We start from the raw sequence: 144179 nt of genomic DNA, 5'->3' as shown, positions 1-144179 counted from the left end.
GAAGTGAAGAGGCGTAGGAAGAGGAAGTAAGGAAGCTGCGTGGGAGGGGAAACTTCAAAAAGAGGATGTTAGGGAGGGCCCCCTGTAATCTGTTCTCACAGTCCTCCTCCCCTTTCCTTTCTTCCCCTGAGTTTCTTCTTTTTTCTTCTTACTGATTCTCTCTGTGATTGTTTTCCCTTCTGCCCATCTCATTCCAGCTTTTGAGTCTTTGTTTACCTTTTCTCTCTGCAGCAGCTTCTCATTTCTTCTCTGTTCCCTTTTCTGACCTCCCCATCTCCCTTTCTCCTCTGCCAGCCTCGTTCTTTCTCAACTTTTGTTTCTTACCTTTCCTCCTGCCTTTTCACAGGTCCCACTATCTCTCTCTGAATTTGTTTTTTTCTGTCTCATTTCCCTCTCTCTCTTTGTCAACTAGATTCTAGAAGAATTAATTACCTTTATTTTGGACACCATTTTCCTCCTCTTTCCCTGGTCCTACTTCCGCTTATCCTTCAAGTTTTACCTTCTGTATCACTTACTTTCTGACATCCATTCCCTTCAATTTTTATAAAGGAAAAAATTTCTTTAGAGCACATTTTTTCCCCCTAACAGATCTTTCAACTAAATAGTTTATTTAATCTAAAGGCAATAGATTTAAAAAAAATTGTATCACATACATAGTAATGTAATCTTGCAAATTATTTTCCAGCTGGCTTTATAAATTTTGCGTATATTCGAAATGGATAATTTCATCAAACATAGTTCTCTTTAAATTAAAGCCTAACAAGCAGTGGCACAAAAAGAAAATTAATCTTGTCATTTCTTGAGCATTTACTATGTACACATCGTTCAATATATTACTCAAATTCTAAAGCCTTTGATTTTCCTATCTATCTTTACACGTAACCTGATTTCTAAAGATGTTTCATGGGAAAAATTGTTTTTAAGTGAGCGCAGGCTAATTAGAGCATTTACATTTTTACTACCTGTTAGGGAACTTTGACTACCTGTAGTTCTTGGATAGAAAAATTATGTGTGACCTCCTAGTGGTCTTTGATTGGCTTTCTTAATGAATGTCTGTGCCTTATCTCTCAGTTTAGAAATATAAAAATGTAATGCTGAAAAAAATGTAATGCTCTTTCTTAAAAAATGGAACACAAAAATTCTGAGTTAAAGTGTCATTACTAGGAAGAGGCAGGTCATCATAGGCAAGGCATTCTGCAGAGGGTGGAGAAGCTTGGTTAACCTTGTTTTAGCAGACAGGCATCAGTGTTTCCTCAAAATCTGTCCTTCCAGTGGCTGACCAAGTGCAAAAACAAGCTTAGAGCTAACAAACAAAACAAAAGAAATTCAGCAAATCTCTTAAGAAAATCCCCAGTTACCAGACCAGAAAAAAACAGAAACATCCTACAGAGAACTCTCTTATTTCCACCAAAAACTTACTACAGAAGAGCAGTTAGGGAACATTAAGTTCAAATCCTCCACTTTACTAGGAAACACTTTGGTTATAATTAAGAATATGAGCTTTAGAGATAAAAAGACTTGGGTTTAAATTGTCACTCGGAAACTCACAAGCTGTGTTCTAAGCTAATAATAACACCTAAATATCAGGTTGCTATAAGCATTAAATAGGCGAGGCTCATAAAGTTATGGCAACATAAGAAATGTTCGATCAATATTAACTATAAGTTCCAGAGAAGGGAAGGGTATTTCTTGAAGTCACATACTTGTCGAAGAACAAGTTTAAGGCCAGCTCACTGTCAAATTGATTTTTATGCCAATGCTCTTTCAATTCCCTGAGATCATTAAACTATGGCCCATGGGCCAAATCTGGCCTCTTGTCTGATTTTGTAAATAAAGTTTTATTGGAACACAGCCACACTCATTCAGTTAGGTACTGTTGACGGTTGCTTCAGTGCCAACATGGCAGAGTTGAGTAGTTGTAAACTGCAGAGCCAAAAATATTTACTAAAAACACTTTACAAAAAAGTGTCGAACCTTGTGACTAGGACTTGATTTCAAGTCTAGATCACCTAGGGAGACTGAGTTAGCTTTACTATAATCCTTCCTCTACCCTTAGGGGTCTTACTCAAAAAGGTAAAGATTTATTGGTGAATTCTGACCTTCCCAAGTCTTAGTTTTGGTAGCTTAAACCAAAAACAAAAATAAAACAAGCAGGAGAGTAATTTGTTTCCTGTAATGAATAGACTTCAGATTCAAAAGGGTGTTCAGAGTTACTCATTCAGGTCTTCCAATTCCATGCAAATCTCAAATTTCTACCCTATTTTGCTCTCTACCAATTTGAGAATCTCTAAATGCAGTTAAAATTTATAGGCACCCCTCTTCCCCATGCAGCTATGTTTTCTTTATCAGGGTTAAGGAATGACAGTGCTAAATCTGTCCTTAGTCCCCTCTTTGCCCAGATGAAGAAACTGATGTCCAGACAGGGACACTCTCTTGTCATAGATCCCAAGCACAGTGGTGTTTTTTTTTTTCATTAAACTAAAACTGTCCCCATGATTTACTTTATGTTGCTCAACTATTTAGAGTTTCAGTGGTGGCAAGTAAGATCACAGATTTAGAATTTTACAATAAGAATTGTATCCTTTACTAATTTTTCTTTTTTCTTTTTTTTGGCCACACTGTGCAGCTTGCAGGATCTTATTTCCCCTGCCAGGGATTGAACCCTGCCTGGGTAGTGAAAGCACCGAGTCCTAACCATTGGACTGCCAAGGAATTCCTATTAAATTATTTTTTAACTGCTTTGCTGGGAGAAAGAAAGTCAGTGCTCACCAGCCAGGGATGAGAACCAACCACCTTATTTGAGTTCCTTAAAATATTAAAGTTATAGACTTACTTTCACACACAATTATAAATATTCCTCTGAGATTGCCTTTTTCGCCAAGAGATGAGAAGAGGCCCTAATGGACTCAAAAGTAAAGGAGACCACGTGACACTGGGAAAAGGGAGAGGAAGGTGGGCCATGCAGCCATGAGCAGCAAAGTTCAAAGAGGTACTTGGAAATGTTGCTAACAATATACATTTGGAAGAAATGGTGAATTTATCTGGAAAAAAATTATGATGTATAACCCTATAAAAGGGTTACATTACATTTGACCCTTGAACTACAAGAGTTTGAACTGCATGGGTCCACTTATATGCAGATTTTTTTCACTAAATTTGTACTCCATACAAATTATACTACATAATATGAGGTTAGTTGAATGTGCATATGCAGAACCACGAATACAGAGGGCCAACTGTAAAGTTATACATGGATTTTCGACAGTGTGAAGGGTTGGCACCCCAGCCCCTGCATTGTTCAAGGGTTAAATGTATTTATTAAGGATATATCTTCAGTTGAGACTTTAAACTCCAGCCCCTCAACCCCCCCCCCACACCCTAATTATTGACAAAAGGCACTGTCATATATTCTGCAGGGCTGATGGATTGATTTCTTCATCTGTGATTCACCGGTCTGTGGATATACAATAACATATTCACATCTATATGTCCATTAGGCTATAAATTTTATAGTGATGATATAATTGTTCATCATCCCACTCAGGTCCTCCTCTGACTCCTGAGTTCTCTTAGGGTCAATCAACAAAGCATGAACACTTGAGAATCTCTCCTATCTCTGGTATCCAGATTCAATCAGTGACCAAATCGTTTTAGTGTTTCCCTCTGAGTTATTTCTTAAACCTGTCCCCCGCTTTCTATTTCTATGATATCACTCCAGTTCAGACTAGCAGTAGTTCATGTCACATTATTTCTCATCTGCGTATGGTCCCTCCTAATTCTAATCCTGTCAAACTACCACCAAACCAATATTCCTAAAAACAATTTTGATCAGGTACCTCTCCTGCTTAAATACCTACAATATATCTCCTTTAAAGTCCAAGCTTTTAATCAGGCATTCAAGCAACATTCTTTCCAATCCCATTTCTAGGATTTTGTTTTCCTCTTTGAAAACAAGGAGGAATTGCTTGTGTTTCATATGTCTGCATGTGTTGGGGAAGAAGAAATTTTCCCTTCTAGATTCTTTTGGCTGGTCTAAAAATTAAATTGACATGAGATAGATTAACAGGAGAAACATCAAACAAAAGTCGAAAAACATGAATATACAGGAGAGACCCGGGTAAAAGGAGTAACTTGCCCAAATGGTCAAAGACCGCACCTTAAATACCATCTTTAGCTGAAGGCAAAAGAGGATGTTCCGGGTTGCAGTTTGGGACTTCAAAGGGGAGGAAGGTAATTTACACGGTGATGGAAAAGCAAATGTTTAGTAAAAAAATGTTTGCTGGCCATGCAGAGACAATTGGACACAGAGTGGACTCTGATATCTAGGTCTTGCCTGAGTTTCCCCCTCACCACACCTAGCCCATATTCTTTGCAGACATCTCTGATGATAGCTCTATTCCTGGAACAGGACTTTTATCTAAATTAGTAAGGCAGCCAAGGGGGAGGTAGAAAGAAGGACCTCCTTAGTCTTCTGGTTCTTAAAAATAATCAGCCTAAATCAATCCTCATGCCAAAGAGACACAATTTGGGGTGGCAAATTTGGTTCTCCTACAGGGACAATTGGAGGAGATGGACATAGTGAGAAATGAGGAAAAATCATCTGTCTTTGGTGCTATTAGATTTGTGGTTTTCCTGATCAATACCAAAAGTCCTGAGGTTATTTGTTCTGTCACTAAACCTTGATTGGCAGTACCCTGAGATCTGCTGTAGATGCCACAGAATAATAGCTTTTCTCTCTAAATTAAAATTGCCTCGGGTGGTAAAATCTTAGAGGTTACATTTGAAGCAATTAAATTAATTTGCAAATCTGTTATTCCATTTATAAAACATTTTAAATTAACCATATTTTAAAAATCACTTTGTCAACTGAAAGAAAAATGCACAATATTAAGAGTTGTAGGTTTCAGTTTTATTCAAGGACCTTACTGAGGACAATAGGCTGGGAAACAGCCTCTCAGTAGCTCTGAGGGAATTGCTCCAAAAAGGTAGGGGGAGAAGCCAGTATATATATGATTTTTGGCTAGGGAATACATTCAGTCAAGCACACATCTTGGTAAAAGAAAACTGCTAGTCACAAGGAACAGATATCTCAGTCAATGATTTCAGTTCTTTTCTATGTATGGGAAGATGAAAGCATTTGGGTTTATTAAAATTCTTCCTGAGATATACATCTAACTATCTAAGGGGCCTGTTTTTCCAAAGCACAGAGTGCCTCATTCTGCTTTTCGTCTTGAATTCCTTTCAGGGTGCACTGTCTGTCAGTGACTGCAATAGCTAATGACTTAATCCTTGTAGAACTGGATGGTGGGCAACATTCTTTATTTTACAACTTTTAAATGGCCTCTGAAAAATACCTGATTGATAACTTTTTAAAATGTAGTCAATTAAATACCCTAAAAATTTTAAAACTACATTTACAAACTTAATTTCCATTTCAAGTATTTTAATTGTTTGATTTAACAAATACAAAATTTTTCAGTACTAATGAATTTTCATAAATTTAGCAAAATTGATAAACTTAACTGTCTTAGATATTGCAATTCTGAGAATAATATAGCAAAATATCAATGTGAAGGGATAAATGTAAATCAATTATTCAGAGAAGATGGCGGAAGAGTAAGACGTGGAGATCACCTTCCTTCCCACAGATACAGTAGAAATACATCTACACGTGGAACTGCTCCTACAGAACACCCACTGAACGCTGGCAGAAAACGTCCGACCTCCAAAAAGGCAAGAAACTCCCCCCGTACTTGGGTAGGGCAAAAGAAAAAAGAAATAACAGAGACAAAAGAATAGGGACTGCACCTGCACCAGTGGGAGGGAGCTGTGAAGGAGGAAAGATTTCCACGCACTAGGAAGCCCCTTCGCGGGCAGAGACTGCGGGTGGCAGAGGGGAGAAGCTTCGGAGCCACGGAGGAGAGCGCAGCCACAGGGGTGCGGAGGGCAAAGCGGAGAGGTTCCCGCACGGAGGAGCGGTGCCGACCAGCACTCTCCAGCCCGAGAGGCTTGTCTGCTCCCCCGCCGGGGCGGGCGGGGCTGGGAGCTGAGGCTCGGCTTGGTCGGATGGCAGGGAGAGGACTGGGGCTGGCGGCGTGAACACAGCCTGAAGGGGTTAGCGCACCACAGCTGGCTGGGAGGGAGACCGGGAAAAAGTCTGCAGCTGCCGAAGAGGCAAGAGACTTTTTCTTGCCTCTTTGTTTCGCTGCGCGCAAGGAGAGGGGATTCAGAGCGCCGCCTAAACGAACTCCAGAGAAGGGCGCGAGCCGCGGCGATCAGCGCGGACCCCAGAGACGGGCGTGAGACGCTGGGGCTGCTGCTGCCGCCTCCAAAAAGCCTGTGTGTGAGCACAGGTCACTCTCCACACCGCCCCTCCCGGGAGCCTGTGCAGCCCGCCACTGCCAGGGTCCTGTGATCCGGGGACAACTTCCCCGGGAGAACGCACTGCGTGCCTCAGGCTGGTGCAACGTCACGCCGGCCTCTGACGCCGCAGGCTCGCCCCGCCTCCTCCGTACCCCTCCCTCCCCGTGGCCTGAGTGAGCCAGCGCCCCCGAAGCAGCTGCTCCTTTAACCCCGTTCTGTCTGGGCGGGGAACAGACGCCCTCAGGCGACCTACACGCAGAGGCGGGTCCAAATCCAAAGCTGAACCCCAGGAGCTGTGCGAACAGGGAAGAGAAGGGGAAATCTCTCCCAGCAGCCTCAGAAGCAGCGGATTAAAACTCCACAAACAACTTGATGTGCCTGCATCTGTTGAAAGCTGAATAGACAACGAATCATCCCAAATTCAGGAGGTGGACTTTGGGAGCAGGATATATTAATTTTTCCCCTTTTCCTTTTTTTTGTGAGTGTATATGTATATGCTTCTGGGTGAGATTTTGTCTGTATAGCTTTGCTTTACAATAGCTTTATTTTACTTCACTATATTATAGCCTCTTTCTTTCTTTCTTTCTTTCTATTTTTTCTCCCTTTTACTCTGAGCCGTGTGGACGAAAGGCTCTTGGTGCTCCAGCCAGGCATCAGGGCCGTGCCTCTGAGGTGGGAGAGCCAACTTCAGGACACTGGTCCACAAGAGACCTCCCAGCTCCACGTAATACCAAACGGCAAGAATCTCTCAGAGATCTCCATCTCAACATCAAGACCCAGCATCACTCAATGACCAGCAAGCTACAGTGCTGAACACCCTACGCCAAACAACTAGCAAGACAGGAACACAGCCCCATCCATTAGCAGAGAGGCTGCCTAAAATCATAATAAGGCCACAGACACCCCAAAATACACCACCAGACGTGGACGTGCCCACCAGAAAGACAAGATCCAGCCTCATCCACCAGAGCTCAGGCACTAGTTCCCTACACCAGGAAGCCTACACAACCCACTGAACCAACCTTAGCCACTGGGGACAGATACCAAAAACAACGGGAACTACAAACCTGCAGTCTGTGAAAAGGAGACCCCAAACACAGTAAGATAAGCAAAATGAGATGACAGAAGAACACACAGCAGATGAAGGAGCAGGGTCAAAACACACCAGACTTAACAAATGAAGAGGAAATAGGTAGTCTACCTGAAAAAGAATTCAGAATAATGATAGTAAGGATGATCCAAAATCTTGGAAATAGAATAGACAAAATGCAAGAAACATTTAACAAGGACGTAGAAGAACTAAAGAGGAACCAAGCAATGATGAAAAACACAATAAATGAAATTAAAAATACTCTAGATGGGATCAATAGCAGAATAACTGAGGCAGAAGAAAGGATAAGTGACCTGGAAGATAAAATGGTGGAAATAACTACTACAGAGCAGGATAAAGAAAAAAGAATGAAAAGAACTGAGGACAGTCTCAGAGACCTCTGGGACAACATTAAACGCACCAACATTCGAATTATAGGGGTCCCAGAAGAAGAAGAGAAAAAGAAAGGGACTGAGAAAATATTTGAAGAGATTATAGTTGAAAACTTCCCTAATATGGGAAAGGAAATAGTTAATCAAGTCCTGGAAGCACAGAGAGTCCCATACAGGATAAACCCAAGGAGAAACACGCCAAGACACATATTAATCAAACTGTCAAAAATTAAATATAAGGAAAACATATTAAAGGCAGCAAGGGAAAAACAACAAATAACACACAAGGGAATCCCCATAAGGTTAACATCTGATCTTTCAGCAGAAACTCTGCAAGCCAGAAGGGAGTGGCAGGATATACTTAAAGTGATGAAGGAGAAAAACCTACAACCAAGATTACTCTACCCAGCAAGGATCTCATTCAGATTCGATGGAGAAATTAAAACCTTTACAGACAAGCAAAAGCTGAGAGAGTTCAGCACCACCAAACCAGCTTTACAACAAATGCTAAAGGAACTTCTCTAGGCAAGAAACACAAGAGAAGGAAAACACCTACAACAACAAACCCAAAACATTTAAGAAAATGGGAATAGGAACATACATATCGATAATTACCTTGAATGTAAATGGATTAAATGCTCCCACCAAAAGACACAGGCTGGCTGAATGGATACAAAAACAAGACCCATATATATGCTGTCTACAAGAGACCCACTTCAGATCTAGAGACACATACAGACTGAAAGTGAGGGGATGGAAAAAGATATTCCATGCAAATGGAAATCAAAAGAAAGCTGGAGTAGCAATTCTCATATCAGACAAAATAGACTTTAAAATAAAGACTATTACAAGAGACAAAGAAGGACACTATATAATGATCAAGGGATCGATCCAAGAGGAAGCTATAACAATTGTAAATATTTATGCACCCAACATAGGAGCACCTCAATACATAAGGCAAATACTAACAGCCATATAAGGGGAAATCGACAGCAACACAATCATAGTAGGGGACTTTAACACCCCACTTTCACCAACGGACAGATCATCCAAAATGAAAATAAATAAGGAAACACAAGCTTTAAATGATACATTAAACAAGATGGACTTAATTGATATTTATAGGACATTCCACCCAAAAACAACAGAATACACATTTTTCTCAAGTGCTCATGGAACATTCTCCAGGATAGATCATATCTTGGGTCACAAATCAAGCCTTGGTAAATTTAAGAAAATTGAAATCATATCAAGTATCTTTTCCGACCACAACGCTATGAGACTAGATATCAATTACAGGAAAAGATCTGTAAAAAATACAAACACATGGAGGCTACACAATACATTACTTAATAACGAAGTGATTACTGAAGAAATCAAAGGGGAAATCAAAAAATACCTAGAAACAAATGACAATGGAGATACGACGACCCAAAACCTATGGGACGCAGCAAAAGCAGTGCTAAGAGGGAAGTTTATAGCAATACAAGCCTACCTCAAGAAACAGGAAACATCTCGAATAAACAACCTAACCTTGCACCTGAAGCAATTAGAGAAAGAAGAACAAAAAAACCCCAAAGCCAGCAGAAGGAAAGAAATTATAAAGATCAGGTCAGAAATAAATGAAAAAGAAATGAAGGAAACAATAGCAAAAATCAATGAAACTAAAAGCTGGTTCTTTGAGAAGATAAACAAAATTGATAAACCATTAGCCAGACTCATCAAGAGAAAAAGGGAGAAGACTCAGATCAATAGAATTAGAAATGAAAAAGGAGAAGTAACCACTGACACTGCAGAAATACAAACGATCATGAGAGATTACTACAAGCAACTCTATGCCAATAAAATGGACAACCTGGAAGAAATGGACAGATTCTTAGAAATGCACAAACTGCCGAGACTGAACCAGGAAGAAATAGAAAATATGAACAGACCAATCACAAGCACTGAAATTGAAACTGTGATTAAAAACCTTCCAACAAACAAAAGCCCAGGACCAGATGGCTTCACAGGTGAATTCTATCAAACATTTAGAGACGAGCTAACACCTATCCTTCTCAAACTCTTCCAAAATATTGCAGAGGGAGGAACACTCCCAAACTCATTCTACGAGGCCACCATCACCCTGATACCAAAACCAGACAAAGATGTCACAAAGAAAGAAAACTACAGGCCAATATCACTGATGAACATAGATGCAAAAATCCTCAACAAAATACTAGCAAACAGAATCCAACAGCACATTCAAAGGATCATACACCATGATCAAGTGGGGTTTATCCCAGGAATGCAAGGATTCTTCAATATACACAAATCAATCAACGTGATACACCATATTAACAAATTGAAGGAGAAAAACCATATGATCATCCCAATAGATGCAGAGAAAGCTTTCGACAAAATTCAACACCCATTTATGATAAAAGCCCTGCAGAAAGTAGGCATAGAGGGAACTTTCCTCAACATAATAAAGGCCATATATGACAAACCCACAGCCAACATTGTCCTCAATGGTGAAAAACTGAAACCATTTCCACTAAGATCAGGAACAAGACAAGGTTGCCCACTCTCACCACTATTATTCAACATAGTTTTGGAAGTGTTAGCCACAGCAATCAGAGAAGACAAAGAAATAAAAGGAATCCAAATCGGAAAAAAAAGAAGTAAAGCTGTCACTATTTGCAGATGACATGATACTATACATAGAGAATCCTAAAGATGCTACCAGAAAACTCCTAGAGCTAATCAATGAATTTGGTAAAGTAGCAGGATACAAAATAAATGCACAGAAATCTCTTGCATTTCTATACACTAATGACGAAAAATCTGGAAGTGAAATTAAGAAAACACTCCCATTTACCACTGCAACAAAAAGAATAAAATATCTAGGAATAAACCTACCTAAGGAGACAAAAGACCTGTATGCAGAAAATTATAAGACACTGATGAAAGAAATTAAAGATGATACAAATAGATGGAGAGATATACCATGTTCCTGGATTGGAAGAATCAACATTGTGAAAATGACTCTACTACCCAAAGCAATCTACAGATTCAATGCAATCCTTATCAAACTACCACTGGCATTTTTCACAGAACTAGAACAAAAAATTTCACAATTTGTATGGAAACACAAAAGACCCCGAATAGCCAAAGCAATCTTGAGAACGAAAAATGGAGCTGGGGGAATCAGGCTCCCTGACTTCAGACTATATTACAAAGCTTCAGTAATCAAGACAGTTTGGTACTGGCACAAAAACAGAAATATAGATCAATGGAACAGGATAGAAAGCCCAGAGGTAAACCCACACACATATGGTCACCTTATCTTTGATAAAGGAGGCAAGCATATACAGTGGAGAAAAGACAGCCTCTTCAATAAGTGGTGCTGGGAAAATTGGACAGGTACATGTAAAAGTATGAAATTAGAACACTCCCTGACACCATGCACAAAAATAAACTCAAAATGGATTAAAGACCTAAGTGTAAGGGCAGACACTATCAAACTCTTAGAGGAAAACATAGGCAGAACACTCTATGACATACATCACAGCAAGATTCTTTTTGACCCAGCTCCCAGAGAAATGGAAATAAGAACACAAATAAACAAATGGGACCTAATGAAACTTAAAAGCTTTTGCACAGCAAAGGAAACCATAAACAAGACCAAAAGACAACCATCAGAATGGGAGAAAATATTTGCAAATGAAGCAACTGACAAAGGATTAATCTCCAAGATTTACAAGCAGCTCATGCAGCTCAATAACAAAAAAACCAACAACCCAATCCAAAAATGGGCAGAAGACCTAAATAGACATTTCTCCAAAGAAGATATACAGATGGCCTACAGACACATGAAAGAATGCTCAACATCATTAATCATTAGAGAAATGCAAATCAAAACTACAATGAGATATCATCTCACACCGGTCAGAATGGCCATCATCAAAAAATCTAGAAACAATAAATGCTGGAGAGGGTGTGGAGGAAAGGGAACACTCTTGCACTGTTGGTGGGAATGTAAATTGATACAGCCACTATGGAGAACAGTATGGAGGTTCCTTAAAAAACTACAAATAGAACTACCATACGACCCAGCAATCCCAATACTGGGCATATACCCTGAGAAAACCATAGGTCAAAAAGAGTCATGTACCAAAATGTTCATTGCAGCTCTATTTACAATAGCCAGGACATGGAAGCAACCTAAATGTCCATCGACAGATGAATGGATAAAGAAGATGTGGCACATATATACAATGGAATATTACTCGGCCATAAAAAGAAATGAAATGGAGGTATTTGTAATGAGGTGGATGGAGTTAGAGTCTGTCATACAGAGTGAAGTAAGTCAGAAAGAGAAAAACAAATACAGTATGCTAACACATGTATACGGAATCTAAGGGAGAAAAAAAAAAAAAAAAAAGGCCATGAAGAACCTAGTGGCAAGACGGGAATAAAGACACAGACCTACTAGAGAATGGACTTGAGGATATGGGGAGGGGGTGGGGTGAGATGTGACAGGGTAAGAGAGTGTCATGGACATATATACACTACCAAATGTAAAATAGATAACTAGTGGGAAGCAGCCGCATAGCACAGGGAGATCAGCTCGGTGCTTTGTGACCACCTAGAGGGGTGGGATGGGGAGGGTGGGAGGGAGGGAGATGCAAGAGGGAAGAGAAATGGGAACATATTGTATATGTATAACTGATTCACTTTGTTATAAAGCAGAAGCTAACACACCATTGTAAGACAATTATACTTCAATAAAGATGTTAAAAAAAAAATTATTCAATTAACCATTTCAAATCTATTTATGAGGTTATAATTTCAATTAACTAAACTTCCTTGTTTATTATAAATATATGAAATTACAAATATGCACACCCTACTCTTCCTTTTGAGATATAACAGGCATACCCTAAATATTTTAAATGTACAATTTCATAATTTTGGACATATGTATACATATGTAAAACCATTACCACAATCAATGAAATAAACATGTCCATCACCCCCCAAATTTTCTCATGCCTCTTTGTAAAGAATTCTCAAAACTCAATAATAGGAACAGGATTTCAAGCCAAACTGAAAAATGGGGAAAAGATTTGAACAGATATTTGACCAGAAAGAAACAATTAGCACATAAGCACATGAAAAAATGCTTGGCATCATTAGTAACTGGGGAAATGAAAAGTACAACCACAATTAGATACTCTTACACACCTTATCGAGTGACTATACAGTAAGTCCCCTACACACGAACCTTCAAGTTGTGAACTTTCAAAGATGCGAACGTGCGTTCACATGTCCAATCACATAATTTGGTTCACGTGTCTGGTGTACATTGTCACATGTGTGCATCCTCTACAAATGGTTGTGCTTTTGTGTACTTTACTGTACATACTGTATAGAGTACAATAATATAGTATCTTTACTTCAAGCCCAGGACGTCTGGAAGCAAGTGTAAAAGCAGCAGTGATGTAGCTGGTACTGTACTGTACTTTTCAAGGTACTGTACTATAAGATTAAAAATGTTTTTACTGTTTGTGTTTGTTTGTTTTTTATGCATTATTTGTGTGAAAAGCACTATAAACCTATTACAGTACAGTACTATATAGCTGATTGTGTTAGGTGTGTACCTAGGCTAACTTTGTTGGACTTACCAACAAATTGGACTTACAAACACGCTCTCAGAATGGAACTCATTCGTATGTACGGGACTTACTGTAATTAAAAAGATTGACCATACTGAGTGTTGGAGAAGATGTGAAGGAATTGGAACTCTCATATACAGCTTCACTGATACACAGTGGTACTGCAGAGTGGAACACCACTTAAAAAAAATAATTTGGCAGTTTCTTTAAATAGTTAAGCTTATACCTACTATTTCTAGCCATTCTCCTCCTAGGTACTCAAGACAAATGAAAGCATATTTTTATGTAAAGACTTGTGCTGGAATGCTCAAAGCAGTTTTATTGTAATAGCCAAATACTGGAATCAACTCAAATGTCCAACAACATTTGACGGAATGTATCAGTAGTCAGGGGAGGGAGGTAGGAGTGGGAGAGATAAGTTACAAGGGCCTTAAAGAAAAGTTTGAAAGTTATGGAAATATTCATTGTTTTGATTGAGGTGAGGGTTTGATGGGTGTATGCATGTGTCAAAATCTATCAAGTTATGTACTCTTAACTATGTGCAGTTTATTGTCTATCAATTATGCCTCAATCAAGTTTTTAAAAAATAAAACAATTGATCCAGTGCCAGTTAAAAAGCCTTTCATTTTTATTGCAGAGGATCAAGAAGATCCTCATTTTTTGGCTGTCAAGGAACACGTGTAAAAACAGATAAAACTTTAAAAACAATTTATGACTCATGTCAAAATTAGACCTTGTTTCATATATTTGTTACTACCATTCTCACTTTTTAGATTATATAGAAACCACATGTATCAATGGGGATATGGCAGGTGATGCTGCATTGCAAACAATCCTAAAATCTCAGTATCTTTGAACTATAAAAGTTATTTTTTAAAACATCACATGCCCATTGTGGATCAGGGACTCGGCTTATTTTATGACTCAGTGACCCAGGCTGAAGAGCACTCACAATACTGAATGCTGCCAGGTAATACCCAGGCAGGGTGCTCTGGAGGGAACTTACAGTGAAATGCTCAGCCCAGAAGTGACAAAGCTCATCTCCACTCAAAACTCTTTAGACAGAGGAGCTAAGGCATAAGGTCCCACTCAAGGTCAAGGGCTGATTCACACCTGGAGCATGACAGAGCAGGACTGTGAGATTTCAACACACAACTCAGAAGAGTATGCAATTTTAAACTTATGAATTATTTATTTATGGAATTTTCCATTTACTATTTTTGGACTGCTCTTGAAATAGTTCACAATAATCCTCATTTATCTGTCATTATAAAGGAGTACTACAAAGAGAAGATAGCCTTCTGTTTTTGTTTGTTTGCTGTGTTTTGTTTTTCATTATGTTTTGCTTCACTGTTCAAAAACTAAAATTCTCATTTATTGAACTGAATGTCAGGGATCTTCAGGGTTAGTGTATACTGATGAAGAATCATGCCTCCCTTTCATGTTGGTCACCAGTTTCAGTCACCTACCATGTCACATTCTTTCCTTTCTTTCACTTTGAGCACACCTCAATTTAACAAAGTCCTGTTAACTCAAACTTAAGATTCTCTTTGGAATCCAGCATCTACTCTTTACTGCCATCAACACCACGTTAGTTCACATCCTCATTCTTCTCAAACCCAGGTCATTTCAATTGTTTCTATACTGATTTCTGTGCTTCCAGTCTCTCTCCTCCTTCTCATCACACACAGGAGCACACACAGGGTCATCTATTTGACATGAAAATATTATTGTTTCACTATTGTCTGAGTAATAAAGAACTGTAAAGGTCTTTAAGTAAGGGAAAGTTCACAGTCATTAGGATTGCATAAATGTTCCTCTTAATCTAGCCCAGGAGACCCTGCCAGTCTCCTCTCCAGTAACTGTCCCTCACAACAACAACCTACACCCTCACACTAGTCTTTCCCCAAATACAGTAATTTCTTACAGGTCTCCTTGTCTTTGTTTGTGCTATCACCTGTGCTTGGAATGACTCCCTCCCCTCTGTCCATTTGACAAATTCTTGCTTAACTACTCAAATGTCTTCTTTGATGCCTTCTTGACTTTCTGAAGTAGAGACATCTCTCCTCTCATGCCCATAAAATTGTGTGTTTTCTCTAACATGGTATTAGTGATATGACACCTAGTCACATGTGTGAGTTTATATAGAGGTCTTCTTTACTAGTATTAGCTTCTCAAAGTCTTCACTATGTCCTTTTCATCATCTTGCCCAATATATGTGATACCCATATATATGATATGCAGTATATGTGTTATTATATGCATCCTATATATTATACACAGTGCCTTGCCCAGTGGCTCGTAATGAATGGATACAAGCAAAACATCCAATGAATGTTCGTGGAATGAAAAAATGGGGTCCATGGCATTAATCCAAAGAAGTACCTGAACCATAAAGATCTTTATTTGAAATGCTAGAAAGTATTGGGTGCATTCTATAGGTAATGCGTTGGGATTTGGAGTATTTAAGAAATCTAAGCAAGAAAAATACCTGATTTTATTTATTTTCTTTAGAATTTAACTTTGACAACTTTGCCAAATATGGATTAAAGAGGAAGGGTGTGGCTGGAGACCCAGGCGAAAAGCAATAGATCAGACCACTTTCAATTAAGTCAAGTAACCATGGAAATGGAAGGAATAGAAACAATGGTTATTCAGAAGGTAAATTTAATAGAATTTAGTGATTAATTGGATGTAGAGTGGATAGTGAAAAGGTAGAAAGGATTAAATTCCAGAGTTCTGGCAAGTTAGAATGAGTAGATAAAGATCCATCAACAACACCAGGGATATAAAGGAAGGGCATATTTTAGGGGTTAAAATTATCAGTTTTGGAAAGGTTGAATGAGAGATTTCTGAGATAGGCCTAGTTACTAAGTCACAACACCAAAATATTACAAGTGCTATACTAGGAATATGAATAAGGAAGGTTATTGTTCAAAAATGAATTCAACATATGGCAAAAAGCATGACACATCCAATTACCTATAATACCATGTAATAAATACTACTCTAACAGCTTAGAGTGCAATAGAAACAAAGGGAGGTAACAATTAAATCAAATCAAATCTGATGAGAACTTCACAGTGCAGGTTAAGTTAGAGCTGGAGTTTGAAAAGTAAATTCATTTTTGTAGGAGACAAAAGGGACCTGGTTCTGTCCCGACGGGGCTTGCAGTTGCTCAGAGTTGGAGATAGGTAATTAAACAGAATTGTCATTGGAATTATAATGCAGTGTAATAATAACAATATCAGTGCTGTTTGGGACAGGAGACATTTTAAAGAAAAAGGTCAATAAGAACAAAAATATTATAAGGCATACTTCTCTATGACCATTCATATAGACATTCAGAAAGTAGACATCCAAGTCCTATATCTGGTATCCACTATTGAAACTAAGTATGTTATCCCATCTGTGGAGACATTTGGGGAATACAGGGCACTGGGAAACATACAATGCTAGCAACAGAAATTAATCATTAGACGTTTGCTGAGCTTCCTTCACATCTTGTCCAACCCACCAAAATAACACAGGCATCTGGTGAGTTCCTGCTTTTAACCATGTGATATACAATTCTTTCACTGTAATTGCCATAATTATTCTGTGAAAATGATTTTAATAGGCATCACATTCTCAGGAAGATGCTTGTTGAGCATTTCTTGAACATGAAGTTGAAACAACAAAAGTTTTAATCTCATTTATCATGGCTTACGATAATTTTATACTTTCTTTCTTTCTGATGGATGATTTCTCATATAAGTGTATTTTGCATTTTAAATCAGTACGTTTTTCCCATATCTGATGGGGATCCACCTGCAAAGGGCACTCAAATTTCTCTCCAATTGGGAAATGATGGCACATTTAAAGTTTGCAATGCATCCATTTTCTTGTAAAATAAGGTCTGATTGATCATTCATGAGGCAATCTGCTCAAGTAAGGAAAAAGAATGAAAGAATCACAGGGGCAAGTGGCATGTCTGCTCCTCCATCTCACTTCTTCTGTTGGGCTGGCCATCGCAGAGGGGCAGGCTTTCGGGCTTTCTGCACATGCAGCCCTTGAATCTGTATGTGCTGGCCACACAGGTGCTGCTTCATGCTTATCCTGCCCAGGTTCTGGGCCAATCATTGTCCTAGTCAAGAGAAGTATAAGGCTAAGGGACCAAGGGAGCCCTCCTGCTCCTACAACCCTAGGCTCCTTTCCAGTAGAGCATAATATAAGGGAAGTCTAAGGCTTCCACTCCAGTTCTGCCATTGCTTGGTTCCCCATGGAACTTAATGAGCAACTCCTGCATTTGAACTTTAGTTAGCTTTTCTATAGAATCAGAAAATTGTACCACATGGTCTTTCAGTCTCTTCTGAACTGCAACATTTCTAATAGTTAAGAGTAGATGTGCTACAGTAAAATAAAAACAACCTGGATTCAAACCTCACCTCTGCTACTTACTCAGATGTGTTGATGAGCAAATTATTTAAAATCTGCACCTTGCTTCATACATCTTTAAAATGAGGATAACAATAGCACCTGTTTCATAGAGTTACTATATAGGTTAAAAGACACAATGCGTACACAGCTCTTAGCACAGCGGCTGGTGTATAGTATTTGCTCAATAAATGTTGGCCGTTATTAATATTATGATTACCTGTTCTCCAGGCTTTTCCCCCAAATGTCAATTCATATTGGTTAGCCCTGTCTTCTGAAGCTACCCACAAACCTGAGTATAGTTCTACACCCTGTATGTGGCCAGAGCACCTAGACATATCAGAGCCCTCTTTTAAACTACCTTTGCAGCCCTCCTAGATTATGTGCCCAACTCATCACAGGTATATCAAGTCTCAAAATCTCACCTCTTCCTGCTCTACCCTGTTTCACTGAGAGCATTAGCCTTGGTTCTGACATAAGTCTGTGATGAATCCATCAGCTGGGCTCCTGGTAATGACTTCGACCACAAATTGACATCATCTGTCTGACAAAGTGGGCTTCGTACCAAAACAGGATCTGGCAGCCAAGTGGAACTGTTTACTTCGGACTGAAAGAGCAGGGTTTTATTTCACGTTCCCTGAACCGCGCATTCCCATTCAGTCTTTTGCATTTCAGCTCCATGCTCTTCATCTACCCACTGCTCTCTGATGTTGTGCCATCTGCTTTAGTGCACAGCATTCTCTCTGTGCCATGGGAAACTTCCAATCAGCTCCTATGAGTGCTCTCAGTAGGGCCGGCCTCATTATCCACTAAATGCCCTAATTTCTATTGCAAAACTCCTTTCAGAAGCTACTTCCCTCTGAGGGGTTAGAACTGGCATGTATCATTTCTGTATTAGTTCTATAATCAGTAACTTTAAATTCCTGACACTTCCCTTGTCAGTCTTCACGAGTAAATCTCTTATTCATCATCACCAAGCAAAGTATAAAACAAATTGATCTAGCCTGCCTACTTCAGAGAAAGTTGACAATAATGATAACGATTAGGACGAACATTAGTAGGTAATACTTATGAGCACTCACTATTTTCCAATCTGCCAAGCTCTATGTCAAGCACTTTTCCTTCATTTTTATTTAATTCTCCAACAGCACTAGGCGGTAGCTACTACTTTATCCCCATTTTAAGAGTGAAGAAATAAAACAGAGGGCTAGTGAGTTAAATTAGTGAAATTAATTCACCCAAGGTAACACGACTAGTTAGTGAGTACTAGGATTGAAACACTGTTCTGTTTGACTTTAAAACCCACAAAGGAAAAGGAAAAAACATACACGCACATACCTAATTCTGACACAGATAGGTATTGCTAAGAGGCATAAGAGTAGCATTGGTAGAAGTTTGTAGGTATCTAAAAAAGAATGAAACACCTTCCTGCTTAAAGGGAGAAAGTGGGAATGTGCATCTTTGGTATTTGTGCTTAGCTCTGAAGGATGGAGAGAAATCAAAGGACTAGGAGAGAAAAAAGAGCGGGGGTGGGGGGTGGGGGCGGGGTGCTTCCCTGGTGGCGCAGTGGTTGAGAATCTGCCTGCCAATGCAGGGCACACGGGTTCGAGCCCTGGTCTGGGAAGATCCCACATGCCACGGAGCAACTGGGCAACTGTGGCCCGTGAGCCACAATTGCTGAGCCTGTGCGTCTGGAGCCTGTGCTCCGCAACAAGAGAGGCTGCGATAGTGAGAGGCCCACGCACCGCGATGAAGAGTGGCCCCCGCTTGCCACAACTAGAGGAATCCCTCGCACAAAAACGACGACCCAACACAGCCATAAATAAATAAATAAATAAATAAAATTAAAAAAAAAAAAAAAAGAACACTAGGGAGAATCTTGTTTTAAAAAGAGAACTGTGATTTATACTATATTATTATCTTTGTAAAATAGTTCAGAGTTCACAAATTGGAGGAACCTAAACTCTGTTACTTTACACTTAAATCTTTTTAAAATGAATCACATCCATGAAGCTTTTTCAGTATTACATGAACAAAACTTAACTAAATTGGAACTACTTGGCCAGAGCTCTGCTCTTCAGGTCTGGCCAGTCTCCTTGACCAGCTGGGGTTAGGTCCAGCTGACCCTCTGAACCCAGGAAGTCAGATTTAGGTGTCCTGTTGACTCCTTAAAGTATAAGAGTTTAGTAGAAAGAGCCTCACCCTCTGGTCCACCCAAAGGAAAACCTGCAGCCATCTCCAAACTCTGAGAATCTTCCTTCCTCTCCTGAGCCTGTATGGTCCCCTGAGATTCCAAAGCTAGCCACTGTCAACCCTATTTCTCTTCTTTTACTCAAGGCCTGAATATAATTCCCATTCCTCAGAATGATCCTCACTGGGTTTGGAGACTGCATTGTACTAATGCGATACTAACAGAGCCTGGCCTGGTTCAGACCCTAACCACAGAGATCAAGATCCAGCAAGACCCAAGTTCCTAGGATGTGGTGAAGGAATCCTAAATCTCCACTTTCTCCTGCCCACCCTCACAATGAATGCAGGCTATAAGCTTGGTCCAGTTACCTTGTCTATGCATCTCCACTTTCTCAGATGAAAGATGGCTATAATAATAATACTTATCTTGTTAGAAATATGCCATTAAAAAGTTTTTAGCACATAGGCACCACGTCCATAAATGCTAACTACTATTATGTTAATGAGGAGGTAATGATCACCAAGAAGAGCTGGCCAGTTCCCAGTCAGAGCAAGTACAGAAATTTAGCCAGACTGTAAACTCTTGGCTGTTTTTACTCATTATTTTATCTTCAGTACGTATAGTATAGTGAAGGCACATAGCTGAAATATAGATAATTGAATAAATAAATGGATTTGCCCAGATTTTAGGCATCCCTGAGGCGTAGTGAGCTCTCACATATCTGGATCAAGACCATGGGATGTCTGGGAGGGGTATCTTGGTTTCCTAGCAGCTTCCAGAACCAGTGTCTAGGTGTACTTTTCCTCAAATGGCTGCCTTTTTTCCTAGATCTCTATATAACTCTAGGCAGAACTAAAAGTTCCAGTTAAAACTGAAATTTGTGCAAACACTGTCTGAGGTCACTCCCTCAGTTTGGGCAAAACCAGCTGGCACTGTTAGAATTGGAAGTCTGGCAGTGCAGACACATCCTGCCAGACCCTTGTCAGTGGAGGAGAGATTATATGAATTGCTCTGATCCAAGAAGCCGCTCCCTGTAACAACCATCTGAGAAGTCCTGCAGCTTCTCTGTATGGGATGAACCTCATTAAACTCCATGAGGTAATAGCCACAGATTCAAGCAATCAAAATCTTAGGTTTACACAGCAGAGTGCAAGGGAGGGACTGTACATGGGTGGAGAAAGCTGCTTCCAAAAGTACCTTCCCTAGCCACCTCCTCCTTCCCTAATTCTCGTCTGCCCTTCTATCCCTTAGAATAAGAAATTCAGTAGCACAGACAGGTCCCCGTGTGCCTGGACAGGAAATCTCAGAAACTGGGTTTCTACATTTTGATTCCCTGAAGACAAGCAATCCTACCTCTTTAGCATTCCTAGTTACCCAATACACCATATTGTTTGTATTATGGACACAGATTTTAATGGGTATTCTTCAAAAGCAATTTGGCCCATTGGTTTTCAATGTTTAGTCCCTTGAACTGTATACACAGGAATAACCTAGGCAGCTGATTAAAAATTCAAATTCCTTGTCCCAAAACCCAGATATTTCAATTCAGTAGAGCTTAGATGGGGCCCAGGTATTTCCTTCCTTTCCTCCTTCCTTCCTTCCTTTTTTTTCTTTTTCTTTTTTTTTAAAAATCTAAGTTAGAAGATGATGTTCAGTCAGGGCTGAAAGTCACAGATCTTCCAAATTCTAATTTCTGGTTTAACTCTTGAATCCTCTCCATAATAGTCACGTCAAATGATTATCAAATCCATGTTTGAAAACTACTAGTGATGGGAAGCTTGACTTCTAGAACTAAACCATCTTTTTACATAGTTATCTAACTGATCATAATTTTACACTTTCAGTCTAGTTTTAACCCTCTTGGGACCTTGAAAAGTAAGTACAATCCTTCTTTCACATCCCAAGTTTCTTTGTTTGACATGGCTCTTTGTACAAAAATTAAAGGAGTATTCATAATTCAGTCTTTCACAAATTATGTTCCTGAGAACAGTGCTGCTAGGATGTGTTCCGTGAAAAAAGGTGGTCTGTTGTCAAAGAAGGTTGCTGCTTATCAAACACATAGGCTACATTCAGTGGTAGCAAATACATGCTATACAAGCAGAAGAAAGATGGTGATCCCCTCACACATGCACTGGAAGGGATTTTCACACTGGATGAAAGGACTAACTTGAATCTATGATCTCTACTCCCTTCATCACTGATATCTTTATGAAGAGGATAGAGTAATTCCTTCTTGCTCACAATACCCCAGTCCCATTTGAAACCTCACAGAGAAGCAGGGAAAAGTGAGCATTCTGTGTGTAATTCATCCCCAGTCATCAAGAGTCAGCCCTGGGTCACACCCCGTCAGGAGGGTTTGTCAATTAGTCATGATCTTGAGGGATGGGCCGGGTCTGTCTACTCCCAATATAATTCACTTAGTTCTCATCAATGGCAATAGAAGAATTCACCCTTCAATTAGTAAAGGCTCAGCAGATTTCAGATGAAAGAGGATCAGAAGTCAAGGAGGTCCACACCTACTCTTTCCCAGACACTTGGGAAACTGACCTAGTTTTGTTTTATACCTGGTATAAACCTTTTGGTAGTGTTAAATAAATTGTTTAAAAATGTGCCCGTGTTATGACAACCTGTTTCATCAACTGCTACTGTTTTCTCATGCATTATTATAATTCTACAGCAACCACATACATATTTTACATAGCTGTAATCATAGTGCACATATAATTTTGTGTTCTTTATTTCACATGTGTTGTACACATCTTTCATATTTTTATGGTATTCCTATTTATCATACAATATATATTCAGGAAGTTCACACTAAGTTCCTTAACATTTCCCCAACTTTGTGATTTGAACTTACTTCAGATATTCACTATGATAGAGTGTTAAAATAAACATTTTTGTACATAAGAATTTTTCCTTGTCTTTAACCCTTTTCTAAGTGTGGATTTTTATGAGTGGGATTATTGAGCCAAAAAGCATAAACAATTTAAGGCAAACTAATCTTTTATAATGTTACACTAATTTATAATGATGCCAACAGGTATTAGAATTAATGTTTTAGAATACACATTTCATTACAAATTTACCACTACTGTACAATATATTTTTCTTCTACATTCATCTATATATACAAACAGCACTTTTACAAAACTTTTAGAGAGAAGAAATGTACCTCTAGAATTTCTTTTCAAACATCACAGAACATATTCATACAGAAAGAAATTCTCAAGTAAGTCTTTAAAAATATTTCTCAAAAACCATGCAAAATTTGTATGATTTAAATTAGGCGTTGTGGTGGCAGAATTCTAAGAAGGCCCCAAGATTCCTGCCCTCTGTTGTACATACCTGGTGAGTGCCCTTGAGTGTGGCAGGTCCTATAAATATGAGAGCAAACAACCACCAAGATTAGGCTATGTTATATGACAAACTAAAGGAATTTTGCAGGTGTAATTAAGTTCCCTGATCTATTAACTCTAAGTTACTTAAAAGGTAGATAAGTAGGTAGGCCTGGCTTAATCAGGCGAGCCCTTGAAAGGTAGTTTAGCAAGAGGTCAGAGACATACGGTCAGAAAGTTTCAAAACAGTAACATACACATTTCTGCAGATCTTGGAGAAATAATACTGCCATATTTTGAAGAGGACCATGTCTCAGGTAATGAAAGGTGACCTCTAGGAGCTGAGGGCCTCAGTTCAACAGCTGTGAGGAACTAAATTCTGTCAACAACCAGTGACTTGGGAATAAACCCAGGGCCTCAGATGAGATTTAAACATCAACTGACATCTTGATTTCATCCTGGTGAGGCCCTGAACATAGGACCCATCTAACACTTGTCTGGATTCCTAACACACAGAAACTGTGAGATAATAAATTTATGTTATTTTAAGGCAGTAAGATGGTGATAATTTGTTACTCAGTGAAAGAAAACTGACACATTAAATACTAAAGGTAAAAAAATCTTACAATAATCAAAGAAGCCAACCAACATTAGAGAAAGAATAAAATAAAATAAAGCATTAACTGCAAAGGGAATAGTCGGAGCTAATAAATATCCCAAATTAATATAATGTTTTGAAGAAGTCTAAGTCATGATGACCAAATTAAAAAAAGTAGTTATAGATGGTTTCATTCTCCAGATTAAACAAAACAAAAAAATGCCAATAAGAATGGTCTTTTTTTCCTATAAAATTAAGTTTAAAATATATTTTATATGAGCATAAATAGATAATTTTATGGTTAATAATGTTTGAAATTATATTAGGAAATAACTAATGGCATAAAAAAAACCTTTTTCCTCACACAAAATTTTAAATATAAAATCAAAAAAGGAGATCGTCCATGCACTAATAGTCAATCAATCAATATAAATAAATCCAAGGAAGTAAGCAAAAAGATAACAAATATCAAATTATGAAAACTTATTCAGTGAGTATAAAGGGTAAATATTCCTGATCAAAGGCAAGGAGTCTCCAACTGTACCTGAAAAGAAATTTAGTAACACTGCTTTTAAGAGACATTTCTAAAACAAAATTACAAATTAATTAACTACTATTTAATTAATTTAAAAGGTGGGGGGGGGGAAATGTTTTAAAATAATGTTTAAACAAAAGAAGAACAAGGTTGCCAATATCAACCTCAGAAAAAAAATATGAGAAAATTAAAACATAGTAAGCAAGTTTCAGAGGCTTATTTTATAATAAAGTTATAATAATTTAAAAATATACAAAAACATTATGAATGAAAGGAATTATAAAGTGTAATGTGTTATACATATTTTTAAGTGATTAAAAACAAATATAATGTTTTATATTAATGCAAGAAATGAATCTATTGCAGATGAAACAGAAATTTGTGACAAAAGCAGACCACTGAAAAATATTTAAAATAATAAAAATTAAAATCCTACATACTAGTATTTATAGAATCTGGTCAAAGAATTACTCAGAGCAAAAAATAAAATAAAACTGCACTATAAGAAAATAAAAAAAAGAAAATCAATTACATAAAAGTTGTTATGTAATTGTTATGTAATAAGAAAAGTTGTTATGTAATAAGAAATTATAAGCACATTTAAATTAATCAAGCCCAGCTCCTTAAATATTACTAGCAATATAGACCAAAAAAATCATGGAATCTAATCAAGAAAAAAGCAGTAGCATAAGCTTTGTAATATGGGAGGATACATTAGTAAAATGGTCATTTAAAGGAGTATAAGTTTTTTAAATAGTGCCATCAACATGAATGACTTTATATCAAAACTTTCAAAATATCAGAAATATAATGCTAGAAGAAAGCTGAACAAGGCTGAAAATAATCATAATAATAAAGGAAATGTAACTTTATCAAGATGATTTTTCTTTTCTTTTTTATGTTTTATGATAGAGGCAGTAGTCATATTTAAAGACCTTCCTAAATTAATAAAAGGGCCTTTTTGTGTTAAGCCTCTTACATGGTTTATATTTTTCTTAAAACTCTTACTTATATGTATACTTTTTTTGTACAAAAGAATTTTCATTATTCCCTCCTGTGTGTGTGTTTAGACTTAGCACCAAATAAGGACACTCCAGCATCCTCAGTGTGATACTAGTAAAGCTCTCAGAATCACACTGAGAACACTGAAGTGTCCTCACTTCTTCTATGAAGTGTATTTTGGTAGAGGGTAGATTTTTATAAGGTCAGATATATGTTATGCAGTCATTAAAAAAAGCTTCCTTCAAGCAACCTAAGCGTCCATCAACAGATGGATGGATATGGAAGATGTGTACATATATATTACTCAGTCATAAAAATGGAATATTATGCAGTCATAAAAAAGAATGAAATAATGCCATTTGCAGCAACATGGATGGACGTAGAGACTATCATACTGAGTGAAGTAAGTCAGACAAAGACAAATATTACAGGATATCACTTACATGTGGAAACTAAAAAAATGATTCAAATGAACTTATTTACAAAATAAAGATAGACTCACAGACATAGAAAACAAACTTACGGTTACCAAATGGGAATGGCAGAGGGATAAATTAGGAGTTTGAGATTAAAATATACACACTACTATATATAAAATAGATAACCAAAACAACCTACTATATAGCACAGGGAAATATACTCAGTATCTTGTAGCAACCTATAATGGAAGAGAATGTAAAAAAAGAACGTATATATATCTGAATCACTTTGCTGTACAGCTGAAACTAACACAATATTGTAAATCAAGTATATTTCAATAAAATGTTGTTTAAAACTTCCTTCATTTTTTCTTTATGTGTGAAAGCCTATCAGTATCATGGATCTAGGGCTGGAAGACAGGTCAGATAATGGGCTTTATTTTTGCTTTTTTTTTTAACAAACATCCTTAGGGAACATGGCATGAGTCAGAGCCAAGCTGCTGAACTTCTCTGAGCTTAATTTCCTCATCTGTAAAACAGGGCTAAAAATACCTCGTTTCTTTGTTTGCTTTGAGACTTAAGAGAAATAAGACCTGCATCTGGAATAATACCTGCTTCTCTTTTTCTTCTTCAGACTTTTTTTATGGAGTAATTCTGGTGTTGTAACCTATCCACACTCTTTCTCCTCCTTTCTCACTCTCTCACTCTCTCTCTCTGTCCGCCTCTCTCTCCCACAATTTGCTCCTCATCATGTGAAGAATACCACACTGATGCTTACCTAGCAGCTGATGAGGGGAAGAAATACAGACCTGGCATATAAGGAACAGGCTTGCAAAATGATTAAGAGCTCTGGATCTGGACTGCCTGCACTCAACTCCTGAACATCTACTGTGAACTTGGGCAAATTCTGTAAGTCCTCTCTGCCTCAAATATAAAATACAAAAAAAAAAAAAGAAGAAAAAAATAATAATAGTAGCTCCCTCATAGAAATGTTATATCACATGAGCTAACATATGTAAGCATGTAGAAGGGAGGGTGACACAGCTAATAATGTTCAGAGTGTTAGCAATTACTGATATTATAGCATAAGTAGTATTTGAATGTATGTTGAATAAAATGTCCATAGCTAAGTATAATCTACCTACTCTAGGCTTCACCAGGATGTGACAATAAAGTGAGGGTATACTTCCTTTTCATAACCAAATTGTGATGGGATTAATGATCCTTTGGTCAAAAATCATCCATCCTTACAGGCCCCTCAAGTATTTCCGAGATTTTCCCCATTCCTGCTATTTATGTAGTTAGGAAATAGAACTTCTAGTTCATCTGCCCTCAGCTCTTTATCAAGCTGCCATTCTAAAGTCTCTGTTGCTGGTGACCCTTGGAACTTAATATTTTGTTGGTTACATTGTTGTCTGGAGGAGATAGCATTGCTACTCTCTTTGCTATCAGCTGGAGAAGGTGGTTTCCCCAAACTGTTGTGCCTTTGCTATTCAAAACATCCCTGAACAAAGGCTCTACTTTTTGACTGGAATTTACTGAAGCTTTGTGAATAATGAAAGGAAGGTAAAATGCTGAGAATAACTTTAAAAGGCTCTTTGTATGGCTGGTTCCTCTTAATTTAAGGGTCATTTCCCCAGAGCGACCTTCCCAGATTATTTTCCCCTAACACATTTTCCTATGCAATTATCTTCTCCTCCTCCCTCCTCCTTTTTATTCTTTACCAGGACCTGAAATTATCTTATATATTTCTTTACTTGTTTGTTTATTCCCTTGTTTTAGAAAAGAAGTGCTTGTTCATTCCTGAGTTCTTGGAACCTAGAACACGGCATGTCTCACCATAGGAAAACAACACACATTTGTCATAAAAAAGGATGAGTGAATGAATGAATAAATGAATGCACAGAACCAGACCTTCCTTAGGGTGTAGCTAATTTTTGTTCATTTTTTACATATCAACTTGCACATGACTTCCTCAGGCAAGGTCCTCCATGACCGACTACACAGGATGAACACTCCCTGCTACATGACCCTTCTGTACCCTTTATTTATCTAAAATCATTCATTTCATTATCTGTCTTCCCTGCTTGATTGTCAGGTCAAGAATTATGTCTGTTTCATCTCATAATGGGTCCCCAACTCCTAGACAAGTGCATCCCATATAGTTGGTGTTTAACAAAACTTTTCCAAAACAAAACTATTAAAAGATTATTCAACTTGATGAAATAATATACAATTAAGAAGTAGACTTCTTATTTAATGGAAAACACAAAATTGAAACTATGTGAAGAAATCATTCTAATATAAAGTTGACCTGCCCAAGTTTTTACAAATTGCTGTTTTCTTTCTTGACTCTTAATATCTCTCACTCATGAGTCATTCTGTTCCCACAATGAATAAATATTACAAATTCTTTCACTGTCATTATAAAGAACCTTTCAGAATACCACTCAACAATAAATGCATCATTTAACCAATAAAGTACTAATACCTGCCATTAACAAATCTAATGACTAAGGAAATAGTTTCCCAATGTGTACTTTCACATTATTCTGTAAGGGGAAAAAATTGTAATAGTCAGGGCTCATATTTGTTACATTTGGTGTCATCAGAAGAGAGCCACATTCAAAGTGATGTGTCTGGGAGTCAACCTGCTTAAGGATTCTCAGTCCTCAGGAATGTGAAGATGGTAGCATATTCCTACCAAAATTTCCATGGCCAAAGCAGTGAAACAGTCACTCGGCTATTTAAACAGTCACTCGGCTATTTTCATGCTTAGGCGTTTTTTTTTTTTTTTGGCTGCGTTGGGTCTTCGTTGCTGCGCACGGGTTTTCTCTAGTTGCGGTGAGTGGGGGCTACTCTTGGTTGTGGTGCGCGGGCTTCTCATTGCAGTGGCTCCTCTTGTTGCGGAGCACAGGCTCTAGGTGCTCAGGCTTCAGTAGCTGTGGCATGCGGGCTCAGTAGTTGTGGCTCGCGGGCTGTAGAGTGCAGGCTCAGTAGTTGTGGCGCACGGGCTTAGTTGCTCCATGGCATGTGGGATCGTCCCTGACCAGGGATCAAACCCGTGTCCCCTGCATTGGCAGGCGGATTCTTAACCACTGCGCCACCAAGGAAGTCCTGCTTAGGCCTTTTTTGTATTGTTTTTTGTTTTTCATGCTTAGGCTTTAAACACTACTTTTCACATATGTTCACACAACAGCAAAAAACACCATTTAATTAAAGAAAAAAATCACAGTTTAAATAAAAATTAAATATACAAGTATATAAAAACAATATTATACTATTTAATTTTATGGCAAAATCTCTCAGCCTAGAAGCACACTTTGTTTCTGCTTTGGAAAAAAATATGCATTTTTTACAATGCCGCAGTTTTCTCATTTGTAAAATGGATATAATAATGGCCATCAAGTTCAGAGAATTGCCTTATGGTTTAAGGGAGTTAGTAATCATGAAAACAATAATTATAGCTCCCATTTATGGTTTACCATGTGCCAAGTATTGTGTTAAATATTTTATCTCGATAACCTAAATAAACTGTACAAAAACCCTATTTTATTGATAGATTTCAAATGAATAAATAAGGAACCAAGACACAAGAGATTAAATAACATGTCAGTGAGAACTGTCATAGTGTAAAACTCTAGTTGGCACCATTGATGTTGTAGTCTATATGTATGGCAATCCCTGGAATCACATACTCTGAGTGCCAGAGCCAGGATTAAGTATGGGGACAGATGGTTACTAGACTTACTGTGGTGAGCATTTTGTAATGTATCTAAATGTCAAATCACTATGTTGTACTCCTGAAACTGACATAATGTTGTATGTCAACTATACCTCAATAAATAAAAAAGCTCTTAAACATAACACTCTACCACTTGGTTAACTATAAAGTATAGCACTAATGGAACAACATTAGCTAGTATCTCCATAAATGATTATAAATATTAAAATAATTTTATTTTGAATGTCTTGTTTAGACTTTCAAAGTATGCTAATTAAATGTATTTAAAAGAGAAAAATGTTTACAAAATTTACCAGAAATGAATTCAAGAGAAAGAGTATCTGATATGGGCTTGGAAGAACCACAGGTTGACCCAAATAGGGTAGACGAGAGTAGACCACTGGCTGGGTTTAAATTAGCATGATGGTACCATTCCCTTTCTCATTAACATCATGTAATGAGGTATAATTATGTTTTGTGGGTTCAGAATACAACAGATATAGAAGCAGCAATATTACATGTGCTTTATGCAAAGAAAAACTGAGATTCAGGTCATATCTTATAAGGATCCGTTGTATTTTCTGAGCAAAGCTTTTAGTCCAAGTTTCAGGAAACTGGTGTGTATCTTAAAATAAATCTTAATACAAACTTAAAATCTCTTTTGTTTCCTTAAGAATAATACAGAATGATTTAATAATAATAACTAACAATACTTATACTTAGTGAGGGCTTACAATGTTCCAGGCTCTGTGCTAATAATGTCACGTTGATGACCTAATCTAATCCTTCCAACCACTCTAACAGTTATTAATACTATTATAATTTCTTTTCACAGATGCAGAAACTGAGGCATGAAAACATTATGTTGCTTGCCAAAGGTCATAAGCTAGATGTTCATTTTTGAAATGAACATCTTTATCAGTCTATGCCAAAGAGAAAAATAAGCCAATCATTTTAGGGAATAACAAGTTTCCAAAGGAGAAACTTCAGGTTCTTTGCTATTAAAAGTAGCCCCAAAATTACCAGTTTGCTAAACACTTTACCTGTATTACCTCATCTCAGTGAGAAGTGTGTTGTTTTTTTATTTCCAGTTTGTACTTTACAGAGAATTTAAGCAATTTGCCCGACTACACACAGTTAGTGATAGAACTGGAATTTGAACCCAGCTTTGCCTGATCTTAAAGTCACCTCTTGTAACCACTATGTTTTACTGACTCTCTCCACTCAGTCTTATAGATGGTTCCACCAGCTGTCCCAACTATGCCCATGTGTCATTTCTTCTCTACCCTCTTTACTGGATCAGTACCATCACCTTCCTTGTTTTTCTCCCTATTCATCTAGCTTAATTCACTGAATGATTTTGGAAGAGGCTATAGACAAAATTTTATTCCTTTGTTTTTCTCATTCATAATTCCCAGAACGCACAAGCTTCTTCCATTTCTAGAGGCTGCAGAGAAAAGGAATAGAGAATCAAATTCTGACTCTGATTCTGGAAACTTCCTCCACAGACCAGGGAGGTGCAAACTCCAGAAATGATGTTTCTTCCTCACACAAGTGATCATCTCAGCTCAGCTGTCCCATAATAGGGACTGTCACTCAGGCAACAGTCTCCAACCATCCACACATATGCACAGAGTGAGTTTTGTTATTAATAACAAGAACAAGAACAATGACAACAATTAGCATGTATTAGAGTCTTCTATTTTTCTCAGTACTTGCTAAATGTTTCTTATTCTTTACCCTATTTCATTCTCACTTCCACACCCTAAAGTAGGTATTACTATAACCATTTTGCAATTGATGAAACTAAAGTTCATGCAAATTAAGTAATTTTGTCACAAAGCCTGTAAGCTGGAGTACGAACACCGGGCTTTCTGATTCCAAAGCCCTTGCTCTGAACCCTTGTCCCATATTACATCTGATCCCATCCCATCAAAATATAGTTAATTTTGAGCGTAAATATAACACTGACGTATTAGTACAAACAAGTGCACACATGCATACACATAAAATCACCATATTTACACATTATGCAATTCCACACCTACAGGTATTTTCTCACAGTGTCTTTCAAGTTTCACTTAGCAGCGCTGTGACCATGCAAGCCATATGAATTCCACAAATAGTATTGCTAGTCTGATGCAATTCAGTGGAAGCCTTACTATTATAATAAAACTGTCTGTGGCTTTTTACAGTTTACAAACATTTTATCTAGTTCTCACTTGATGTTCATATCAGTCATAAAATGTGCAATTATCTCATTTTGCAGAAGGGGGTACAGCTTCTGATAATTAGACAACAACCTGAAATTAGAGGCTAGCAGAGGAAAGAGTGGGGAATTTAATCTCAGCTCAAACTTTTGTATCACTTCCCACTGCCTTTCTTCCTGTGTTTCATGGATTATTTCCTCATCCTAAACTATTCTCTTCACTCTGTAGTTGCTGATATTGGTCATCAAATATTTCCCAGATGGAAATATTTCCCAGATGGAAATCTCCAATCAATTGTATTACACCAGAATGCTTTTACCTGGGTGGAGTCCTTATTTCTTCCTCTAAGTATTTTACTTCCCAGTGAAATGCCCGCATACAGTCCAAAGTAAAATGAGTTAAATGGCTCCATGTCCTCTAATGCTGAGTCAGCTAAAGTGGGGTCTGCGTGACTGAAGACAGTCTATCTCCAAAGGCAGACCTCTTTATCTTCTGGGTAGTCCCAGGGCTAAGAACCCAACAAGCCAGCACTTTGTCTGGGATGGCTTCTGGCTTCTACACTGCAGCACTTTTGTTTGTGACCTCTGTTTTCTAAGTGGATGAGTAGGAAAGATAAAAGCCCTCTCCCGTCTGAAACGCTGCATCTATAGTTATTCAATGCCTGCACATTTTCTGATTCCATACACTCATATGAATAGGACATTCAGCAATAATTCCAAAATAGGACTTCTTGTGAATTAATGTTAACTCCTACAAACCACTACCTGTAACCCCATAAAAAAAAACCTATGATCTCAATCCAGCTAAGAAAAGCCACTTATAGGATTTATAAGCAATTCCACAACACGGCACTGCCAAGGCTGGTAAACAAGCTAGAAAACATGACCTATTCTTTACGTCCCATAGGCTAAACCACCATATGGCCTGCCTACACTACTGCAATAGCCGCCAAACTATTCTTGTATATAGTCTTGTACCCTTACAATCTAATCACCGAAGATCAGCCAATGTGATATTTGAAAACATAAATTATATTATGTCACTCCCCTTCTTAGCACCATCTTATGGTTTCTCCTCAGTCTTAGAATAAAATCCAAACTCCTTATAATGCTGGTTAGATTTTATTCAGAGAACATCCTCAGAGGGACTCTTGGCAAATTCAAGAAGATCATCAGTCTATGAACACTCAGCAGAGAAAATTTTTCCTATAAAATATTTGAATTCATGGGGAAAACCTGAGTGCTGCAAGACAAAGAGATCTTTACAATGAAAAGTGACAGATTGAGAGATAACCACCCAAAGAAAAAAATATGTTTCTAATGGGGATCTGAAGAAAAGCATTAAGAATCTATGCTGTACAATCCCACTACGGGGAATATACCCTGAGAAAACCATAATTCAAAAAGAGTCATGTACCACAATGTTCATTGCAGCTCTATTTACAATAGCCAGGACATGGAAGCAACCTAAGTGTCCTTCGACAGATGAAAGGATAAAGAAGATGTGGCACATATATACAATGGAATATTACTCAGCCATAAAAGGAAATGAAATTGAGTTACTTGTAGCAAGGTGGATGGACCTAGAGTCTGTCATACAGAGGGAAGTAAGTCAGAAAGAGAAAAACAAATACCATATGGTAACATATATATGGAATCTAAAGAAAAAAAATGGTTCTGAAGAACCTAGAGGCAGGACAGGAATAAAGACTAAAGATGCAGATGTAGAGAATGGACTTGAGGACACAGGGAGGGGGAAGGGTAAGCTGGGACGAAGTGAGAGAGTGGCATGGACATATATACACTACGAAATGTAAAAGAGATAGTAGTGGGAATCAGCCGCATAGCACAGGGAGATCAGCTCGGTGCTTTGTGACCACCTAGAGGGGTGGGATAGAGAGGGTGGGAAGGAGGGAGATGCAAGAGGGAGGAGATATGGGGATATGTGTATATGTATAGCTGATTCACTTTGTTATAAAGCAGAAACTAACACACCATTGTAAAGCAATTATACTCCAATAAAGATGTTAAAAAAAAAAAAAAGAATCTATGCTGTAGTTAGGTTTTTACCAAAAAGAAGGATTATTTGGCTTGAAATCAAGCAATGGAGATTTACTCAGTCAATTTTTATTTTAAAAAATGTTTTAAAGATTCTTGGGATTATGGCATCTGTGAAGCTAAAATGGAAACTAAAAATCAGCTATTCTAAGACCTTTAATCCATGGATGAGGAAAGTAATTTCCAAAGGAGAATGAGATGCCGAGGGTCTCATATGAGTTGGTGTCAGAGAACGGCTAGAACCCATGGCTCCACACTGCCTCAGTACTTTCAAACAATTAGTTATAGAGAACCAACTTCTTTTCTTTCTTCTTGTTTGTTTTCTATGCATCACAATGCTTTAAATTAAATGAAACATACACAGCCAACCCTCCATTTCTGTGGGGGATTGTTTCCAGGACTCCTCATGAATACGAAAATCCACAAATAACTCAAGTCCCTTACCATGCATATGACAAATATGAGTCTACATTTCTCTACTGGTAGATTTAACAGACATAAAGCCACTCTATAAGACTGATAAACAGCTGTTTAAATGCTTATTCCCAATCCTACAATTATCACATGCAGATCAGTAACAGTTTGAGGACCAGCACCAGCCTGCAGACTGCATTTTGAGTAGCAATGTTCTACGTGTCGTGCCTAACCAATCACCCTTCCAGGTTCACAAGATCCCTCTCGGCAGCAAGTTGGCACCTGACTTGCATAAACCGTTACAAACCAGGCTGGTGCCATCTCCAGATGCAATCTTTGTTCCTTAGAAATTAATCTCATCATGAACTCACTTCCTCTGAGGAGAAATCCTGAACCTAGAAGTGACTTCAGCTATAGGAGAGAAGGCCCCTCATGCTGAGCATTCTGATCATCTTTAAAAAGACTCAGAATGACCGATGTTAAAGGACATACCAAGAATTTCTTCAGACATTTATTTCCCAAAGAAGATCACTGAGGAAAATATAATCGTTTTTCCAAAACTGCCCTGTGGCATCTTCCTGTTCCTACCAACACTTCTCAATCTGTCTTGTTTCATTTTTTTCCACATAGCCATTCAGTCTTCAACATACTATATTTTATTTGTTTTCTTATATCCTCCAATAATAGCAATATACATAAGTAAATTCATCAGTTACTATCCTAAGTGCTTTCTGCACGTTCATTCATTTAATCCTTAGAACTGTGAAGTAAACACTATTACTATCCTTATTGCAGAGATGGGGCATAGAGAGAAAATGGATGGGTTCAATTTTGAACTTGGTGAGATTAAAACACCTGTAAGATACTCATGCATAGATATCCAGCAGGCTGCTGTACGTGATCCTGGAACTCAGGAGAGCAATGCCATTTGAATTAGACATTAGAATCCTCAGTCATTTACATATGCAAATTAGGGTAGCAGACCTAGAGGAGATCTCTTAGGATCCTTTGCAGAATTCAAAAGGGGGCCAGGGGGCTTCCCTGGTGGCACAGTGGTTGAGAATCTGCCTGCCAATGCAGGGGACACGGGTTCGAGCCCTGGTCTGGGAAGATCCCACATGCCATGGAGCAACTAGGCCTGTGAGCCACAACTACTGAGCCCGCGCTCTGCAACAAGAGAGGCCGCGATAGTGAGAGGCCCGCGCACCGTGATGAAGAGTGGCCCCCGCTTGCCACAACTAGAGAAAGCCCTCTCACAGAAATGAAGACCCAACACAGCCATAAATAAATAAAATAAATTAAAATATATATATATATTAAAAAAAAAAAAAAGGGGGCCAGACCTCTAAAGAGCACCAGATACACCATGATCTGTCATTAACAGCATCACATAAGTACAGTTACTGGATCCTGTGTAACTGAACTGCTACTGAGAGCATCTCCCTTTATAAAGAAAAAGGGGCCCAGATTCCACAATCTCTTGCCTTCAAATAAGGACAGAGACAAATTATATTAGAACATGATGTCAATGACTATGCTCGACAGAAACAGTATCTGTGGGAACAATGAAGAATGGCATGGAAATCAATAACAACAGGGCAAACACTCCATCAGCCTGCAGCCTTCTGAAGGATTCCCATTGGAGGCAATGGGGAGGCTTGTTCTTTGTGGTTGAAGGAGATGAAACGAGGACAAGTGGGTGAAAGCTACAGAGAAACATGTTTCAGCTTGTTTAAAGAAGTGTTTCCCATAGCTCGAGCTCTCAAGGTGGGCCTGATTGCCTGTCAGCAGTCACTACTGGGTAAAGGCCAGGTTCCAGCTGAGGGTTAGACAGGATGGGTCCTCTCTGTACCCATGAGAAATGCTCACAGCCTTTCCCACGGTTGTGAGGACAGAATGGGTATTTTTCCTGGTTGGGCACGAACTATGGGACAATAGCTGTGTTGTTCTCTGACAGCTCTCCTTGACAGTGACGTGGGTTGTGAAAAGGCCAACAATAGTGCTCACCGAGCAATGGCTCTTTGAGTCCTGTTGAGCAGTACCTTAAGTTTCCTCCCAACATGTAGTAGGAAAACTCTAGTTGCAAGTCTCTCTTGCATCCTGGAATTCACTAAAAGGCAGACTCACAGAAATCTCCCAGCTGGAATGACCTCAAAGTTCTAGCTGAGCTCCCACCCACATAGGAATCTCCCCTGCAGCATCCCTGACAAATGCCTGCCTAGTCCTGTTTACATACCTTCCATGATGAGGAGCTTTCTGATTCACAAGGTACCTGCCCATGGTTCAATAGTTCTCACTGTTGTTGATAAAAATAAAAACAATAGCTAACATTTATGCAGTTCTCACTATATGCCAAACTATGCTGAATACTTTCCATGCATTGAACTATTAATCCTTGCCACAAACTTATTAAACAGATGAGGAAATTATAATGTTAAGAATCATAATGTGAAGAATATTTCCAAGTCCATGAAAAGTGATAGAGCTAGTTTCAAAGAATATGATTTTCACAGACTTCAGTCACTCATCTATCATTTCATTTGTACATGTCTGAAAATCACCTTTGCTGTTATGTACCAAAAATTTCTCTTTAAATGATTTTGTTTCATTTTTGCAAAAAGTAAAATATCTACTTTAACCACTTCTTATATATCTGAAATCACAAAATTTGTCTACTAGTTATATATTTTCCCTAGTATGTATTAAAATAAACTCAGAACTAATGAAAATTTTCAAAATGTTCAATCATGTCCTAAATAAAAACATCTTAGCACCATTTTGTGCTAAGAAAATACACTGTATTTTGGTAAACATTGTTCTAGGCTATATTACTTCTCTTTTTGTAAATATGTATTTTTGAATCAAAAACTTGATTTTTGCAATTATTTTTCACTGTTGGTATTAACTCTGCCCTGTGAGTTGCAGAGAAAAAGTCTTGGCAATCTTGTCTTTAAGACTGGATTTCAAGCATCTGAGAAGATTATATCTCCCTGAAGACTTCTCCAGGTTGGTCATTTCCTGTTCCTCCAACTCTTGGACAGGGTTTCTAGGTTCCTCTAGACCCTCTTAGGCTGGTCACTCTTGCTTGAACTACCCTATTTTGTAAAACAGCCACAGTTGTTATTATATAAGGGCATATACAACCCTAGATGTAGAGCCCAGAATCTTTACACCTATATCCAGTAGCTGCTTCTGTGCTCAGGTTCAGATCTACCCAGGGCTGGGGACGGAATACATACCCAGCTGGAAAGAACATGGTCCCAGCCCAGAAGACATGAACTATTTCACAGCTCTGCCTACCCTTTGGCAATCACTTGATTTATAGGAGTCTGAGTTTACTCAACGGAGAAATGAATATGTCTTGTCTTGCCAGCCTCCCAGCATGGTTGTGGAGATAAAATGGACAAGTGACATGTAGATTTTTGTAAACTGTGAAGAGTTACAGACATTAGTTATCATTAAAGTAGACCACACGGCCTCAATACACCATTACTTAACCCTATGAGTGACCTTTGAACCCAGGCCGCCTTATAGCTCTTTTAGAAAATATCAAGTTAGAGAAAGCGTACGTGGACAACACTTGATAGTCAAGTAAGTCACCATGTGAGGGATTGCTATATGCTAGTCACTGTTCCAGGCCTGGGAAATAGTGTTGAATATAGGAGACAAGTAGGGTTGATATTCAAACAGTACAAACTAATGGTCATACTGATTGCTAAGGTACTGAAATATTTCCACAATAATGGGCACATAGTTCACATGCATTGCTTAGTTAATATGCATTGCTAATTAACATGCATTGCTCATCTACTCCAACCCCTCCCTCAGGAATCCTGGGCCTCCCCACACACCAACAATTTAAAGGTCGGAGGGCAGGTTAGGGGGCCTCCTGGACCCTGTCCCAGGACTTTGGCCAGGGTCAATTCTGATTGATCAGTGCCATGTGATACTGGTTGTTAAATATTTGGAATATCACCCTGGGAAAATGGGTTCCATTCTACTGAGAAGATACAGAGTAAACAAGTGAATGAAACAATGTATAATTCAATTGCAGATTGTGATAAGAGCTATAAAGGAATGAGATGGTGATGTGGGTGGAGCAGGGGGTGGACCTCAGATAGTATGATCAGAAAAGGCTTCCTTGAGGAAGTGAGATTTGTGTTGAGACAGGAATAGGGAAGAAGGAATGAGAGCCAGCCATGCGAAGATCTAGGGGAAAAGCTTTGCAGGCAGAGGAAAGAGTAGGAGCAAAAGCCCTGGAGCAGGAGTGGGTTTGGCATGTATGAAGAAGAGAAAGAAGGCCCATGTGACTAGATCATAATGTGCATTGCCCAAAGTAGGCCGGCGCAAAAGCATGCGAGTGCTGGCAGTCTTCAGTAACAAGTCTGGGTTTTATTCCAAGTGCGAGGAGAAGTCATTAGAATGACTTAAGAACACTGAAATGTGGTTATCATATTTACAAAATGCCTTGTTCTGAGAAACTCAAATCTCGGAAGAGAGTTCATTTCCTATTTTCTCTCGACTACAATTGCAAACCTGTGGCTGATGAATGACCTGATAGATGTATATGTGGTGGATGATAAAAACCAATTCACCAGCCTAGAGGGACCAACTTAGGAGGGAAATCAGACACCCAGAATTCTTGTCATGCAAGGCGGGAAGAACAGGAAATGACCAACCTATAGAAATCTTAATGGGAACATCGTCAATCTTCTCAGACACTTAAAAGACAGCCTTGGAGACAAAGTTGCCAAAATGTTTTCCTTTCTTTTTTTTCTTTTTTTTCTTGAAGTATAGTTGATTTACAATGTTGTGTTAATTACTGCTGTACAGCAAATGATGACCATCATTAAAAAGTCTACAACTAACAAATGCTGGAGAGGGTGTGGAGGAAAGCGAACCATCCTACAAGGCTGGTGGGAACGTAAATTGGTGCAGCCACTACGGAGAACAGTATGGTGGGTCCTCAGAAAACTAAAAATAGAATTACCATATGATCCAGCAATCCTACTCTTGGGCATATATCTGGATAAAACTATAATTAAAAAAGATACATGCACCCCTATGCTCATAGCAGCACAATTCACAATAGCCAAGACATGGAAACAACCTAAATGCCCATTGACAGAGGAATGGATAAAGAAGATGTACATATATACAATGTTTTCCTTTCTATAGTCTGATTTCCCCAACAACAGGGTAAAGTGGTTCAAGCAGAAGTTATCATTTCTTACCATTTTATAAGAAGTATCATTCTGAAAAGAAAATTACATTCGTGCTCTACAGAGCCATCAGCAGGGGTTATTTCACCTATTTTGCTTATTGAGAAAGAAATCAAGAAAATTTGCCTGATGTTACATACAATTATCACCGTTGGGTTAACACTAGAATACAGGTGCTCTGAGCCTCTTTTTAGTACTCCACTACCTCCTTATGACATTTGGGGAGCAGGAGAATTTTGTAACTTTTGAGCTAGTCAGTTGAAGAATGACCCAGCCAATTCCCAATGTACTATTCAGCCCACACATGTGATGACAATCTGGTCAGGCATTCAGACAATCTGCATGCTTTATCTAGTGTAGAGAAGGCATACATGCATTCAGTTTGGCATACATACACTTCAGTTCATTTTCATTTAAAATTTTAGAGTTGGCTAAAATCTGCCCAGGAAATTACCTGTGACTGAACTGCCATCCAGTCAAAAAAAAAAATCTAAGCTTTCTAAAGATGACCCAGACAATCACAGTGGTTAAGGGAAAGACAGGTGGATGAGGAAGAAAGAAATGCTTCTTTGTTCATTTTCCTAGAGACCCCTAACTCACCCTTGGGTATCCAAAAAGTACAGAATAATAGAGGCATACATGTTCATGGTCATGATATGGCACTGTTGAATAAGAGAATCTCAGAAACATAGGGAAAGGCTGTTGCCCTCAGGATGGAACTTTATGTCAAGGCAGCCTTTCCCACACCTTTGCAATGAAGTTTCCCTCTGGACCCTCCTCCATGCTGCGTAGGTCTAACTTCATCTTCATTCAGTTCTTTCCCCATAACTTTACCACTCCTTCACCCATTCCTTTTGCTTACTTTGATATTTTCTCTCTCCCATTAGTCTGCAATGTTCTTTGCAGACAGGGACCATGTCTCCTTCTTTTCCTACTTCCATAGTACCAAGCATGGTATTTTTCAGCACATCTTTATTAAATAAAATAAAATATAACTATGACTGCCATTTATGGAGCAACATGTACCAGGTATGACATTAAGTGTTTTACCTATTTTTATTTTATTTAATCCTTTTAGCAATCCAGTGATGTGGGTGCCTTCAGTCTCATTTTACAGAGGAGCAGATAGAAGATTGAGGAAGTTAAATAACTTGCCCAAGGTCACATAATTAGTAAGTAGCAGAACTGGGACTCCATCCACATTTTTTCTGATGCAAACACAGAGTAACTTACACACTAATCTTGGCTGCCTCTCTGTAATGATTATTTCATTATAATATTGAAAGAAAAGAGCTGGAATGGTGAGACAGAGTTAGACAAGCAGCCACTTGCATTAAGGAAGCTGGACCAGTCAAACAGCCAGCAGAGTCCACATTCTTGCTGTGTACCTGGGTATTAGAGGGTGGGCAGGTATCTGTGGGAAGGAACTCATTCAGACCTTAAGCTAGTTGCCATCCCATTTTAATACCAGACAAACAAACTGAAAAGGAGCTGCCCTGTGCTGAGGTGTACTACATGCTAATCTGTTAATCCTGTACTCCTTGGAAGAAGAGAAGGAGTAGGAGATGTTTTCTACAAGTCCTTTGCCTGGCAGACAGAGAGCTGAGTCAGAGACAGTTGGCTGAAATTGTGAAAAGGCAGACCAGCAGCTTAAGAGAGGGTGGTGCAGGTCTCTTGTTATTCAGCCTTTCTCAGGAGCTAGAGAGCAGGATGCTCTCACCACAGTGAGAATGGAGATTTAGAAAGAGTGGGAGGTGTCCTGGTGAAGGGGAAATACGCCAATTTGGAAATCCAAGGTCTTGGAGTTGTTGAAAAAGTTATTGAAATGAATGAGCTAAAGGCAACACAACGAGGTGTGGTTTAGTAGAAACAAGCACTAGCCTTGGACTTAGGAATTGTATCTTTGAATTTCAATGTTGGAACAAATATTAAAAATTATGAAGATGGATAATACTTTGAAATATTCATTGTTTGTTTCCAGAATTTGCTTCATTCCTTGTTCCTTCCCACATTCAATCAGCTAAGCATTCTCCATAATTGCCTTGGAGGCGAACTGACAGAAGAAAGCAAAGAGAGTTGGTTGCTGGTTTTGAGTTTAGCAACCTACATATTATGACTCAGCTACAGACACATGAGATTTTGAGAGAATATATGATATGATGATGATATAAATGATAAGAGAAAAATTACCTTAAGGCAAAGGATGGGTTCCCAAGGCTGAGAAGAAAAAGATAAGAGAGACTTAGAAGACAGTTGGACGAAGAATGAGGAGACGTCGCCAGAGAGACCATAAGAACAGTATTGAGTCAATATCCAGGGAATGGCCAGTGTCCATCTGAGCATGATCATATGGAGCTAGAGCCCAGGGACAGAAGCTACTGCCTTCAGACATGAGTCTTATATGCTGACTGGACTGAGGAGCTATGATGAGTTCCTTCCTTTGACAGAAGTTAGCATCTGGCACACTGATCATCAAGCAGGAGTGATAGCCGTTTATACCTTGACCCTTAAGATTGTTCTGTTCCCATCCAGCATACCCTAGAATTGTCAAGTATTTTGTTTTAATGAAAAACAGCCAATTTTATTCAAATTCTCCACAATTTATACTCATTATGTTAATTGTTTCCAAAATGTTTCACGTTTATATAATGGTTTTATTATTTCACCTTTCTTTTATAGTTTTTATATTTTTTCTGCACAGTTCTTCAGTAGAAGCCAAAGTCCTGAGTTGACCAGTTAGGAGCCTCTGACCTACTATTCTGATTATGTTTCTTCTCAATATCCATGACCAACATCTGGCTTCTAAATGAAAGGCTTTTGGCCTTTTCAATCACTTGCTGATAGGGTGAGACTGCACGGTCACCCATAATCACATGACCTAATTTAGAATCAATCATGGCATCCAATCTTGCATTTCTAATCAAATTTACAATCCACCTTTCAGCTTCTTCTGGAGTCATGTTCAGTTTATCTGCCAACATGTTAATGTTGATACACTGATGAATGCAACAAAAAGTCTCATGTACAAAGAGACGGGTATTTTCAGTGGACTCTTCGGGACAAGCCACTGAGAAGAAATCATTCACTAGCACTGAGTCATAGTCCTTCAGCTTTTTCTGAGCCCCATAAAAGTCAAAATTAACATATAAGCACTCAACGAACTCTGTAATGGGTTTTTTATATGTGTAAGAATCCTGTTGAATAACTTTGACCAGATCATTAGCACCTGCCGGCGTTTTCAAACATCTTTGTTTGTTATGACTGCTGTGGTCAAATAGCGGAGAATATGTGGACACATCATCTGAATTGCATTAAGGTACTGTGGCTGGTAAAGGAAGAGATCAATAATGTTATCACGTCCTTTGGGGTGATTGAAGAAAACTGTAGAGACCAATGAATGAGCATGTTTGCTGCTGAAGAGACTAGAGTGGCAAACTCACAGAATTATTATCTATGGTCTCTTTTAGCCACGTAAGGTCTTCCATGGCTGCCTTCCAATTCTGCATTAAGATTTCAGAGACCAGTTTTCCCCAGAGTGAACTCAAAGCATTTCTGTCCATTGTGGGAACCAACACTCTAAAGAAGTAAAGATATTCTGCTGCTCCAGAGTAGTTTCCACATTTATATTGGAATTCTGCATACCTTTAGGGTGTACCTAAATATAGAATTGTCAAGTCTAAATCAGCCTTCTGGGACACTTGTATACCAAAGAAACAGATACTAAGAGGGGTGGTAGTGTAGAAGAAAAATCCCCCAACACATGGACTTACTAGGTGGGAATGAATGAAGTCATCTAGGGATTTCTCGTGTAGCTGACAGTCCTATAAAACGTTATCCTCTATGATTTTCAGAATAATGACCCCCCAAAGGTATCTACATCCTAATCCCTAGAATCTGTGAATATGTTGCTTTACATGGCAAAAGAGACTTTGCAGATGTGATTAAGTTTAGAATCTTGAGATGGAAAGATAACCCTAGAATATCCTGGAGGATCCAATGTAATTATAAGGGTCCTTATAACAAGGAGGTAGGAGGGTCAGAGTCAGAAAGGGAGCTTTGTCAATGGATGGAGAAGTTGGGGTGATGTAGGGCAGTGAACCAAAGAATGTGGGTAGCCTCTAGAACCTGAAGAAGGCAAGGAAATGGATTCTCTCCTAGAGCCTCCAGAAGGAAACTGCTTGTTAATAACACAGAATCTTGAGCCTTTCTCTAGATCTACTAAATCAGATTATCTGGATTTGGGCCCAGACTTATGTATATTTTAACACTATCTGAGGCTATGCTATACAGCCAGTCTGTACTAGCCCATGCACAGCAGGTAGAAAAACACTGGATCTAAACTGACAAATGAGTCTCTGAGACCACTATCACATTCAGAAATGTTAATATCCTTACCACATAAACACCAAGTGGTCCCTCAGTTTCATAAGAACACTTAAAGGGATTATGATCTCATCACCTCTTGAATAATACTAACAGCTTCCATTTATTGAACATATCCTAAGACAATCAATGTGCTAATATTTTTATGCATTATCTCATTTAACCTCAGAGCAAACTTATAAAATAATTATTAATGTTATAATTTACAACAACAGCAAAAAAGGTCTAGGAAAGTTAACTGTAACCACATGGAAAGGTAAAAGTATGGTTAACATGTAACAGGAATTGCTGTTTTTAATGCAACTGGGTTGGAGCAGGCAGGATCTCAAACCAGTTCTATTCATTCCTACCAAGGTACCGATGTGAGGATTCCCTTCCACACGATCTCTCCTCCTACAGGTGTTCAGGAGACATCCTGTCATCAAAGCAACACCTTAGAATATACCTAGTGAATAAGAGTTGTTTCCACACAGGGAAAGTAGAAGAGAGCTGAGCAAAATTTTGGTCCCAAAGAGCTGCAACTCTCATAGGACAATGACCAGCACTCTGCTAGTGTTTCATTAGGAGGTCTTTACAAGATGTAATGAGGACAGCTGTATGGCATTGACGATTCACGACACTGGTCCAAATGCCTAATGTGATCCCATGATATCCATTAATGATCTGACTCCCACCTTGTGATAGATGGTGTCTCTCTATTGGTAGTTGATGAGTCTTAGTGACAGTTCCACAGCTCTCCCCCTGGTTCCCTTAGGTATGTTGAGTCCCAGGCAGGCTAGACTCCACCAATCTCCTCCCTCAACACTGTCTTTCCTCCACACATTAACTTCCAGCCCGTGGAATTGTTTTTTGGTCTTAGTGGGCAGTGCTGCGTAACTCCTACTTTATATTTCCAAACCTACGATTTCAGCGTATACTTTGTGTTCTACTTCCTTCCAGACATTCTGGCCTTAGATTCTAAAAGCCAGACTCAGAATCCCTTTTCTCAAACTATTCTCTCAGCCTTGAATTTCAAAATCCTGACAGTATAAACTGGCAGTTGGCTGCATGAGGTTCAAGGACATGTAGGAGAGGGAAAAAAGAGGGCTATACATACAATATTGCAATATATTATTCTTCTCCATAACCATAATCCCCAGGGTCAAATAGGCAATAAGAGATGAAGCCAGGAATTATTCTCACTTCTCTCTGATGTCAAAGTCTATATGACACCCAGTTCATCATTGGACATCTCCAGCTAGTGAACCCAAGCCTAAATCCCAGCAAATTCTACCATAGGTCCTAGATCTGGGCTTACGAAACAGCTAACTTCCTCCTTTTCCAGGACAGTCATTAAGATACTTGAAGATAATTATTTGGGCACCTGAGTCATCTTTGAGCAAAGTTACCACCCAGTTTCTTCTACTCTTCTTCACAGACATGGTGTTTCTTATTTTTTCATTATCCTGGACCTCCTTTTGAATGTGCACAATTTTTTTGTGTGTGTCCCACTTGACTTGTGACTTTCCTAAATAAGCTGTGTCATCCCAACTAGTGAAGTCCAAAGTCAACCACAGAAACTTTTCTTATCTTGTTCCTGACACCACATTCCTAAATCAAAGGATATTTGTACCATGCAGTATGTGTGCAGATTTCTACTTCATATGTCTATGAGATATGTACAAGCTCAGGGAAGATATTTGGGTTGAATTTAGGGTATGCCTCAACCTCTTGCTTGAGCCCAAAGAGCACTCACATGGCCAGCGCATACCAAGGTTCACTAAAAGACTAGGAAAAAGGCTTGTGAATGTATTACATAGTAGTAGGTCTAGTGCTAGAGAGAATCTGCAGTCACCACAGGTGAGCCTTACTTCAGAAACCCCAAGCTGGAGGACAGCAAAAGATGGGGTGGGCAGTGAAAGGGGCAAGGAGCCTGTAGCTTATCTGCCAATAACTTGCTCTGGGATCTTGAACAATCATTTCATCACTCTGGATTTTATTTTTCCCCCAAGTAAAACAATACAGTTAGACTAGAGTGGTTTCCAAAAGTACTTGATTATACACTTCGATCAGAAAAACATTTCTGCACATGCACGTGAAATTATGTCTATTTTATTTATTTATAAAGAATATACATTCAACCCCAATATATTATATATAGTATAAAACATAACACAAAAAGTTTCTAAATAATTAGACTTCTAAAATGTAGTCAAAACTTTAATATATTTTCCTGTATCCCAGTGAGTCATCATAAGCATCTAGAACAGGAGTTAGCAAATTTTTTCTGTAAAGTGCCGGATAGTAAACACTTCAGGCTTTGCAGTCCATATATACTCTGTCCTAAAGACTATTTTGTCTGATATTAGTATAGCCACTCCAGTTTTTATGGTTGCTGTTTGCATATTACATCTTTTTCCATCCTTTTACTTTTAACCTATTCATATCTTTGAATCTAAAGGTGTCTCCTGTAGACAGAATGTAGTTGGATCTTGTTTTCTAATCCAGTCTGACATCTCTGCCTTTTGACTGGATTGTTTAATCCATTCACATTTAATGTTATTATTGATATAGTTGAATTTATATGAATTATTTTTTTTCTATTTGTTTATATCCTTTTGTTCCTGTATTCTTACTTTACTGCTTTCTTTTGCATTAAGTAAATATTTGGTAGTGTAACATTTTAATTCCTTCACTGATTTTTTTTTTTTTTACCATTTTTAGGGTTTCTTTTATTGTTTGTTTAGTGGTTGCTCTAGGGCTTACTATATATATTTTAATTTATCACAACTTACTTCAGATTTATACTAATGTAATCAAAGTGAGATAGAAATGTTACTCTTATATAGCTCTATTCCCTCTTTCCCCTTTTTGTGCTATTATGTTATACATATTATATCATATCTGTTACAAATCTAACAATACTTTATTATAATTATTACCTTATATCATTTTACATCTATTAAAGAAACTGAGATACAGTGTCCGTTGCAACTACTCAACTCTTCAATTATTGCATTAAAAACAACCTTGGGCAATATATACATGAATGAACATCACTGTGTTCCAATAAAACCTTATTTATGGACACTGAAATTGAATTTCATATAATTTTCATGCATTATAAAATATTCTTCTTTTGACTTTTTCCCTGTTGTTAAAAAATGTAAAAACTAGCTCACAGGCAGTGCAAAAACAGGCAGGGGGCAGGATTTGATTCAAGAATGCAGTTTGCCAACCACCTGACTTTCAGCAATGATTTTACAAGCTCTTTTATGTGGCACCTTGGGGTTAACAGACGTGCCTCCGGGCCTGTCATGGTGGCAAAGGTAAGATCAGAGACTGGGCTTCAGCATCTTACCTCCATTTCAAGAAGAACAGTTCTGCTTATATTTTGCTTATTTTTTCCAAACTGAAAAGATTCTATTTAACAAAGTGTCCCTGGAAGGAAGAAGGAAGGAAGGAAGGGGTGGCGGGAGGGAGGGGAGCAGGAAGGAAAAAAGGAAAGATAATCTCAAATGTTCTTTCTAGCTTTGAAATTCTATTACATTCATCTAAAATGGTACAAAATAATCAGCGACACTGGAACTATACTTCAGTTAACCTTGAAACCTAAACATTTGATATTATGCTGTATTTTCATTATTTCTATTAAGTCTTTCCTGAGTTTTGTAATCAAAGTTCTTTTCTGAAAATGGAATGAGCATTAAAGGAAAGAGAACGTTCTACACCTGGGCCTAAAGAACCAGAAGAGAGATCTTTTAGCACCCTCTTGTGTCCATAATTAGTGATAACAGCAACCCTCCTAAGTATTGGGGACATCTAATAAGGCCTAAGGCATCAGGGTGAAATGCATGGAACAAAGAAGTTGAGGTAGTGCTAGGATTTGTCATTCCTTTTTCATACTGATCTGCTCTATTCGAATAAGTCTTCTACAAACAAGATTCCCGTACAAAGAAAAGTTCTTCCTTTCTCCTCTTTATCTAAATGCTACCCACTCTTTGAGAGAAAGTTGATCATCTTGAGTTCACCATAATAATTTCTTCTCTGCATAATTAGAGAAGTGAAGATTCCTGGTTTTATTTATTTTTTTTATTTTTTCACATTCAGTTCCTTTATTAGCTTAGATAGCCGAAGGTCATTTGGAGAGATTTTTAAGGTAAGATTACTGGTTTTAACATCAGGTATAAGTCTCACCTCTGCTCTTTACTAGCTGTGTTAACACTGGGTACATCAGTTAACCTTCTCTCCTAAGTGCTTCTGCCACCACTTATCAGTGAATGGAATCCCACACACCTAAGCACCGTAGCTTCCCCTATGATTGAACTAAGCAAAGTCACCTCCCCTCAAAAGTTAGAATTGGAGGCATAAGCCACAAAACAAACATTAAATTAGTCTTCATCAAAATTAAAAACTTTTATGTATCAAAGGTATAAAAAATTAATAAACCAAAACCTCAATTAAATGGAGTTGGGAGACCAGAACGGGGAGCTCTCGTGCCCTGCAACGATAGCAGAGACCAACACAAAGTAGAAAGACTCTTCTTCTTTCCTGGCAACAACTCAGTCAATGAAAATCCATGGACTCTTTGTTTACTACAGCCCTCCCAACTTCCTTTTCCCCTCTATAAAGGGGTTCTTCTCTCCTTGCTGTGTAGGGACTTGCATGTGGATTGCTAGCCATGGTTGCAGGCGCCAAATTGCAATTCTAATCCCAAATAAGCCCATTTTTACTGGAGAAATAGCTGGCAGTCTGTTTATTTTAGGTCAACATTTTGGTGGCACATACAGGAATTTAGAGAAGACCCCCCCAATGACTCCAGAGCTGGTGAGAAACAGGTGCAGTACCCGCACTGAACCCATTGTTGCTCATTGTTTTTCTCCCTGACCATGGGGTTTAAAGGTATGTCTTTCTCCTGGATCCAAGCTTCCCCCCTTGGCATTTTGAAGTTCTCTAGGGTTTGTTTGAGATCTGTTTTAAGGTTTCATCTTTTCTAATTAAGGCCTTGTTCTATATGCGTGTGCTCATTTGGCACTTCAATCTGATTTGAAATCAGATTGTTCCAGTTGGGACTGGTTCAGCCTTTGGCCATTTTTTTTTTTTTTTGGAATGAGGGCTGTTCTACGGGAACTGAGCTGAGAAGGCTTCAGCTAGGTTCCTCTAGGACCAGACTGTTCTCTTAGAAATGGCTGGTATTAGGCCTACAGGTTGTTAGAGATATTTGAACTGTTTGAGCTATAAGCTGTTTGAGCTGAAAACTATTTAGATGGTTTGAAAATTATTCTGTTACTCTAGAGAAAAACTTATGAGAATGGGACCGCAGTTATCTAAGTATTTTGAGGGCACTCCCCTACAGGGATTTGAGCTGATTTTATGTTTAAAAACCACAGTCTTTCCTCAAGTGCGTTTCCAACTAAAGGAGCCAACATAACCAAAGGCAATTTGGAATATCAGTGGCCATTAAGAGGAATTTTGAAATCCCCAAACTTACTCTTCTTAAAAGTAAACTGGACTACCATAGCTCTAAAATGTCTCAAACTAAATAGAATGTCTATTTCGATTTGTATTTTGAGGATTCCAAACTTTATCAGGAGCCTAAAATTGCCTCTCTGCAAAATAAGATTTTAAGATTAACTGACACAAAGAAAGGATTAAAGAAAGTGAAAATGGCCCCAAAAGCCACAGGCCCTTCCTCCTTGGCTGCTTCACCCCTGGTTCTTCCTCCAGGGCCGTCGTGTCTCTCCCCTCCATTCCTTGTGCCCAAGCCCTGCCTCTGGCGCCATCCTCCTCCTTTCTTTCCAGGCCACCTACAGCCCTATACCCTCAGTTCCCCCATCGAATTCTTTCACTGAACTTCCTTTTTTCTCAGAAACTGACCTCACTTCCTTTGCCTCTGAACTTATCAGAATGTGCCCTTTTAAAATTAAGCTTTCTGAGGATCCGGAGACAAACACTTAATTTCTTATATTTCCTGGACTAAAGCTAAACTGTGAGCCACAGTCAAAGATTTTCCCAAAGTAACTGAAGATCCTCGCCGATGTGCTGAGGAATTTAATGCAGTCATTCAGACCTATCAACCTAGTTTCTCTGACTTATGTCAGCTAGTTCATATGCTTGTCAATGAAGGCCAGCCCAGCATTGGATGAAAATCACTAATTGGGAACATTCTGAAAAGTCTCTAAAATTACAACTGGGAGACCAGCCTGCTAACTTATTATACGATTAGGCTCAGGCAATGGGTGGGAGACTTCATCCAGTAATTTTTAGGGCGTTTCCAAAGCCTACTGATTGGACCAAAATTCAGGCTTGCACATAAATTCTGATGCATCTTGTCGTGACTATTACAATCAACTTCAGATTAATTTTAAAGAAAATTCTGGTCTTCCTTCAGATGTTGATTCCACCCAGGTAGCTTTTAAGTTTATGTCAAAATGGGTTATTCATGGGCTGAACCAGGACCTTGCCCTTCTAGTAAAAAGAACCAGGATGGAATGGGAAACTATGTCCACTCCAGATTTAGTTAATCTGACAAACCAGTTCTCTCTCACTGTGGATGAATCACCTCAAAGGAAGACAGCTAAAATTCTCTATTTCTTTTTTAGGATTTTTTAAAAATTGAAGTATAGCTGATTTACAATGTTGTGTCAGTTTCTAGCGTAGAGCAAAGTGATTAAGTTATACATATATGTACATATATATTCTTTTTCATTATAGGTTATTACAAGTTATCAAACATAGTTCCCTGTGCTATACGGTAGGACCTTGTTGTTTTTCTATTTTATATAGAGTAGTTTATATCTACTAATCCCAAACTCCTAATTTATCCCCCCTTTTCCCCTTTGGTAACTGTAAGTTTGTTTTCTATGTCTGTGAGTCTGTTTCTGTTTTGTAAATAAGTTGTTTGGATCATATTTTGGATTCCACATATAAGTGATATCATATGGTATTTGTCTTTCTCTGTCTGACTTACTTCACTTAGTATGATAATCTCTAGGTTCATCCATGTTGCTGCAAATGACAGTATTTCATTCTTTTTTATGGCTGAGTACTATTCCATTATATATATGATACATATTATATGTATTATTACATACATTATATTATAAATTATATATACATATTGTATATGTATATATATTATATATGCGTGTGTGTATATATATACCACACCTTTATGCATCCATCAGGACAGATAAAATTCTTAACCTTCAACTTTAGCAAATGAAGGTCCCTAAAAAATATCAAAACCCTCTTGTTTTCTGCTATTATTGCAAAGAGCCAGAACAATGGAAAAAAAGATTGTTACAAGTTTAAGCACTTCAGGTGCCTTCAGCCTTTCTAACATCCTCCCAGTTTTAAATGACAGGGCTTTCCCCATTCCCTTCTATTCATCAGCTTGGAGAAACATTTTTCCAGATTAGGGATGAATCTCTTCCAGTTCTAACTGACACCAAAGCCACACTCTTGGTGCTCAACCCCACTATAATAAAGCAGCCCCTGCCTTGGAGTACTAAAATAACTCAAATACAGAGGATCTCTAATGAACCTTAAGAGGTTCCTGTCCATGAACCTGTTGTCTTTTGTTTAGGCCCCTTGAGAGATACATACCCTTCTCTCTTTAGTCCCGCTGCCCTTATCCATTTATAGGCACAGACTTCTTAGAGAAATATCATACTGGAATTTCTTTCTCCCAAACAGGGAAAATAAGTCTAGAATTTGACAGTAAAAAATCAAAGCAGCCAACCAGATGAATTAAATGATGCTTTTACATCTTTATTTTCTCCATTTCTGACTATACTAGAGCTCATTCTGGAAACACTGACCACGTGTCTCTATTGAATCAACAACTACCTTTCTTATGGGCAAAATCTCCAATTGATATTGGCAAAATTCATAGCACATCTCCCATCAAGATTCAGATAGATCCCTCAAAAGCTCTCCCCATAATGAATCAATGCCCTATGAGTTAAGAAGCCCTTCAAAGCATAAAGCCCATAGTAGAAGATTATAAGGCTCAAGACCTCATTATCCTTGGTACTAGTTCCTGTAATACTCCCACAACAGTGAGAAAACCTAAGGGCCAGGGGTGCAGGTTTGTTCAGGACCTCTGAGCTATAAACATCATTGTTATCCCTCGATACCCTGTCGTTCCTAACCTTCATATGTTATTAACATCCATTCCCACTGGAAGAAAATTCCTTACTATAATTGATGTATGCAGTGCATTCTTTAGTATTCCAGTTGATGAAGGTAGCCAATACCTTTTGCCTTCACTTGGGAAGAAAAACAATTCACCTGGACAGTAACACCTCAGGGTTTTACTGAGAGTCCTTATTTCTCACAAATCCTGAAGGCTGATCTGGATGAAATAAAGTTCCCTAGAGGTTCTACTTTTTGTAATATGTGGATGATTTACTTCTTCACTCTCATTCTCAAGCCTTCTCACAGAGACAGTATCCACTTGGTAAAGCTTTTAGCCTTCAAAGGACATAAGATCACCAAGGAATAGTTGCAGTTTGCCCAAGCCTAGGTTTTATATTTATGGCATCTGCTATCAGAACAAGGACTTCACCTAGATCCAGATAGCATGGTGTCCTAAGTTTCCCAAACCCCCGAACTAAGCACCAACTGTGAAGTTTTCTCAGGCTCGTTGGTTATCGCTGGAACTGGATTCCAAAGTTCTCTCTTATGGCCAAACCTCTGTGTTTTACTAAAGAATAACAATGCCAACACAATTTTATGGAAAGAACCAGTTGACATCACCTTTAAGGCTTTAAAGAAGAGTTTGGTGAACCCACCTGCCCTTGAGCATGCCAATTATCAGATCACCTTTTTCCTTTTTGTATATAAATAAAAAGAATTGGAATGCCTTTGGAATACTCATCAAAAACACGGGGACCTCTATCGACCCATAACAAACCACTGGACCCTGTGGCATGGAGATAACCTCCTTGCCCTAGAGCCATCACTGCCACTGCCCTTTTGGTTAAGACCACTGAGAAAATCTTTGTGTGATCTCCTTTAACCATTTTTGTACCTCATGCAGTAGAAGGCTCCTAAACTCCCATCACACTCAATATTTCTCAACCAGTCACCTCACCTCCTATGAAGTCCTTTTTTCAAACTGATGCTCACATAACTCTTTTAATAATAACATTGTAATAACATTAACCCTGCTACTCTTCTCCCCTCTGTCACCAACAAAGTCCCTCACAACTGCTTAATGCTGATGGCTCACTTCCTTACTCCTAATGATGATCTGCAGGAAATACCTTTTGGTAACACTGACTTCTCATGATTTACTGATGGTTGTTATTTAAAAATATGACAATGATAATTAATATGCTATTGCCACTCCTTTTGATATTGTTGAGACAGCGTCTCTACCTATGGCTACTTCAGCCCAACAGGTTGAATTATATGCTTTTACATGGGCTTTCACTTTAGTGAAGGGCAAAACTGCCAATATTTTACTTACAGTAGATATGCTTTTGGAGCAGCTCATGGTTTTGGAATGTTGGGAGAACAATATGGCTTCCTTACTTCCAACAGAAATAAAATTTTAAATGGCCCCTATGTTCAGGAATTTTTAGATACAATATTTTACCTGTCACTTTTGCTATTATGAAGATTCCAAGGCATTCTAAATTTGGATCTCTGGAAGCTAAAGGAAATCACCTAGCTGATGTTTCTGCAAAGAATGCTGACCTTAAAGGGACCAACAGCAGCCAAAACTCTGCAATGGTCCAGAGGGATATTTCCCCAAATGATAACTTAGAAAAATTGACTAGAGAAGCCCAACAATTGGCCTCAGAAAAGAAAAAAACCAAGATTGGAAATTCAACAACTTTTGGTTTGATACAAAGAAAAAGCTCTGGTTTGGGCCAAATAACAATTCAGTCCTGCTGGAGACTCTAAAATTACCACTTCTAACCACTCTACATGCATTAAACCATTGGTCTACTGACAAAATAATAGCATTCATGAATCAATATTGGTAGGGAAACATGAACAAAGCTGCAAAAAGTGCCCTCCTTACTTGTCCCACTTGTCCAAAGTACAACCCAGGGAAGCATGTTGGTACTGCTCCCTGACATGCTAAACTGCCTAATGGACCATTCATGGTCTGGCAAATGGATTTCTTACAACTTCCTCCATCTCACGGATATAAATATGTTTTAGTCATGGTCTGTATGCTTTCACACTGGACTGAAGCCTTCCCTTGCAAATAGACTACTGCCTCTTCTGTGGTTAAAGTCCTTTTGGAAAAGATTATCCTTACCTGAAGAACTCCTCTTAAACTCTATAGTGTTCAAGGAACCTATTTTACTGGTCAGGTATTCAACAAGTCAACATTATTTGACCGGTTTTACACTTCCACTGTGCCCTCAATCCTCTGGTTTAGCTGAACACAATAATGTCATTATTAAGACTCAGCGGGCAAAATTTGTAAAGGCCCTCCAAATACCCTGACCGAAAGCATTGCCATTGGTCCTTCTAAATCTTAGATCCACCTCTTTTGGAACTCATAAGCTCTCGCCCTTTGAGATAGTCACAGGACATCCAATGCACTTGGTCCCTGCCTCTTGTGACCTACAACTGATAAAAGGAGAGATACTCCACTATTGGAAACGTCTAATTGCTTCTATTAAAAATAATCATGTTCTAGTAGAGCAGTCTTTTCAGAGTGCACTCTCAGGAGATAAAGACCTTAAGTATCACACCTTGCAACCTGGAGATTTCATCTATTGGAAAAAACACCTCCAGAAAGACTCTCTTCAACCTTACTGGAAAGGCCCTTATCAGGTCCTGCTAACAACCCTCATGCCTCCAAATTCCAGGGAATAGACTCTTGGATTCACACCTTAAGAAAGCACTGAAGCCTGACTAGACTTGCATGTCATCCGGCAACCTGAAAGCAAAGATTTCCTTGAATTGAAGCAGACAACATTTGATGAGACCACTTTCCCAAGATAGCCAGACCAGACCTGTTGGAAATTTGTCACCAAACCTTTGATGATGACCTAATGTTTTAGATGATCTCCAATATCTATGATCTTGATAACATATGGACTTTAGATAAAAAGTAGAGAGTATTTACTGAGAGTTCTCCCTCCTACCCTTCCTAGTTACTCATATGTGACCTCAATAGGTTTCCAATCTGTGCACCAACATGAGATACTATGCCTAAGAAAGGTCCTTCTTGGCATGAGAGAGAAAAAGCGACTAAAAATGTAAAACCTGTCTCTTGATCAGTGATGCTTCAGAGAAAGATCTTGATCAAAATGGGAAATGTAAAAAAAATTAATAAACAAAAAAATCAATTAAATAGTCAGGGGACCAGAAGGAGGAGCTCTCATGCCCTGCAACAAGAGCCCAGCTGGAAGGACTTTTTTCCTGGCAAGGACTCAGCCAATGAAAAGCTATGAACTTTTTGTTTACTATAGCCCTCCCAACTTCTTTCTTTAAAAGAATTCTTTTTCCCTTGCTCTGTAGGGACTTGCAGTGGCTCTGGTTGCAGACCCCAAATTGCAATTCTTTCTGATCCCAAATAAACCCATTTTTGCTGGAGAAATATCTGACAGTCTATTTATTTTAGGTCAACAAATGATACTATTAAGAAAGTGAAAAGACAACATAACAAATGGGAGAAAATATTTGCAAATCATACAGTCTGTTCTTGTTATTTGTGGTACTTACGTTCTAAAAGTCATTGCAAACAATGAATTAGCAAAAACTGAAACATTGCTCCTAGGTATAGATAGATAGATAGATAAACAAATAGACAGACAGAGCTCGAGATAGAGAGTAAGATATATATACATGAATCGTATATATAGAGAAGAGATATATACAGAGAGAAGAGATCCCTTCTATCGCTCTCTCTCTCTCTCTCTCCACATACATGTATATATACACATACACGCATAATGTATGTGTATCCTTTCTTTATATTTTTAAAAAGAGAAAACGAAGTTCACAAGAGTTTAGTGACTTGCCTGAGGCAAATGCCAGAGTTGGGATTCAACTCTAAGGGACTATTATCAGAATATATAAAGAACTGTTATAACTCAACAAGAAAAAGATAAACACACAATTTTTTTTAAATGGGCAATGGACTTAGAAAGCTATTTCTCCAAAGAAGATATACAAATGGCCAAAAAGAACATTAAAAAGGAGATCCATATCATTAATTATAGGGAAATAAGAATCAAAACTTCAAGGAGATACCTTTTTACACCAACTAGGATGGCTATATTTTTTAAAGAAGAAAGAAAATATGTTTTGGCAAGGATGTAGAAAATCGGAACCCTCACACATTGCGGATAGGAGTGTAAAATGGTGCAGCCGTTGTGGAAAACAGTTTGGCAGTTCCTCAAAAAGTTAAACATAAAATTACCATATGGCCCAGCAATTCTACTCCTAGGATATACTCAAAAGAATTAAAAATAGGTATTCAAACAAAAACTGCAGCACTATTCACAATAGCCAAAGTGTGGAAACAAGACCAATGTCCATCAACAGATGAGTAGAGAAACCAAAGTGATATATCTATACAATGGAAATTATTCAGCCATAAAAAGGAATACATGCTACAACATGGATGAACCTTGAAAACCTTTGCTGAGTGAAAGAAGCTAGATACAAAAGTTCACATATTGTATTATTCCATTTATATGAACTAGAATGGGTACATCCATAGAGACAGACAGCAGATGAGTGACTGCCAGGGCCTGGAGTCAGGGAGATGAGGAGTGACTACTTAATGGGTAAAAAGTTTCTTTGGGGGTGATGAAAATATTTTGGAACTAAATAGAGGTGATGGTTTTACTCTGTAAGTACTAAATGCCATTGAATTATACGGTTTAAAATGGTTAACTTTATATTACATGAACTTTACCTCAATAAAAAAAGCGTATAACCAAAGAAGTTGAAATTGAAACAAAAAGAAAGATTTTTCTTTTTTTAAAGATTGCAGCATCTGTGACATGTCAGCTCAGAAACGATCAAATGGATATCTACCACCTGCCAAGTGGACAGAGGAACTGAGAGGAAGCAGTTCTAGAGAAAGTTAAAGAAGAAAGAAATATAATCTATAGGCAGGAGCATAAATTCTGGATGGAGAGAGAAGACAGAGGACATTCCAGACTCTAGTTTCAATTCTTTCTTCTGCCTATGGACTTCTTGAGACACCTCCTGATTCTTATAATTCACTTTTTTTTTTCTTCAGAGTTATTATTCTAGTACTTGTAATCAAAAGTGTCCTATCTATTGCACAAATCCAGCTGAAGGATTACTTCTGCCATGAAGCCTACTGTGGTCCAGAGAAATTATTGCATTTTGAAATGTACTATAGAAATGTTGACTTTTAAGATTTGAAAATACCTTAATGGCTCCTCTTAGTGAGACACAATCCCTACACTACCTCTTCCAATTATCAGCAGACTCTGCTTAAGAAAGCCAACTAATGAAGACATTATTTCCAAGGGCAGATGATTCCATATTTGGGCAACTCTGGCTATTAGACAATTATTCTGTATAAATGGGCAGAAATTTGTTCATCTAAAATATTATAACATTTGGAGTCATTTGGAAAAAAAACATGAGATTCCTTCCCCTATGACAACTGTTCAGCAATTTGAAGACAAAGACCATACCTCCACCATACCCCTTCCTCTTCCTTCCTTTGTGTGTAATGCATACACACACACACACACACACACACACACACACACACACACACACACAGACTTCTCCCTGTAAATATTATTTCCTTTCCTACCCCTGTCACAATATCTTAGAATGGCTAAGATGACACGTTGTAACATCAGACTTGGATTTGATTTCAACTCTGCCTTTCCTTAGTTGTGTAACTCTGGACACATCAGTTACTCAGTCTCAGTTCTCTCATCTGTGAATTGAGCATACTAAGAGTGTTCAATACAAAGGACTGTTGTGAAGAGTAAATAAAATAGTTCAGCGTCTGCCACAAGCAGGCATTCAGTAAATGCTAGCTATTATTATCTTATTAATAATATTATTAATACTTGCTATTATGATTGCTCTTATCTAGCAATCTAGTTTTATTTGATAATGTCTTCAAACCGTGGTATACAGAGACATCCTATTTGCAGCTCTCTGTGATTACTATAATACCAGGTACCATAGGATTGGTAGAATATCCCCTTTTACAGAGGAAACTGAGACAAAGGTTAAGTAGCTTGCCCACGTCACCCAGCTAATTCATGGCAGAGTAAGAATTTGAATCCAAGAATTATGGCCCAGACACTGTTGTAACATACCAGCTACACCAGCATAGCTCATTATTTATGCACAAGGTGATGCTTAGCAATGCATCATGTCTTGTTCGGCTAAGCCCTCTCATGAAAAGTACAAGCAACTCAAAATGAGGCCCCCGGTGGTGAGTCAGTATTTTCAACAAAGGCATTTTTCCTCCAAGGGCAAGAATTTAAGTTAGTTTTTAAGGAGAGTAAATAAGTCATGGGGATGTAATGTACAAGGTGACTATAAAGAATAATATTGTATTGCATATTTGAAAGTTACTAAGTGAGTAAAAGTAAAATAAAAAATAAGAAGATTAGATAGGTGGTTTCGTCAGTAGCACAAATTTAGGCACAAGAGAGGCAATTAAATGCTTGAAGAAAATATGAAGGAAAAACTTTTATGAATGTTAACCAAAAAATAAGCAACTTCTTGCAACTAACTACCCTACGTCTGGGTCTCATACGACATTTACATCCCCACATCTGCACTATGAATTCAGTCATTCCCTTGGAGAGATGAAAACAAACTATAATAAATTTAAACTATGTATGTATTAATTCATGTGTTCATTATCTTTCACCCTTTCCCACTGTATTAAAGAAAATTCTGCCTTATTCTGGGTTTTTCACTACACCTCAACCCCTCCTCAACTTCAAAAGACAGATTCAGCGTGCTCCAGTTCTGCTTCTGGCCCATTTTTGACGTAGAATTGGCAAACGAGAAGAGAGACAAATGGAGAAGTGAAGAGAGAGAAAGGCAAATACTTAACTCAAGAGCATAAAATATAGAGGCTAAAGGATAAGAGAAGAAAAACAAAGAGTTACTAAGGCTTAGTTTTGTTTTGTTTTATATTTTTATCAAGATGAGTTTCGTGGAGGATTGAGGTACCTGCAGAGTGTGAGAGATGTGAAGATTGGGAGGAACAGGGACAGAGCAGGACTGTAGATGGACTAAGTATGAATTACATTCCTGTTGATGTTTGCCAAGAGATTCAAGTAAAGATTGAATCACTTTCAGGACTTCCCTGGGGGTCCAGTGGTTAAGATTCCACACTCCCAATGCAGGGGGCCAGAGCCGATCCCTGGTCAGGGAACTAGATCCCACATGCCACAACTAAGAGTTCACATGCTGCAGCTAAAAGATCCCATGTGCCACAACTAAAAAATCCTGCATGCTGCAACTAAGACCGGCGCAGCCTAAATAAATAAATAAATAAGTAAAAATAAAATCTTTAAAAAAAAAATTGAATCACTTTAATTACTTTTGGATATTGAACTTTGTTACGTTGAAGATGAATACACGGAGAACCTCAGCCAGCTGGAATCCTCAGGTTTATTCTGGCTAGAACAATACTTGTCAGAGATATCCACACATGCACCCACCTTGCTGGAATAAACAATTCTTTTTCTCTTTTAATTGTGGTAAAAGTCACATAATATGAAACATACTATTTTAACCATATTTAGCTGTACAGTTCAGTGGCACTAAGTACAATCACATTGTTGTGCAACTCTCACCATCCTCCATCTCCTGAATTTTTCACCTTCCTAAACTGAAACTGTGTCCCCATTAAACACTAACTCCCCATTCCCCCTCCCCATCACCCCCACCCCTGGCCCCTGGCATCTGCCAATGTACTTTCTGACTCTATGAATTTGACTATTCTAGATACCTCGTACAAGTGGAATCAAACAGTATTTGTCTGCACCTCTTGTATATTGGAATGCATTTTTAAAGTTAACTTAATATATGTCCTGCAAAGAGATTGTACCTTCTTTTTTGTTTCCCCCTGTGCTATACAGTAGGCCCTCACCAGCCATCTACTTCATACATAGTAGTCAATCCCAATCTCCCAATCCATCCCACTGCCCCCCCTTGGTGTCCATATGTTTGTTCTCTACTTCTGTGTCTATATTTCTGCTTTGCAGATAGGTTCATCTGTACCATTTTTCTAAATTCCACATATATGTGTTAATACATGATATTCGTTTTTCTCTTTCTGACGTACTTCACTCTGTATGACAGTCTCTAGGTCCATCCACATCTCTGTAAATGGCACAATTTCGTTCCTTTTTATGGCTGAGTAATATTCCATTGTATATATGTACCACATCTTCTTTATCCATTCCTCTGTTGATGGACATTTAGGTTGCTTCCATGTCCTGGCTATTGTAAATAGAGCTGCAATGAACATTGGGGTGCATGTGTCTTTTTGAATTATGGTTTTCTTAGGTATATGCCCAGTAGTGGGATTGTTGGGTCATACAGTAGTTCTGTTTTTAGTTTTTTAAGGAACCTCCATACTGTTCTCCATAGTGGCTGTATCAATTTACATCCCCACCAACAGTGTAAGAGGGTTCCCTTTTCTCCACACCCTCTCCAGCATTTATTGTTTGTAGATTTTTTGATGACAGCCATTCTGACCAGTGTGAGGTAGTACCTCACTGTAGTTTTGATTTTCATCTCTCTAATAATTAGTGATGCTGAGCATGTTTTCATGTGCCTCTTGGCCATCTGTATGTCTTCTTTGGAGAAAGTCTATTTAGGTGTTCCACCCATTTTTTGATTGGGTTGTTTGGTTTTTTTGATATTGAGCTGCACAAGCTGTTTGTATATTTTGGAGATTAATCCCTTGTCAGTTGTTTTGTTTGCAAATATTTTATCCCATTCGGAGATCAATGTAACAGGACAGAAAGCCCAAATATAAACCCATGCACCTATGGTCACCTAATCTATGACAAAGGAGGCAAGAATATACAATGGAGAAAAGACAGTCTCTTCAATAAGTGGTGCTGGGAAAACTGGACAGCTACATGTAAAAGAATAAAATTAGAACACTCCTTAACACCATACACAAAAATAAACTCAAAATAGGTTAAAGACCTAAATGTAAGGCCAGACACTATAAAACTCTTAGACGAAAACATAGGCAGAACACTCTTTGATAAAAATCGCAGCAAGATCTTTTTTGACCCACTTCCTAGAGTAATGAAAATAAAAGCAAAAATAAACAAATGGGACCTAATTAAACTTAAAAGCTTTTGCACAGCAAAGAAAACCATAAACAAGATGGAATGCACAATTCTTATCCCATTTGCTATTCCCTGCCCCAACGCAGAACTGGTCATATAAATCATTTTCAAAATACTGATAAACCGATATGAAGCAAATTATGCTCCCTGGCCATTTTAAAGTATATACTATAAACACAAATCCCTTACACACATGCTGGTCTTTACAGTTTCCTTTTTCATCTCATTTGAACTTCACAACATTCCTGAAAGCAAGCAAGGGTCATTACCACTATTTTACAAGATGAGGGAAAGGAGGGTCATAGAAGTTGCACGGCTTTCACAAGGTCACACAGTCTGTATGTGGCAGAACTGGATTTTAACTTCGATTTCTGACTACAAGTCTACTGGTTTCCATGGGACTTGTCAGCATACTCCTCCACTGTTCAAATGTGCTTCAAATACTATGTAATGGAGACCGCTGTGTATGTAGAGGCAAAAACACTTGGCTTAGAGTTTGGAGATCTTGGTTCCAGTCCTTACATTCTATAACTTTGGATAAGTCATTTTTCTGCTCTGGACCTATGTTTATCAACTTCTTCATCCATTTGTATTTTAGAACTTCAATATTCTACATTAGTGATGAACATAGCTATTATTACTGAAAGTTATAGCAGACAGACCCTAATGACCAGGTACATGGATTCATCCCCCGTTTAATCTTCATAACCTTGCAAGGTTTCAGAGAGGTTAAAATAACTTTCCCTAACTGGTAAGTAGCAAAATCAGGATTTGAACAGAGAGATCTGACAGATTATTTTTCCCAGTACGATATAGCTTCAAAATCTCTTGTTGAATTATCAAAACATGTGAATGATTATGAAAGAGGCAGACCACTCTAAATTGGTAGGCGGCAGGCTTACTAAGTAAGGGAACATACATTTGAGGTTTGTCTTGGATGCCACAAGATGAGTAGATCTCTGCATCTGCCTGTCAGAATCTTAAAAGTTTATATGGAAGCCTTGAAGAGGGTTCAGTCATGTATCTAGTCCAGATGGTCTCAACAACACATTACACTTTCAAGGCTGTGGCTTGAAAGCGGCTCCAGCTATGGGACTGGTGGGTGGAACAGACATTCCAAGGGCAGGGGAGAGGGTGAGGGTCCTCCATCTGCCTGGGTTTGACTCTTCGGTTAACCAGCAGTCATGTCCTCTCGATAACCTCCTCCCCAGTTTTGGATCTGGGTTTGCTTTCCTCTGAATCTATGTTCTTAAAAACTACATTGCAATGCCCAGATAAGTGGGACTTTTGTGTGGTTCTTATACCTGAGCCTCTGTTTTGAATCTAGATGTGCTGAAGAACTTCTTTGAGTGTGACTAGAAGCCTCCCCTCCATGACCTCAGTACCCTTTTCTCCATGCCTACTCCCTCTCCTCTTGTTGGTTGGATCCCATGTCCAGAATTGCTGGTGTATTACCATCTACCTTCCTTTCCACTGCACTAAACCAGGCTCTACTAGCTTATACAATTTCTATTTATCAGTATACAGGAAGGTCAACTTTAGGAACTTGATAAGAAATCCTTCTTTTCTTCCCATTGAAGGCTTGGGAACTTTATGTGGGAGAGTAGACAACGTCAAAATACCTGTTCAGACAAGCTTTTGGCTTCATTCTGGATTATGGCTATATTTTTGAAACCCACAGCCTAAGCAAGTGGGACAGGCTTGGGCACTTAATCTATGATAGAAGGCCCTCTTCAAGCCAAATGTAGGACTCTCCAAATCCTTACACTGGGAGAGGGAGCCAAGCTTTCACTGGGGAAAACACCATCTCCATGTCAAACAAGAAGATCACCAGAATTCACCTCTAAACTTCCTGGGCACCAACCCACGGTGCTCTCCTCACCCACAGGCAAGTAGGCATTTCCTACTCAGCCCAGCCATAACCCTAGCATTCTAGACCATGACAGAGTCACCAGGCTGATCCCACGCCCTCCGACAGAGGCAGAAGCTGAGGGCCAGAGACTTACTCAGTGTCAGACGACTCCTATAAACTGTGCTAGCCTAATCCCCTGCCCTTTTATGAAAACTTGATGACTCCTCTTGGGAAACCCAATATTCACTGGGAGTTATCCTGACCAGCAACTATGGAAGACTACTCTTGGCAAAATCCTCCTTCCTTCCTGACTTTTCTAAGACAGATCCACAAACTTTAATATTCACAAATGGCCTTAAAGAGCCAGTCTAACATCTCCCCCAAATTATTGTGACAGAAAGAGAGAAAGAGAGAGAGAGAAAGAAAGAAAGAAAGAGAGAGAGAAAATGAGGGATGGAGGAAGGGAAGAAGAAAGGGAAAAAAAGGAAAGAAGGAAAAAAGAAAGGAAGGAGGAAGGGAGGAAGGAACTCTTTGTCAGCAAGTGCCAGAAATGCTGGATTATTCCAAGTTAAAGAGGTGTTTTACTTATAACTTCTTGAAGCCTTTAATATGGTAAGAGTGTACCGTGATGTCCTGATAGAGAAATAAGTTTGCCAACTTAATTTGTAACACATATCCTTTTTATTTTCTCCATTGAGAAGCACACATGTTTGATGTTCTATGAAGCATACTTCAGGATATACTAATGTAGTCCAGTATTCTTAAGATCCCATTTGCAATGTTGAGAAAGCTGAAATGACTTAATGCCTTGCAGTGTGCATTTAAAAGACGGAGGCATGACGATCCATGAGAAAAATAGAAAATATGAGATCACAGTCCTAAAAGTTGAAAAAGTACTTTTTAACTGCTGCAGCAAAACATTCTTAGAGGGAATTGGTAGGAAAGACAATGAACATCAGCTCTGAAGAGGAAGAGGATGAGGATGAAAACAAAGATAATGAAGATAACGTGGAGGACGGAGCTGGTCCACCCAAAGAATAAGAGGAAGAGAAGGAGGAGGAAGAGAGTAAGGAGAATGATGGCAAGATGAAGCAAACTCAGAACTGGGAAAGGAAGCAGACAAAATAGATCTCTCATACTCAAAGAAAGAAGAATTTCAGGATGCATATTATGATGACTATGTTGACAGGGAGAGAGGAGAAGACAAAGAAGAAGGTCTTCAAGGGAAAGAGAAAAAAAATTTGAAGGATGAAAAAGAGAAAAAGACGGCTACATCATTTTAAAACCACATCCCTTAACGCAATACAATGGTCATTAGTTATTTCTATAGAAAGTAAGTAATATGTTACATTTCATAGGAAGAATGTATTTTACTATTTTCACATTGTCTTCATTCAAAATAAGCTTTATCTACAGTAATCAAAACAGTATGGTACTGGCACAAAAACAGAAATATAGATCAGTGGAACACGATAGAAAGTCCAGGGATAAGCCCACAAACCTACGGTCACCTAATCTATGACAAAGGAGGCAAGAATATACAATGGAGAAAAGACAGTTTCTTCAAAAAGCGGTGCTGGGGAAACAGGAGACCTACACGTAAAAAAATGAAATTAGAACACTCCCTGACACCATATACAAAAATAAACTCAAAATGGATTAAAGACCTAAAATGCAAGGCTAGATACTATAAAACTCTTAGAGGAAAACATAGGCAGAACACTCTCTGACATAAATTGCAGCAAGATCTTTTTTTGGTCCACCTCCTAGAGTAATGAAAATAGAAACAAAAATAAACAAATGGGACCTAATTAAACTTAAAATATTTGCAAATGAAGCAACTGACAAAGGATTAATCTCCCAAAATATACTAACAGTTCATGCAGCTCAATATCAAAAAAAGAAACAACCCAATCAAAAAATGGGTGGAACACCTAAGCAGACATTTCTCCAAAGATATATGGATGGACAACAAACACATGAAAAGATGCTTACATCACTAATTAGAGAGATGCAAATCAAAACTACAATGAGGTATCACCTCACACCAGTCAGAATGGCCATCATCAAAAAATCTGGAGAGGGCCTTGAGAGAAGGCAACCCTCCTACAGTGTTGGTGGGAATGTAAATTGCTGCAGCCATTATGGAGAACAGTATGAAGGTTCCTTAAAAAACTAAAAATAGAGCTACCATATGATCCAGTAATCCCACTCCTGGTCATATATCTGGAGAAAACCATAATTTGAAAAGATACATGCACCCCAATGTTCATTGCAGCACTATTTACAATAGCCAGGACATGGAAACAACCTAAATGTCCATCAACAGAGGAATCTATCAAGAAGATGTGGTACATATATACAGTGGAATATTACTCAGCTGTAAAAAAGAATGAAATAATGCCATTTGCAGCAACATGAATGGACCTAGAGATTGTCATACTGAGTGAAGTAAGTCAGATAGAGAAAGACAAATATCATATGATATTGCTTACATGTGGAATCTTAAAAAAGGGTACAAATGAACTTATCCACAGAACAGAGTTACAGATGTAGAAAATAAAATTATGGTTACAAGGGGGTAAGGAGCAGGGTAGGGATAAATTGGAAGATTGGGATTGACATATATACACTACTGTATATATCGTAAAATAAATAACTAATAAGGACCTACAGTATAGCACAGGGAACTCTACTCAATACTCTTGTAATGGCCTATATGGGAAAAGAATCTAAAAAAGAGTGGATATATGTATATGTATAACAGATTCACTTTGCTGTACAGCAGAAACTAACACAACATTTTAAATCAACTCTACTCCAATAAAAATTTTAAAAATAAAAAAAATGTTTTAAATTTAAAAATAAGCTTTATTAATCTGTCCTTATAAGTAGAGAAAAATTTTCATTGATCTCATTGTCAAATTCCCTGGAAATTTATTGTCTTAATTTTTCTCATTATCTTTTTCTTGTTGGTTATTATTAGCCATCAATTAAAACATGACTTATTTTACACAGGTTTAATACGGTACATTTTTTCATAATGTTTTAAACTTATTTTTAAAATAACAGAAGTTGCTATACTATGAAAAGGCAACAGATTTTCCTTTTGAATGGAATGTTGATTATTCTCAAAAGTGACCCAGAGATCTCTAGATTGAAAGCTCTTAGGTTTTTGTTTGCTTTTTTTGTAAGAGTTTTTAATTTTTTAAAAATTTGTTTGTGTTTAACTGTTTTGTCACATGAGTAAGTTTGGAGAGTAGAAGTAAAGAAACAAAGATTCTATTCAGCCACATAGTGCATGGATTTTAACACTTGTATGACAGTACACAGTCACACATATATATATATATATATATATACACACATATATATATGCATCTTATATACACAGATAGATAGATAGATAGATATATGCATACACACACACACATATATAGAGTTAAATTCCTCATGAATCTCTTCTTAAAACTTTGAAGTTATTACTTTTTGTGCAACCATGTTCTTTTCAGCTTTATTAGGGTATAATTGACAATTCAAGCTCATGTATATGTAAGGTGTACAACTTAATGATTTGATATACAGACACATTGTGAAATAATCACCACAATCAAGCTAAATAACATACCCATCATGTCACATAATTGTCATCCTTTTCCTGTGTGGTGAGAACACTTAAGACCTACCCTCTCAGCAAATGTCAAGTGCACAATACAGTATTGTTAACCACAGGCACAGTGTTGTACATTAGATCTCCAGAACTTACTCATCTTGCACAGCTGAAACTTTGTACACCTTGACCAATGTCTCCCCATTTCTCCTTACCAACAACCCCTGGCAACCACCATTTTATTCTCTGCTATGTTCATTAAGGATATCAGCCTGTAGTTTTGTTTCCTTTTAGTGTCTTTGTCTGGTTTTGGTATAAGAGTGATGATAGTCTCATAAAATTAGTTTGGAAGTATTCCCTCTTCTTCAATTTCTTGGAAGAATTTAAGAAGGACTGGTATTAATTCTCTTTGAATGTTTGGTAGAATTCACCCATGAAGCCATTTGATCCTGGGTTTTTTGGTGTTGGAAGGTTTTAGATTACTGATAAAATCACCGTATTTGTTGTTGGTCTGTTCAGGCTTTCCATTTCTTCTTGGTTGAGTTTTGATACATTGTATGTTTCTAGGAACTTATCCATTTCTTCTAGGTTATCCAGTTTGTTGGCTTATATTTGTTCATAATAGTCTCTTAAGATCCTTTTTATTTTTACTGAGGCATCCATTGTAATGTCTCTCTTTCATTCTTGATTTTATTTGAGTCTTCGCTCTCTTTTTTTTTTTTCTTAGTCTAGCTAAGGATTTGTCCATTTTGTTTCTTTAAAAAAAGAAACTCTTAGTTTGCTGATTTCTTTTCTATTTTTTATTCTATATATAATTTATTACTGCTCGATTTTTTCCTTTTGCTAAATTTTGGTCTCAGTTTGTTCTTCTTTTTTTCTGGTTCCTTGAGGTTAAAGTTAGGTTGTTTATTTGAGATCTTTCTCTTTTTTTAATGTAGATGATGTCTTATCACTATAAACTCTCAGTACTGCTTGTGCTGCATCTCATACCACTTCCAGAATAATGGGCCAAAATGACTGTCTGACCATGGCTCACACTCACTCCAGAAACACTGAGGGATCTCTGCTGTCAACTGAATAGAATTAATTCCTTAGAAAGGCATTTAAGCCTCTCGTGAGCTCATCCCTTAACTTATATTCTCAAGCTTAATTTCAAATACTTCCCATCCCACAGCCTCACCACAACTTAACCCTTCACCATCTCTGAACGTACCCCATAAGGTTCCACTTGGTACTTTGCTTGCTTGTTCCTCAGCCAGCAACACCCTTCACCTGCTTGCTCCCCCTCACTCCCAATCCCACATCTAAATTATGCCTTTTACTGTTAATAATCTTTCAACTATCAGACCAAATGCCACTATCTCCACTCTGAAGGGATAGGAACACCTTGGAGTGAATTGAAAAAATAGCAACAAAGATGGAGAGGGGCTTTAAAAACATGGCTTTTGAGGATAGTTTGAAGAAACTGGGATATTTACCATGGAGGAGAGAATATTTAATGATGAGGGGCTGTTGTGGGAAAGTAGATTAAACTCACTGCTGCTGTTGCTGCCCAGACCCAAGAACAAACACTAGGGCCAAAGTTTTGGAATTAGAAGGAAACATTTTAGGCCAAAACAATTAGGAAATATTCCATGAGTCAAAGTTGTGAAAAAGGAAATTAAAAATATCTATCATTTTTTAATATATTCTCTGTGCTGGAGGCTGTGCTGTTTGATCACACTTAAGTTTCTTAACAAGTCTGAGAGCTAAGTATTATGATCTCCACTTTACAGACAGGAAAACTGAGGTTTAGAGAGCTTAAGTAACTTGCCCAAGATATCATTGGTAGAGCAGCAACCGAACCTAGTTCTGCCTGACTTCAGAGCCTGGAACAGAGCAGAAGCCTGCAGCACACCCCCCATCACCCAAGTTCCAAGGTTCCTCCATGTCCCCTGCCTCTTGTTTGTAGAAAAGCTGAACTCTCCCAGGCTTCCCTGAGTCACAAAAGAGCAGGCTCAAGCAGTTAATGATTAGGACAACAGAGTCACAGATTCAATATCTGATCCACATTCCTGAGTCATTTGACAGATACTATAGCTGTCACCAGAGGGAAAAAGTTACCTGCATGATGACCAGACTGCAGCCGTGACATAAGCTGCTCCATCTTGTGCGGTACTGAATCTATGGCTAGCACAATTCCAAGAACTAGCCTTAAGAGAATGGGATTAACACTGTTGCTCAGAATAATCCATATTTTTGTGGGCATCAAAATAATTGTAGTTTGTTCCGCCCGTATATGTAAACGGGCAACTCAAACTGTCAGCAAAGGGCTTCCCTGGTGGCGCAGTGGTTGAGAATCCGCCTGCCAATGCAGGGGACACGGGTTCGAGCCCTGGTCTGGGAAGATCCCACATGCCGTGGAGCAACTGGGCCCGTGAGCCACAATTACTGAGCCTGTGCTCCGCAACAAGAGAGGCCGCGATAGTGAGAGGCCCGCGCACCGCAATGAAGAGTGGTCCCCACTTGCCGCAACTAGAGAAAGCCCTCGCACAGAAATGAAGACCCAACACAGCCATATAAATAAATACATAAATAAATAAATAAAATAAAATAAATAAAATAAAATTTCTAAAAAAAAAAAAAAAAAAAAAACTGTCAGCCAAAGAGATGTGACAGACCCATGTCCACATCTTCCACACTAAGAATACAGCACCCTATGTCAGCATGAAGAAGTACAGAAGACGGACCTTCGTTCCTAATTCCATAGAAATCGAATGATGTTCTGGGAAGTGGGGATTGGTAAGCAGCTTCTGGCGGGAAAGAACTCTCTGCAGGAGACTCCTTTTCTCTTGTCACTTTAGCAAAGCTATATTTGTAACTAAACAAACCTGGCACCCCCATGCTCTACTCTTCTCTGGCGCAAGCACACCTTTCAAATCTTTTGATCACACAATACCTTGCCTAACTGATTCTTTCTACAGCTCAAGGAAGTAGAAATGAAGAAAAAGTAATTAACAGATGACCAGATCTCTTCCCTAGCTTCCCCTTCAGTAATCTCAAGAACAAACTGTGTGATCCAACTGTGTGAATGAGAAAGCATCTAAATAAAGATCACAAGAAGTTGACGAGCTTGCACGCAGTGAGGGATGGTGACAACTCCGATGCCCTATCTCAGTGATGAACTGAGATTACTTCCCTCTTTCCCTTTAAAAACGTTCATGGCTGGACAGACTCTTGGGGGTTGGTTTTTGGGAACACTGAGTCTGCCTTCTCCCCAGATTTCTGGTTTTCTGATTAAAAGCAATGTTTTCCCTTTCTACTAACACTTGCCTCTCGGGTATTGATTTTCGAGCTTCTAGCAGCCGGACCTGAGTTCAGCAACAAGCCAATGCCATGGAGCCACCACTATGCTGTCTGAAGAGGTAGTGAATGCCCATCTCTAGAAGTGTAAAAGCAGTCTGGAGGCACACTTGGGGGAACAATAGCATGAGGCTCTAAGCAGCTGAGGAGCTGAATGCAACCTTTGAGAATAATTCCAACCCTGACTTTAGCCTTCCCAATCACATGAACCTTTAAATTTTAAATAGTTCTATAATATGATAAATTCGACAGGACATTTAAGATGCAAGCAGCAGAATTAGCAAGAGCAGAATATGATTTCTCTCTGTCTCCTCTCTATGCCAAGATTATGACTTCATCATACTCTGCTTTATATTAATGTTGTTTATATTTCATGTACTTCTGAAATGGAGTGGGGCTGTCAACACCTGTGTTTCACAGACAAGGAAACCAGCTCTGAGACATGCTTGTTCTCATGGAATCTACTTCCTTGATTCTCTCACAGCGTGTAATGAGGCTTATCACCACCACTCCACTGGCACTCCTACAAGTGACCAAAGACCTAGCTGCTATAGTTATAAAATATCACAATCCTTGTCTTCCTTGATCTCTGAGCCACATCCAACACAGCAGAACGGTACCCCCTTCCGTTAAGCCTCTCTTCCCTTAGCTTCTGTAGTATCTAAATATCCTCTTTTTTCCTTCTTTATTTCTGACAGCTTTTTCTAAATTTCTCCTACGGGGCCTTCTTGCTTTGTGGGGTCCTTACGTGACGATATTTCTCAAGTTCCTGTGTAAGTGCTCATCTAATTCTATCCACTATCCTTGAATAGTCTCATCTATCCCCATGGGTTTATTTTTCAGTGATGACTCTATCTTATGCGAAGTCCTCTCTTCTGAGTATAGGTCAGAAAATATTTGTTGATAAATGAGTAAATGCAGGAATTAATAAATAAGTTTATGAGAAGTAACCAGGTTCCCACATTTCAGACTAGAAACAAGTAAAATGCATTCTTATCACTGGTTTTGTTCAAGTCTAAGCTCTCCCTTACTAGTAGCATGACACTGGATTAGTGAATTAAAAGGCCTACACCTTAGTTTGTTTTACTTTGTCATTGTCGCTGTTAATTTTTTTCTTTTTAATAATTTACAAAATGAGGATAATTATACCCACTCTGACCTACATTTCAGGTAGGGTAATTGTGAGGAATGCATGAGTTCTCACATGGGAGAGGGCCTTAGGAATAGGAATTAATCTTACTAAACTGTATTGAACTCTTCTATCAAGAAAGGCAGATAGCAGGATGACTAGTAGTGTGCAAGACAGACGTTTGGCTTTGTTCTGTTTATCCCAAGGCTCTGGGGAAATACTGATGGTACCTGTTCACAGCTCAGCCATTAACAGCTTGGTAAAGGAAGGCTATGAAGGATACATTGTGGTGGCCAGATTAACTCCAGCCCTAGACGTCCCCAACACACACCTACCTGTAATGTATGGTAATGGCTCAGAACGTGAGCCCGGCCCAAACCTCAACCAAAGTGCCTGGTCTCAAAGACTGAGGGAATACAAAGCAACTAGAGAAATCACCTCTTCAGTCATCATAGAATGCCAAGACTAGAAGGCATTTTATTCTAGTCATTATCCCATTCAACATTTTCATTGGAAAAACAGAAACTTGGGCCCAGAGAGGGGAAAAACAAGTTAGCTGCATAGCTGGAGTACAAACGTAAGCCACCACCCCACTATACATTCCAGCCTCTCCGACTACCTCCACCATCCACAAGGCTATTATAATATTTGTTTCTTTTTCTTGATTTGGATATAACTTACTTACAGTAAAACATTAAGGTATAATTTACACGTGGTTTAAATTTACCCTTTTTAACATGAAGTTCTGTGAGTTGTACCAAACAAAAAAAATTATAACTAAAACCTTCCTCATGGCATAAAATGTCCATCACCCTGAAAATTCCCTCATGCCCATTTATAGTGCTATTAGAAATGATATATTTTAATTTCAACTTCTATTTGTTCTTTGCAAGCACAGAAACATCCAATTGACTTTTGTACCTTAGTCCTGTGTCCTGCAATCTTATTAAATTCACTTATCAGTTCTAATAGCATTTTTGTAGTTTATTTAGGATTCTATACATAGTCATGTCCTCGAATAGAAACAGTTTTATTTCTTCCTTTCCAATCAGTATGCCTTTTAACTCTTTTTCTTGCTGTACTGCACTGGTAAGGACTTCCAGTGCAACATCAAAAAGACGTAATGACAGAGTATATCTGTATTTTGTTCCTGATCTAAGGGGGAAACCATTCATCTTTCAATATTAAACATGAAGTTAGCTGTGGATATTTTATAGATACCCTTTATCAAGTTGAGGAATTTCCCTTTTATTCTTGGTTTGTTGAGAGGTATATGCATATAATGAGTATGGAATTTTGTTAAATGATTTTTATATCTATCGAGATGATTACATGGGTTTTCTTCTTTAATCGAGCCACATGATAAATTGCATTTATTGATTTTCAAATTGCATTCCAGTTATAAGCCTAACTTACTTGATCTGCTAGTACTTTCTTTGGGGTTTTTATGTTTATGTTTCTGAGGGATATTGATCTGTAATTTTCTTGTCTTGTAGTTTCATTTTCTGATTTTGGTAGCAGGGCAATATTGATCTCAAAATGAGAGGGCCAATAAGCACAATGAAAGATGCTTAGTATTAAGCTATTAAGGAAATGCATATCAAAATCAAAATTATGTACTACTTTGCACCTACTAGGATGGCTAGAATCAAAAAGACAATAACAAGGGTTGGTTAGGAAATGGAAAAACTCATACATTGCTAGTGAGAATGTAAAATAGTGTAGCTGTTTTGGAAGAGTATGGCGATTCCTCAAAGATTAAACACACAGTTAGCATATGACCCAGCAGTTCCACTCCTACCTATGTATATACTTATGAGAAATAAAAACATACATCCATTTAAGCACTTGTACAAGAATATTCATAGCAGCATTATCCATAATAGCCAAATAGTGGAAACAATCCATATTTCTATCAACTGATGAATGGACAAATAAAATTCAGTACATCCATACTTTGAATATTATTTGGTAATAAAAATGAATGAAGTGTGATACAGGCTACAACGTAACTGAACCTTGAAAACGTTACGCTAGTGAAAGAAGCTTGGCACAAAAGGCCACATATTGTATGGTTACATTTATATGAAATGTCCATTACAGGCAAATCTATAGAGACCAAAAGCAGATTAATGACTGCCTAGGGCTGGAGGCGGAAGGATTAGGGAGAGATGAGGAGTGGTTACTAACAGGTATAGGTTTCTTTGGGGGGGCAATGAAAAAATGATAAAATTGGTATGACAACTCCATTAATACACTAAAAAAGATTGAACTGTGCACTTTAAGTGGCTGATTTGTATGGTATGTGAAATATATCTCAATAAATCTCTTAAAACAATTAGTGGGGAACAGTTCCCTCCTCTTCTACATGCTGAATGAGTGTTCTGTAGATCCATTATTATTTGTTCCCTGATAGAATTTACTAGTGAAATTATCTTATCCTGGAGTTTCTTCTACTGGAAAGTTTTAAATTATGAATTTCATTCTTTAATAGATATGAAACTATTCAAATTAGCAATTTATTCATGAATGACCTTCTTCAGTTTGTGTCAAGGAATGTATCCATTTCATCTAAGTTATATCTATGGGCCTAGAGTCGTTCATATTATTTCTTATTATTTTTAATAACTCTACAGTCTATAATGATATCCCCTCTCCAATCCTGATATTGGTAATTTGTGTCTTTAATTTCTCTGTCTCTCTGATTGGCAAGTGTGCCCAGATATTTATCAATTTTATTGTATTTTTCAAAGGGCCAGATTCTGGTTTTACTGATTTTTCTCTTTCTCAATTTAATTGATTCATGTTCTTATCATTATAGTTATTTCTTCCATTTGAGTTTATCTTGAACTTTTTCTAGTTTCTTAAGGTAGAAGGTGAAGTCATTGATTTTCTTCTCTTTTAATATAGGTCTTTAACGCTGTAAATTCACTGCTAAGCTCTGCATTAGCTGCTCTCATAAATTTTCATATATATATTTTTTAATTTTTATTGGAATATAGTTGATTTACAATGTTTAGTTTCAGGTGTACAGCAAAGTGAATCAGTTATACATATACATATATCCACTCTTTTTTTTTTAGATTCTTTCTCCATATAGGCCATTACAGAGTATTGAGTAGAGATCCCTTTGCTATACAGCAGGTTCTTATCAGTTATCTATTTTATATATAGTAGTGTATATATGTCAGTCCCAATCTCCCAATTTATCCCTCCCCCTTTATCCGCTAGTAACCATATGTTTGTTTTCTACATCCGTGACTCCTGTTCTGTAAATAAGTTCATTTGTACCCCTTTTTTTAAGATTCCACATATAAGCAATATCATATGATATTTGTCTTTCTCTGTCTGACTTACTTCACTCAGTATGACAATATCTAAGTCCATCCATGTTGCTGCAAATGGCATTATTTTGTTCTTTTTTATGGCTGAGCAATATTCTATTGTATATATGTACCACATCTTCTTTATCCATTCCTCCATTGATGGACATTTAGCTTGCTTCCATGTCCTGGCTATTCTAAATCGTTTTTTAATCCAATTCAAAATATGTTTCAGTATCTCTTGGGGCATCCTCTTTGATCCATGGATTATTTAAGACTTTTAAAATTTAATTTCCAAATATTTAAGAACTTTTGACATACCTGATTTTTTGATTTCTAGTTTGATTCCATTATAGTAAAAAATACACTTTGTGTTATTTCAATTCTCTTAAATGTGTGAGGCTTATTTAATGATCCAATAAAGTCTATCTTGAACAATGTTTCCTTTACAAACAAAAAAATGTGTATTCCACTGTATGAGGCAGCATATTTTATAATGTAATTTAGGTCAATTTGGTTAATAGTGGTATTCACGTTTTTTGCATCTTTCCTGATTTTCTATCTTGTTCTATCGACCACTGAGAGACTAGTTTTGAAGCCTTTATCTGTAATTGTGGACTTGTTTATTTATCCTTTGTCGTCTGTCAGTTTTTGCTACATAGATTTTGAGGCTCAATTGTAAGCTGCATACACATACAAGATTGTTATATATTCTTAAGGAATTGATTCCTTTATGATTATGTAATGACTCTGTCTCTGGTAATATTCCTTGATCTGAATACTACATTTTCTGATATTAATATAACCACTCCAGGTTTCTTTTGATTAGCGTTTGATGATATATGTTTTTGCATTCACTTATTCTCACCTATGTCTTTATATTTAAAGTGAGTTTCTGTATACAGTGTAGTCTGACAATCTCTGTCTTATTTTTGATGGGTTTATATTGTTTACATTTAATATAATTATTAATATGGTTGTGTTAAAATCTACAGTGTTGTGAGATGTTTTCTTTTGATCCCATCTATTCATTCTTTTCCCCTACTTTTTGCCTACTTTTAGATTAAATGAGTATTTTTTATGGATCTATTTTTATCTCCATTATTATCATTATTATTATTTTGGCTACATCGGGTCTTCGTTGCAGCATGTGGGACCTTCGTTGCGACATGTGGGATCTTTTGTTGCAGTGCGCGGGCTCTTCATTGCAGCCCATGGGCTTCTCTCTAGTTGTGGTGTAAGGGTTTTCTCTTTCTAGTTGTGGTGTGTGGGCTCCAGAGTGTGTGGGCTCTGTAGTTGTGGCGCACGAGCTCCAGAGCGCATGGGCTCTGTAGTTTGTGGCACATGGGCTCGCTAGTTGAGGCGCATGGACTCAGTAGTTGTGGTACGCAGGCTTAGTTGCCCTGCAGCATGTGGGATCTCAGTTCCCTGACCAGGGATCGAACCTGGGCCCCCTGCATTGGGAGCGTGGAGTCTTACTCACTGGACCACCAGGGAAGTCCCTATCTTCATTATTGACTCAGTAGACATGCCTCCTTTAATTAATCACAGTTTTTCTTCTATTTATAGTTCTCAATTTATAGTTTGACAATTTGTAGTTTTCAAATCAATTCTGTATCCACTACCTCATTTGATACCAGAAAAGCCTTGTGATTTAAGTATTATTATACCCTGATCTGGCAAAGATAAATTATATATGACTGGCATAGAAATTTTTACACTGTGAATTTAGTGCTAGGGTCTTCATAATTTGGGGAAAGTCACTATTTCCATGTGATTAATTTATGCTTAATTTTTTGCTAACTCCACATCATTCCATCCCGTGTGCCAAAGGCATGACCAAGTACCTCTTCTGGAATGTTGCCTCTACCCTCGGCTGTAGCTCTAGCTGCTAGAAAAACAAAAGCCACTAGACTCTTAACTAACCTTCCTTGTTTATACCTGGTCTGTTAGTCTGAGTTTTGGCTCTCATTCCAGTGGGGCTCATGAATCACCTCTGCCACTGACTCCAAACGTCCATTTACACATTTAATGAGCATCCACTGAACACTCATTGCATTTATTCATCACTGTCTACTTGCGAGTCATGGCTGTGGGCGAATGGTATTTGAGGACAAATAAGGCATGGCCCACACTTGAGGAATTGGAGCTTAATGAAGGTGTCAGAAATAAAACAATAACTTATGATTCAACGCAATACATACTGCAATAGAGGTGTGTGCAGCGTGGGCCCACAGCAGAAGTGATGAATTCTGGCATGGATTAGGTCAGGGATGTGACCATGATGTTTTTCTGAAGGATGTAATATTTGAAGTTGAGTTTGTGTGGGTTGGATAATCCATGCAAAACTAACAGGGTGATAGAATAAGAAACAGTCTGGAGGTATGCCTAGTAAAGTAGGAGGGGAAGTCATGTGCTCAGAGAGTGGTGGGAAGTTATAATGCAAATAGTAACATGTATTAGACCCACACTGTGCTGAGCTTTTTGTAGCATGATCTCATTTATGCTATAAAAATTTTATGAGGCTGCCACTCTTGTTATTTTCATAATGAAGAAGGAGAACTGAAGTTAGAAGAGTATCACCAACTTGCCAAATCACACTGTAAAGGACTGGGAGGATATTGTACTATATAACAATGAGAATACAAATACTGACCCTTCATAGTGGACCGGATATAAACAAACAGAATGAGCATTCCAGTACATGCCAGGCAAATACTAACCCTGATGAAATCAGGAATGGAATCCAGGCCATCAAACTGTAGACCCTGTGCTCTAAGACTTATTCTATACCACAACTAAGATAAAACTGGAACTATTGATTGAGAATAAAACATGAAGGGCTTTAGGTATACACAGTAAGGAGGCATGGAAATTATTAGAGATGGGAAATGACAGAAGCTGTAAACATAATTATGTTTGAGAAAGATTAAATGACAGCAATGTTTAGGAGATGGGGGAGACATACATCAGGAAGACTAGACTACTATTGCAATAGTCAAGACAATGGCCCAAACTATGACACTTATTGTGGAAAAGAAGAGAATTTGATAAAGCTGAAGGCTATTTGAGTGGAGAATTGATAGGACTTTGTGAGCAAATAGGTTCTGTGGTGAAAAAAGAGTTAAAGAAAATTTGTACTTCAGGTAATTGGATGGATGGCAATATGCTTATCTAAGATTGGAACAGGGAAACATGAGCAGGGGAGAAGCTGACTCTGAGCTCTAATACGTAGTGATTTGTGATTTTTACTCCCCCCAGTGTTCTCTGTTTCCTCTTCTCCCTTTCTCTCTCTCTATTATCTCTTCCTAGCATGTTCATTAATTAAAACAAATTTCAAGATTCAGTTAGCTCACTTTAATTTTCACTTCTAATATCAAAACTCAGGAATTTGAGGGGTCATTCTTAGAAATATGGTCAGTCTTCCATGCCTCTGTGCCTTTGCAGATGCCATTCCTCCCACCAAGGAGTCTTCTCTATACCTTGCTTGCATAGTGAACACCTACAAACCCACTTTTCCAGGCTCCAAACAAATGATACCCCCATGATTTCCTCCCCAGGCAATGTTACCACTCCCTGATAGTCTTCCATAGGAATCTGTTCATACCTCCATCAGTGTTTCTTACATTTATATTGCAATTGTTTGGTTACTTGTTCACCTCCTCAACAAAGGCGAGGTCAGGGACTGGTGTTTTGCATTTTTTTTGTCCCTGTTGCCTAGCAGAGCACCTGGCAAACAGTGAAAGCTCAAGATGTATCCACTGAATAAGAAATTAATGAATTGATGGGTGGCATGAGGATTAAATAAGTTATAACGTATGTGTAGAAAGGTGATTAGGGTGACAAAGAGTATAGCCACTCCTCAGCATATGGATACCATGGGAACGGGAGCTCTTCCTGCAGCCACGTGCATCCCTTCCAGGGCTGGTCTGAAACTTTAGGTAGAGTGAACCAAGGACAAGAGAGGGGCTAATGATTTTCTTATGAGGAATACAGGTGTGAAATATGCCCCAGATGTGATATTAAAGAGGAACTGTGGCTTTTCAGTAACTTCCACTTTCCATATATGATTTTAACTTCTCACATACTACGTTTTAATCATTTCTTTGATCCCCCCCTCAGTCCTTTCCTTTACTCTCTGATCTGAGGTTCAAAGTAAGAAAACACTGATGAGGGCCTCTCCAGGAAGGGTTGCCAGATTCAGCAAACAAAACTACAGGATGCCCAGTTAAATTTAAATTTCAGCTAACCAACAAAATTTCTTTTAGTAAAGTATGTCCTGTGAAATGTTTGGGACATACTTATACTTAAAAAATTACTCACTGATGATCTGAAATTCAAATTTCATGATGCATCACTGTATTTAATTCTGTAGCCTTAGCTCCAGTTCACTTTCTGCCAAGGATCGAGAAGGCGCTCTGTACCCTGCACCTTTGATAGATCAAACTGAGCTCAAACACAGGTGAATGATGCAGGTCAATGGGAAATCTAGAGACGAATGGGGAAAACAGAGCAGATACAGATGGATCTGTGCACAAACAGGCCGGTGACTTCAGGGTTCATTGCGTGACCCAGGCTTTCCACCAGTTACAGCACTGAGCATGTGCCGGTGCAAATAATTTAATAGTTAAGAGCACAGACTTTGACAGGGAACCTTACTCAATACTCTGTAATGACCTATGTGGGAAAAGAATCTAAAAAAGAGTGGATATATGTAGTATGTATAACTGATTCACTTTCCTGTACAGCAGAAACTAATACAACATTGTAAATCAACTATACTCCAATAAAAATTAATTTTAAAAAAAAGAGCACAAACTCTGAAGTCACATGTCCTTGAGTTCAATTCCTTGTTCTGGCTTATACATGATTTGTAATGCTAGGCAAATTATTTAACTTCTCCAAGCTTGAATTTCCTTATATAAAATTAGGATAATAATGGCAGCCTCTCAATAGCTTTGTTGATATATTTCATCTAGTTTGATTCCTGGTCAGAGTTAACAACATTAGCCTACTACTATTACTATTACTATTATTATTATTATTATTATCATCATCCCTAATGCTGCTTGCATGACTAACTCTCACTCCCTCCTCTGGGACAATCCAAGGTAGAACAGGGTAGAAAAGGATAGGGTAAGATAGGATAGGATAGAATAGAATAGAAAAGCAAGTTTACTGTTTAATTTTCGCTTAGTATATACAAGATACTGTGTTGTTTGCATGTGTTTTTCATCCAGTCCTCATAACAACCCTGAGAGATATCATTATTCCTATTTTGTAGACATTGGATCCAAGGCATAAAGAAATTAGGAACTATTTCTAAGATCACATAGATACACAACTTGTAAGTGGCAATCTGAAACTTAAACTCAGTTGTCTGATCCCAAAGCTCAACCACTGACACACACATCAAGATCTGGCTATGAGATTTCCAAATCAGACTACAGGTATTTCCTACCTGAAGAAAGTACTCTGATGACTTTCAGTTACACAAGGAAATGTTCATTGGAATTACAGCATGCCATATTCCTTTTATTTTCACATCCTCTTGCCAAACTAGAATGGCATTCTGAAATAAGGTACTCATTTCCTCTTCCTAGCTTGGGTAAAACTCTTTCATAATCCCAGTTTCTCCTCTACCTAAAGTCAAATTCATTTGCTTATGCCAATGGAGGGTAAGTCACAAGTTCTTGACTGCTTTTGATATGGCACACAAAAAGGTTCTGTACATTTTAACAGGCATTTTATCTGCTATCTCCTATGTCCTTAAGATAGTGCAGATGACTAGGCGGGAAAATATTTTTCAGTTTCACAGATGAGGAACCTGAGACTTAGAGTGGTGTCAGCCATTTGCCAGAGTTACAAAGATAATAACTGATGGAACTATTACATGAGTCCATGCTTCTCTTCTGAAAATTATTTATTAACTCATTTATTCAGTACATATTGATGGGTATCTTTTATATGTAAGGCACTATCCTAGAAACCAGAGCTACCTCAGTGAACAACATAGACCAGATTTTAACATTTCTTGGGAAGAGAGATATTAAATAATCAAACAAAAATATAATATTTAAGTGCTAAGAAGGAAGAATACAGAGTGTATAAAAGATTATAATAGAGGGATCTGAGTTGGATTAGAGGGTCACAGAAGTTTTCACCAAAAAAAAAAAAAAAAAAAAGAGAGAGAGAGAGACATTTTAGCTGAAACCTGAAGCTAAAAGGAATCAACCAAAAGAAGGGAAGTGATAAGAATACGAAGAGAAAACAATGTCAGGCCTGGAGAGTATTTAATCAGGGTATTCAATCAGGGGTACTGACAGGAATAGAAGCCAGCTATCCTGCCCCTCAGGATGATGCTATTTCCTTGACACCAGACCACTGAAAGAAGCTGATTCAGGACTTGTCTGCATACCCCATTTAGTTGATATCCTTGAGAAGCCAGCAGGCCTCTCATAGGTTGTAACATCCAGAACCTTTGCTTGCCTGTACAGTGTTTTTGTGGTGAATTAGAAAAATATACCCCCTTCTGGGCTGATTCAGCCCTGAGGACTCGAAGCTTGTGCAAAGTAAAAGGTATTTTTGGCCTTTCTCAGGCAAATACAGCCACTTGTCAGGGTCCATGGCAGGGCTAACTTGAATGTTATTTCCCCTTGGACAGCACAGTGCTCAGTCCTAAGCAGTGACCCTGATGGCACAAATCTAACTTGCTGAGATCGCCCTACTGTGAACACTATCTCCAGATCACAATGCTTTGTATAGGAGAGACAGGACCAGAGTCTTCTTTTTTTTCTTTCTTTTTATTTATTTTTGGTTGCTTTGGGTCTTCCTTGCTGCACGGGGACTTTCTCTAGTTGCGGCGAGCGGGGGTTACTCTTCGTTGCGGTGTGCAGGCTTCTCACTGCGGTGGCTTCTCTTGTTGTGGAGCACAGGCTCTAGGTGCGCGGGCTTCAGTAGTTGTGGCACATGGGCTCAGTAGTTGTGGCTCACGGGCTCTAGAGCTCAGGCTCAGTAGTTCTGACACACGGGCTTAGTTGCTCTGTGGCATGTGGGATCTTCCCGGACCAGGGCTCGAACCCGTGTCCCCTGCATTGGCAGGCAGATTCTTAACCACCGCGCCACCAGGGTAGCCCCAGAGTCTTCTTGAGAGGATAGGTTGGAGAGGCCTGGAAGGGTCCAAGCAGAGCTGCCTGATGGCTTTCGAGTGCTAAACCAGGAGAAAGAGGGCCTAGCCTTGGCCCCGTGACACCAGACAAGCCCCTGTTTTCTGTACTTCAGTTAATTTCTCCATTTATTAAAAGGACCCTCTGACACTCACAATGTATAAGTTTTGGTCAATCTGTAAGTTTAGGGACCACCCCAAGTCCTCATCGCAGGTAACTGTTTTATTATAGCATTCCTCAAGATAACCAGTATCATCCAGACTTCAACCAAATCTTATCCCCTTGAATGTTTGTATCCAAAAGGAAGGGTATTTTACACCTGAGCTATATAACAACATCTCAAACCCAATATTCCTTTACACTGAGTGCAGTAATTTAATTATTTTTTTCTCTTTTTTAATGTTTGCAATAGTCCTTGAGTAATATACATTCGACTCCGGCAAAGATAGTCTTGCCCTCAAGGAGCCTATGGGCAACTGGTGGAGATATTTAAACAGGTACCTATCAGGTACATAAGAAGAACAGCTAGCTCTGCCTGGGAGAACCAGAACAACCTTTCCAAGGAAGTAAAGTCAAAGCTGAGACCAATGCCAAGCACTATATTAGCCTCCTTGAGAATTCAAAAGTGAATAAAATACTCTGCCCTTAACATATCTATAGGCTAAAGGAGAAGAGAGCTATTAAAGCACTTAGTTCCCAGACAACTGGTCAAGGGTGATATGGCAGGTGATGGAGCAACTATCTGGAGTAGGGTGGAATGGCCATGATGGAGATTTTGCAGAGAAGGGGGCATTTGAACCTGAGCCTGAGGAATAAGTAGGAATGCGCCAAGGAGAGATAATAGGGAAGCTATCCCAGGCAAAATAAAGGGCATGAGTAACGGCATGGGAGTGTGAATGGGCACGGCCAGGTGGAGACAAGATACTAGCTCAGAGCATGGGAAAGAAGCAGAGCACACAGGGAGGCAAGTAGGCACACCTCACCAACTGCTGTTGCTTGCTCCTTGGCACTGAAAAGCACTTCTGCCTGATCCCCATCTAATTGTCAATACTGGCAGTGGAACTAACTCCAAAAGAATGATTCCAGTGCCATTTATAAACACACATTAGAAAAACCAGGAGGGTTTTTCTTTCCCTATCTGTAAAACTCTTAGTTTGAAAGATAGGGCAGGGCTCATTAGTAGAGATCCAAAAGCAAGTTGTGTCTATATCTTATGCAACAACCTAAATTCCATAGCAGATGATGTCACCTATAAATGCCCTATAAATGGAGCAAGGCTTCAGGTGCATCTGAACAATTTAACTGCATCGATACCCACTGCTACAAACATGGCTGTCTCAGTGCCACGGCTGACAATTGTTTGGGGACTGCTTGTCTTAATCCTGACTTGCCAAGCCGGTAAGTACCTGCAATCGCAGCACATGCATTGTGCAGTAGTTAGCCATGACTGGAGGACGTCAGTGGCGCGGATCCAGAACATAAAGGGGAGAGAGGGGAACTTTGGGCACTGCAGAAAGAGCACTGGACTGGAAGACAAGAGACAGATCTTCTAACAAAAAGAAAGTAGGACTTTTATTCAAATGTGCTTAGGTTACAGTCTCTATCCTCAGTGAATGTATGAAGTTTAGAATGATTTTTTTTCTTATATCTTCATGTGATATAGTGACACTATTATAAATTCCTTGAGAGCTGGGGGTGTTTATTTTTTAATGATTATAACTAATAATATTCAAAGGCGAAGAGTCTGGAATAAGACTCCTAGGTCTCGCTCTACCACGAGTCAGAAATGTAACTTCAGGCATGCTCTTTAACCTCTAAGGGCTTCACACTTAAAAGGGAATATCAATGGTTAACTTTCTCATCTGGTTGTCATGAAAATTAAATAAAAGAGACAAAACATATTGGAAAAGTATCTGGTCCATCATAAGCACCCAATAAATATTAACTGTTACTGTTATCATGTATCATCTCATTTGATTCTCATAATCTTTTTAAGTAAACATACACCGTTTTATCATTTCCCTTTTTGCAGGTAAATAAACTGAGCTTGCAGAGGGAAAGTTACTTGAGCATAGACACAGGTAGAGGTGGCACACCTGGGATTGAAACCCAAGTCTTTCGATTCTTTCTATTCTAAAGCATCTACTTCTTTCATGTCTGTTCCAAGCACATAGAGGACCAAAAGGCAGCAGGCAGAATTCTCATTAATTAATTTTTGGTTTACAGAAGACAGTGAGCTCTTAACTTGTCTCCAATCAGAATGATAGGTCAGAAAACACAGACAGTACAAATAGTAACAGAGCTTTCTGAGCTCTTCTAAATGTAACTTGGCAGAACTCCCACCCTCCGTCACCCACTGTTCACTGGCACAACCCACAGGCAGACGCTCCAACAAAGCTACAACAGGGATGGGCTCAGAGACTACTGTGCCCATCTACCTCTACAGTAATCACCGTGGTAAAGTAAAAAGTAAGATTTATATCCTAGAGACCAGTCCCAGGTCTGTCTCTCATGAATTCTGAAACTGGTTAAATCAGTTCACTGCTTTGAACCTCAGTTTCCTCATCTGTAAAATGGGATAATTACCAACTGCACCAGGTGAAATGAGCATGCTTTTGTCACTTTGTAAACTATAAAAACTGTATAAATATCAGCATTACTGTGTTTTTTCAGAACTTTATGATTATATTGACTAAGAAACTCAATCAGGTAGTTAATGTAAATAAAGGCTACCCCATATTTTAACTGAAAGGAGAAAATATTCAACTATTGGCTTTGATAATTTGTTTCTGGTATGTCAAATTTCTTAATTTTTATTATTTTTCAGCATTTTCAAAGTTCTTAATATTTTAGCAGCATTTTAAAATTTTTGTATCTTTAAGCACTAGCGGAGAAAGCTACTATGAATCATTCTGTTGCTACTATTATTAACAATAGTAATAATAATACAATGAGCATTTATTGTGGGCTCACCTTAGACCTGGTACTGCAATAAGTGATTTATATAATATAGATATAGAGATACACAGATATGCATATATATACATACATATATATGATATACATCACACATAAATAAAGTATCTTTCCATCTTGACAATAAGAAACTGAGACAGTAATTAAATATTGTTTATACAGTTACATGGTGAACTTTTTGCTGAAGACAGAATCAAACTCAGGTATATAGGACTCCAAAACATCACCCACCATACTCTCATACCTCTCATTATATATGCGATCCAAAGGCTGGAGCCAAGGATTTGATCTTCACACACACTGCAATCCAGGGCTCCTTGCATTTTGAAAAGTTAGCATTTAGCATCATATTAAAATAAAAAGTTAAAGTAAAAATAATAAAATTAAATTGTTATGCAAGTAGGCTGATAGGAACACAGAAAAAAGGAACTCACTTGTCATGCAAGGAATTTCTGGTTCGCAGCTGGTAAATGTCTCCAGGGGACAGTTTCTTGAAGGCAGTATTATATCAAATGAGGAACATGCTCTGTGAAGTTAAAAAAAAATAAAAGTTCAAACCCTGGCTCAGCCACTTTCTATATGTGTGACTTTAAGAATTTCTCTGAGCATCTGTTTTCTCTCCTGTAATCCTATCACTGAACTGAATACGGATTAGGCATGTGATGAAAGCACATCCTAGTACCTGAGCATCACATATATACCTTCTCTTTCCTTCCCCTTCATGTAATGAAAACAAAGCAATTCTGGTCACCGTGGTTGCCCTGTGCTTTATGTAAGGGTCAGGTCCATATATGCCCATTTTTGCCTTAACTCTTAGCAGCATATGCTATGTACATAATAGTAGGCTCAAAAACACTTGTTGAATGAAAAAAACCAACAGCTGAACAAATGAATACTTGGTGGTTAGTATATTGATCTTGGTTATAGGTCCCAGACTGGTAGTGCTCCTATTGAATCTTTTGCAGTGGCATAGTAAACAATAAATGTTTGCAGAATTGAAAGCCATATTTTTTACTAAGACTTTCTATTTTAGGATATAATATAAATGCAACTCTTCTCACTAATTTGACAGCCTCCACACCAAAAGCTAGTTACATCTCCTTCATTCAGAGTAATGGGGTACATTGTATAGAAGTTGGGACTTCTTGAGTCAAAATTTGTGGTGGGATTGACAGATAAAATACAGGGCACCCAGCTAAAGTTGAATTTCAGATAAACAATAATTTTTTCGTTTAATTATGTACTAAATATTTCATGGGTCATTCTTACACTAAAAAATATTGTTATTTATCTGAAATTCAACTTTAACTGGGCATCCTGTAATTTTATTTACCAAATCTGCCAACACTACTTGTGAGGCTACAGTAAAACTAAAAGACAAAGGTCCTACTTCATCCTGGCACCAGGGTGCAAAGGGGGGGCTGTTCATATCTTTAATTGCCGCTCTTGCATTGCTTTTAATCTCCCAAACCACTTAGACCACTAAGCAAAGCCAAAACCCCCCCAAGGGACCTTGCATGTCACCAACTTCACTCTGGATCTTTGGCCTCATTCCAAAAGGCACTTGACTAAATATCAGAAGTAAGAGACCTGCAGTTACAGTACCATCTTCTCTTGCTATTTGTAAGATCTTCTGCAAGTCACTTAATGTTCTCAGTTTCTGAGTCCAGTGAGCTCTGCATACTCCACAAGATTGGTCAAGCTTAAACTTACACAGTAGATGTAAAATCATTATTTACAGAACTACCACATGCTGTACAAGTGACAGCATTTCTCCTTGTCATCATTATTATACTACTTTCAACCTTATAACACACTTGTAGTTAGATCATACCTTTTCTGTCAAAGACTATGCAGTTCATCACAGAGTGCTTAAGAACCTGGATTTTAATACCAGGCAAACATGGGATTGAATTCTGATTCTGCCACTTACCATCTCTGTGACTTTGACCCCCTCCTAAACCTCTCTCAACTTCCATTTCTTTACCTTTAACTTCGGATAATAACTTTGCCTCCCTCATACTGTTGCTGTGAGAATAAAATGAGATAATGCACGTAGATTGCCTGTCATAGGTATGTGCTCAGAAAACGCTACCTATTATTATATCATCCTCCTTATTATCATTTCCATAGGTCCAGGGATTACATGAGAAAAATACATTAAAACCAAGCAATCTGCCTTTCAGTCCCAGCATTGGCATTTACTAGCTGCTTTAACTCTGAACAAGTTACTTAACCTCCATGAGCTTCAGTTTTTTCATCTGGAAAGAGAACCAATGTCTGCCTAAGCATCAATATCTGTTGCTCTGTTTGGTTTCAGGAATAAATGACATAATGCACGTGAAGACAATCACCAGGCAGGCACTAGATACGCAATAAATATAACTATATGAGGCTATATAATTAGTGAGAGGGGGTATAAAGAGCTCTAGTGTTCCCTACAATGAAAGAAACTTCCCTTTCTTCTTGCTGAGAATCACTCCGAGATTCCATTCTGTTTTTCAGATGACAAACCAGATAGCAAGCCAGATGACAAGCCAGATGACTCGGGCAAAAGCCTAGAACCAGCCTTTCCAAAATTCCTAAACCTCTTGGGCTCGGAGATCATTAAGAATGCGGTGGAGTTCATCGTCTGCTCCATGATAAGGAGCAAGTAAGCACTGAGATAAACCTTGCTTTTGTCCAGTTCACCATTGGTAATGACCACATTGCATTAAAATGAATGAGAAACAAAATTGCATGCATGCCAATGTATTGTTTTAATTGAAACTTGTTGCCTACCTTAAGATATATTTGCATCTGCATGAATTTCCCTAACTCTTTTGGGGTGAACACATTCCCAAGGAATTTATGGAACAAGGGGTTCCATAAAATATTTTTTATTTCAGGACCAAGTAGGAAGGAAGAAGAGCACCGGACCAAGGGACAGAAAGCCAGGTTCCGGTCTTGACACAGGTGTTACTTATCCAGGTGTTATTTACTGGGTGATCTGGAGTTAGGCTTTCCCTCCCTGAGTGCCTCAGTTTGCTAATCTGTAAAGTTAAAGGAATAAAGGACCCGCCCAGTGCATACACAGTAATTTGCTGATGAAGGTGGTGGGTAGAGGTGTGCTCATGAGTATGATGAGTTCTGTCTTTATTTTCTGGTTTGAGTAATTCAAGAGGGTTAGCAGACACAGTAGCTATTCTCTCCTCAGAGGCAATCTGGAGAACCTCTCTTATGAGGGTTTGTTTTGATCACGAGAGATTGCCTTGATGGCAAATTCCACAACCCAGAATCTTCCCATTATTTTCAACCTGCTTCCAAGCTCCTGTGCCCAACTCCTAATACATCCTACCCAAGTTTACATAGCTCTGATTTTTACATCTACTTTACCCTTTCTTCATTCTTCCGACATTAATCTCCCCAAGTTCAGCTCTCCAGGGTCTGTTTCGTTCTTCTGAATTTCTAGGTGCTTTCAGTCTCCACCTCTCTGAGGCTCTGCTCTCTCCTTCACAGCCCCCTAAGCAGAGTTTGACAAAGTGCAGTCTATTACCTGCTTCAGAATCGCCTGGAGAACTTATCCAAAACGCGGGTCCCTTCATCCCATCTTGCACCTTCCTGGGGCAAGGCTATATAACATGCCTTTATAACAAGCTTTATAACAAGCTTTCAGGTGATTCTTATATACAACAAATTTTGAGAGCTCTTGATTGGATGCTCTGGGTTACATGGCTGAGCCTTAAAGTTCCACACAGCCTTTAAATTTGTATTCATCTTTTGTGTAGATGTGAATCTTTGTATTTTTCTAGGGAAAGTGCTTCTGACTTTATAAGATTCTCAAAAAGGTCTATCACCACTAACAGATTAAGAGCCACTTCTATATAGAAGTGATCAGGGGCCATTTTGTATCCCTTGATCTGCTTAAATCCATATATTACTATCATGTGAATGGGCATGATTCTGCATACAATCATCATGAACAAACTGTTAAAACACAGATGTTTATTTTGTGTTTTTATTTTTCGTATTGTGGTTGCTTTTGCAACTGTTGAGTTCCCATGACTGTTAGTGTAAACAAGGAAAAAACTGAATAATACCTATTATGTACAAAGTAGAGTTTAGACTCCAGTTGAATTCATATTGTTATAAATCACAACAATAGCAAGGCAAAGAATTAGAATAATAATTCTTTTTATTCCTTCCCTGGGGAATTCCCTAGATATAAAATAGCACATGTTTTCTCTGTTAACTCTGAAAGTTGACTATCTGAAATACTAAAGAATTGTTGTCAGCTCTGGGTTCAGAAATGGCACCTCTTCTACCATTTTCTTTTTCCCTCATTTTATTCTGGGTATATGATATTCTTTCTGTTCTTGGAACTTACAACTGTCTCAGGCTCTCTGCTCTTGCTTTAATTTCTGCCTAAAATGCTCTTTTTTCCCTCCTAGCTAGTGCTTTGTCCTGCCTCTCATCTAAAAGTCACCTCCTCCGAAAACGATTCTATAACCACTCTTATTAATACAAACTTCTTTTATTCCCTGGTTATTCTCTATCACTTTACCTTGTCATTATGTCTTTATAACATATCAGCATCTCAAATGATTAATTTATTTTTAATCATGCAACTATATGAAAGTAGAGATCAGATATCTCTAGCTCATTGCTATAGCACAGTACCCTATAAGTCATATCGGGCACTTAGTAAATAATTTTTGAATTAATTAAATAAGGAAAGGAAGCTTAGAGATCAGATCTAAAGCCCACATACCCCAATTTGACTGAGACATTTTGAGGGATCTTTGTTGAAAGATACAGCAGTCCTTGCTCAAGGGAACAAATCTAACTGTCCTCACTCTGTCCAAGAAAAGACCATAAATATAACAGGGGATGGGAAATGGGAAGAGACCAGCAAGAAGTATTCCTAAGAACTTAATACATGCTTAGGAAAGTCAGGGCAGGAATTGTGAAGGAAAAAAGTCTAGACTGTAAGCCCCTTCTCCTCAAAGAATTTGCTGTCCTTATTGTATAAGATGGCATGAGCAAATGCAATGATAACTAAAATACTGAATAAGGTAAATGTCAGCCAAACATCACAGTAAATGTCTAAGGAAAGGAGCTGTCACTGAGGCCAGGATGCTTAGGGGAGAGTTTATGGCAAAGGTGAGAAGAAATTTGGGTCGTAACGGACTCAATGAGATTTGATTAGAAAGAGAGAATTGCAAAAATATGGAACTTCATAAAGATAGAAAATTTGCTTTATTTACTCCTATGTATCCGATGCCTAAATACTGTGTCAAGCACATAATAAATGCTGGACCATAATTTACTCATCTCTTACCTTCTCAGCAGCTACCCCACACCCAATCCTTAAACAGTGGAATGGCCTCTGGCATTAATTCATGCTTCTGGAGACCTAAGTTTTAGACTTTGCTTTGCAATTTACCAGCCATGTGACTTGGACAGGTTTTTAATCTCTTTGAGCTTCAGAGGTTTTTTTCATATGTAAAATGATTAAAATTCATTCACTTATCCGTCCAACAAATATTTATTAATTCATACTATATGCTAGGCACTGTTCTAGGTGCTGGGGATATATTATGAAACAAATATATCAAAATATCTGTCTGTATAGAGTTTATATAGGAATAGACACCAAACTAATAGATTTGTTGGCAGATTTAAAGAGATAGTTATGCATAATGGCTTGTCAAATTTGAACTATTATGGAAATCTTAGACCTTACGACTGTAAGGTAGTAAGAAAAGTATTGCTCAAATATTATAAGATAACTTAGTGATGATTCTAACATTCCTGATCAGTCTAAATCATAATTCATTTTTTTCTCTCTCTTTTTTTTAAGAGGATTTATGGAATGTGATGATAAACAAGAAGATAAACAAGAAGAAGAACATTCATCAAAGTGACTTCAACCAGGTGATTTTAACCTAAAAACTTACAACCAAAAAATAGTATATTGAGCAAAGGAAAAAGCGTCTGTCTGATTTACTTAATAAATTTGGGCACCCATATTTACCCATAAGCAGAAAAGGGGTATTTTTTGTGTGTGTTTTTGCTTTATTCTTGCAGTCGTTTTTTTTAAAATTGATTTTAAGTAGATGTATTTTTATCATCTCAAAGTCACTGACTTAATAAGATTCTCTTAAGAGAAGAAGCACAGTTGTGGGGTGAAACAAGTAAGCACTGGAAGTGAGGAGATCCGGTCCTGTCACAACCCTGCTTGGAACTTGACTTGTGCAAGTTCCGCCTATGAAAGGAGGGGCTTATATGCACTAAAATCTAAAGACCCAGGTAAACAGGCAATTAGCTACTCATGAGAAGAGTGAGATTTACTGAACCTAATTCCAGGAGAAAGGACTAGTAAGCTCTCTAATCCTGCAGTTAGATTTATGTGCAAATAGTCTGGTTTGAGTCCTCAGAGATACCTGCTGTTTCCTTATCCAGTTCTCTCCTGAGAATGGCTATCGAAATATAAATATAGAAATGTTAGACTTGAGAAAGTAATTCTATAAGTAGCTAGCATGAAATTAGTACTTCTGTTTTTTTTTTAAATTAATTAATTAATTACTTTATTTATTTTTATGGCTGTGTTGGGTCTTCGTTTCTGTGCGAGGGCTTTCTCTAGTTGCGGCAAGCGGGGGCCACTCTTCATCGCGGTGCGCGGGCCTCTCACTATCGCGGCCTCTCTTGTTGCGGAGCACAGGCTCCAGACGCGCAGGCTCAGTAGTTGTGGCTCACGGGCCCAGCCACTCCGTGGCACGTGGGATCTTCCCGGACCGGGGCAGGAACCCGTGTCCCCTGCATTGGCAGGCGGATTCCTAACCACTGCGCCACCAGGGAAGCCCAGTACTTCTGTTTTAGGCAGTAAGCTAAATGCTTTATATGTAGTACCTAATTTAATTCTATCTAACATTCCCTATGAAAAATATGTATTGTTATTCTTAGATTTTATAAATAATGAAACCAAGTGTCAGGGAGCTTAATTAATGTGGCCAAGTTAATAAGGGAGGAGGTGGATCTGAATTCAAACAGCCTGATTCCAGTCTGTGCTCTATCACTCAGCAATAGAGCTGCTGAACAGCGAATAGTGTAGGAAGAGGCAGTAGAGAATAGTGATTAAGCTGTGTGATCTTAGACATACCTCGAGGTGCCCATAGAAATAAAACCCTACCCCTTTGGTTAGTTGAATTACCTTATATGCATCTCCAGGAATCATGGCCTTTCCCAACTTTTTCCCTACTGGCTTCATTTCATAACAAGGGAGTGACTGGCGTGAGCTTAGAAAGCTACTATCATATTACCCTAGAACTTAGCCCACCCTTTTCCTTAAGCTTCTAAGGATGGAAATCAGACTTGCGCATTGGAATCAAGGTGTGCCCAACGCAGACACGCCTGAATCTCACCCCAAAGACAGCTAAGCTTCTAAAAACACTCACCTGTGTTTGCATCTTCCCATTCCCATCTTCTCAGGGAACAGCCTACCTCTTGTTGCAGGTATCCTAACCTTTTGCCTTCATTCAGGCTCATTGGTGCTCACACCCTGAATCTTTGGAGTGCCACCCTAGAGGTTCAATGTATGAGACAGTCCAATAAGCAAGGCAACATGAAATTTTAGAAAGAGCAAAAGCCATAGAGAAGATGTAAGTTCAGCTTCTAGCTTGGCCTCTTATTGGTTGTGTGACCATGGGGAGGTCAGTTGGTCTCCTTGAGCCTCACTTTACTCCTTATTAATATTTAAAACGTTTGGAACTTAATTGTTCCAGACCTTAATGTCGGAAACTTTTTAACTGCATATAAAAAAACTTTGAGTGGATTCACGAACCAACTGTAGATGCCCTAATGGGCAGAGAGGAATGGCTCTGTCTAGGGATATAAACCAAATGGACTAGAGAGAAAGACGCCTCTAAGGCAGATATTAAATTTTGGATGGTTTGATCAAGGCTGTCTCTCCAAACTCCAGTGACTTTTCATTTAATAAATAGTTTTAAAAGTTGCATTTGTATGATAAGTGCCTCATCTAATCAAAAGCAAATCATGACTTTAGAATTAGTGATTCACAGCAATGCCTATTTCCCCAGTATAGAAAATTTGGCCAAAGTTTTAGGTATTTCCTAAATTAAGATAGGTAGATAAATAGATACATATGTAGATATCCCATTTTTCTCCTACGACATATGCCTCTTTCTTACATAGTCCTTTAATGCTTATTTAACCCATGCGTACTATGTGTCAGATTCTGCCAATGCTACCAAGATGAATAACACTGTCTCATGATTAACAAGTTTATGGTTTGGACTATCACCTAGCAGAGTGCACCCCAGGATTGTGCAGGAAAATAATGTAGTTCTATGTACAAGTGCCGTGGGCATGCCTTGGAGAAAGAATATAAAAAGGAAGCCCTGGAGGAAAGGGTGGGCATTAAGAGGGCTTCACAAAGAAGGTGAATTTCTGCATGCAATCTCAGATGATGAGCAGAAAAGGGCAAGTCCTCAAAAACTAATCATCCAATAATTGGACACCTAATTAATCTGAGATTCTCCCAACCTCAGCTCAATCACATTGATATGATTTCCTTATGTTAATAAACTTACAATCTTAACTCCTAATGTCCTGCATCACTTGAAATCATGGGGATTCAAGTCTCCCAGTGTCTTAAGTCATTTGACATCTTAAAGTATAAATTACCTTTCTTGTGTTAAAATAAGAATCCAATGAACCTCACCAAGATTATGAAAGAAGTAAAAGATGGGAAAGCACTTTGTGGATACTTAATATCTATGTACATTTTTAAAATTAAGAACATAATATACTTGGACACACTAGATGACATGTTTAGACCTGCTGAGTCAGAACTTCCTAGGGAGGGAGCTAGGAATAAATAAATTTAATAGGAAATCCTCAAGTAACTAATGAGTAAAATTGCAGATGGGCATGACATCACTCAATATCCACCCCATGAAGTCTGATGGGAAATATTTCTTTTAGAATTTAGAGCAAGAAAAAAAAATTTCCTTCCCTCAGGACTGCTTCCTCATTTCTGGTTATAAGATTTATGTAGCTTGGTTTATTTCATTTATTTACTTTTCCTGTCTATCCAGAAACTCAAAGAGAAACTGATGACCCAATTTACCCCAGTAAACATATGTGCATTCTCCCTTCATCCCTGTTGTTGATTCTTGCCTTTTCATTTTTGTTGTTGTTGCTTGTTTCTTCAAATATATATTATAGTTGATTTCATTATAAATCATTTCAAGTTCTAAAGTGGAGAGAAATAAAAATGTTAAAGAAAAGATTAAAATATCTTTGTATTTTTCTTAAGTCTTTAAGCCCTCTTTAGCTGGTAATTGTTTCCCTGTCTCTGGTTTGTGTTTCTAAGGTTTGTGTTTCTAAGGACATACCTGCATGGCTCCAGAATAAGGCAAGGGCAGCTGAATCCTGCTTTTCCAGTTCTTTTGTTTCACAAGTCCTCCAGGACAGAGGCCTCAAAGCAGCTCCCAGCAAGTTCTCAGGATTCAGGTCCTGGCTTCAACCAAAGACAGCTTCTTTTGAACATCCTGACTTTGCATTTTTGCTTCTAGAAGTCAAAATAAATGTGTCCTCTTTGGGGACACATATCCTACTTCATTAAGATTTTTGTTGGTGGAAGTAATTTTTCCTGAAGCATGTTTAAAGTTTTTAATGATGCAAAAAATATGAAATATATAAAAATTATTATTATCCAGAATAACTGAAGAACATATCAAATTAAGAAAACTAAATTTCAGATAACATAAGGCCAAAGTCACAGAACCAGTAAACAACAGAAAGAAGATTTGAACCTGACTCCAAAGAAAAACCCATTAACCCCTAAAAATGCATGAGGTTTCAGAGTTAAAAGTTTCATAAATCCTTTTTGGAAAAGTCTTTCAAAAAATCTGAGCCTACACTCCTGGGCTAGTAAAAACCGACCTATAAAAAAAAAAATTAACAAGGTATTGCTGTTCCACAGTTTTTATTATTCTCATAGAATAGCAGAGTGCCCTTGAAGACATTTGAAAATGGTGGATGGAAGAGTCCTTGACAAGTCTAGTGCAGTTCTTTCATTTCTTCTACCACTTGTTACACAGATGTGGGTCCTCAGTGGCAATTGGTGTGGTTCTTGCCCACTTGGTCATAAAGGATTGAACCATTGTCAAACCTGACCCAGCTGAGCCAAGAAGATTCTCCCAGAATTATTTAATGTGGACAGTAAGACAAGACTGAAACCATAAAGCACAATGACAATTATGGTAGCACTCTAGTCTAGATGGGAGGGAAGCTCAAGAGGGAGGGGATATGGGGATATATGTATACTTATAGCTGATTCACATTGTTGTACGACAGAAACTAACACAACATTGTAAAGTAATTACACTAAAATAAAGATATTTTTTAAAAAAAACTATGTGCTTCTGTCCTGGATTCCTGTTCTTCCCAAGCACTCTGACTCTGAAAGCAACTCCAGTGTATTTTCAATAAACCTTTTTCTTTTTAACATCTTTATCGGAGTATAATTGCTGTACAACGGTGTGTTAGTTTCTGCTGTATAACAAAGTGAATCAGCTGTACGTATACATATATCCCCTTATCCCCTCCCTCTTGCATCTCCCTCCCACTCACCCTATCCCACCCCTCTAGGTGGTCACAAAGCACCGAGCTGATCTCTCTGTGCTATGTGGCTGCTTCCCACTAGCTATCTATTTTACATTTGGTAGTATATACATGTCCATGCCACTCTCTCACTTCGTCCCAGCTTACCCTTCCCCCTCCCTGTGTCCTCAAGTCCATTCTCTACATCTGCATCTTTAGTCTATTCCTGTCCTGCCCCTAGGTTATTCAGAACCTTTCTTTTTTGTTGTTTAGATTCCATATAATGTGTTAGCATACAGTATTTGTTTTCCTCTTTCTGACTTACTTCACTCTGTATGACAGACTCTAGGTCCATCCACCTCACTACAAATAACTCAATTTTGTTTCTTTTTATGGCTGAGTAATATTCCATTGTATATATGTGCCACATCTTCTTTACCCATTCATCTGTCGATGGACACTTAGGTTGCTTCCATGTCCTGGCTATTGTAAATAGAGCTGCAATGAACATTGTGGTACATGACTCTTTTTGAATTATGGTTTTCTCAGGGTATATGCCCAGTAGTGGGATTGCTGAGTCGTATGGTAGTTCTACTTTTAGTTTTTTAAGGAACCTCCATACTGTTCTCCATAGTGGCTGTATCAATTTACATTCCACCAACAGTGCAAAAGGGTTCCCTTTTCTCCACACCCTCTCCAGCATTTATTGTTTGCCGATTTTTTGATGATGGCCATTCTGACTGGTGTGAGGTGATAGCTCATTGTAGTTTTGATTTGCATTTCTCTAATGATTAATGATGTTGAGCATCCTTTCATGTGTTTGTTGGCAATCTGTATATCTTCTTTGGAGAAATGTCTATTTAGGTATTCTGCCCATATTAGGATTGGGTTATTTGGTTTTTTTTTGATATTGAGCTGCATGAGTTACTTGCATATTTTGGAGATTAATCCTTTGTCAGTTGCTTCATTTGCAAATATATTCTCCCATTCTGAGGGTTGTCTCTTTTTCTTGTTTATGGTTTCCTCTGCTGTGCAAAAGCTTATGTTTCATTAGGTCCCATTTGTTTATTTTTGTTTTCATTTCCATTTCTCCAGGAGGTGGGTCAAAAAGGATCTTGCTGTGATTTATGTCATAGAGTGTTCTGCATATGTTTTCCTCTAAGAGTTTTATAGTATATGGCCTTACATTTAGGTCTTTAATCCATTCTGAGTTTATTTTGGGGTATGGTGTTAGGGAGTGTTCTAATTTCATTCTTTTACATGTAGCTGTCCAGTTTTCTCAGCACCACTTATTGAAGAGGCTGTCTTTTCTCCATTGTATATTCTTGCCTCCTTTATCAAAGATAAGGTGACCATATGTGCGTGGCTTTATCTCTGGGCTTTCTATCCTGTTCCATTGATCTATATTTCTGATTTTGTGCCAGTACCATACTGTCATGATTACTGTAGCTTTGAAGTATAGTCTGAAGTCAGAGAGCCTGATTCCTCCAGCTCCGTTTTTCTTTCTCAAGATTGCTTTCGTTTTGGGGGGTCTTTTGTGTTTCCATACAAATTGCGCAATTTTTTGTTCTAGCTCTGTGAAAAATGCCATTGGTAGTTTCATAGGGATTACATTGAATCTGTAGATTGCTTTGGGTAGTATAGTCATTTTCACAATGTTGATTCTTCCAATCCAAGAACATGGTGTATCTCTCCATCTGTTTGTATCATCTTTAATTTCTTTCATCAGTGTCCTATGGTTTTCTGCATAAAGGTCTTTTGTCTTCTTAAGTAGGTTTATTCCTAGGGATTTTATTCTTTTTCTGGCAATGGTAAATGGGAGTGTTTCCTTAATTTCTCTTTCAGATTTTTCATCATTAATGTATAGGAATGCAAAAGATTTCTGTGCATTAATTTTGTATCCTGCTACTTTACCAAATTCACTGATTAGCTCTAGTAGTTTTCTGGTAGCATATTTAGGATTCTCTATGTATAGTATCATGTCATTTGCAAACAGTGACAGTTTTACTTTTTCTTTTCTGATTTGTAGTCCTTTTATTTCTTTTTCTTCTCTGATTGCTGTGGCTAAAACTTCCAAAACTATGTTGAATAATAGTGGTGAGACGGGGCAACCTTGTCTTGTTCCCGATCTTAGTGGAAATGGTTTCAGTTGTTCACCATTGAGAATGATGTTGGCTTTGGGTTTGTCATATATGGCCTTTATTATGTTGAGGTAAGTTCTCTCTATGTCTACTTTCTGGAGGATTTTTATCATAAATAGGTGTTAAATTTTGTCAAAATGTTTTTCTGCATCTGTTGAGATTATCATATGGTTTTTATCCTTCTATTTGTTAATATGGTGTATCACATTGATTGATTTGCATATATTGAAGAATCCTTGCATTCCTGGGATAAACCCCACTTGATCATGGTGTATGATCCTTTTAATGTGTTGTGGATTCTGTTTGCAAGTATTTTGTTGAGGATTTTTGCATCTATGTTCATCAGTGACATTGGCCTGTAGTTTTCTTTTTTTGTGACATCATTGTCTGATTTTGTTATCAGTGGATGGTGGCCTTGTAGAATGAGTTTGGGAGTGTTCCTCCCTCTGCTATATTTTGGAAGAGTTTGAGAAGGATAGGTGTTAGCTCTTCTCTAAATGTTTCATAGAATTCGCCTATGAAGCCATCGGGTCCTGGGCTTTTGTTTGTTGGAAGATTTTTAATCACAGTTTCAATTTCAGTGCTTGTAATTTGTCTTTATATTTCTGTTTCTTCCTGGTTCAGTTGTGGAAGGTTGTGCTTTTCTAAGAATTTTTCCATTTCTTCCAGGCTGTCCATTTTATTGGTATAGAGTTGCTTGTGGTAATCTCTCATGATCCTTTGTATCTCTGCAGTGTCAGTTGTTACTTCTCCATTTTCATTTCTAATTCTATTGATTTGAATCTTCTCCCTATTTTTCTTGATGAGTCTGGCTAATGCTTTATCAATTTTGTTAACTTCTCTAGACACAGCTTTTAGTTATATTAGTCTTTGCTATCATTTCCTTCATTTCTTTTTCATTTATTTCTGATCTGATCTTTATGATTTCTTTCCTTCTGCTAACTTTGGGGGTTTTTTGTTCTTCTTTCTCTAACTGATTTAGGTGTAAGGTTAGTTTTTTTATTTGAGATGTTTCTTGTTTCTTGAGGTAGGATTGTATTGCTATAAACTTCCCCCTTAGAACTGCTTTGGCTGCATCCCATGGGTTTTGGGTCGCCGTGTTTTCATTGTCATTTGTTTCTAGGTATTTTTTGATTACCTCTTTGATTTCCTTAGTGATCTCTTGGTTATTTAGTAGTGTATTGTTTAGCCTCCATGTGTTTGTATTTGTTACAGATTTTTTCCTGTAATTGATATCTAGTCTCATAGTGCTGTGGTTGGAAAATGTACTTGGTACGATTTCAATTTTCTTAAATTTAGTAAAGCTTGATTTGTTACCCAAGATATGTTCTATCCTAGAGAATGTTCCATGAGCACTTGAGAAGAAAGTGTATTCTGTTCTTTTTGGATGGAATGTCCTATAAATATCAATTAAGTCCATCTTGTTTAATGTATCATTTAAGGCTTGTGTTTCCTTATTTATTTGCATTTTGGATGATCTGTCCATTGGTTAAAGTGGGGTGTTAAAATCCCCTACTATTATTGTGGTACTGTCGATTTCTCATTTTATGGCTGTTAGCATTTACCTCAGGCATTGAGGTGATCCTATGTTGGGTGCATAAATATTTACAACTGTTATATCTTCTTCTTGGATTGATCCCTTGATCATTATGTAGTGTCCCTCTTTGCCTCCTGTAATAGTCTTTATTTTAAAGTCTATTTTGTCTGATATGAGAATTGTTACTCCTGCTTTCTTTTGATTTCCATTTGCATGGAATATCTTTTTCCAACCCCTCACTTTCAGTCTGTATGTGTCCCTAGGCCTGAAGTGGGTCTCTTGTAGACAACATATATATGGGTCTTGTTTTTGTATCCATTCAGGCAGTCTATGTCTTTTGGTTGGAGCATTTAATCCATTTACATTTAAGGTAGTTATCGATATGTATGTTCCTATGACCATTTTCTTAATTGTTTTGGGTTTGTTATTGTAGGTCTTTTCCTTCTCTAGTATTTCCTGCCTAGAGAAGTTCCTTTAGCATTTGTTGTAAAGCTGGCTTGGTGGTGCTGGATTCTCTTAGCGTTTGCTTGTCTGTAAAGGTTTTAATTTTTCCGTCTAATCTGAATGACATCCTTGTTCGGTAGAGTAATCTTGGTTGTAGGTTTTTCCCTTTCATCACTTTAAATATGTCCTGCCACTCCCTTCTGGCTTGCAGAGTTTCTGCTGAAAGATCAGCTGTTAACCTTATGGGGATTCCCTTGTATGTGATTTGTTGCTTTTCCCTTGCTGCTTTTAATATTTTTTCTTTGTATGTAATTTTTGATAGTTTGCTTAATATGTGTTTTGGCATGTTTCTCCTTGGATTTATCCTGTATGGGACTCTCTGTGTTTCCTGGATTTGATTGACTCTTTCCTTTCCCATATTAGGGAAGTTTTCAACTAAAATCTCTTCAAATATTTTCTCAGTCCCTTTTTCTTTCTCTTCTTCTTCTGAGACCCCTATTATTCGAATATTGGTGCTTTTAATGTTGTCCCAGATGTCTCTGAGACTGTCCTCAATTCTTTTCATTTTTTTTTCTTTATTCTACTCTGTGGTAGTTATTTCCATTATTTTATCTTCTAGGTCACTTCTCTGTTCTCTGCCTCAGTTATTCTGCTATTGATCCCTTCTAGAGAATTTTCAGTTTCATTTATTGTGCTGTTCATCATTGTTTGTTTTCTCTTTAGTTCTTCTAGGTCCTTGTTAATTGTTTCTTGTATTTTCTCCATTCTATTTCCAAGGTTTTGGATTATCTTTACTCTCATTACTCAATTCTTTTTTAGGTAGACTGCCTATTTCCTCTTCATTTGTTTGGTCTGGTGGGTTTTTACCTTGCTCCTTCATCTGCTGTGTATTTCTCTGTCTTCTAATTTTGCTTAACTTACTGTGTTTGGGGTCTCCTTTTCACAGGCTGCAGGTTCATAGTTCCTGTTGTTTTTGGTGTCTGCCCCCAGTGGATAAGGTTGGTTCAGGGGGTTGTGTTGGTTTCCTGGTGGAAGGGACTGGTGCCTTTGTTCTGGAGGATGAGGCTGGATCTTGTCTTTTTGGTGAGCAGGACCGCACCCGGTGGTGTGTTTTGGGGTGTCTGTGACCTTATTATGATTTTAGACAGCTTCTCTGCTAATGGGTGTGGTTGTGTTCCTGTCTTGCTAGTTGTTTGGCATAGGGTGTCCAGCACTGTAGCTTGCTGGTCGTTGAGTGTAGCTGGGTCTTAGCATTGAGATGGAGCTCTCTGGAACAGCTTTCACCATTTGATATTACATGGGGCCAGGAGGTCTCTGGTGGACCAATGTCCTGAACTCGGCTCTCCCACCTCAGAGGCTCAGGCCTGACACTCGGCCAGAGCACCAAGACCCTGTCAGCCACACGGATCCCATCTGCATAGTCTGTATCTGCTCCACCCCACCAGACATCCGAGTCAACCTCCTCTGCGTCTGCTGTGTCAATCCAATAAATCTTTTGTTTGTTGTCTTCCTATTTATACTAAGCCAGGATAGGTTTGCATGCAACACAAAGAGACTTTAATAATGCAGATAGCTAAACAAAGAGCGAATTTGTACTAAATATTGAAAAATATATATTACTTTCTACAATAAATTTAGATAATCCACCCTCTAATTTTCCAGAGACCTCCAGTTTCTTTTTATCCCCAACTTCATTGAAATATAATAGACATATAACATTGTGGAAATTTAAGACGTACAACGTGATGATTTGATATACATATATATTGCAAAATGATTCCCACAACAAGGTTAGTTAACACATCCGTCACCTCACATGGTTACCTTTTTGTTTTTTTTGTTTTGTAGTGAGAACTTTTAAGATCTACTTTGTTAGCAACTGTCAAGTACACAATACAGTATTATTAACTACAGTCACCATGTTGTATATTAGATCTCCAACTTATTGATCTTATAACTGGAAGTTTGAACCCTTTGGCCAGCTTCACCCATTTCTCCCACCACCTCCTCTGCCCCTGGCAACCACCAATCTACTCTCGACTTCAATGACTTCCATTTATTTTTTAAGATTTCATATATAAATGAGGTCATACAATATTTGGCTTTCTTTGTCTAACTTACTTCACTTAGCATAACATCCTCATAATTCATCTATATTGTTGCAAGTGGCAGGATTTCCTTCTTTTTTAAGGTTGAACAACATTCCATTATATATGTATATATACCACATTCATCCATTGACAGACATAGGTTGTTTCCATGTCTTGTTTATTGTAATTAATGCTGCAATGAATGTGGAGGTACAGATATCTCTTCGAGATAGTGTTTTTATTTCCCTTGGATATATAACCAGAAGTAGGATTGCTGGATCATATGGTAGTTCTATTTTTATTTTTTTGAGGAACCCCCATACTGTTTTTCTTTATGGCTACACCAATTTACATTCCCACCAACAGTGCACAAGTGTTCCCTTTTCTCCACACCCTTGTCAGCACTTGTTATCTCTCGTACTTTGATCATAGCCATTGTAACAGGTGTGAGGTCATATCTCATCATGGCCTTGTTTTGTATTTTCCTAGTGATTAGTGATGTTGAGCACCTTTTCATATACCTGTCAGCCATTTTTATGTCTTCTTTGGAAAAATGTCTATTCAGGTTTTTTTAGGTCTTTTTCCTATTTTTTTTAAAAAATATTTGCTTTTGCTATTGATCAGTATGAGCTCCTTATATATTTTGGAAGTTAATTCCTTACCAGATATGTGATTTGCACATATTGTCTCCTATTCCATAGGTTACCTTTTCTTTTTGTTGATCATTTCAATACTGTGCTAAATTTAAACATCACATCCTCTTAATCAAAGTTACCTAAGATTTCTATGATATTCAGTATCTGACATGCAGACTGCTTCTTCCCAACAAATGTGACCCAAGAATCCTTCTTCATATTCTGAGTGCCTAACTTGTGCTTGGGAAATATATTTACTATAAGTAAAAGAATCGGTGTACTCCCTATGTGAGAGAGACATGCCCTATCAGAGCTTTGTCTTTATCTTCACCTGTTTGTTGTACAATTTGAAATCTCTCTTTCACGTTGGTAAAATAGCAAAACACAACACAACAAAACAAGCAACAACAACAAAAAAAGCAGGTACCGAATCAGTACTGGATTTTGCGCACTACAAAGAAATACCTGTCTAAGATCTCCAGCAACCTATAGAGATTTTGAAGATTTCCCAATTTCTTTCTTTCTTTCTTTCTTTCTTTCTTTCTTTCTTTCTTTCTTTCTTTCTTTCTTTCTTTCTTTCTTTCTTTCTTTCTTTCTTTCTTTATGGCTGTGTTGGGTCTTCGTTTCTGTGCGAGGGCTTCCTCTAGTTGCGGCAAGCGGGGGCCACTCTTCATCGCGGTGCGCGGGTCTCTCACTATCGCGGCCTCTCCCGTTGCGGAGCACAGGCTCCAGACGCGCAGGCTCAGCAGTTGTGGCTCACGGGCCCAGCCACTCCGCGGCATGTGGGATCCTCCCAGACCAGGGCCCGAACCCGTGTTCCCTGCACCGGCAGGCAGATTCTCAACCACTGCGCCACCAGGGAAGCCCTTCCCAATTTCTTTACAATGCATGTTACTTCTCTTCCCACCCTCCAATAAGACCCCTCTCTGCAGCCAGCAGGAACACCTGTTTTTGAAGATGAATCTCTCACACCTTCATGGTGTTTTTGTTTTGTTTTGTTTTGTTTTTATGGTCCCTTCACACTATTATCTCACTGTAACCTTTAATTGCAGTACAATTGAAGTAACCTGGTCAAGCATTATTTTCTTCACATGACAGCCTAGGAAACTGAGGCTCAGGGAAGGTAATTGACATCATGCCTAAGATATGAGAGCTGATGGAGGCTGAGTGGGAGGTTGGTCTAACCTCCAACACAACTCTGCTGTCCTGTGACACCCTGAGGACACAGTCCACTGCATCGCTCTGTCCCCTATCCCAAAGTCCCTACCATGACATCAGCACTTGAGGGAATTTACCTCCTGCACTTTACAGAGATGCTGAGCAGAAAGAGTACTTCTATTAAAATATAATTCAAATTGTATAAGTTCCTTCTGCTACTTCCCATCTCATTCTGAACAAAAGCTAAATTTTAAAATTTTCTTACAATGGTGGCTGAGAACCTCCCTGAGCTACCCACATCACATTTCTTCTACTGCCACTCATTCTTTTGCTATCTCCACTGTAGCCATCTGGGATCCTTGCTGTTCTCTAACACTCCAGGAATGTTTTTTCCTCAGAGCCTTGCATTTATTCTATTTTTTGCCTAAAATACCCTTCCCCAAGACAGCCACTGGCTTGCTGGCTTGCTCCCTCAGTTCTTTAAATCTTATCTTTGAGATCACCTTTTCAGTGAGACCTTTGTTGGGTACTCTGCTTAAAATTGCACTTTCTGGGCCCACCGTTTCTTATCCCTTTGGGCTGCTGTATTTTCCTCCATAGTGCTCATCTTTTAACACAATTTAAAACTTCTTCATTTATTTTGTTCCTTTTTCTGCACCCCTAATAGACTATAAGCTCTATGAGGCAATAATTTTACCTCTTTTGTTCAATATTCATGGAACTATAGTGAGCAATTAGAACAGTATCTGTCAGAGAATAACTGGTCAATAAATATTTATTGTGCTCTGTGTTAAGCAAAGAAATTAAAATCATAATATTTCTACTTAAGGACAAGATAGTAAGGATGCAAAGTTGGACATTCTGTGGTTCTTGCCTTCAAATAGCGCACAACCTTGATGCAGAAGATATGAGCACATAATCAAGTAACCACACTCAGCATGATCTTGTGTAACAGAGGCACAGACATAGTAGCATACAAACCGGGACAGCCATTAATGCTCCCTTGGAAACTCTGGGAAGACTTCTCCGTGGTAATAATATTCGAGCTGTATCTTGATAGATGAGAAAGGATTTGGAGACACAGAGAAAGTGGAGGAAGGGTAATTCAACCACAGGGGACAACTTAAATTAAAGCTCAGACTGTGACAATGCTTGACATTCAATGGTGGCTCTTCAAAAGCTAGCTAAGTTGGTAAAACAATAGATATTGTTGGGACATTACCCATACTTGGACCTTCAGAAATGTTGCCTCATTTAATCCTCACTTGAAGTGCAAAAATTAGATATTAGCATTCCCTTTTGAAATAATGCAATTGAGAACCTGAAAGTTTAAGGAAACATCCCAAGATCACTCACATCACTACCGCTGGAGCCTGAACTTGAAGAAAATTCTGTGTGAGCCTAAAGCCCTTGGTTTTTACTTCACTGCTTTTTAAGTTTGTGATAGGATTTCCTTCTGTTGTTTTTGTTTTTATTTTGAGAGGGAGGGGAACTTACTGTCTAATGTGTATTAATTGACAAGATGTTTTATTTAAAATTCCTCTTCAAAAATGATTAAAGTAGCATATGCTTACCCTAAGGGGAAAAATGATGGGGAAAGTGGGAAAATGTATACATTTTAAAAGTTAATCACCTCCCACTCAAACACCATTATCCCCAAATCAGCCTTTCTAGCGACCAATATTGACTCCATTCTCCTGTCCATCCAAATATACATACAAATGTAGAGGGAGATCTGTGTGTGCCCTCTATTCTGCAGTTTGCCCTTCTTATTTAACAATATCTCATTTTATTTACTTCAGATAAGTAGATACAAATCTTTTAAAGGCTACCTGATAGCTCAAAATTTAAAACATTATAATTTCCCTATTGATGGGCATTCATAATACAATTTTTTCTACTTTTTCAGCTCTTATAGGATGTTGCCATAACCATCCTTATACGTATAAACACATGCACTTATTTTTTATTTCTTTATAAAAGACTTCTAAAAACTGAATTGCTAGATCAAAGGACATTTTTATTATTATTATTATTTTGGGGGGGTAGTAGTATTTTATTTTATTTTTTATTTATTTATTTTAAACATCTTTATTGGAGTATAATTGCTTTACAATGGTGTGTTAATTTCTGCTTTTATAACAAAGTGAATCAGCTATACATATACATATATCCCCCATATCTCCTCCCTCTTGCGTCTTCCTCCCACCCTCCCTATCCCACCCAAGTATCTTTTCCGACCACAATGCTATGAGACTAGATAACAATTACAGGAAAAAATCTGTAAAAAATGCAAACACATGGAGGCTAAACAATGCACTACTAAATAACCAAGAGATCACTGAAGAAACCAAAGAGGAAATCAAAAAATACCTAGAAACAAATGACAATGAATACACGACAACCCAAAACCTATGGGATGCAGCAAAAGCAGTTCTAAGAGGGAAGTTTATAGCAATACAATCCTACCTCAAGAAATAAGAAACATCTCAAATAAACAACCTAACCTTACACCTAAAGCAATTAGAGAAAGAAGAACAAAAGAATCCCAAAGTTAGCAGAAAGAAAGAAATAATAAAGGTCAGACCAGAAATAAATGAAAAAGAAATGAAGGAAATGATAGCAAAGATCAATAAAACTAAAAGCTGGTTCTTTGAGAAGATAAAAAAAATTGATAAACCATTAGCCAGGCTCATCAAGAGAGAAAGGGAGAAGACTCAAATCAATAGAATTAGAAATGACAGAGGACATTTTTAAAAATTATGATGGATATTGTCAAAAAATCTTCAAAATGTAGCAATTCTCTTAAAGGCCCCAATTGACATTGTATTGACAAAAATTAGCTTAGATCTGTATCTCACAGTGTATGAGTAACTTTTTGTAACTTTACTGAGGCATAATTGATGTATAATAAACTGCACATATTTAAAGTACACAATTTGAAGAGTTTTTACATATGCATATACCCACAAAACCACCACCACAATCAAGATAATGAATATATGCATTACCGCCCAAAGTTTTCTCTTGTCATTTGTAATTCATTCCTCCGTTTCACCACTCCCTGTTCTAGCCATAGTCAACTACTGATTTGCTTTTTGATACTATAGATTAGCTTGCATTTTCTAGAATTTTGAGATTGACTTTGAAGTACTAATTTTTTCCTTACTATGTTCTCAGTCCTGTCTCAGACATTGAGACAACAATTGACAACATCATGTCTTATGGCTTATGTGGGTCCTGAGCTACCTTGAGAAAGCCAATACACATGATTGATATACCTCTAGCCCCAGGTAATATGTGAGGGAAATCAGGGGGATTTCTAGCTTTTCAGTGTAATCCTCTTACCAATGTGGGTGGAGAATATAGTGTTAATTTAAAGCCAGACTAATACTAGACTAATACTAGGAAAATGCAGTCCCCTATCCTTTCTTTAAATAAAATGCCTTCTAGAGTATCTAGAAAATGGATCATCTAAGAGGTGTATATTAATTCGTGTTACTCAATCATTTAATCATAAAATACCTACTGAATATTACTATGCCCCATGCTCTTTGCTAGGTACTAGATTCTACCCTCTTGGAGCTTGCAAACAAGTGGGAGAGACAAATAATGATCACATAATCATATATAAGTATGTAATTATTTTTGAGAGACATACTCAGGAAGGAAGGAACATGATTCTACTAGAGCCTCTAACAAATATATTTCACCTGGACAGGGAGGAGTGTTTCCTAAGTCAGTGAGACCTGAGCTGTGATCTGGAAAAAAAAAAAAAAAAATGACAAGGAGGTAATGAGAAAAAAATCAGCAGAAGTAAATGAAGAGGAAGTACTTATGAGTGAACAGCCTTTGCAAAATCCCTGTATCAGGCATCCTCACGCCAGAAGGTCAAGGTGGCTGGGAAACAAATGAGAGCAAGGGAGAAAAGCAAGTGCTAGGCCTACAGCACTCACAGGCTTAATCAGGATTTCATTCTTAACTCCAAAAACAATGGAAAGCCACCAAAGGGTTTTAGGCATTAGAATGAGAATGATCATTGTTGCATTTTGAAAAGATCACTTGGCTGCTGTGAGGACCAGACTGAGGGGTTCAGAGTAGAAGAAGGAAACCTTCTAGGAAGCTCTTACAAGAGAAGAGAGAGACTTGGATGAGGGAGTATCAGTGCAGATGGAACCATGTGGGAGGATTCAAGAGAATATTAGGAGGCAAGGTTGATAGGACAAGGTGATGAGTTGGATATGATGTGTCATGGTTTCAAAAATGACTCCCAGTTGTCTGACTAATATAATTGGACCTGTGGTGGTGCCATTGATGGAGATTGGGATACTGGATACAAAACTGCCCATGACTCTTAGGATATTTGCACATTCAGGAAACTCAACCCAGAATATTCTTTGGCCAAGATGGTTTCTTCACAAGCTCAAGTCCCAACTTAAATGACATTTCCAAAGAGGGACTTCCTTAGCCACTCAAAATAAAACAGGGAACCTCTTGTCACTGTTACCATTCTTAAAATCTTATTTTTTTTTTATTGTTCTGATCATAATTTGTAATGATCTACCTACCTGTGTTTACTCACACAGTTTCTGTGTCTTTCTTTAGACTGTAAAATCTGTGGGGCCATGTTCCTTTTGTTTACCACTGTGTGCTCAATTTTTGGCACAGATACGGTGATTAATATTCAATCACCACTTGTGGAATTAAAAATATAGAGAGAACATATTTAATAACCAACTATTAGTCATATTAGTGGTTACTATTAGTCATATTAGTCATATTAGTGGTTACTATTATTTAATCACGAAAAAAGTTCTCATTAGAAAAAGACCCACCTAGCTAGTGGCAGAGCAAAGAATGCACTTTTTAAAGATGCTCAAAATAAAGCCAGAGGTAGGGGTTTCCCTAGTGGTGCAGTGGTTAAGAATCCGCCTGCCAGTGCAGAGGACACAGGTTCGAGTCCTGGTCTGGGAAGATCCCACATGCCGTGGAGCAACTAAACCCGCGAGCCACAACTACTGAGCCCGTGTGCCACAACTACTGAAGCCCGCGCGCCTAGAGCCTGTACTCTGCAACAAGAGAAGCCACTGCAATGAGAAGCCTGCGTACCTCAACAAAGAGTAGCCCCCGCTCGCCACAACTAGAGAAAGCCCACGCACAGCAACGAAGACCCAACACAGCCAAAAATAAATAAATAAAATAAATAAATTTTTTAAAAATTAAAAAAAAATAAAAATAAAGCCAGAGGTAGTTACTAGAAAGGAGGAACATCAGATAATTTTCATTTAGTTGTGTTTCCCAGTGAAAAATTTAATAAATAGAAGGTGCTGATATTTCTTACTATATATCTTGAATAGATATATAAATAAAATGTCTCCTTTGATGTTGTTAACAACCTATGAGTGTCTCCTGCTGTCTTTAATCTACTTCAATAGGCTACAAGCTTTTAAGCTGGCTCCTTTCCAAAATTTAAAAAAATGCAGCAAATAAATTTTACTTTATCTGTTTGTTTGTATTACTTGACTTAAACATGGAGGCCAGAAATAATATGATTCAGGTATTGCATCTCCAGACCTTCCAACACATCAAGCCGAAAAGGGATTTATTGCTTTCTCAGGCAGAACAATCATACCCCAAGCATTGTCTTTGGTCCCTAATCCATCTTTGGTAATGGACCTTCTCTGACCTCAATAACCTCAGATCCCAACTGCTCTTTTACATGGCACTTTGTCAGTAGCTACCAAAATTTTAAACACTAAAGAATTCTCAGCATTGTATTTCTACTTCCAAGATTTTTCTGAAGAGATAAATAGAAAACTACATGCAAATATATGGATGTTTACTGTAGAACTCTTTATAATAACAAAAATATACTAGAAATGATTTAAGTATTCACATAGATGTCAGTTTAAATACAGTGTGGCTTATTCATATAGGAATGCTTTTAAATGTGCAGAAAATGTTTTGAAAAATCACATAAAACTGTGAACGGGTTTCTTCTAGTTTGTTGAACTTATGAAAGAAAGGAATTAAAGTTACATATGTAATTATACACACATATAATTATACATATATGAAAATATATAAATATATATCATATACAGAAATATAACTTATATTAATTAAATTGCATATAATATATATTTCTATATTCTGATTATCTCCACAATATTTTTAACTAAACTTCGTATTTTTTGATAATCATAGAGTCACGTGCAGTTGCAAGAACTGCATATTCTCTACTAAGTTTCTCCAAATGGCAACATCTTGCAAAACGATGCTACAATATCAAAACCAGTATATTGACATCAATACATACATGATACAAAGCATTTCCACTGCCATAAAAATTTCTCATGGGGCCCTTATATAGCACACTCACTTCCCTCCTACTCCCATCCCCTTCTTAGCCCCTGGAACTCACAAATTTGTTTTCCTTTTCTGTAATTTTTGTCATTTTGAGAATGTTTATGTTTATATAAATGGAATAATACAGTATTTAACTTTTGGGAATTGACTTTTTTCACTTAGCATAAGTCTCTGAAGATTCATCCAGGCTATTGTGTGTATCAATAGTTTATTCTCAGGTTATTGATGATAGTATTCCAGTCCTATAGATAGATGTACAGCAGTTTGTTTAACCATTCATCCATTGGAGGACAACTGGGTAGTTTCCAGGTTTTGACTATCACAAATAAAACTGCTATGAACATTTGTGTACTGGTTTTTGCATAAATATAAATTTTATTTCTCTGGATAAATGTCTGGGAGTACAATTGCTGGGTTGTATGGTAGTTCCATGTTTAGTTTTTTGAGAAACTGTCAAAATATTTTTCCAGAGTAGCTGTACCATTTTACATTCACACCAGCAATGTACTAGTGATCCAATTTTTCTATATCTTTGGCAGCTTTTGGTGTTGTCATTTTCATAATAAATTGTATCAACTTCTGCCAAAATCATCAGGTTCTGCCTACGTTCCTAAACATAGTCTGTCTTCTAATTCCTTCTTAACTAAGTCATTCCCTTTGATACACACCCAGAAAAAAAACCTCCAGACCCAATAGACTGCTATATTACATTTATTACTCAAAACTTCATGACACAGAACTCTTTCCCCAGACTTCTCCATTTAGCACCTTGAATGAAGGCATAATCATCCTCTCAAATATGCAAAACACAGCAAGCTAGGAGAAATAGTAATGAATAGCTTAATAATATGACTGATGGGAGAGAACAAAGGGTCAACCCAACAAGATAAAACTTAACAGAAAGATATCCATCTATTCAAAAACACAACCCAGTGCTGACTACCTACAAGCTCTGTGCTATGTGCTGAGAATACAGACATAAATAAGTTCAAGTTCCTATTTGATTTCACAGTTGAGAAAGGAGATTTTGAAATAACTATGTCTAAATCTGTGTTTTGAATATGTTTGTTGGTTTAAAATAGTGTCTGACTTTTTTTCAATCAGCACTAAAAAACTTTCAATGAGTTTGAAGCTAGGGAGTGACTCGTATTTTAAGAAATCACTTTCCCTTTTGTGCAGCTGACAGATTGGAAAAGATCAGCTTTGGGAATACAGAGGCCATTTGGGAGATTAACACAGTAGTCTGGAGAGGAATGACAAGGTTTTGGGAAAAGCAGCAGCTGTAGTGATAATGAAAATATGTATATGATAGATATGGAAAAGGCTTATAATTAACAGGGCTTTCTTACCAATTAGAAAATAAGGCTGAGAAGAGGGAATACTTAGAATGACCTCCCAAGTTTCTGACCCACACAACAAAGAAAATAGTGCTATATATTGAGATAGGAAATTAGAACATTAGAGTGTATTTTGAAAGACAGACAAGAAGTCCAGATAAATGTCTGTTGAGCTGAACTTTAAAAAACAGCATCTGTTGGAAGTGATTTATGGGTAATTGAATCTCTTCTCTTCAAAGGAAAAATACAGGTTGCAGCAATAGATTTTAGAGTTCTTAACATGGAGATTATATTGACAGCTACAGGAACACATGAAAACCCCCAGTGAAGGCTATATGTAAAGTGAAAAGAGAAGAGGAATCAAGTTTAGAATTTTTGGAGGCATCAACATTCAGAGGAAGTCAGGATAATGAGGGCCATTTTAAAGAAACTGAAAAATAATGGTCAAATAGTAAGAAGGATACTAGAAGTGGGAGGAAAGAAAATCCAGCAGAGCAGAAAATTACAAGTAGAGTGGAGATATGGCAGGTAGCAGTTACTTGGAAGTAGTCAAGTAATGTGGTAAATTACATTATGTTAACCCATATTTGGCACCCTTCCATTTGTAGAAATGTATATGCCCTTCCTAAATAAGTCAGGCATGGTCTTGTGACTTGCTTTGGTCAATGAAACAGGACAGGGTCACTTCCAAGAAGAAGCTTTAAAAATTAGCATATGGTTCACTAAGTTCTCTTTCCTCATGAGCCATGATGATCAGAAATGCTCCAGACAAAGACTGTTCCATCAGTTCTGGGTCACAGAATTCAGACAACATGCGGAGAGCTATAGCCAACCCAAGATGGCCATATAGTATGAGAAAAAAATTTAAATGTTGTGGATGTAAGCCCCTGAGATTTGGAGTTATATATTAATACAACTGGTCAACCCAGTCTGTTCTTAGTAGACACAGGCAAAGTGAGAAAGGAAAACAGGAAGTTTCACAAGGTTCAACAATTTTAGCTGTAAAAAACACGGGGGTTAAGAAATGGCAGGAGGAGGAGCCAAGGTGGTGGGATAGGAGGTTGCAGAATTTGTCTCTCCTCACAAGTACATCAAGAATCCATCTACAAATGGAACAATTCTCACAGAACACATGCTGAACGTTAGCAGAAGACTTTGGACACCTAAAAGGACAAGAAAAATCCCCTTGCTAAGTAGGATGAAAGAAAAAAAGAAAAGAGGAATTAAAAAAGGGACCAGCAACCATGGCGGGAAATTGAAGGTGAGGAGAGATTCCTGCACTCAGAAAATCCCCTGCACCATGGGGAAATTAGCTGGGACAGAAAGAGACCTTTGGGGGATCAAAGGGGAACACAGCAGACAGTCTGTGGAAGGCAGGAGAAAGTAAGAACTGTGCACACGGTCTGTGTTACAGCCCTGCGCACCCCAGCCTGAGTTGTGTGTCTCCTGTTGCAGAGAGGGGCTGGGTGCTGGAAAGTGAGGTTTGAAGCGTGGACCCAGTGAGGGGACAGCTGTTGGCTGTGAAAAGACAGCCTGAAGAGACAGGACTAAGGAGCTCCACAACCAGGAAAGTCTGCAGAGGAAGCCTGGGACACCATAGAAGCAAGGAGTCATTGTTGAGTGGCACGCAAGGGGCAGGGCCACAACTGCAACCCCCTTCCCCACCTGCCGGCTTCAGCCTCCATGGGTACTGGGAGGGGCAGCCATCTGAGCAGGCTCACCCACCCCTCAAGCCAAGGCCTCCTCTGCCCATGTAGGCTCTGGGGACCTGAGTGCTACCCATGCCAAAGCCTCCTTGGCAATCAGCTCTGGACACCCCTGCCTGAGATGGTATTCTGCCAATGTTGGCAGGGGCTGAGTGATTAAGCGTGGGATTAAGAGAATGGATCCAGGGAGAGGACTGATGTTGGCTGCGCGGATACAAGAGAGGGAATGGGAGTGACTCTGCGGCCAGGAGTGCCCCTAGAGGAAGAATGGTTTGCCTAGGAAACAAGGTGCCATTGTTGCGCATAAGGGGCAGGGCCGCCACTACCCTCACAAGCCAGCCCCTGACTCTGCAGGCACTGGAAGGGACTCCCACCAGAGTGAGCATGCCCCAGTCTGTTGCAACTGCCTGCTGGTCTCTGCCACTTCACACACACCCCAGATGTCATCACCATACCCCTACCCAGCCTGAGTGAGTAAGTGTGCCCCAATCAGCTGCTGCTTTCGCTCTCTCTCGCCTGGGTGGGGAGCAGATACCTGAGGGTGGTGCACATGCAGAGGTGGGACCAAAACCAAAGCTGAGCCCCAGGGGCAGTGTGACTAAGTAAGAGGAAGAGAAATCTCTCCATACAGCTGCACAAGCTGTAGATTAAGTCCCTGTGATTGGCTTGGTAAATCCTGTGTCTGTGGAATATCTGAATAGACAATGAGTGTTCCCACAACTAAGAACAGTCTAGCTTTAGCAGCAGTGGACTCTGGGGGCAAGTACACACAGGAGTTGGGCCAGGTCAGAGTCTGAGCTGGCCCCGTAGTGCCCACAGCAGGTCCAGAGACCTAGCTAGAAGTACTGGGGGGCCTCTTGGAGAGGCAGGGGTTGGCTGTGGCTCACTGTGGGAGCAAGGACACTGAGAAAGAGTCCCAGGAAAATATTCTTATTACTATTATTCTTTTTTTGTTTGTTTCATTTTGTTCTGTTGTTGTTGCTGTTCTTATTATTTTTACTTTTTATTTTTTAATATCTATTTTTTCTATTTTTACTTTACTTTTTTGTTGTTTTGTGTGTTTTTTCTTGGTTTTGCTCTTTGCTTTTTTTGGATCATTTTTGTGTGTTTGTTTTATGTTTTCTTTGCTTTTTTTAGTTGCTCTCTGTTTTTGTTTTGTTTTTCTTTTTTTGTTTTTGTTAGTTTAGGCTTTATTGATTGTTTTCATCTTTGAGTTCTTTGTTTCTTCTCTTGTTTTCTTTTTTTTTTGTCTGTTTCTTTGTTCCTGTTTGGTTGGTTTTCTTTTATCATTTATCTTGGGTTTGGTTTGTCTGTTTGTTTTCCTTCTTTTTTTTGTGTTGTTATCATTGTTGCTGTTTGTTTTTGTTTTTGCTCTTTGTCTTGGGTTTTGTTTGTTTTGTTTTCTTTTTTTTTCTTTCTTTTTTCTCTGGCTGCGCTGTGTGGCTTGGTTCCCCAGCAAAGGGTCAGGCTTGGGCCGCTGGGGTGGGAGTGCTGAATCCAGGACGCTGGACCACCAGAGAATTCCCTGGCCTAGGGAATATTAATCGGCATGTGCTCTCTGGAGGTATCCATCTTGACACAAAGACCCACCTCCACCCAACTGCCTGCAGGCTCCAGCGCTGGACACCTCACACTAAGCAACCAGCAAGACAGGAACACAGCCCCACCCATCAGCAGACAGGCTGCCTAAAGCTGTACTAAGTTCACAGACACCCCAAAACACACCACATGATGCACCCCTGCCCATCAGAGGGAAAAGACTCAGCTCCACCCACCAGAGCACAGGCACTAGTCCCTCTCACCAGGAAGCCTACACCAGCCCCTGGACCAACCTCACTTACCAGGGGACAGACAACAGAAGCAAGAAGAACTACAACCCTGCAGCCTGCAGAAAGGAGACAACAAACACAGTAAGTTAGACAAAATGAGATGACACAGAAATATATTGCAGATGAAAAAGCAAGGTAAAAACCCACAAGACCAAATAAATGAAAAGGAAATATGCAATCTACCTGGAAAAGAATTCAGAGTACTGATAGTAAAGATGATCCAAGATGTCAGAAATAGAATGGAGGCAGGATCGAGAAGATACAAGAAATGTTTAACTAGGACCTAGAAGAAGTAAAGAACAAACAATCAGTGATGAACAACACAATAACTGAAATGAAAAATACACTAGAAGGAATCAATAGGAGAATAACTGAGGCTGAAGAATGGATAAATGAGCTGGAAGATAGAATGGTGGAAATAACTGCCATAGAGAATAAAGAAAAAAAGAATAAAAAGAAATGAGGACAGACTCAGACAGCTCTGGGACAACATTAAACACAACAACATTTGAATTATAATGGTCCCAGAAGAAGAAGAGAAAGAGAAAGGGTCTGAGAAAATATTTGAAGAGGTTATAGTTGAAAACTTCCCTAATATGGGAAAGGGAATAGTCAGTCAAGGTCCGGGAAGGGCAGAGTCCCATACAGGATAAATCCAAGGAGAAACACGCCAAGACACATATTAAGCAAACTATCAAAAATTAAATACAAAAGAAATTTTAAAAGCAACAAGGGAAAAGTAACAAAAAACATACAAGGGAATCCCCATAAAGTTATCAGCTGATTTTTCAGCAGAAACTCCGCATGCCAGAAGAGAGGATATATTTAAAGTGATGAAAGGGAAAAACCTACAACCAAGATTACTCTACCCAGCAAGGATCTCATTCAGATTCGACAGAGAAATCAAAAGCTTTACAGACAAGCAAAAGCTAAGAGAATTCAGCTCTACACCAAATGCTAAAGGAAATTCTGTAGGCAGGAAACACAAGAGAACAAAAAGACCTACAAAAACAAACTCAAAACAATTCAGAAAATGGTAATAGGAACATACATATCGATAATTACCTTAAATGTAAATGGATTAAATGCTCCAATCAAAAGACACAGACTGCCTGAATGGATACAAAAACAAGACCCATATATATGCTGTCTACAAGAGACCCACTTTAGACCTAGGGACACATACAGACTGAAAGTGAGGGGATGGAAAAAGATATTCCATGCAAATGCAAATCAAAAGAAAGCTGGAGTAGCAATACTCATATCAGACAAAATAGACTTTAAAATAAAGACTATTACAAGAGACAAAGAAGGTCACTACATAATGATCAAGGGATCATTCCAAGAAGAAGATATAACATTTGTAAATATTTACACACCAACACACACTCTAATACATAAGGCAAATACTAACAGCCATAAAACGGGAAACTGACAGTAACACCATAATAGTGGGGGACTATAATGCTCCACTTACACCAATGGATAGATCATTTAGACAGAAAATTAATAAGAAAACACAAGCTTTAAATGACACATTAGACCAGATAGACTTAATTGATATTTATAGGACATTCCATCTGAAAACATCAGAATATACTTTGTTTTCAAGTGTACACGGAACATTCTCCAGGATAGATCACATCTTGGGTCACAAAAAAAGCCTCAGTAAATTTAAGAAAATTGAAATTGCATCAAGCATCTTTTCTGACTACAACGTATGAGATTAGAAATCAATTACAGCAAAAAAACTGTAAAAAACACAAGCACGTGGAGGCTAAACAATATGCTACTAAATAACCAAGAAATCAAAGAGGATATCAAAAATAACTAGGAACAAATGATAATGAAAACACGAGGACCCAAAACCTACGGGATGCAGCAAAAGCAGTTCTAAGAGGGAAGTTTATAGCAATATAATCTTACCTCAAGAAACAAGAAAAAACTCAAATAAACAACCTAATCTTACACCTAAAGCAACTAGAGAAAGAAGCACAACAACAACAACAAAAACCCCAAAGTTAGTAGAAGGAAAGAAATCATGAAGATCAGAGGAGAAATAAGTGAAATAGAAAAGAAGAAGACAATAGCAAAGATCAATGAAACAAAAAGCTGGTTCTTTGAGAAGATAAACAAAATTGATAAACTTTTAGCCAGACTCCTCAAGAAAAAAAGGGAGAGGACTGAAATCAATAAAATTAGAAATGAAAAAGGAGAAGTAACAACTGACACTGAAGAAATACAAAGGATCATAAGTGATTACTACAAGCAACTATATGCCAATAAAATGACAACCTGGAAGAAATGGACAGATTCTTAGAAAAGTACAACCTTCCAAGACTGAATCAGGAAGAAGTAGAAAATATGAACAGACCAATCACAAGTAATGAAATTGAAACTGCAATTAAAAATCTTCCAACAAACAAAAGCCCAGGACCAGATGGCTTCACTGGCGAACTCTATTAAACATTTAGGGAAAAGCTAACACCTATCCTTCTCAAACTCTTCCAAAAAATTGCAGAAGGAGGAACCTCCCAAGTTCATTCTAAAAGGCCATTATCACCCTGATACCAAAACCAGACAAAGATACCACAAAAAAAGAAAATTACCGGCCAATATCACTGATGAACATAGATGCAAAAATCCTCAACAAAATACTAGCCAACCAAATCCAACAACACATTAATGGGATCATACACCATGATCAAGTGGGATTTATCCCAGGAATGCCAGGATCCTTCAATATATGCAAATCAATCAATGTGATATGCTGTATTAACACACTGAAGAATAAAAGCCATATGAACATCTCAGTAGATGCTGAAAAAGATTTTGACAAAATTCAACACCCATTTATGATAGAAACTCTCTGAAAATGCATATAGAAGGAAACTACCTCAACATAATAAAGGCCATATATGACAAACCCACAGCAAACATCATTCTCAATGGTAAAAAACTGAAAGCACTTCCTCTAAGATCAGGAACAAGAAAAGGGTGTCCACTCTTGCCACTCTTATTCAACATAGTTTTGGAAGTCCTAGCCACGGCAATCAGGGAAGAAAAAGAAATAAAAGGAATCCAAATTGGAAAAGAAGAAGTAAAACTGTCACTGTTTGCACATGACATGATACTATACATAGAAAATCCTAAAGATGCCACCAGAAAACTACTATACTAAAGATCATCAATGAATTGAGTAAAGTTGCAGGATACAAAATTAATACAAAGAAATCTCTTGCATTCCTATACACTAACAAAGAAAAATCAGAAAGAGAAATTAAGGAAACAATCCCATTCACCATTGCAACAAAGAGAATAAAATACCTAGGACTAAACCTACCTAAGGAAGCGAAAGACCTGTACGCAGAAAACTATAAGATACTGATGAAAGAAATCAAAGATGACACAAACAGATGGAGAGATATACCATGTTCTTGGATTGGAAGAATCAATATTGTGAAAATGACTATATTACCCAAGGCAATTACAGATTCAGTGCAATCCATATCAAATTACCAATGGCATTTTTCACAGAATTAGAACCAAAAAATTTTACAATTTGCACAGAAACACAAAAAACCCCAAATAGCCAAAGCAATCTCAAGAAAGAAAAACAGAGTTGGAGGAATTAGACTGACTTCAGACTATACTACAAAGCTACAGTAATCAAGACAGTATGGTACTAGCACAAAAACAGAAATATAGATCAATGGAACAGGATAGAAAGCCCAGAGATATACCCACACACTGATGGTCACCTAATCTATGACAAAGCAGGCAAGAATATACAATAGAGAAAAGACAGCCTCTTCAATAAGTGGTGCTGGGAAAACTGGACAGCTACATGTAAAAGAATGAAGTTAGAATACTCTTTAACACCATACACAAAAATAAACTCAAAATGGATTAAAGACCTAAATGTAAGGTCAGACGCTATAAAATTCTTAGAGGAAAACATAGGCAGAACACTCTATGACATAAATCACAGCAAGATCTTTTTTGATCCACCTCCTAGAGTAATGAAGATATAAACAAAAATAAAGAAATGGGACCGAATGAAACTTAAAAGATTTTGCACAGCAAAGGAAACAATAAACAAGACAAAACGACAATCCTCAGAATGGGAGAAAATATTTGCAAACGAAACAACTGACAAAGGATTAATCTCCAAAGTATACAAACAGCTCATGCAGTTCAATATAAAAAAAAACCAAACAATCCAATCAAAAATTTTTCAGAAGACCTAAATAGACATTTCTCCAAAGAAGACATACAGATGACCAACAAACACATGAAAAGATCAACATAACTAATTATCAGAGACATGCAAATCAAAACTACAATGAGGTATCAACTCACACTGGTCAGATTGGCCATCATCACAAAATCTACGAACAACAAATGCTGGAGAGGTTGTGAAGAAAAGGGAACCCTCTAACACTGTTGGTGGGAATGTAAATAGATACAGCCACTATGGAGAACAGTATGGAGGTTCCTTAAAAAACTAAAAATAGAACTACCATACGACCCAGCAATCCCACTACTGGGCATATACCCTGAGAAAACCATAATTCAAAAAGACACATGCACCCCAATGTTCATTGCAGCACTATTTACAATAGCCAGGACATGAAAGCAACCTAAAAGTCCATCAACCGAGGAATGGATAAAGAAGATGTGGAATGTATATACAATGGTCATAAAAAAGAATGAAATTGTGTCATTTGCAGAGACATGGATGGGCCTAGAGAGTGTCATACAGAGTGAGGTAAGTCAGAAAGAGAAAAACCAATATCATATATTAACGCATATATGTGGAATCTAGAAAAATGGTATAAATGATCTTATTTGCACAGCAGAAATAGAGACACAGATGTAGAGAACAAACGTATGGATACCAAGGGGGAGAGGGGGTTCAGTGGGATGAACTAGGAGATTGGGATTGACATGTTTACACTACTATGTATAAAATAGATAACTAATGAGAACCTACTGTATAGCACTGGGAACTCTACTCGGTGCTCTGTGGTGACCTAAATGGGAAGGAAATCCAAAGTAGAGGAGGTATATATGTACGTATGGCGGATTCACTTTGCTCTACAGCAGAAACTGACACAGCAGTGTAAAGCAACTATACTCTAATAAAAATAAATAAATAAATAAAAAGAAATAGCAGGAATCAAGGTAATCTTCACAGAGGAGATGAAGTTAATACTATATTAGTCAGGAACCAACCAGGAAACAGAAACTATTTATATGCTTAGAACAGAGGGAATGTAATGCACAGAATTGACTCAGTAGATGATAGAAGACCTAAAAAAATCAAATAGGTGATGGTGAGGCAGCTTAGAAACTGATAACATCAGGAAGCCAGTATGAACTTCAGCTGGAGAGAAAAAGAAGAGATGGTGTAACAAGAGTCCAGGGACTGGAGTCACCTGCCAAAAGCTGAAACAAATATAAACTTATCCAGCAGGACCTGGTGGCTCAGACATAGTGCAGGCACTTCCAGAGACTTCTCCCAAATAGAGAGAGAGAGAGAGAGAGAGAAGGGAGGCCACACTCTGGCCTTTCCCCTTTTCCCACCTCCCATCTCCTGCCTGGGCCTTCTGGGGCAGAATGCAGCCCAAATATCAACTGACATGGGAACCTGAGAAACTGACCTGGGAACCACCTGCAAGGGTCAGCATCATGTCCCCTCCCTCCCCCTAATATGGAGCAGAGCATGGAAAGCATGGGGAATGGATCTAAGGGCAAATAGCCCCAAGATTGGCACAAGCCCAAGTCTGGAGGCAGACTGGGGCAGACATTGTAGGTGGGAAGAAGCTTGAGTTTTTTCATTAAGGCATAAGAGTGTTAGCAGCAAAGAGATTTAGTTATCTCTTCAGCATGGCTGGGGCTGGAGCACATGTGCAGAAAGGAATATTGATGAGACTAGACATGTAAAGTAAGGCCAGATCATGAAAGACCTTGTATGCCATGCTAAGGAGCTTGAAATCTATTTTATAGGTGCTCTTATAGAGCCAGAAATATGTCTTGGAAAAGATGATTCTGGAATCATAGTACACGGTAGCACTGAGGAAAGGAAAGGATAGTTCAGAACCATTTGCCAGAGAATGACGTAGTAGAGGCCTAACTTGGTGGAAGGGTCTGTGAAGATATGGGGTGGCACTAATATAACTGCTAACTTAATCAAACCTCACACTCTGGTGATGTAGACTCCAAACAAATGAAGCTTGTAAAACTTCCCTTTTCTTCACACCCTCTCCAGCATTTATTGTTCGTAGATTTTGTGATGATGGCCATTCTGACCAGTGTGAGGTGATATCTCATTGTAGCTGTGATTTGCATTTCTCTAGTAATTAGTGATGTTGAGCATCTTTTCATGTTTTGGAGCATCTACTCTATCCAAACTATCAGAGTGTCACCAGGTAACACCAGTGGAAGAACTACCCAGGTGAATCCAAGGCAAACTGCAGAATTATAATCAAATAAAGTGCTTTTATTTTAAGGCTTAAAAAAAAAAAATTCCTTAGAAGTGGGGGAATAGGAACGTAAGGCATCTGGAAACATTGTCAGATAAACGATGGTTGAAGAAAATGGAGACGTTCAAGTTAGAGATAAGGAGATGGAAAAAAATCATTACGCCTTACTGAAAATGAGAGTTGTCTTTATAACAACAGGCTCTCTAGAGTTTATAACCCAAGGAAAAAATTATCTAGTTAGGCCCTTCTGAATAGAGCTCCCCAAATAAAAATAGGACAAACTGAAGTCTGTTCATTGCTTTATTCATTCTTGTCAGGGGTCACTGAATTTTAGGATGGAAGGAGTTTCATCCAGGGAGGAGGAGAGCATCATCTCCTTCCCTCCTCCACTCTTGCTTTTTTCTGCTGTCACACCAAATATGAGAGTGCCTCCTGAAAGTCAAAAAGGCAATAGTAAAAATAAGAGCAGCTACATATCATTAGCACATCACCAAAAATAGTCACTATCCTATTTCGCTACCATTTTACTTACAAAGAAACAAAAGCTCAGAGTGGTTAAGTCCCATCCAGAATCACAAAGCTGGCAAGTGGCATACATTTCATGACTAGCATACGTCTCTCTCGTTCAAAAATTCCTTCTACAAGTGTGGATATTGCACTTTCCTTGAGATTCAAGGACATGCAAAATGTGTATGAGTACAGTAAGCAAGGGGGAAATACAGGTTCACAAATGAGAACAAGGTGGGGTGGGAGTGGGGTGGAGAGGGTGAGCACTCAGGGTGACTAAGCCCTGCCCTTTGATGAGTTAGCCCCACAAGCTGCAGTTACCAGCAGTTTCTTCACGGCCTCAGAGGCCTCTGGTCCCAGCTCGCTCACACACTTCCTTAGCCCTTCCACGAGGTGCTCAACAGAAATGCCCAGAGTTTTCAGAAGAAGCTTAAGTGGGTCCATGAGGGGGAGATCGTTGTCCAGAGGTAAAGGTAAAACCTTGTTGACAGGAAGTGGCAAACTGTTGATGAAGAAGGCGGTAGCTGCAGAGCAAAAGAGATCCCAAGTAAAACAAGGCACTTCCAGTTCCTATGACCTCACCACCTTCCACTCTCTCCATCAGTGGCTCCATTCCAGCCCTACTCATCTTGATTTCTCATGAAAACATCTGCTTCCGGACCTTTGCCCCTCCCATTCCATCTCTCTAGAATTTTCTTTCCCCAGATAACTACATGCCTTTCTTCCTTACTTGTTTGGTCTCTCCTCAGATGTTACATTCTCAGAGATGTATCTAAAATGGTATCACCCGTCACCCTCTATCTTTATTTTTTCTTACCACTACTTAAAGTATTAAATCTTTATTCATTTCTTTACTTTGCCTTCATCCTCTCACTAGAATGTAGGATCCATGAGAATAAGAAATTTGAGTTTTATTCACTACCATACCCCATGCCTAGCACAGACCCTGGCATATAGTAAGCACTCAAAAGATACTGGTGATTGACTAGATGGGAGTATAGTTTGCATGTGGCTGTCTCCACAGCCCACAAGTGTGAAACCAAAGGGAAGATGCCATAATGAACCTCCACTTGGAGACATGAATGGACCCAACCACAGCCCAGGAAACTACTCCCAACCAGTCCAACTCAATGCTACAAACATAAGTGAACAGAGACTCTATGCCAGTTGGTGCAGATACACAGACGAATAAAACAAGATATTCCACTCAGAGAACCCACACAGTCTGGTGGACAAAAAAGATTTGTGTATGCCACAGTGCAGCATGTGCTATGCTAATATTATGGACAAAGCTCTATGGAAACACAAAAGAAGTGATGATTAATTCTAACGTAGGAGAACGCTACAGGAATCTTCCAAGAATAGATGTTGCAGGAGATGTGTCTTGAGGCAAATGTCAGGATCACAGGTAAAGAAGGGGAGCAGCATTTTAAAGAGGAACAAAATTAACCAGGGCATTGAGATATTAAGGTGAAAGTGCATACACAGGATGGTGAGTCTTCTTCAGAATTCCAGTGGGGTGTGCTGAGGAGGGATAAAGAAGGTTAGGCTGCAACTTGGGTGGGGTGGATTTTCAAAGCCTTGAATGTCATACAGATGAGTTTGAGACTTTTTTTCCCCAAGGGTAATGGGGAGCTATCAAGGCTCTTATATGGAATAATTTGCATTTTATATCTTCAGCTTTAGAAAGATAACTTTCACATAGAAGAGGTTAGAGAATGAGGAAAATGCTTATGATACATATTTTTACAAAACACATTTGCGTATGTATAAATACACACGTGCAGAAGCACACACATGAGACACACATCCTCCTGCTGGCTAAGACCCGGCCAGTACTTCATTCTCTCTGTAATACTTTTTATTTTCCCATTCAAATCATAAAAATGGAGCTTGTGCAGCTATTTCCCCTTCATCTTCTACCACCCACTTTCCCTCCAAAACTCTCCCCCAGAAGGGGGATATTTATTTCCCCTCCACCCATCTTTCTGCTGCCACCTCTTCCCATGTGTCCTTAGACACCAAAGGACAACAAAATAGCCAAAACTGGTGAAGTTACAAATTAGTTCAAAAATTCAAAAAAAATTCACAAGCCGAAGTTGCCAGTGTAGGCATGGGTATCACAGTTTCTCATGATTAATCTCTGTACTTCTTATTTTCAACACTTTGGTGACTGTCTTCTCTGTATGTACTTACATATTCCAGAGGGGAGACCCTCAAAGCTTTTTGTTCTCCAAATGAGCAGTGGCCATTATGATGAATTTTGCAGATGCGCCCAAATATCTCTTCCTATAGTTAAAATGACTCCCTCCAAAAAGAAAGGATCAGTTCCCATTCTCCTCCAAGAAATCAGCCTCTATACCCTACCTAGAAATGGAACTGTTCACCCCTCAGCTCTCCCACAGAGCTCTATCTGTATTGTCATTGTGCATTAATGACTGGTCTAGTACGGCAGTGACTTCTGTAGAAGTCTTCTCTCCCTTGCCAGACTATAAGAACCTTGAGAACAATATTTATGTCTGATTCAGGTCTGAATCTTCGAATGCCTATCCAGTGACCAACGGCTTATAACTATTCAACAAATACCCACTGATTGTGTGAACAGATAAACGTAGCTATGTCTCAAGAGAACCAACGCTGCAAACTGATTAGAGGTGATAGCAAGAATGACTCCATATAGTTTCAGAAACATAAAAGAAAGAAGTCACAAAATCAGATCTGAACTCAAAATTAAGGAAGATTAATGGTGGCCGAAGTTCAATACTGAAGTGCGTTTGTTGAACTTCTGTGGGAGCTGGTTAACTTCTTTGTAGGATACACCAGGGATAGTACTTGTATTGGGTTAGAGCTTGGAGCTGGGAGCAGGGGACATCTGAAGTCCCTTCTGACCTTACTATTCTGTGGCTCTAAAACTCCCTCCACCATATTCCACTGGGAGCCTAGGCTTACCAGTTGTGTTCCTGTTAACAGAAAAATACAGAAATATCATATGTTCCTAGCTTACTTACCAGAGTAACTGCAAATGCTGATGGTCACCAGCAGGAACACAGTGACCAGCTTCATTGTACGTTATCTGTGATATTTCCCTGGAGTTTAAAATTAAACTGGAAAACCTAATGAGTCCACCGAGCCAGTGGTTCCCCTTGCTGTACCAAGTGTGGCAGTGGCTTTTGCACACACACATATTTATACACCAAACAGGGACCTGAATTTCAGTCACGACCACTTGACTTGCCCCAGGGGAGAAAAGCACGGAGGTCATGTTTTCTCACTAAACAAACTGGAGGTTTTTTCCGCTTTCTCTCATGTTCCCATGAGAAACAAAGCCCTAACTTAAAACACTCTCAAGGATCTCTTGCATAAGCTCTTACACAGAGTTGCAGGTGGGAAGCAAAGAGCTCTAAAAGTCCTTCTCCTGGAAGAACTCTGAAAAGAAGGGAAGGTTTCATATTGGGATTAAAGAGAGTGAAAATTCTGTTGCTTTCCTCCAGTTTTCTATTCATTTAAAGTTTGGAGAAACACATTAACTGATGAGCTCGCCAGCTGTAGGAGTAATCCCAATGTCCCTTCAGTCCTGAAATAATACAGACTCAGCTTACTGGCATTTAGTGCCACGTTTCTCTGGAATTTACCTCCACCCACCCCATCCCTGCTCACACATCTACATGGCAAGATCTGCTACCATTTCTAGTGTCTCCCACTTATTTGGGGAACACCCAGGGTCATGCCTTCTCTGTGTTTTCATATAGCTCAGGATCGAAGATCAAAATGCCTTTTTAAAAACCTGGGATTCAATATTTACTCTTTGTATAACCTTAAATTTGACGTATTTTATTCTATAGTATTGTTCTCCTCATCTAAAATGGGACATTTAACAGCTAATAGCAAGATGGTCTCAAAGGCGTGTGACCCTGAGAAAAAGAATTTTTTTACAAGACCCCATCCATATAAACAACTTGGGTCACCAAAATATGCATGTCAGAACCCTTCTGGCAGTCCAGTCCCTTGTAATCATGCAAAAGAAATACTGTGCTGGCCACAGGAACAATCTGTTTGCAAGCCTGCCCTCCTGCAACCAGGACTCAGCCATGGGGCCCTAGGATGACCCTATTTGTAAGCCCAAGTCCTACAGTTCCTTGGGGTTTCTGGTACAGGAAAGAGAGAAAGAATGAAACTTGAAGGGGAGAAATAAGATCCAGGGTCCAGGTGGATCCCAGTCCCAGCTTGGAGCTCCCTGACCAAATGACATTGCTGGCCCCAGCCAGCCCCTGCCACTGAAGGGGTACTTAGAACATTGTGAGGAAGATACATCAAGGCATAGTCCCCTCTAGGTGCAAGGCCAGGAGTTGGGGCCCCACTTGAGGGTGTGGTATTGTTATGAGGATTTAATGTAATTATGTAGACCCAGGATATAACCGTACCAAACCAAGATTAACACCTAACAAGTGTCACCTGCTATTCATTTCTGTGCATTACCGAGTTATAACCGCCATTTCTTTATTTTTCTGCTACATTATAAACTGCATGGAGGAGATCATGTATTACTGCCACACATACGCAATCCTGCCCCTTCTACTGCTTTCTCTGCCAGAGACGGCTTCAGTTTTTCCTGGGGAGCTATCACCTAGCCAGGGATGTTGATGTTCCAGAACTCTCACAGGGCCAAGGTTGTGTGTGGTAAAGCGGTGGTGAGTTGATGCCGTCCTTTATTTTTATGTTATGACCTTTCTACAGGATACGAAAACTGTACTGCCCTCACCTCTGCTGGTTGTTTCCATTTTGCTCTCACATCCTCTCCGTGCACGTCCCCCCCTCTGCCCTGCACTATAGGAGGCTCAGTTTTTCAAACTGTGGTTTCCAGACTTCCTGGCCAATTGCGTTCTGGTTAGGATCGGCTAATGGGAGGCACTGGGAAAAGACTGGAGGGGAGAGAAAGGGAGAAATCAGGGTGCTTCTCTCTCTCCCTGCTTCAGGAGACATCTCAGGCAGTGACGGCCGCTTCTCCACGGCTCCAGCTCCTTCCAGTGTGTGGCATGACCCTTTTCTTGGGAATCTGTCAGTATAACAAGCTATCTTTTCAATGGCAGTTATCTCCTGATCTGATGACCTGAATAATAATAAAACATATTTTAAAACAGCCTTCTATGCTCTTCTTGTGCCTTTGTTATGCTACTGATACTGATATTACTTGTATTAATGTTTTCTTTCCCCGGACTAATTTGTAAACATCTCAAGCGGCTTTGTCTTGTTCATGTTTGGATCCTAACACAGAATCCTACACACTTGATAATATTATTAAGAACCACCAATCAGTGCCAGGCCCTACACTTTGCATATGGTATCCATTTCATTCTCATAAAGCCCCTGAAGATAAGAGCTTTTATCCCATTTTATAAATGAGAGGTCTGAAGCTGGAAGCAATGAATTAATTGCCAAGGTCACTTAGATAATATATAATGTGGCCAGAATTTGAGTCCTTTCTTCTGATTTGTATTTCTTTACCTTTAAACACTTAACTAATATGTTTTTCCAGTAAGCATTTGTTAATAAATTAATTCATGAAAAGAAATGAAAAGGAAATGAATGCCAGTGTTTCTAAATTAATTTTCAAAGTGTTTTTCAAATGAATTTTTTGTGGAGATTAAATTTATAAGTGAGAGTGGAAGTTCAATTAGCCATGCAACAAGTATTTATTGAGCATGTTTGGTGGATCTGCCTCTGTGGTAGATCCTGGGAATACAGCAGGAAGAAAGCCGGCATGACTCTTGCCTCATCTTAATTATATTAAAGGAAACTGTTAGAAGCAAGTCAGTAAGTCCAACATAATAACGGCCATATATGACAAACCCACAGCTAACATCATACTCAATGGTGAAAAACTGAAAGCATTTCCTCTAAGATCAGGAACAAGAAAAAGATGCCCACCCTTACCACTCTTATTCAACATAGTTTTAGGAGTCCTAGCCATGGCAATCAGAAAGGAAAAAGAAATAAAAGGAATCCAAATTGGAAAAGAGGAAGTAAAACTGTCACTGTTTGCAGATGACATGACACTATACATAGAAAATCCTAAAGACACCACCAGAAAAACTACTAGAGCTCATCAATGAATTCAGTCAAGTTGCAGGATACAAAATTAGGTTGCATTCCTATGCACTAACAACGAAAGATCAGAAAGAGAAACTAAGGAAACAATCCCACTTACCACTGCATGAAAAAGAATAAAATACCTAGGAATAAACCTACCTAAGGAGGCAGAAGACCTGTACTCCAAAAACAATAAGATGCTGATGAAAGAAATTGAAGATGACACAAACAGATGGAAAGATATACCGTGTCCTTTTTGTCTCTGTGAGGAGAATGACAGTTCTAAAGAAGCCAGCTGAATGTAGATTCAAGACACAAATCAGAAAAAGAAAAGAATCAGCCTGAGATTTCATCTCACACTCTTTCTTCTAGCTGAAAAGAGACAATTATTGGGAAGTCACACTGGAGACATCAAAGTAGAGCTCATTATCTTCTCTTCTACTTTCTGTAAATTGGATGGTCAAAGTGACAAAGTGAAACCTAAATAAAACGGGATATAGCCTCAAAATTTGTCTTGAAAACACAAGCATGTAACAATCAAATGTCACAGCTCTGTATACCAACCTTATAGAGTTTGGAGAAAAGCAAAAAAATAAAATAAAATAAAATAAAAATAACCTGTTCCTGGCTCTCTTCCCTATTGATTGAATCCTATTTAGTGAAAAATCAGTCCACTGTTGTTTAAGACTAACTTTTAGCCCCTGTAGAGGCACTGCAGGGAAATCCAAATGGAACATGAGCCCATGAGGGTGAAACACAGGAAGTGACGCATAAATCAAGACCAAACCAAAGTACAAATCTAGGAAGCCTCAAAAAAGGAGAAAAGTGATTTGCCCAGGCTGGATTTTTCAAAGATGACTTCAAGTGGTTCTTGAGTTCAAAGATTTGGATAAGAAGAGAAGATGAGAACTAAAAGTAGAATTTGTAATGTTTTATTTTAAGAAACTAATTGAGACAAGTAAGTAAGCTAAAAAGGAAGATGTGTGGAAAAAGTCTCTTTTATCTTTCTCTGTCCAGCACTGTTCATCCACATGCCTGACCATGCAAATTTCAAACAAATGCTTAGTTTACAATCAAACAATCAATGAATTGCATCAGATGAGTTAATGAGAAGGTATGGCTATAAAAAACTAAACTCTGGTGGCCTGAATGAGACTACCACTTGATCTGGCAAGACTTGATCCATAGTGAGAAATATGGGTTCTTGAGCAGGGGCAAACCTGGTCATAGGGGTTTATAAAGCACATTAGTGTAAGGGAAGCAGAAAGGCCGTTCAGTGAGGAGGAGTCTGGGCCCAGATGACCCCACACTCCCAAACCATGGCGCAGTCCCACATTCACAGCTAATGTCACTATCTAGTTAGGGGGCCAGAATAGCATCTGCTATAACTTCCTTCCAGCGAGGATGTCAGCCCTCCCAGAGGGCAGCTCTTCAGTGCCTAGCAGACATTCTCCATGACATGATCATGTTCTAAGTCCTACCTTTCAACTGCCCTTTATAGGGGAATGACTTTATTTACCATATTACCTGGTAACCTTGCAGGGATCCACATATGCGAAGGGTCGAACCATTGTTTATCTGAGTCTTGGGGGAACACCTTGCGATCCTCCTGGAACCCGAGAGGATGCGAGGACTACAGTAGCTGCTATGAGCCATCTCCTACGTGCCTTCACAGCTCTCCAGGGAAGCTGTCATAAGACATTGCCTCCCAGGTCCTATGAGGTGTGGGACTTTCTGCCCTAACCGCCCTTGGAACAGAAATGCAGAATATTAAAACCTAAGCCTCTCAGCTGCAGTCTAGAAATAGCTCCCCACAATCGGCCTTGGAGTCATCCAACCCCTTCTGTTTCATTGTCATCCTTTTTAATGTATGGGACAAAGATGACAGGGAGCTGACACTTTTGGTCTATTCTCCTCTTTGCTGTCTATGTAAAGTGATAAACTGACTAAATCTAAAAGTGGCTCATTGTATCTCTAGCAACTAAATCAGTCAAGGCCTTGGCCTTGCCTGCTCTTGAATATGTGAGCTTAACACCCTTCCAAGAAACAGCCAAACTGCACATTCACCCTGTGGGTGTGACTCAAAGAAGAACATGAGAAGTTCATGGCGTACTTTGCCAAGTTGCAGGTCCTCACTCAGTGCCTCTGCTATAAATCGTTTCCCCCTTTCCAAATGTTTACACTATGACTCTTGACCAGAAGTACAGGGAGGGATAGGCCTTTTTACTAAGATGAGTGGGCCCCTGGCAAGCCTCAGGATGAGCAATCAATTTGTTAGATATGATAATGATGATGATGATTGCCATTATTTCCCTCTCTACCTTTTTTTTTTTCGAAATGAATAGCCCAGTTTGCTTTTTTTTTTTTAAGAAATTCACTTTCTTTCTTTCTTCCTTCCTTCCTTCCTTCCTTCCTTCCTTCCTTCCTTCCTTCCTTTCTTTCTTTCTGACTGTGTTGAGTCTTCGTTTCTGTGTGAGGGCTTTCTCTAGTTGCGGCAAGTGGGGACCACTCTTCATCGCGGTGCGCGGGCCTCTTACCATCACGGCCTCTCTTGTTGCGGAGCACAGGCTCCAGACGCGCAGGCTCAGTAATTGTGGCTCACGGGCCTAGCTGCTCCGTGGCATGTGGGATCTTCCCAGACCAGGGCTCGAACCCGTGTCCCCTGCATTGGCAGGCAGATTCTCAACCACTGAGCCACCAGGGAAGCCCATCCCTCTCTACGTTTTGTTTTCCAGCTTCCTAACCGTAACCTCACAGCAGCCACCATTACCAACAAGTTCATCAACACCACTTCTCCATTATTTAATTTTGAATGGTATTTGGGGATTTTTTATTTACAATTTTCTCTTTAAAGAATTCTGTATTTCTTTTGGCTTGCTTTATAGAATAGAAGGAGGGGAATGGATAATTACTATATCCAGTAAAGAAATAATGGAGGTTTTTTTGGTATAAACTTTTAAATTTGAGACAAGTTCACACTTACAGAAAAGATCTGAGTACAGTACAAAGAATTTTTTTTGGAACCATTTGAAACTGAATTGCTGACCCAATGCTCCGTCACTCGAGGAATACTGGTGGGTACTATGTGCAACGACACCCTCCTACATGACCATAATCAGGAACTTAACAGTGATACTTTACTACCACCTACTGAATTATACCTAATTCAAGTTTCACCAACTATCTGAATGCTGTCCTTTGTAGCAAAAAGATGCGGTTCAGAATCATGTATTACACTTTGCCATTATGTCTGTTTAGTCTTCTTCAGTCTGGAAGAGTTGCTCAGCCTTGACTTGACTTTCATGAAATTTTTGAAGACCACAGGCCAGTTGTTTTGTAGAATGTTGCTCAGTTTGGCTTCATCTGATGCTTCCTCATTGCCAGGTTCCGGCTATGCAAGAAGCCAGGTTGTGTTCTCAGTGTATCCTATCAGTTGGTACATGATTCTTCCCCCTACTGACTTATACTACTCATCTCGATCCCATGATTAAGGTGAAGTCTGCCAGACTTCTCCATTTGGCTCATTTTCCTGTTTAATTAACAATTGTTTTGTGGGACGTTACTTTGAAACTATGTAAATATCCCATTCCTAAGCAAACGTTCAATTTCTGCTTAAATACCAGAAGGGACTCAGGGTTTCCTACTTTATTAAATGGAGTATCATCCACTACAGTAATATTATATTTGATAACCAAAATGTCTCAGATATTGCCAGTGAAAGCCCCTGCAAGCTGGCCTCTTTGCCTTTTGGCGTTTCCCTGTCATTCTTTGTGCTTGCTTTCTGGTACTACAAGATGATCCAGGCTCATCTTCAATATTCTCTGCCCCAGCCCAGATAAACTCTTTTTCCAAGAAGTGACCCTTAGTTCTTTTTAGAAGAAAAGTAATGTTGTGGAGTCATCCAGGTACTAGGTTACTCATTTCAACCAGGATGTCCTGCTTCAAGGCCCTCTCAGTGGACAGAGCTAGAAAGGATATGTATACATATGTAGGTATATGTAAATGCCCTCTTCTCACTGCAAGGGCTTTGACTCTCTTGCTATTCGGTGTCCCCTCGGTAAATGCCCTTCTTACTCTACTTGGGCCCTGACTCCCTACGCCAGGCCAAACCCCAGGGATGCCCTCACCTCTCTTAGTTAAATCAGTTCTCCAGAGAAAAAAAGTTGTTCTGTTCTTATCCTGCGTTCAGGCCTCAGTTTGCCAGCTTCGTTCACTTACGTTGATGATGAAACAGAAAGAACATTTGACTAGGGTCAGAGAAGTTTTAATGAATCTCTTTCATTTAATTCCCATAGCAAATCATTCACCTTTCTGAATCTCAGCTCATTAACCTATAAAGGAAGATCATATATTAAGCATATATGGTTGTATGGATTAATTGAGATGGTGCACGTTCAGGTCCTTGGTTTACACGTAGGTATTACAATAATAAAATAATGGTTATTGTTCCATCAAATCTAGAAAAAAATTCAGGACTCATTCTTTGATTGGCAAAAGAGGGAACTGAGAAACAAGACAGAACTAATTTCAAGGATTTTTTTTTTTAAACATCAATATGAGCAAAAAGTGTTCTGATCTCAGAAATCATTTCAAACTCCACAGGCTCTGAAAATACAGCTATAAAAATCTACCAGAACTGTAAAACTGGGGTATCAAAATCAAAGAAGAAAAAAACTTTATTTCGTTACTGGTTATTAGTCACAGTCAACATATTTAGATCTGAGTCTAATACTTTGGAGCCATTTGCAACCTGGACCTATTAGTTATTTAAAGCTGTATAACAAATTACTCCAAAACTTAGTGGCTTAAAACAACCGCAGTTCAGTGTTTTCATAATTCTTTGAAATGACTGCATTCTTCTGCAGCGTTCTGTTTACTAGTGCACTGGGATGTCCTGATATACAAAATACTGGCATTTGTAGTTGGCTTTGGCCAGGAGCTCAGCAGCAAGCTGTCTGTAAGAGGCCTTTGTGGTCCATGAGTTCATATTGAAAGATATGAAAATTAAAACTGTAGATGTTCTAATGATTAGCCTCAAAAGATACACAGCATCTTTTACACTACATTCTGTTATTCCAATCAAGCCATAGGACCAGTCCAGATCTGAGCGGAGAGGAAACACACTCTACTTCTTGGTAGGAAGAATTGCAAAGAACACGTATCCATATTTAATCCACAACAAACCCATATTAAGAGGGTGTCCAGGCTTTTGAAAGATCATATGAGAGACAGTTAATGAATGTGGGAACATCAGCCAGGAGATAAGACGAATCAAGGAGACCTTAAAATATTGTTCAAATACTTGGGGACCTATCACGATGAAGGAAGAATAGACTTGGATGTAAAATAGAATTTGAGAGTTCTTTTGAAATGCGATTAGAAACTACAGGAATGTACAGTTTAGTGAATCAGTATTGAAACCCCAAAATAGAGGTTAGCTAATGTCACATTTACTGTAGAAAAGGTTCTTATAATAGATAAAAGGATAGATTATATCCTCTTTATTACCCTTTCCAAGTCTATGATCATAGATTCCAACAGCTTCCTTAACCTGAAGCTTAATTCAAGAAGAAAGTGCTCAAGATTGCAATAAACCACTTTAAAATTAGTGAAGCTTCCTCACCACCATGTCTCAGACTCTATCACAAGCAGAAGTCTCCAACTCAGTGAATGCTGATGCACAAATATTTTTCCCTATGGGTCTCAAATGTTTTAAGGTTTTGACTATCAAATGAGTAAAGTTATAATAATTCTTTTTTTTTTTTTTTTGCCGCACCACGTGGCATGTGGGATCTTAGTTCCCCGACCAGGGATCGAACCCACACACCCTGCATTGGAAGCACATAGTCTTAACCACTGGATTGCCAGGGAAGTCCCAGTAAAGTTATAATAATTTAAAGTCAAAAGGAAAACTACTTGGTGCCCAACACCAATTTAAATGCTTAAAATATTTCTTTTTTAAAAATATTTAAAATAACTCACAGTGCCTCACCAATATTTAAAAGAGTAACACTATCACAGGTCCTGCCATCGGGGGCTTTCAGGTTGAGAAGCTGAATTAGATTATGTCTGATATGCCTCCCTGCTCTAGAAGCTCCACAAATGTACGTTTTATTTCTTCCAAGGAGGAGTAAGTCCAAACCATGGGAAACCGTGAGGGTTTGTGAAATTGGATGTTGAACACAAATCAATTTTCAAAACAGTTCACAAGTGCCCCCTTGCGGCCAGTTCAGAGATTGTGTTACAGTTTGCTACAAAACAAAGCAAAGCAAAACAACAGACAATGGGTTAGTGAATACCTCCTTTATGTCAGGGCTTGTGCTACAGAGCAGTAATGAATTGCAAAGTTAAAAAGGAGGGTGGGGGAATTATTGTTTTTGCTTCTTGTTTTACTTCTCAAATGATAAGCTAAAAGAAACACTGTCTCAACTGTAGCAGAAGGTTTGGAAACTATATTATAGTGGATTTGGGGGATATGTGTGGGTGTTTACGGTTGGGGAGAGGGGGAAGGTCTGCAGAGTGACGGCAGAGTAAGCAAAGTGACTAATGTCCCTGGAAGCCCTGACAGCCTCTAATCCTCAGAGATTTTTACAGCACCCCTAAATATTTAGCAGTGTAGGGGGACACCTTCAGGATCTTTCTGTCATTCCAGAACCTGGATAAATAAGAAGGCATTCTGGTGAACACAGGCTGCATTAATATTCAATCCTCTCTGCATTCCCTAGTCTATGGGTGCCAAATCCAGGACTTCCAAGATATTGTCATCAATAATAGTAGAAAGCATTTAGAAAGGCTAGAGCTGTTTTCTGGTTCCACATATAAGGAGCTTCAAAGTCACTGCTCTGTTCTAACAACAAGTAAAAATCTCAAAAGACTAAAAAAATCAACAACTCATCTTGGATCCGTAACACCCATGAGGACACCAGGTAAACTGCCCCAAGACTGGAGAGAAAGCCAGGTGATTACAAGGAGTCACGGCTTAGCGAAGCAGACTCATGAGTGGAAACCACCTGGGGATCTAGTGCTGGGGTAGGAAAACCTGAACTATAATTGACGAAATGCTGGAAGCTCAGCATGGACAACTCTGGGAGTTAAAAACTCCAGAGGGACTCAGTCATGGGTGGGGAGGGGCACAATATTATGAGATCTATCTCCAAGAGCTCAACAAGATTCCCAGAGTAAATATCAGAGAAAAATCTCTTGGGCTTCTGGCAGAGGAAGGAGGAAAAGGAATCAATTTGAAATATACCAGAGCACTTTGTTCTTAACAAGGCCTGCCCTCAGGGAAAACTAGTTAACCAGAACCTAACCAGCTGGAGTATCATCGGAGCCTAACTGATCTGGGGAAGGGAAACACCCAACTCCAGCCCACTCTAGCCCTGTCCCTCCTTAGCAGGGAGAAAAAAACTGAGAAACACGCATGAAGTTCACAATCCAGAGGCACAGGCTCACTAAGACTGAGACCTGATCATAGGACAAAATGTTACTTTCCCTCCCCCAAAACCTCACCACCACATTACTAAAGGCCTGTTTACAGCAGTTCCTTTTACCCAGTACATCATACCCAGCTGTAAGAAAAAAAAAAAAAAATTACAAGGCAGGCCAAAAAGCAAAAAACACAATTTGAAGAGACAGAGAGAGCAAGTATCAGAATTCAACACGGCAGGGATGTTGGAATTATGAGACTAGGAATTTAAAACAAATATGATTAATATACTCTTGCTAATGGATAAAGTAGACAGCATGCAAGAACAGATGGGCAATGTAAGCAGAGAGATCGAAATCCTAAGAAAGAACCAAAAAGAAATGCTAGAGATAAAAATGAACAAACACTGTCACAGACAGAAGAATGCCTTTGATGGTCTTAGTAGTAGACTGGACTTAACTGAGGAAAGAGTCTTTGAGCTAATGGTTATATCAATACCATCCTTGAAAACTGAACATCAAAGAGAACAAAGACTGAAAACAACAACACAGAATATCCAAGGACTCTAGGACAACTACAAAAGGTGTAACATACATGTAATGGGAATACCAGAAAGAGAAGAAAGAGAAAGGAACAGAAGAGATACTCGAAACAATAATGACTGAGAATGTCCCCAAATTATTGTCAGACACCAAACCACAGATCTGGAAACCTCAGGGAACACCAATCAGGGTGAATGCCAAAAAACGATACCCAGGCATATCATTTTCAAATTACAGAAAACTAAAGGCAAAGAAAAAATTCTGAAAGAAGCCAGAGGAAAAAAAAAAAAACACCTTACTTAGAGAAGAACAAAGACAGAATTACATCCGACTTCTCTAAGTGAGAAGAGTCGACCAAAACATTTAAAGTGTTGAGAGAAAAAAACCATCAACCTAGGATTCTATACTCTGTGAAGTTATCCTTCATGAGTGACTTTTATCCTTCATAAAGACTTTCTCAGACAAACAAAAATTGAGAGAATTTGTGGCCAGTAGACATGCCTTGTAACAAATGTTTTTTAAAGAGTCCTTTAGAGGGAAAGAAAATAATATAGGTCAGAAACCTGGATCTACATAAAGTAAGGAAGAGCATCAAAAAAGGAATAGATAAAGGTAAAATTAAAATTTTATTGTTCTTATTCTTAATTATCTAACAAACGACAGTTTGTCAAAAATAATAATGGCAACAATGTATTTGCTTATATATGTTATGTATATATATATTTATGTATTCTTACATATTTATGCATATATATGAAAGTGAAATGAATGACAGCAATGATACAAGAGATAGGAGGGAGGAATTAGGATTACTTTGTTATTATAAGTTATTTACACTACCCATGAAGTGGTATGATGCTATGTAAAAGTGGACTTAGATTAGTCATAAATGTATACTGCAAACTCTAGGGCAATCACTAAAAAAAGTTAAAAAAAAAAAAAGAAATATAACTAATATGCTAAGAAATGAGAGAAAATAGAATCATATAAAATGCTCAATTAAAACCCCAAAAGGCAGAAAAACCGTGGAAGACCAAATAGAAATAAATAAAAAATAGTAATGAACATGGTAGATATTAATCCAACAATATCAATTATCACTTTGAATATCAGTGGCCTAAATGCACCAATTAAAAGACATAAATTTTCATAGTAGAGCAAAAAACATGACCTAGTTATATGTTGTTTACAAAAAAAAAAAACAAACCTCTTTAAATATAAAGACACTTATAGATTAAAAGTAAATGGTGGGGGAGGGCATCCCATGCTAACACTTATCAAAAGAAAGCAGGAGTACAAATTTTAAAACTCTTTGTTCTAGTTCTGTGAAAAATACCATTGGTAATTTGATAGGGATTGCATTGAATCTGTAGATTGCCTTGGGTAGTATATTCATTTTAACAATATTGATTCTTCCTATCCAAGAACATGTATATCTTTCCATCTGTTTGTGTCATCTTCAATTTCTTTCATCAGCATCTTATTGTTTTTGGAGAACAAGTCTTTTGTCTCCTTACATCGGTTTATTCCTAGGTACTTTATTCCTTTTTCATGCAATGGTAAATGGGATTGTTTCCTTAATTTCTCTTTCTAATCTTTCATTGTTAGTGTGTAGAAATGCAACAGATTTCTGTGTATTAATTTTGTATCCTGCAACTTGACCAAATTCATTGATTAGTTCTAGTAGTTTTCTGGTAGCACCTTTAGGATTTTCTATGTATATTATCATGTCATCTGCAAAGTGACAGTTTTACTTTTTTTCCAATTTAGATCCCTTTTATTTCTTTTTCTTCTTTGATTGCTGTGGCTAGAACTTCCAATAACTATGTTGAATAAAAGTGGCAAGAGTGGGCATCCTTGTCTTGTTCCTGATCTTAGAGGAAATGCTTTCAGCTTTTGACTGTTGAGTGTGATGTCAGTTGTGGCTTTGTCATGTATAGCCTTTGTTATGTTGAACTTTGTTCCCTCTATGCCCACTTTCTGGAGAGTGTTTATCATAAATTGGTGTTTAATTTTATCAAATGCTTTTTCTGCATCTATTGAGATGATCATATGGCTTTTATTCTTGTTTGTTAATGTGGTGTATCACATGATTGATTTGCAGATATTGAAGAATCCTTGCATCTCTGGGATAAATCCCACTTGATCATGGTGTTTGATCCATTTAATATATTGTTGGGTTTGGTTTGCTAGTGTTTTGTCGAGTATTTTTGCATCTATGTTCATCAGTAACATTGGCCTGTAATTTTCTTGTTCTGTGGTATCTTTGTCTGGTTTTGGTATCAGGGTGATGGTGGCCTCATAGAATGAGTTCAGAAGTGTTCTTTCCTCTGCATTTTTTGGAATATTTCAGAAGGACAGGTGTTAACTCTTTTCTAAATGTTTGGTAGAATTCACCTGTGAAGCCATCTGGTCCTGGACTTTTGTTTGTTGGGAGTTTTTAAATCACAGATTGAATTTCAGAACTTGTAATTGGTCTATTCATGTTTTCTATTTATTCCTGGTTCAGTCTTGGGAGATTGTACCTTTCTAATAATTTGTCCATTTTTTCTAGGTTGTCCATTTTATTGGCATATAGTAGTCTCCTGTAATAGTCTCTTATGGTCTTTTGTATTTCTGTGGTGTCAGTTGTGACTTCTCTTTTTTCATTTCTGATTTTATTGATTTGGGCCCTCCCCCTTTTTTTCTTGATGAGTCTGGCTAAAGGTTTATCAATTTTGTTTATCTTTTCAAAGAAATAGCTTTTAGTTTCTTTGATCTTTTCTATTGTTTCCTTAGTCTCTATTTCATGTGCTGTTATTGCATGCTTCTGACACCAAAGTACAGGACAACAGAGAGGTTAAAGGTGCCCTCTACCTCGTATTCCATAAACATGAGCTATTACTGTTATAATTAATATCAAACTCGACTATGCTTATGCACTCTTTTATTGGTCTTTTAAAAACTATTTGTTTAAAAATATTAGACAGAAATTCCATCAAGGATAAGGTTACATTTCCTAAAAGTTTCAATCATCTGGACAAATAGCCACCAAACTTCAAGTTCCTGATAAGTAAAAAATGTTCTTATCCTGGGCTCTTACCCTAAAAGAATTCTAGGATTTTAGACAGACAAACCCTATTACATGTCCTCAAGTTGCTTTCTTCAAATGCTTAGGGAATGGCTAGTATAAACCAGATGAAAAATAATGACAACAAAAATAACATCAACAAAAATAATAATAACCAACATCATCAAGTACTTTTGATGTATCAGATATATTTTCAAGTATTTCACAGGATTATCCCTTTAGAGCTTAGCAACAATGCTATAAGGTATGAATACTATTTATCCATGTTAAAGAGGAGGAATATAACACTCAGAGAGACTAAATCTTTTGCCTAAGATATTAGATGGTAAAAGTAAAATAAGATGTGATTTCTAAGACATATATTGAGACAATGATTTGATACATAGGCATTATTGCTGAAATTAAGCATATACCATGTACTATGAACAATCAGAGGAAGAAGCAACTCAGTCCACTAGAATATGAGTGTGCAGGAATTCACCAATAGAAAAGGGTGTGGGGGAGTCATTCTAGGCAGCAAGAACAGCATAAGCAAAAACCTGGAGGCATTAATAGTCAAGTCTGCTCTTGCCATCTTTTCCAATGATAGCCTACTCAGTGACTTTCCTCCTAGTCTTGTATGGCAATGGCCTTGTCATCTGGGTGGCTGGTTTCTACACGCCCTGCGCAGTCAACACAGTACCACCTCAACCTGACCGTGGCTGACCTCACCATCATCCTCTCACTGCGTCTCCAGTTTGCCGTGTGGCTCTGCACTACCACTAGCCCTTTGGCTGATGCTCTGTAAGCTAAATAGTACCATGTCTATCCTTAACTTTCCAGCCAGTGTCTTCCTTCTGATCCTCATCTCTATGGACTATTGTGTTGTGATCTTCTGGCCAATCTGGTCCCCCAAACCACCTCATACCAGCTAAAGCAGTTTGGGGGCTTTGGGAGGTTGACTTTTGGCAGTCTCCTTCTGTGTCCCCTACTTGGTCTTCAAGAAAACAGTTCTGGTAGAAGGGGTCACCTATTACTTCAACCAATATGACCCGTGGAATGAAATTCAGGGGCGTTACCAGCTGTGGAGGGAGATCATCATTCCGCAGTACCAAATGCTGATCTCTGGCCATTTTGTCCTTGGCTTCATTCTCCCCCTGGCCGTAATCATCTGCTGCTCATCCTTGCGGCCTTGAATTAAGACAAAGCCAGATGACCAGGTCGAGCCGACCCTTCTGGGTCCTTGCAGTCATAGTGATTGCCCTCTTCCTCTGCGGGTTATCCTTGCAAGTGTCCCTGTGGCTGGACTTTGCCTCCTCCCAAGAGAACAGAGGGGACCTGTACCAGGTGGCCTTACTCATAAGCCCCCTCGCCTGGTTTATGGCCTTTACAACAGCTGCTTCATCCCACGTTTCTATGTCTTCATCGGGCATGATTTTGGGAGCACCTAATAGTCCACCAAGGCCAAAAGAAAACAAGAGCCCTTCCCTGCTTAACACTTATGATATACATGATGTAACAAATTCCCTTTGGGTTATAAATAATAAATCTTCTCCTTAAGTGCTAAGTGGTTCAGATGTTCATTTTTTCTTTGGTTAAACCCATACAGAGGAAAGACCTAGAGGGGAAAAAATAGATCAAATACTAAAAAGAGGACCTAATTCCTTAAGAGGCAGGCAGGAGGTAAGATGGAAAATATTTGCCATTTCAATGAGAACATTGTCGTGTCAGGGATGATGCATATGGATGAATAATAATCCCAAGGTTAGAGCCTATGCCAGGAATTATAAAATCTTAAAGGATAAAGATTTGCATGATTCCATGATACATGATTTCAGAGACTAAGGAGATGAGTTCCTGGTCAAAATTAAATGAACTAACCAGCAAATCATGACAGCTGTTCCCAGTTTATACCCAATTCAGAGTTAACTTATTGCTAAGAAAAAACCAGAAGAGAATACCAGAGCTCTTGATCAGAGCAAAAAAGGACATTCTTCAGAGGACAATAGGAGATCTGCTACAGGCAACACCACTAACAACAACTAAAAAGGAGGTGGAGCTTGGAATGATGTTCCTACAAAAGAGAGAAAAGCAAAATTATGCTTATAGGTTTTCCCACAGAAAATCGCTTTCAAGGAAATCAATGATAACCAATTGCATAGTCAATCTTGAGCATAATTCAAACACAAGTTACAATCTAGATAAACATTTTGAATATTTGTAATTCAAAGTTGCAGAGATAGAACTAAATCCTGAGTGCTGGGATGAGAATTAGCATAAGTGGCCCCCAGGGGTGGGAAGATGAGGAACACTGGAAATGTCTGAGAAAGTCTTCATGGAGAGTGGGAATTTAGGCCAGACCTAGAGGAATGGGCAAAACCTAGGAACATACAAGTGGGTGAGGGCAGATGGTATGACAGGAAGAAAGAAGTAAGGCAGAGAAAATTCCAGCTACACTATCTCAATAAGCTTCCATGAAAATACCATCAGAAACTCAAGTACTAATGGGACCCTACATTCAGTCAGATTTGTGCCAGAAACCCCTGAACAACTAAAATAATGGTATTTGGTAATCACAGCACTAGCAGTGTTGGTACTAGGGTGAAACTAGTAAGATACTCACCTCAGGTGCAAAATTTAGGGGAACACTGAAAAAATTCAGCTTCAAGATAAATAATACCCTGATGCAATAATTTTTTACAAATCAAAATTAATGCAGGGCTTCCCTGGTGGCGCAGTGGTTGAGAATCTGCCTGCCAATGCAGGAGACACGGGTTCGAGCCCTGGTCTGGGAAGATCCCACATGCCGCGGAGCAACTAGGCCCGTGAGCCACAACTACTGAGCCTGCGCGTCCGGGGCCTGTGCTCCGCAACAAGAGAGGCCGCGATAGTGAGAGGCCCGCACATCGCGATGAAGAGTGGCCCCCACTTGCCGCAACTAGAGAAAGCCCTCGCACAGAAACGAAGACCCAACACAGCCATAAATAAATAAATAAATAAAAATTAAAAAAAAAAATTAATGCAAAAATGTCCATGATGAACAAAATATAAAATTTTAAATGAAGACAAGGTCAAACTTTGCACTTGATGATTTGATGATGACCTCACTCCCCTCACCCTGGTCCTGGTTCTAAACAACAGGCTAATGTTTCATCATCAAAGAAAGAGAAAAATAAACTCATACAACTCTGTATAGTAAATAAGAACAAAGGCTAGTTAATTTTTTAAACATCTTTATTGGAGTATAGTTGCTTTACAATAGTGTGTTAGTTTCTGCTGTATAACAAAGTGAATCAGCTATACATAAACATATATCCCCATTATCTCCTCCCTCTTGCGTCTCCCTCCCACCCTCCCTAAATATTTTTTCAACAAAGGTTGAAAAATTAAAATATTAAAAGAGATAACCAGCATTGAAAGGCCATGTGTATTTCAATGAATTTTAGGAAACAGAATTTTAATGGTGACAAATACATGCTTAATAACAAATATCTTTTGCAAAAGAGTCATCAGATAAAGCCAGTGCTATGAGCCGTGACACTGTGCACCATGGCAAGCACTGTGGCAGGGGCTGGAGGTGGGGGTCCTTGCCTTCAGTAACTTCCTGTCTGGTATGTAGATGTTTGATTTCTTGAATGCAGAGGGAGAATGATAGTGGACATACCAAAGGGCTGAAGGACCCAGGGAAGGGAGGACTAAATTCCATCTGGGGAGGCAAGAAAGGCTTCACAAAAGAGGTGTATCTAAGCAAGATATAAAAAATGCCATAGGAACTTAATAGGTTAAAAAAAAGCGGGGTAGAACATACGCACTGGAATGGAAGTCAACTTCATGAGAGATTTGAGATTGTTAGAAACACTGAAAATTCTAAAATTGTAGGAGTTCAAGGTTTTGGTAGAGAATGATAAGAGAGAACGAGTACTAGTCAAGGACCAGATTTTATTTTATTTTTTCAAAATTATCACATATACATGGTTTGAATGATACGAAAACATGTCTTATTTATCCTTTGAGCATTTATTTATGTAAATAAGAGAAAATATAAATAAGTTATTTTATTCCCTCTCTTTCATACCCAAATGATGGCATGCATCTCTTTTTCCCTCTACTTCCAATATAACCTAGAGCTTTTTTCTAAACATGCAGTTTCTTCATTATCCTTTTTTCAGTTGTATATATTTCCAGTGTGAGCATACATTGGAGTTTAATTATTAAGTGCCAGATTTTGAATTTTGAATGTCTTATTGAGAAGTTCACACAGTTTCCCCAGAGTCCATAAGGAGACATAAAAAGTTTTTAGATGTAAATGGTATGATAAGAACCATGTTTTGGGAAATTTACTCTAGCTGCAATGTGGTCTGCAGTGGGGTGGGGTGCACCTGTGGTGATGGTTAGAGAAAAAGCATCAGAATAGACAACACAGTAGGAAAAATGTTGATAATTTCTATCTTAGTGCGCCTCTGAGTCAAGAATTGGATAATTGAGGTATTGTGCACTCATGAGGCAGCCTGATGTCATGGAAAGAACTTAAAGAGACAGGGCATATGGCCTCTAATCCCTGCTCTGCTTAACAGTAGCTGTGTAACCTTTGGCAAGGCATTCATTCTGAGCAGAGGATTTTAAATGAGGGGTGCTGTGTTTCATGATCCCAAGCCTCCTTCCAGCTCTAACATTCTACATATGTACAATGGTACCTGCCTCCCCTGACCCAACACTCCTTCTGAGCTTTTCCTTTGGGATCAAGAAGACTGGCGGTCTCTCAAAAGAGTGAGTAGTGTCTGAGAAGGCAGACGGCCAACAGCCATAGATGCCTTGTGACAGGTAACTGCTGGTGGCAACTGCTAATTTCTAAGTTCCTATCAGCTTTTCTTCTAGCAAAATCCTCTAAGATCAGCTGTCCCGCCCAAATCTTCCCAAATGAGACTTGCCATTTCATAAGCCCTAGACAGCAAGGCTGATATGACTATAGCATTTCAAGAATAAACTTTTCCTAATTCAACAAAAGTAACCAGGTTATTCCCTAAACTCTCACAGTTGCTCAGAATTCACCAACTCCTTGAATTTCCTTGTGGCAATATATACATAACATAAAATTTACTGTTTTAACCATTTTTAACTCTACAGTTCAGTGGCATTAAGTACATACACTGCTGGGCAACCATCATCACCATCCATCTTCAGAACTTTTTAATCATCCCAAATTAAAACTTGTACCCGTACGGTAATTCCCCATTTCCTTCCTCCCCCCAGCCCCTGGCAGTCACCATTCTACTTTCTGTCTCCATGAATCTGACTACTCTAGGTTCATGTAAATGGAATCATACAATACTTATCCTTTTGTGACTGGTTTATTTCACTTAGCATAATGCCATCAAGGCTCATCCATGTTTTAGCATGTATCAGAATTTCCAAGGGAGATCAGCTCGGTGCTTTGTGTCCACCTAGAGGGGTGGGATAGGGAGGTTGGGAGGGAGACGCAAGAGGGAGGAGATATGCGGATATATGTATATGTACAGC

At 38.5% G+C, this 144179-nt stretch overlaps 2 protein-coding genes, 1 long non-coding RNA gene and 1 pseudogene across 3 annotated transcripts; 2 read left to right on the top strand and 2 right to left on the bottom strand.

The window, feature by feature from the left end:
* Positions 1 to 28802: 28802 nt before the first annotated feature.
* On the top strand, positions 28803 to 41667 carry LOC137758526 (uncharacterized). The gene is made up of 3 exons (XR_011073018.1): positions 28803 to 28848; positions 40710 to 40803; positions 41613 to 41667. It is a non-coding gene; the product is annotated as an uncharacterized lncRNA (long non-coding RNA).
* A 669-nt stretch (positions 41668 to 42336) lies between these two features.
* Positions 42337 to 71210, bottom strand: LOC137758934 (eukaryotic translation initiation factor 3 subunit E pseudogene; annotated as a pseudogene).
* An 11851-nt stretch (positions 71211 to 83061) lies between these two features.
* Positions 83062 to 90615, top strand: C2H5orf46 (chromosome 2 C5orf46 homolog). Its single transcript, XM_068534885.1, has 3 exons — positions 83062 to 83131; positions 87215 to 87362; positions 90552 to 90615. Exons 1-3 carry the CDS (start codon positions 83062 to 83064, stop codon positions 90613 to 90615), a joined length of 282 nt encoding a protein of 93 aa, XP_068390986.1.
* A 30722-nt stretch (positions 90616 to 121337) lies between these two features.
* On the bottom strand, positions 121338 to 124732 carry SCGB3A2 (secretoglobin family 3A member 2). The gene is made up of 3 exons (XM_068534539.1): positions 124567 to 124732; positions 121880 to 122082; positions 121338 to 121483 (listed from the first exon to the last, which is right to left on the bottom strand). Exons 1-3 carry the CDS (start codon positions 124619 to 124621, stop codon positions 121460 to 121462), a joined length of 282 nt encoding a protein of 93 aa, XP_068390640.1. The 5' UTR covers positions 124622 to 124732; the 3' UTR covers positions 121338 to 121459.
* Between the last annotated feature and the right edge of the window lie 19447 nt (positions 124733 to 144179).

The sequence above is a fragment of the Eschrichtius robustus genome, chromosome 2 (assembly GCF_028021215.1).
Source record: "Eschrichtius robustus isolate mEscRob2 chromosome 2, mEscRob2.pri, whole genome shotgun sequence".
Classification (NCBI taxonomy): domain Eukaryota; kingdom Metazoa; phylum Chordata; class Mammalia; order Artiodactyla; family Eschrichtiidae; genus Eschrichtius; species Eschrichtius robustus.
Note: the sequence above shows the minus strand (reverse complement) of the source record. Positions and strands in the feature narration are given on the sequence as shown.

Coding starts and splice junctions, on each gene's coding strand:
- C2H5orf46 (XM_068534885.1), top strand. CDS start 83,062: ATGGCTGTCTCAGTGCCACGGCTGACAATTGTTTGGGGACTGCTTGTC. Junction 83,132..87,214: donor AATCCTGACTTGCCAAGCCG/GTAAGTACCTGC, acceptor TCTGTTTTTCAG/ATGACAAACCAGATAGCAAG. Junction 87,363..90,551: donor TGCTCCATGATAAGGAGCAA/GTAAGCACTGAG, acceptor CTTTTTTTTAAG/AGGATTTATGGAATGTGATG.
- SCGB3A2 (XM_068534539.1), bottom strand. CDS start 124,621: ATGAAGCTGGTCACTGTGTTCCTGCTGGTGACCATCAGCATTTGCAGT. Junction 122,083..124,566: donor CAGCATTTGCAGTTACTCTG/GTAAGTAAGCTA, acceptor TTTGCTCTGCAG/CTACCGCCTTCTTCATCAAC. Junction 121,484..121,879: donor AGGCCGTGAAGAAACTGCTG/GTAACTGCAGCT, acceptor TTTGACTTTCAG/GAGGCACTCTCATATTTGGT.